We start from the raw sequence: 139,669 nt of genomic DNA, 5'->3' as shown, positions 1-139,669 counted from the left end.
AATGGCATCACAATCTGGGTTAGTTTGTCGTCATTTCGTTGTGTTTAAGTTGTTTCATCAAACAAAGAAACAGCTCAATTTTTCCCCCAACTTCCCAGAGAGCGAGAGCTTTTGCTTACATATTCATGGCAAATGGCGAGAAAACATGCCGGATTAGAGCATTTCCGTGGCCAAATGTCGCACAAACGGCAAATAATTTCCACTCTCATAGTCTCACAGGACGCGGAAAATGTTGCACACAATTTGTGTCCTCTCGCTGTCCATTTGAGGTTTGTTTTGCTTGAAAATGTGGAACACAGTGACTAAATTTAATAATAATAATAAATGTAACAATAAATATTCACTCCATAGTTTTGCCACAACTCACTTGTTTAGTGTTCAAACTTTCCTGGGGCGCGCGAAAATGAGGGGAGTTTGCTCAAATGATAGTCTCACCCTTTGCGCCCTAAGTAAATCCAACACGTCATGGGGTTTGAATTTTTGCTGATGATGCTCCACCGTAATGAGTATCCACTACAGATATGGGGGAGGAAAATATCAAAAGTCCCATCTCCAGCCAAGGGAAAATGTGAGGAAAAACACTCCTATCTGTTCTTCCCTCCTCATCGCACTTCTCCATGACCCAATTTGACATGGAAGAGAGAGAGAAAGACAGTTCTGCGATAATTTTTAATTTGTCCCTCGTGTTCTTCATCATCACACACAACCCTGGGAGGGTGGAGGGGGTGAAATGCAATTTCTGCGCTCATGTGAAACATTGCAGACGGATCGTGAATGAGATTTTACAATTACAGCAGCGAGAAATGGCGTTTTGATATCATAATTGCAAAATATCATCCGCATAAATTGCTATATATACACGTGGTTAAATGATAGTGTTGCGCCAGAGGGTGAATGAGGTTTTTTCCACACACACACACACACACGACAAAACCCTCTTCAAAACTTATCCACTTAAACGGCCGTGGACTAACTCTGAAGGGTGAAAAGGGGGAGTTTTTCTCTCCCTCCCTCTCGAGAAAATACTGGGCAGAAAATTTATTTTCACTCCACCGCCAATGAAATAGACTTTTTGTGTGGTCGGGAAAAAAAAACTCCTCAGGCAAACTGCCTTCGAGGCACTCAGAGAGAGAGAGAAAAAAATCCAGCGGAGTTTTTGCCCGGAAGTTGGAAATTTATATGGGCGCTGTGAGCTTAAATTCAATTCTAACATCCCTTTCAATTAATTATTTATTTGTCCATGTGCCCTTTCCCCATACTTTCCCCACTGAATGCATGCAATTCTGCAAAGCACAGTTGCTCCCAATTAAATAGAGCCACGCGAGAGGCTCTGAGATATATTGATGAGTCGTGAATTTCCTGTGTTTTGATGGCCCAAAGTTCACTTGTCATGTATCTGATGATAAGAGATTTGGGAGATTTCTTTGGTGCCTCAAAAGCGAAGAATTCAGCATTAAAACATGGCGTAGAAAATGCAACGCCTATATTTTCAGTCCTAGACTCAATTAATCTATTAGGAAACAATTCCTAATGGATCTCAGAAGCAGAAATGATGGATTTCGCCTTAAACAACTGAACAGAATTCGTCGAAAACGTTATTCGCGACACTTTTTCCGCGAAAACGACCTTTTTACGCGCTTCATTGCGCTCCAAACGCTCTTCCTGGAAAAAGAGGTCCTTCTGAGTATTCCCCTGATTAAATATCCTTTCTTGCGCAGCCGAAAATTCTCCGTACGATTCTCTGAAGTTTCATAATTTGATATTCACTTAATAAAATTTTCATATCAAGCACTTATAAGCTCGAGATAATAAATGAAAATCACCCAGAGAATTGTTTATGCATAGGTTTGGTTTAAGCACCACAAGCGGATCAAGAATTAAGCCGAATCTTCTCAAACTCGGCATGATAGTTACTCATTAATGATGGAAGATTGGTGGAAAATTTCAGACTTCTAGCTTGAGTGGTTCTATTTAATTTGGAGTCACTGTGTTGAACCAAGCAACCTTGCAAATTTCGTCTCGGCGGAATTTGCGCTGGTCATCAGAGGAGGAAATACACAAATTAATGGGGGTGTTGTCAGGGGAAAAAATCAACAACATATCTCCCTTTATGAGGTGCAGAGCTCAGAGAAAAGAAGGGCGGGAAAGTGTCTTCATCCGCGAGAAAGCTTTTTTCCGCCGGAGCAACAAATGTCTCTTCATCTAAATTAATGAGGTACAGAAGAGGCTCTTCGAAAGAGGACTTTGTGAGGAAGTTTCTAGGTGGATTGGAGGGAAAAAGCTGCGGTTGTTTTGGCACAATCTTTTATTATTGTGTTGACAATTAAATTTACCCCAATGTCCGGGAAATTTCCGGTGTGGGGGAGTTTTTCTTGAGGGAAATGCCTGTGTTTTCATGTGAAACTGTTGGAGAATAAAGAGATTTTTACTATATAAAGTCTCTGTCTGTAAATTTTTCTGACAAAAGTGTCAATTCTTTTTAGCCTATCATGAAAATGACTTCCTATTTCACTGAAACGTGAATTACTTTTGGAACATTTCCAATGGGACAGAGTGAGGCTTCAGCATGAAATTCAATTTAACTGCTTTGTTGCTCTTGTTCGATTTTTGGAATGCTCCAAAGATGGTCCCTTGAGATAGAGTAGCATGGAAATTGGAAAAATCTTCCGTGTGCCTCAGGCGCGAATTTAAAAGCGCTTCTCAGCAACCTCAACGTTAGCAAAATGGCAAAAGGGAGAAGATATAGACCAAAAACAACCACTCTAGAGAGATGAAAATTTGGCAATTTATTGCCATAATGTGCAAAAACCCACTTCGGCAGACTTCATCGAAGGAGAGTAATTAAATTTGGCATGGATGGAGTTAATCTCCGCCAGAGAAATGGAATCATTGTGCATGTTTTTTTTTTCTCGCACTTCGCAATGGGCAAAGAAAAGGGCGCAATAAATTAAATTCCAATGCTGAGAGGCGGCGTTTTAATCACAATGCCCGTGAGCTTGCTTCCCCGGGGGGGTGGAAAAGCCCAGGAAAAAGCTGAGGCCAGAGACATTGACTGATTGAGCGGCGGCCCATGATTTCTCTGTGCGCCCCTTTGTGCCGGGCGATGAGATTGAAATATTAAAGGAGGGGTCAATTGGATGGGAATTTTTGTTGTTGGGGATATTTTGTGTAATTGCCTCGATCAGCAGAAAGCCTCCCTTCGTCATATTTCTGTGTATTTCTGGCTTGTCAGTGCTTGCGCGCTTGATGCTTTTTTCTGCCATTTCCCCCAATCATCCACTCTTCGCCTGACCGCACCAATTTCCAAAATCACACACACACGCCCAAAACAGCGACAAGTTCATAAAAATGCGGGAGTCCGGAAGCCATCCCATCCCCCAAAAATCCTCCCCCCAGAGCTGAAACATTCAGCATTTGCTGGGGGCGAACAGAGAGAGAGAGAGAGAGAGAAAAAACGAGTCTGGAATTCATTAATCATGAAAAATGGTCATGCAGACTGAGCTTCCGAGCTTTAATTGTGTTAAATCCAGCCGGAGTCTCTTAAGCGGGAAGGTGGAAAAGGGGCGACTAAGAGGCAAGGAAAGCTTTCCATGACAGGCAAATTTAGGAGAGATTTTCTCTGCGAAAAATCTCCCTCACCTGTCGACTCAATTGACGCCAGAGCGGCACGTATTTATGGCTGTTTTTCAGCACGTGTGAGTGTGGTTTGGCGTTTTGAGACAAGAAAAGCAAGACAACTTGCTGGATCTTTATTGTTTCATTGCGGAAAATTCCGCCATCCAAGCCACATATCAGCCAAGTTTGCACTCTTTTGTCGTCTCTCAGAGCTCACTCAAATTATAATGAGGTTTTGTGTGAAAAATGCTGCTTTGCAGACATTTGAAAAGTTGCACGGTTCTTATCCTCGCAATCAAGGGGAAGATAATACAGCCAGAAGTGGTGTACAGATCAGCAGGAGTTTCAGATTTGGTTCATAGTTTCGATTTTCTGTTGATTATTTTACTCTGTGAAATTATTGTTCACCTAAATCGTAATTTTGACATTTTTTCTAGGTTATGTAACTGATTTAAAGACATAAATAATATTTAAAAGTAGAAATTCTTGTGTCTAAAGTGAAAATATATTCTCAAAATTCGTGATTTTGGGAGATAAATTTTTTCTTAAGATTTGTGAATCAATTTTTATCCAATTCATCATTTTGTCATATATTTTCTAGGTTATGTGAATTATTAAAGACGAAAAAATAGTTAAAAATTGAATTTCTTCCGTTGCAAACGAAGAGGTTTTCATTTAAAAATATAAAATCATGTATTTTCACTCAATAATAATTGCGATTGTGAAAGTTTAGAAGGTTCAAATCAGACATAACCTCAAATTTTCACTTCACAACACCAGACTTTCCAGCTAAAAGGATTCTAATTAATAATTCAATGTCGTAAAGTGCAATTAAAAGCAGAAAACCATCCAATAAAATTCCTTAAAGACACTCTGAAAATCAGAGTTATTAAATTGTGTGCAAAGTGTCAAGAGTTATTTTACAGATTTTAGCCATATTATTCTCCCCTTGCTCACAATTCCTCTTCAGTCACACAAATGCCTTTTCCTTCCGCACTTTAAGAGTCACAGTTAAAGAGAAGATGGAATTTTGACCTCATAACTTTCCTATAAATTTCAATACAAACAACTTGTGTGAAAAGCTGAGCGTAAAGTGCCTCGTGTATGGCGTAAATTAAATACGGAAAGCGTCTCGCACCCCCTAAAAATAACACAAGAATGTATTCACAATTAATTGGCAGGAGAGGTGGAGGGTCGAAAATGTTGATGACTCTTTTGATTGCAAAATGATATGTTGATACTCCATGTTGTGGAAAATGAGAATTTCTCCCCCTGCGTAAATGGTATGTTTAAGCATTTCTCTCTCGCTCTCGCTCCACTCGAGTGGGCTCAAGAGGGTGGAAAATTTCGGAAAATTTGTCGTACTTGAAGAAGTACATTCAACCCAAGGAGGGAGAGGAGAGGTTATGATACGCAAAATGTATCCATAGAAGAGCGATGGAATGAGCGTGAGAGGAGCTTATTAGGAAAGTTTTATCTCAAATACAAGTCACGTAAACAATTGCTCTTTGAGTCCCCATATTATGCACCCTTCAGGAGTTAAGTATAAGCTCCGCACTCCGGCCCAGGCTTCCAGGTGCGTACTCATGCATAAGGAATGAGTTGCGAAACGTACACTTTTGGTGGTGATTTACCCTCAATTTATCGCCAATTCCCTGACCAATTTCCTACCCATAATCCAATATTGTTGTTCACAATGTTTCCACCCTCATTTGGGAGCACTCAAAAGTCCTCCCCGGCACACCAATGCGTGCAGAAATGAGGAAGAGCCCAACCACAAAGTGGATTACTATTCTTCTTTCCGTGCCTTCAGCGCACAACTCCTCTATCCAACTCCCCCGCCCAAGACATATAAATTGCCCAGCTATTTGTACCTCTGCAGAGGCATTTGTGCTCTCCTATGAATTATTGCTGAGCAACTCCGTCTTCGCCGCCCCCACGCGATCTCCTCTCGCTTTAATTATCTGAAAAATGGCTGGAAAGTCTTTCATTTTCCCACCATACACATCTCACAATTAACCGCTCGCAAGCTCCGCCCTTCAATTAGTGCACTGAAGTGCATATGAATTAAACTTTCTCTCTTTGTTGAGACTTGAAATGCGACAAGATTTTCCCAGAAAATCCTCCTGAGTCTTCGGGATGACCAGAAACATCTTGTGTATAGTTTAATTAAATTTCTCATCAACCAAAACCCATATTTGGGTCCCCTTTGTTGTAATCAAGGAGCAAGTAATGTAGCTTAAATCTGTACACCACATTCTTGTATTTCCACAATTGGTAGGCAAAACCAAGGGGGAGATAATATGCCCTAAATCTGTATTTTCTTAGCCTCTGTGCAGAATCTTTAACACTCCAGACACTTCTGAACGTCTTTAATTGCATTTTCTATCGCTTTTCAGACTCTTTCGACTCGTTATTACGTGAATTTCTAAAGTTTCACAATCTAATCTGGGTTTTTCCGCTACAAGAAGTTTTAACTCTTGAAATCTTTGGATTTCAGAACGTAAAAAGCGATTTTAATCATTTTTAATGAATTTAGTCTTCAGAATATGCTTAAAACAATTCTTCTCAAATTGTGAGGTTATGAAAATCGACTTGAAAACCCTTTTTGAACTCATTTAAATCCTTTAAAATCTGAAAATGACGCAATTTAGGGAATTTCACAATGTTTCTACTTGATAGTAAAGTTCAAACCGCGGAAATAACTAAACAAAAATACAATAATCTAGGTTAAAATGATATTTTTGAGGTTATGTTTGACTTTAAAGCTGTTTTTTTCTTCCGAAATTAACCCAATCTGAAGTTTTTAGAACACAAATGCTCAAACTGTACCAAGAAGAAGAGAAATATTCCAAATTTAGCCACAATTTGTATGATTTTGACTGTTATTTGATGATAAGAATCTGTTTTAAATCAATCACATAACCTAAAAAAACTATAAAATTGATTTTTTCTAAGCAAAGTCTTCTCCTTGTGACAAACAAAGCTCAGCTGTACATCACATCTGACTATATAATCTCCCCTTTGGCTGTAATTCAATTGAAGTACAAGCAGATGCTCTTTAAGATTCTGTTTGCCCTTCTTGCTTGCCCAGAAACTCTTCAATTTAACCTGGCAAGTGATTGTCATCTGGACAATAACCAAGTTTTAATGACCAATTCTCATGTACGGAATCATTTTGATTACGTGCGAAAATTCACAGAATCGTAAAAGCTCATTTGAGCTTTCGGTGAGAACACAAACTGCATGATTGCACTTTGTAATAGTTTGAAATTGTGTGATTAAATATTAAATTGAAAAATTTCCCGCATTTAATTTTATATGTGAATTTCCGAATAAATTATTCCATTTTCCAAACGAATCATTATCGCTGACAATGTATCGGAAAAATCATGGAATTATCCAGATACTTTTCAGCATGGTTTTTCAGCAAAGAGATCAATGGATTTCTTAGGGAAACTCCCTGAAGTAACATCAGATAAATACTGCCGAATAAAGTGACTAGAAATCCAATGGAAATTTCACCTCATCGTGTTCTGCAAATTTATCGTTTTCTCACGAGAAAGGTAAACATTTCCTCTGGGAAAATGCCTTCAAGAACCAGGGTTTTTCACCTTCAAACCCAGCCACCAAACATTCAAGCCACGAGCATTTTCCCTGCTCTTAAATTAAAAGACAATATGCAGCAATTACAGTTTCGGGGTATTATAAATATTTCCTCGGGAAATTGGAAATGTCACAAAGGCAGGGAAAGTACTAAATTGGAAAAATTCACCACATGAAAAATGCTACAACCACACAATCTTTGTATAAGGAAAATATTTAAATTTTTGAGGGTAGAAATATTGTTGGTTGGCAGAAAAGTTTTCCACACACACACACAGAGACGAAAAGAGTTTTGCGCGACAAACGCAAAAAAAATGTCTCTCAAAGCACTGTTGCCAAAAAGCTTCTCAAGTTTTTCCAGGACGAGAGAGAGAGTGAAAGAGAGAATCTGTGAAACGATAAAAGTTGAGGGAAATTTGTGAAAATTCCCAAGTGGATTTTCTCAGGGTGCTGGAGAATTTTTCCACACCATTTAATTTTGTGGTTTTCGACCATTGAGTTCGCGTGTTTATGTATTCATTTCCAGGATGATTTTCAGCTCATTTGAGAGCTTTCGCTCGGAATTCCTCATCATAACTGCCAATTTGCAGAGTAATGAATCAATTTTCAGTAGATTTCATCTTTCTCCCTCCCCACAGAAGAAGGTTAATATGCAAAATATGATGGGCTGAGGAGAGAGAAAAAAGATGGTGAAACCAAACCAATTTCCATATATTTTATATGGAAAACTTTCAGTGGAAACTATATATCCCAACCGACAAGTTTTAAAGTGCTTTGGGAACTTTTTTTTTTCTCAAACATCCCTTGAATTCGAGAGACGGAGAGACGCTTATCTGTGGAAAATGACTTTCTCATCGGGCTATCGGGTTCCTTTTTGTGTGTCAGCAGTTTTTTTCCTTTGCTTCTGCGGCGACCCTCGAGGGTTTGGGATGGGCGAGAGCAGCATCTCAATGATCCATGGCAGTTTCCTCTTCCTTCGCAGCAAACCTCCTGCTTCGGCGGTCTGCCCGACGTCACGGAGCACACGCACAGCAATCGGACGTCCACGCACAAGGAGCTCAGCTCCAGCACCGAGTCCCTGGCCGTCAACAACTCCACACCCGGCGAGCGACACTCCATGAAGAGCCTCACGCCGCCATCCACGCAGTCCTCGATCAAGGACCGCGAGAGAGGCTCGGCGGCCGCGGAGAACGAGCGCAAGTGGTGCTTCTTCGTCGTGACATTCTTCGTCGCCCTCACGGTCTGCGTGGTGATCCTGAGTCTCCTGGTTGAGGTGTTTCTGGGCCAGAGAACTGACAGATCGTCGCAGGCGCTCAGGATCGACATTGTGAGGCGACTCTTGGAGGAAACGCCGCTAATTGGTATGATTAAAGTTCATTGCTTTTCCATTTCAAAGGTCAACAATCTCCACTGGTTATGAACTCATAATTTCACTTGGTAATTATCACTATAAAAATTTTCACATCCTCTCATGGTCAATAAAAAGGCGGCAAGTGTAAAAATTGCAGCTCAAAAAGCAATCTCGCCAAGTGGAAGTGCATTTAATTAAAGCAGAATCTCTAATTGTTTGCTCAGTCGGTCATTTGGGTTTAATTAGCAAAATAAACTGCTTCAGCGATGAATTTTTCACCCGTTGGCTGAATTATTGAGTATTTCATGTGAGTATTTGCATAGTTTGATCCTTTTTCTTCCTTTCTATGCCACTGAAAGCGTGTCAATTTGATTGGGGCAGTCAGAAAAGATATATAGACAAGTCCTGAGTGGTTAAAAGCTCCTCTAAGCGAACAAGTATGTTTTGAGAGAACGCTGAAGTGGATAATTTATGTATGATATTCATGCCAAAGAGAGCTCAAAAAGACACTCTGACAAATTGGTTTCATTTCGCTGATGCATTTCTGGTGGAGAATCTTAATACCTTTTGTGTTGGCTAGAGTTTCTCCCTCGAGAGAGCTTTATTTCTGCGGTCAGCTTTGACGGAGAAACAAGTTGTGTGAAAGGGCGAGAGAAGGATTGATTGAATCGCTCTCTTCCTGAGGAGGAAAACCGAGGAATTCATTACGTCCACGTGTGTAATTAATTAAATACCCAGGCGTGTCCCATTGAATGGCAGAACAAGGGGAAGAGGAAGGGGGATTGTGTGATTTTGAATAATGCAATCCGGTGCTGAATATCATTGACGGAGTGGTTTTGTCTCCTCAACAGATGGCCACAATGATTTACCGTGGAATATTAAGCGCTACTCGCACAATAGATTGGAGTACTTGAATTTCACCGAAGGCGTGCGGAGCACCGAGCCGTGGAGCAACTCTCAGTGGAGCCACACTGACATCCCTCGCCTCAGACAGGGGCTCATCGGGGCGCAATTCTGGTAAAATCAACCCCCAAGCAATTCACATGTTGTCCTTACACTTTGTATCATGTTTGCGCGAGGGACAAAAAGCCCCTCGCAAATCGACGGGTGAATCGAAAACTATCAAAAGTCGATAGTTTTCGTCTTATGAATTTTTGAAAAAGCTCTTTATTTGTTCTTCCTGTACGAAAAATTTTGAGATTTGTACAAATCTGTCGAATATTCATTGTTTACGCCAAGAAAAATGTCTCAAAAATTGCAATCAAACGCATAAAACGCTGTTAAAAAAATTAATTTTAAGTTTTTAGAATTATCCTAAAATGTTTTTCAGGCTTTGAATGAACATTTCTCATATCTTTTAATTTTTTTGACTTGAAAACATTAAAGAAAAGTTCAAGTACAGTATAAAAACAGTATAAAATCGACCTTTGGAACGTAATATTTACAGATTTTCTATGCATTTTGCCATATTTTAATCAAAATTATTAATAAATACCAATGAAATCAACTAAAATATTCACAAAATAATAAATACAGAGCAATATTTGCACTTTAACGCACGATTTGAAGGCGTTTTGAGGTAAATTTGGCAAATTTCGCAGCTTTATTAACGCTAAATTTCAAACTTGCTCTGCTGAAAAATTGCGATTTTGGCTTTTGATAGTTTCCGATTCACCCGTCGAATATGCACATCGACAAACCACCCTCAGTATATTCAAATCAAGGGACGCGCGCGCCCAGCAGAGAAGGCAAAAGAAGATGCAGACTAAATGGCAATGCCAACCGTTGTTTGTATTCCGGCAAAACCCACTCGCAATATTTGCTTTCATCCATATTAGAAATTCTTACAAGACAAACAATCATATATGCCACCCCTCGGAAGCATTATGCTAAGTTTGTTGCCATTATTGGGGATTTGGGCCACTCTGAGCGGCTGTGGCGTCGCCAAAATCCCCGGCGAAAGACTGATGACGGCTCAGACGGCCGCCAAAATCGATCAACAGGGATTGCATTCCCGGAGTTTCCATGGAAAATCAACAAGCTCTCCACCTCTTTTGACAGATTAATCAAGGAGCTTATAGGTGAAAGTAATGGGAAAGTATTTGCAAATCTCCTGTGGGATTTTGGCAGGATTATGGTGATGGTTTTAGTGTGAAAAACACTATTTGTGATAAAAAATAATGGAGAGATGTTGTGGCAAATGCACTGAAAATGCATCCTATTTGGTCGAATGCCAGAAAACTATCTAGAAATGCAGTGAAATTTAATCGATCTTTCACTGAAGCATCAAATTCTAGTTACAATTGTGTTTGAGATTAGGGAAAAAGCTCTGGAAAAGCCGCTCTGCTTGACGATGCCTAGATAAAATGAGTGACGGATTTTGTGAGTAACTCGACAGTTTGTAATTTTCCTCAACTCACACGGAAGTTGGGAAAAGCCACTCTCGAATTCACTTTGAAGACGACTTTGCCTGCAAGTGATGGTTATTCTATGTAATTTGCTCATGGCATAATTTTCCAAGCAGAAAAGCTCTCACTTCCAATGTAATCGAATGGCGCTTGTTTTCGACAAGAGCAACTTAGTATGTTTGCACATTGAAATTTTCATGAGTTTTGTGAACTGATAATGCGAATAATGCCCTAATAAATGTTTGATAATTTCTCCATTATTCCATTTTAGCCACAATTGAATTAAACTTTATGGCATTATCATCAAATCCTGGGACATCGACAATGAAAAGCGCATTCTAAATAAATTCACCATAGAAATCTATTAAATTTTCATGATTGACTGGAATAAATGACTCGTCAACAGATGAAATTGTAATGCTGCAAATCTCGAAATTGGTTTTCCAAATCAATTGAATTTGCAATCTTCCCCATCAAAACACACACACACACACACACACACATTTCCCCTTTTTGGATAATGAATTTTTCCCCAAAATTTGGCTTTCTCTCGCATGGTTTGGATTTTTATTAATTTATCACCATGTCGACGAGTGATGACAAATTGTTTTTGTGTTAAGCAACATCGTGTCATAAAGCAAATTGCCTGCTCAATTTTCAGCCAGAGAAATCCCTAACGAAGTCAAATGGTAATTCATGGCTATCCTTCTGGTGATTTCCACTAATTAAATGCAAACACTGCGTCAGATTGAATCTGCAAATGTTAATCCAGAGAGGCAAATTGCATGTCAACGCTGTGCTCTATTGATTCCTCTCCAATATTGCTTATCAAGTGGTTATTTTTCTTGTTCTCTATTCAGGAATGTCCTCGAGAGTCCTTGTGTCTGAGAGAGTTTCTCAAGACCTTCAATTCCCATTAGAATTTCATGCAATTTCCCGGTGAAATTACGTGTAAATTGAGATTAAATATCCCAGCTTGTAATTAAACTGGCTCTCAAGTTTCTCCATCTGGAAGTGAGAGAACCTCTCTAAGAGCGATTACAGACTTGCGGATTACTCACGAATCGACGGGGACTGAGATCAATCCTCTGTGGATGAGCTTGGAGTGTGTAAAAACCGGATCAGTAATATTTCGTTGCTGAATCGGCGCTGTACACACTCAGGAGTTATTCTTCTTTGTCGACACTAGCGACAATTTTGCTTCGTTTGCCGCTCTTAGCTTTCAATTGATTTGCTTATTTTATCCAAAAACCGTGAAATTTTACGATAAAATTGCAAAAATGGAAGATTTGTGGAAGAATTTAATGATTTTGAGATCCCACGAAATCATTTGCAAGAGATCCGCCGCCATTTTGTGTGTTTTGAGCTGTGAATATCGGTTAAATATCGATATATCAAGGGATCAATCGCGTTTTATGGTTCACACGTCGTGCACACTCACGCTCTCGCTAATCCTCTTGTGGATAACCAGCAAGTCTGTAATCGCTCTAAGCTAGACTCGCTCACACTCTCGCATCGCATTCGATTTATCCTCATTCAGCCCTCAGTGTTTTAGACACTTTTCCATTTGACTGTAACAGAATTTCTGTTTTCACTTTGCCTTTGTTCACAGGGGAGAAGGACAATTATTGCTGAAGGGAATTTTGGCACTGCACACCAAAACACACTCCCACTGAAAACCCCAAATCCAGCCACAAACTGCTCACAGCACTCATCCACCCTCTCGTGGCGTGGATCATTTGCTTGAGTGATTTGTGGATACGTGAATGTGTATCTCCTTATCGCACACACACACATATTCTATGTCAGACCCAAAATGCCACTCTTGAGACGAGTGATAAATGCGTATGGAATTCAGTGTCCGGACACGAAGCCGGGAAATTGCCTAACCACTCTCTGCTTCTGGCAGGTCCGCCTACGTTCCGTGCGAGGCTCAGGGTCTGGACGCCGTGCAGCTGGCGCTGGAGCAGATTGATGTCATCCAGCGCTTCACTGAGCTCTATGACAAGCACACCGCCTTGGCCCAATCCTCGCAGGACATCATCACGATGCACCGACGTGGACTGTTCGCGTCGCTGATCGGCGTTGAGGGTGGCCACGCTCTGGGCTCCTCTCTGGGCGTCCTGCGCTCCCTGTACGATCTGGGCGTGCGATATCTCACCCTCACGCACACCTGCGACAACACCTGGGCAGGAGCAGCGCCCTCCAATGACCGCGGACTCACGGCGTTCGGGCGCGCCGTCGTCAAGGAGATGAACAGAATCGGGGTGATTATCGACTTGTCTCACTCCTCAGACGCCACTGCCAAGGACGTCCTGGAAGCCACCAGGGCGCCCGTGATGTTCTCCCACTCGGCCGCCAGGGCGCTCTGCAATGCCACAGGAAATATCGGCGATGACATCCTGCGACTTGTGGCGGACAACGGAGGGATTGTCATGGTAAGCTCAAAAGCAAGCTCAGAAGCAAGCTAAGAAGCCCCGAAGGTGAACCAAGGGGGAGATATTGTGACATAAAATAGAGTAAAAGCGAGTAAATCTCCGCGGAAGCAAAGAAGTGTTTAAATATCTTCAACAATCGCTTCTCAAAAGGATCTTTTTCAAACAAATTAGTGCATTTCTTTTGCGAAAAAGCTTTTTTAATCACTGCCAAAGATTTTTAGCACACTATCTCCCCCTCGGTGGAGGGATAATGCGAATAAATGGCACAATCTTGTGACCTTCCAGGTGAGCTTCTACGCTCTGCACGTGGCTTGCTCCCGGCAGGCAACTGTTCAGGACGTGATTCAGCACATCCGCCACATCCGGGCAGTGGCGGGAATCCAACACGTGGGAATTGGAGCTGGCTTTGACGGGATTGACGCCACACCGATGGGCCTCGAGGACGTCTCGAAGTATCCTGAGCTCTTTGCCAGCCTCCTCGAGGATTCCGGCTGGACGGAGAATGACATTGGCCTGCTGGCGGGCAAGAACTTCCTGCGCGTCTTCAAGTCGGTGGAGAATGTGCGAGACTACTGGAAGAGCGCCAATATTCTTCCCAATGAGAATGTGGAGCCGCCTAAGAAGTCTCCATGCGCCTATATGCCACTCTAGCGCTCAGCCCAGACGCAGTCGGTGACTGTGTGAATCCTAATCTCTCCAGGAGAGTGGCAAGGAAGTAAAAGTATCAAAACGGTGTTTAGAATATAGAGATTGTGCGGTTCTATTCAAGCTCTCTGTCTCTCTCTCCAAGGTTTCATGTGAAAATCTTGTCCTTCTGACTAAAAATAAGATTATATTGGAAAATGCCTCTGAATAGACAATTTTCCAACCCAAAGTCACCTTCTGAGCGAGAATAGAACCCGAAACTGCGTGTGAAAGTGAGTATCTTCACCACCCTGATCCTCCATCCTGATGGATAAGTCCCTTTCCAACAGGTAAATTCCTATGGAAGATGATGCAAAACAGAAACTGAATATAAAGTGTGATAATCATCAATCAAGTGAGATGTGGGAAAAAAAAGGGAGCCACATGAGATGTAATATGGAATTAAGATACTGTATGAGTGTTTGAATAAATGTGTTAATTTTCTGGAAGGAAACAGAGCGCCTCTTCTTTGGCTGCCATGCCAGGAAATTAATGAAATTGCGGGCGTGGAGTTGCTTCCCAATGAACTGCCGAGTCACTTAATCATCCTCCCGCGATATTGATTGTCATGATCCATGGTTAATGTGGAGGTACATAACATATTCTGGTAAGTATATTCACTCTCTAGCTTGCGGAGAAACAAGACTGAAAAGGGCGACAATGGCTTCATTTTTTTTCCTCTGCCATTCAACTGTATTACGAATTTTCCACGGATGATTTATTCTTTGGCAAAAAGACCCAGGAAAATTGTATGACAGGCAAATTTTCTAATTTAAAGTAGCAAAAAAGTTTTGCTGGTGACAAAGTCGGATCGAGAGATGATTATTAAGGAGTTTGGGAAGTGTTTGAAGGCAAGAAAATGGGTCAAAATAAGGGGTTGCTAATATTGGGGATGCATTGTCACTTTTGGCTCGAGATGCGAAATTCAATTTCCAAACAAATGTTTCCTTTTTCATGAAAAAAAACAGACATTTTATCTTGCTATTGATTAAATTATATTAAAAAAATATATTTATGCATAGTTTTTAAAGAATAAAAAGCGAATTTATCAACTGAAAAGCTTGCAAACAATAACTTTAATCGGATATTTACGATTTTACGCTAGATTTTACGATAAAAACGAGTGTGAAACTGGAAAAACCTCTTAATTTTTGCACATAAGTGAATTTTTACTTAATACAGACGAAAATTTCTCGTCGAGAGTTAAGAAAAAGCCTTTAAAGTGCTTTAAAAATTTCAATATTCTTCTTAAACTCAGCCTCAAATTTCTTTTCTAAGTTTTCTTCCCCTAAAATTCTCTGACACGTTCTTATAGACTCTTGAAATGATGTTCAAACTAGTTGAAATAATTCTTTCGACGCTCTAAAGTCTAATTTAAATGTTAAACTGAGCTTTTTTCGGAAACACAAAATACTGAGGCATTCAGGATCCTTATTATCAAACCCTTTGGGTCAAAATAACTCCCTCGTTAGTGTGTTATATAGAGTACATAAAGTGTGGTGAACTATTGATCCTCGGGCTGCTGATGGAAAGATTACCATCGAATGCATTTTCTCTGCTCCATCAATCGCCTGACAAAGTCATTCTAAATGCATTTTCTCCACGGAAAAGACATTTTTCCCCCCCACCATCTTTGTAACACGCGAGCGAAGGAAAAACGCGGAAGAAAGATAAATTGGAATATAATTAGGAAGGCGCATCACTCTGGTGTATAATGCAAATATATGTGAATTGAAGTGCAATGAAATGGAGCAAATTGGACAGCGGGATATCGCATCTATCATTGTGCGAATTACTTCCATTAATTTTGCATAAGCAAGCCATAATTCATAGAATGGGTGTCGTGGTGAGGAATCAAGCAATAAATAATCCCAGTTAATGCTTTCAGTCACTACGCCACGCATTCAAGCTGAGATTAAAGGGGATTATTCCCTCTGGAAGAAATCCTCCTCTTTAGAGCAGCACTTTGCACCAGCTTTTGTCGTGGAATGCAACCCGATGAATATTCATTCGGAACTCTTCTTCTCTCTTGCGCCAACACGTGACTTCGCCAGGAGAGCACAAAGGATATTTTTTAATTAAAAATATTGCATATAAATTGATCAGTTTCAAGAAAAACTTTTCCATCAGTTTTCATTTAATTTCCGGTGGAAGAACAGCCACAGAAAATTTTTTTTCCGGAGTGAAATGTATATAGTTTATGCAATTTCTGTCGCCGTATTTCGAGAAGCGGGAGCTTTTCCTCGTGAAAATGCAGCTGGGAGCTTTTGCTCCCTTTATGAATAATTCAGGCCACTTTCTCGGGGAGTTTCTTTTAAAACGGAGCAAAGCACAGATGCTTTTTTCAAAGCTGCAATTGGAGCACTTTGCTGGTAATTCGGTTGAAGAAAAGACTTGCTAACTCACAAAGAAGTGAATTATTTGGGGAGCTTTTCGGAAATTATACATACAGTTGAGTTTTTATCCTGGAATTCTTCCCATTTCACTGATATATTGCAATTTTCACAGCTGATAATCTGTAATGAAATGTTTGTTGACTATAAATAATCATGTGTAATTTATAATCATTTATATCTGTTGAATATGAAATGTGATTTTCCCAGGGGAAATTTATTCAATATAATGTTTCCCACAAACACTGGGCAAATATTGACGAGTAAAGCAAATATCCTGCAAGAATGCTTGAAATTTGTATGAATTGATTGAATACCCAGTGAAATTGTAGTTTAAATATTTTATTGCCGGTAAAATTTCTGTCATAGAAATATCAATTAATATGATATTTTCCCCTCCATGTGGAATTTCTGATCAGAGAATATAAATTAAAATTAATACGACAAAATGATGCCAACATTTTTGATGACAATATCGCTGAAAATATATGTTTAATTGCATTAATTATTATCGTAATTTACCTCCTGAATCCCCATTTGAGCGCATCATCAAAGAATTTAATTAAATGCATCTGCTAATGGCATTCGGATTGTCGCTCATTTGGAAAATTTACATATCCTTCATCTTCAGGATGCAGTTGATATTCAGCACAATTCAGTGGCGAAGCGAGACAATTTCTACCACAAATTCAATTCTCAACTCAGCTGAGCATCAATTTTCCCTCATTACTTCCACATAATCTCATTTTATCGTAATTTGCCATCACACCTGCCTTTCACACCGCCGGAGGATACAATAAGAAGCCGAAGGATGTTTGCGTTTCACGGTAAATTGCATTAAATCCCGCGATTGGATTATCTAATATAATTTTACAGCGAATTGACCTCGAAATTTATCACAATATGATTAATTTGGGAATAATCAAACGGGAGAATTTCACGGAATTCCAATTAATCATATCAATTTCCATGGTTTAGGGCATGATTTCCATCTGATTTCATCGCTTGCATGCTTTTTCATCATGCTAAACACTACATGAATAAACGCTTTGGCATCGCTTCCATCAATTTTCGCCTTTGTCGTATTCAAAAGCTCACTCTATATGTATGTAATTGTGTCCGGCGCTTTCCATTCCATTGCATTCCACAGTGAAAATTGCCTAAACAATGAATACATTTCCGAGATTCCTCAAATTACTCATAAAGGCCAATTTTATGAACGATTTCTCTTCCTTTGAGACGATAAAGTGGGAATTTTCATTGCGTCACTTTCTCCCTTTTCACCCAAGAGAAAATTCTCAGTGGTGAGAAAGAAAGAAGATGTCAGAGTTGAACTTTGTAATTGAGAAAGGTGCCTTACAAAATGTTCAACACTCAATAAATGTTAAATAAATTTGTCCAAGACAACAATTTACTTTTGCCAACTCGCTTAACTTTTTTTCTTCCTGTGTGACTTCTTATGCTTCTTCTTTTCCTTCACCCAAAGGAATCGCGAATGAAGAGAGAGAATTCGATAGTTGAATGAATTTGCAGGAAAAATCTCAGCCAATCAAGGGGGAGATAATTCCAAATTTGCCTGACACTTCTAGAACGTGAAATTTTTAGTCTGTTTCCACATTAATCGTTAAGTTATAATGAATCTCTTAATTTTCCATTCGATAATTCTATAAGAATCGACTTTGAACCACTTTTTTTGGGTATTTTTCCAAATATAACCTCAAAATATCGCTAAAAGATCTTCGTTTGGAAGCATTTTAGATCACAAAATCATCAGTTATAATTTGCAAATAAATTAAGAATTGCTTATACCAAACAAAATTGTCCAGAAAGTTCTCTAAATGACAATTTTTGAGGTTATGTACGGTCTTAAAGCACAGTTTCATGTATTTCTTGCCATTAAAAGAGTCCAATTCAAGGAGAAAATAAAATTGTATTAAGTTTCCATCCGATATTTGCAGATATTTGTGTAAGAATTCACTTAAAACCGGTTTTTTGGTTGTCTTTTCCGACCATAACCTCAAATTGTCAGTAAGAGATCTTCAGCATTTGCCAATGATCTTAAAATTACTGATTCTCAGTCAAAATTGCCCAAAAAGTTATCCAAATGAACATTTTCCAATTCCAAATGACTATTTTTGAGGTTATGTTAAATCTTAAGACAATTTTCAGTGTTTCTTGGCAACAAAAGATAAAAAAGCACTGTTAATTGCTTGCAAATGCTTATTTTTGCCGAGGACTGACGATCTTTCCATATAGAGCATAAGAATTTATGTGCTTGAATGCGAATTATTCACTAGATCTGTCCTTGATTCGTTACATAACCTAGAAAAAAGATTATTTCGTTTATTTCTGCATGAAAATTGAAGGAAATCCAAAGAATCTGGGTGATTTGTCACTAAAAGCAAGAACATTTTCACTTCTTGTACTGCTGTCGAGTTGTACACCACTTCTGACTGTATTATATCCCCCTTGGGGCAACCAAACTTTCTTCGGCATTGAATTCCAGCGTCTGAAAGTCCACGGAGTTCATGGTGTCACTAAGCAAGTGGTAATTAACTCTGTGTATTGTATTAAACCAGCGAAAAGGAAGCATAATGAAATAATTGAAAAGACTCATTGCGAATTACCGTCCCAATTCAATCACAGTCAAGTTGCACAGATTGTCTTTGACTTCCGCATGGAAGACTTGAAGCAATTCCCAGAGGATAAAAATCGATCGAAAGGAGCATGTTTTCCTGGTTGGGGAGGATGTAAAAGGAAATAACACAAAGATAAATATTTTCCAGCTCAAATTGGCTCACATTGGAGTTGTATTTAGTGCTTGTAAATTGTTCTGAGAGCCAAAATACAAATGCCTTTAATGACTCTCACAATCAATAATAGGTTTACCGCCAATTATGCTGGAGCAAGTTTGTGCAATGGGCGGATATATTTCACAAATTCTGACTATACACCCATGAACAATGATCACATACTTTGCCACACACACAACACATTTCAAATTATCATGTTCAAAATGCTCCGCCACTCCTGGGGGTGGCGATGCGGGTGGGCACGTCCTCGAACCCCCGAAAACGGATGGATGTGGGTGAGATTTCTGTGGAGATTTCATGGGCAAACTATTCTGGTGCGTCGTGAAGGTTTAAAGGCATTCAGTGTGTTTAAAGACACCAAAACAGCCTCTCGGCAATTGCTCGAAGTTCCCTCAATCATGGCACAAAACACGACCGGCCGGTCATTTATATTCCGGCAAAAAATCATAACTCATGCGAGAAAGACATAGATGAGCTTACAAAGGTGATTGTCTACGGACGACGTGTCCTCAATTCGCAATTAGGCTCCTCTCTGTCGCATTGTCCTGACATTTGGAAGCATTGACTTGCTTAGGATTCATCTCAAAACCACCCCAGAGAAGCTCTAAACAATTCCTTGCTTATTGTGCATTAGCTAATAAGTGAAGAGATCTTCAAAAGACGAAAGTTAATTCGGTAAGCTCTCTAAAAGCTCGCCTGAAAGTGACTGAATTTCATGAACTTTTCAAACAGACTTCTTTTGAAAATCCTCTTCAAATTCTGACATATTATTATATCTAGTTTCATAAATGAAACATTCCAAGCCATGCAAGGAAATCTGCTCTGGCACAGTTGCTGCCAATGAAATAAATCATTTTCACAAAATTTTCCAATCAATACATCACAATTTAGGAAATGCAGAAGTATTTAGCTTCAATTCAAGTGCTAATTTTGCTTTTGGATTAGTTTTAAAATCAATTTTGGAATTTCCACATCATTCTGAAAGCTTTCATTCAGCTTTATCAGAGTTTAATGTGTTTTTTTTTGTCTTGTATTAGTATTCAAAAAATACTTTCTCAAAAAAAGGACACGAGAATGTGTTTCTATCAATATTATTTATTTAAAAATTCCTATAGAGTTAGAAAGCTGAAGATATTTCACAAATCCAGCCAGAAAACAGTTTAAAGAAAGCTCTTTGATTAAAAACTTTCTGAGAGTATTTCAGCATAAATCCTTCGAAAGCGACTTCATTTATGTGTATGGCTTGCTGAAAATATTTCGCTTTCGCTTTTATGATTTTAATCTCTTCTTTATGACTTTGGTTAAATGAGTTTTTGAACAGAGCAAAAACTTCTCTACGATTCACAGTGCATTTTGCCCTGGCTATTATAGCTCAATACATTGCGCAAAATTAATTGGCTGCACCGCTTTTATCACTCCTCCTGACGCGATTTATTGGCTTTGTCAGCAAAAAATCGCGGCACTGCTTAGCGGCGTAGTTAAACTCATATAATTTATATGATCATTTAACATCCATTTCGCCTCATCATCAATTTTGGCATCGCACAGTTCAATTCGCGTGCCAAAGTTGGGTGTTTAGTGGCGAGCAGAGGTCCTCCATTTGTGTTATTTATGCTAGTATTAATTTTGGAAATCTTAATGGTCTCTGGCAGGCGTGATAAATAGAGAGAAATGGTCAGTTTCGGCCCGGAGTCACTCTTCCAGGGTGGGAGAATTAATGTGTTTGCTTCTTGGACTTTATGGTTGTGCTTTTGATTGCTGCAAAGCCTCTCTGTGCTTTTCCTCTGGCAAAAGGTACGCCCAATTAAATAATGAGTGTGGCTGAAGTTCATTTACACCTGATTTATGATGGCTTTCCTTGCTAAAACACACAGACGCCAGAAACTGCATCGTGAGCAGGATTTGCTGAGAGCTTTCGCGAAAGTTTCCCTTGCGGCTTTTTCGAGGGTCAAAGTACCTACATTCAAGGGCGTCTCGCGGGAAAAAGGGTTGAAGAGCACGCACTTTTCGACGAGGGAGAATGAAAGTTTAGCCATTTTGCAACTTTTCCATTTGCTTTATTCATGTTGGGTTGTATAAATCTTTTTCATCCTTTTGCAAAACACTGTCCATCGCTTGCCATTTGGTCGAATCTCTGATTTATGTTGGGCAATAACTTTGGGATTATTTCAATATTTCCTCTCGCCTTGTAACATTTATTTCGTCTGACTTTCCGGCATCTCTTCAGAATCGATATTTGGCTGGGAATTCCCGGAAATATCATGGCTTAATATTGCAAAATGCCAATGATTTTGGCGCCTCAGACCTCAAATTCACTTAAACACAAATCCTCATAATACAGCACTTTCCAAATGAAGGTGTCTCAATAGGAATTCCCCCGGTGTAAGCCGGAAAATAGTTTCCACCCCTTAGAGCTTGGGTTTTGTTGAAAGGAATCGAGAGTAAGACGAATTCCAAGATGACAAATAAGGTGAATTCGAAGGAAATGACTCCTCTTTTGCACACTCCTTTTCACAAGTCACCCTTGTACACATTTTCAGCGGAACTCTCACGTTCCTTTTCAATTGTGTGTCCTCCGCACACTTAAGTATTCACGTCTCTGCAGCGCTCCTCCGGACAACAATGCCCGAGATCCAAATCTTCCTCGCAATTCAATTGCGATGCTCCAGAAATCATCTCCGCGCGACAGACAAGCACTGACTTTTCCTCCTCAGAATCTTCGGCAAATGAAAGAGTCTTTGCCATGTGATTTCCCTTCCCACGAGGATATTTCATCCTCAATCTTCCTCTTTTGTGGTACTCGAGTGACTTGCACAACATGCATTTGAAATGATGTTCAAACTAATTAAGGATAATTACAATTGATTGCCGCTGGTGAACTTGAGCTGTTGAGAAGGCTACAAATTCATACAAATTACATCCTTTAAGATTCCTTGGGTCAAGAGCCTTCCATAGATACCCCACCAGGCCTCCTAGACACCCAGGATCTCCTCCTGAAGCCTATTTTCTATTTTCACCCACTTTGCCGCACATATGTGCTCATATCTCACCCAATTTTCCACGGATTTTCCCCAAATTGGGCTCAAATGATAGATATTGAAATTATCTACCACTTTGTAAGACATTGTGGCGATTTTAGACCATTCCTTGTTGGTCAGAAATGATCTTTTGTGCGCGATCTTCTGTGCGTTACTCAACAAAAATTCACCTGTTGGTCAGATTATATTAAATATCTCCGAAACGAAAAAACTTTTATGTCGGATTATTTTTCCTATGTGTAGAGTACTTCTTGGACTGCATTTTCTCCATACATGCTAAAGTAATATTTCTTGCCTATCTGCCTGAAAAATAGGGTTTTCTCTCCCTATTTTTCCCTTGAGTCTTGCTTTCTCATGCTGCAGAGCATGAGCTGCGCGCTCGCTTCAAGCTGCATTCAACTTGCGCGCGTGATGATTTTCATGATAATACATAAAATTACTGCCGTCTTTCTGATTCGATGCAATTTTCTTGCCCTGAAAGTGGAAAAAATAGCATCAAACTATGTAGAAACAGCAAAAGCGGCAAAAGCTTTTGCTGCTGAGTTCAAAATGGCGCGGTGAGCGCCATCTGGGGTGGATTCTCCGCCAGAGAGCGCGGGAGAGTTTCCAGCGAGAGAGAAAGAGAGAAAGAGAGACACAAAGCGGAGCGAATTGCAAGCATTCACCCAGTTGCGGTTCCACACGCTACGTATAGGTTTCAAGAAACTGTTTCCGACCTATAACGCTTATGGGGAATTTACATTGGATGCGTTTCACTTTTACCTCGACGAAACAATTTCCTGAAATGTCTCGGTAGGTAATCATCCCTTTTTTTTATTGCCCCTACGCTCGGGCGCGGAGGGCAATAAACCTCGAACAAAAAAAAGGGATAATTGCCCTCCGAGACATTTCAAGAAATCGATTCGTTACTAGTGCAAGAAATAATTTCATACTTACTACAGGAAACAATTTCGTAATTCAATCAAGAAATATTTTCATTCCTATTGCAAGAAATAATTTCGTAGTTATTTCTGGAAGCAATTTCGTATTTATTTCTTGTATGGAATCCAATACAATTAAAATATATATTTTTGTCCAAACGGCAATGTTGATTATGCTGAATCTGGCTATCTTTAGCACTCTCCGGCGTCATCTTATCCCGGATTCCGTGAAATTTCCCGCGGCTTCATTGTCCATCTGAAAAATGATAAAATTATTAAATTTTACTGTTTATATGCGCAGAATTTAGAACAAATTTTCTCTCAATTTATTTTACAACAGCATAATCAATGCACATTTTGAAAATTCACCAAAATGTATTTAAATAAATGCAATTTTTCTCACCTTATTATCCGATGAAGAACTGCACTCTGCTCGTTCTGCATTCAACCACGACCAGAACTCAACTAAATCGACAACTCAGATGAGTTTTAGTGAAGGAATTTCCCAACATTGCTTCATCCCGACACCCGAGCCTTGTTTTATGACCCTTTTTTCATACTTTGCATTTTCTCTGCCTATTTTCTGTAAAACAGATGTTTTATTGCACTACTTTTCTCCCTCGAGCGCATCATGGAATTTTGAACCGGTTTCAGGTATTACGAGAAACTCTTCCGTAAACCATACGGAGGCATTTCTTGACCACATTCGGAAATAGTAAGAATACTTGGTCTTACTCGTTTCTCCTCTGAGGGCAATCAGGTAGAGTGCCGAAAATTGGGTAAATTTTATGAGGGTCTGAGAGGTCTGAAATTTCTGTGGGCCATAAAATTTAGGGACACCATATGGCTTATTCTATACATGTTTAATCTGTGAAACAAGAACGAAAGCATTTCTTGTCGGGAATCAGAAACTGAAACCTTTCTCATTTGTATCATGTTCATAGTCGGAGGGCAATAAGGTATTATTGCTCTCCGATTGCCCCCAGAGACAGAACAGGAAACAAATCCGCAACGGTTTCACATCCACTACCGATGAGTATCCGTTTCTTGAAACCCTTACGTAGCGTGTGGAACCGCAACTGGGCAACCAGATTGACGTAGTTGGAATGTCAGGCAAGGCATAAAGTACGTTTTTCCACAGCAAAAGCCAAACTCCCTGATAATTCAGTGATAAATCCTCCACCGAAGAAGACTCCGCGGACTCTGTGGTGCTCGTTGTGAGTCGCGAAATGTGCATTTGAGCGGCGACATTCGGGAGTTCTTCTAGGCGAGATAAAGTAACATCTGCCCCCAAATTCAGCACATCTTCTCAGTCCCACCAGAGACAGCGCAGAGGAGCGCCAGCATGCATTCCCAGGACGAGGACGACAGCCGCATGCCGATCCTCCAGGAGCCAGAGCGCCCGGAGGACGGCGAGGACAACGAACTGGACGAGGAGCTGACGGGATGCGGAGGCTCCGCCTGCTGCAATCCCAGCCACACGTGTCACAGATTCATTGCCCTCATCTTTATGTGTCTGCTGGGCTTCGGTGAGTATTCTGCGGCGCACTTTCGCGCTGTAGCCTTTGTCTCTGGCGACCTAACTCAACACACATGACGCACCCCGCGATAAGCGTGTCCCAGTTCAGCCGCCGTCCAGACTCCGCGGCTTGAGCGCTAACCCTGTCGCCCCCTTGCAGGCTCCTACTTCTGCTACGATAACCCCGGCGCGCTGCAGGACAACTTCAAGAACGACATGGGCATGAGCACGAGCCAGTTCGTGATGCTGTACTCCATCTACTCCTGGCCGAACGTCGTGCTGTGCTTCATCGGCGGCTTCCTGCTGGACCGCGTGTTCGGCATCCGCTTCGGCACGATCATCTACATGTTCATCCTGCTGATCGGGCAGCTGCTGTTCGCCATGGGCGGCATCCTCAACATGTTCTGGCTGATGGTTGTGGGGCGCTTCGTGTTCGGCATCGGCGCCGAGTCGCTGGCCGTGGCGCAGAACAACTACGCCGTGCTGTGGTTCAAGGGCAAGGAGCTGAACATGGTGTTCGGGCTGCAGCTCTCCTTCGCCCGCCTGGGCAGCACCGTGAACTTCCTGGTCATGGAGCCCGTGTACAAGTACGTGGGCCAGTTCTACAAGGGCCACATGTGCGTGGGTGTGGTGCTGCTGCTCGCCTCGCTCACCTGCGTCATGTCCATGATCTGCGCCCTGGTGCTGGGCTGGATGGACAAGCGCGCGCAGCGCATCCTCAAGCGCAACGACAATCCCACCGGCGAAATCGCGCAGCTCTCCGACGTCCGGACGTTCAGGGTGACCTTCTGGATGGTGTCCGTGATCTGCGTGGCCTACTACGTGGCCATCTTCCCCTTCATCGCGCTGGGCAAGGTGTTCTTCATCCGCAAGTTCGACTACAGCCCGGAGGACGCCAACACGGTCAACTCCATCGTGTACATCATCTCCGCCGTGGCCAGCCCGCTCATGGGCCTGGTGGTGGACAAGACCGGCAAGAACGTCCTCTGGGTCTTCATCTCCATCGTCACCACGATCCTGGCGCACGGCATCCTGGGCTTCACCTTCGCCAATCCCTACGTCGGCATGGTCATCATGGGCCTGTCCTACTCGATGCTTGCCAGCAGTCTCTGGCCCCTCGTGGCCCTCATCGTTCCCGAGTACCAGCTGGGAACGGCTTACGGCATGTGAGTATTGATTTTGGGCACAAGAAGCCGAAGAACACACTTAATCATCAAAATCAAGCTTAAATTCGTTAAACCAAGGGGAAATAATACAGTCAGAAGTGGTGTACAGATCAGCGGAAGTACTTAAGAAGTGGAAGAGTCCGAAAACATACAATATTCACTTCTTAAGTACTTCTTTTACTCACAAATTATCCCGATTCTTTTGATTTCTTTTGGTTTTTACGTAGAAAAAATCACAATCATCCTTTTTTATAGGTTATGTTCACATTCTAGCACAGCAATTCTTGTGGTAAGGTCCAAGAAATTTGCAGGCTTTCCTGATTCCTTCTCTTGCTGACAAATTGTCCCGTTTTTCTAGAGATTTCCTTTGATTTTCAGACAGGAACAGTAAAAAATAGACTTTTTTCTAGGTTATGTAACGAATCACGGACAGATTTAGTGAATAATTCGGTGAAATATCGCCAATAATTGGCAGAATTAAGCGATTTCAGGCTAAAAACGTTATTATTCTTCATCTTCACAGTCTAGATGGTCTAGAAACACTGCAAATTGTGGTAAAGTCAAACATAACCTCAAAAATACGTATTTGGACACGGAAAATGGTTGCTTAGAAAACTTTTAACGCTATTTTGACTCTGAATTATCAATTTTGAGATTATTTTGTGACCTGAAATCTCTGAAAATCTTTCAGAATATGTCTTTAGAGATCTCTTAGTGATATTTTTGAGGTTAGAAACTTCGGAGAGCTTCAAAATCGGAATAAGAATAGATTTATTTGATTCCTTTCGTCCTTTTGCAGTTGCCAATCTGTGCAGAATCTCGGTCTCGCCGTGGTTTCCATGATGGCGGGCGTTGTTGTGGATCATGGCGGCTTTCTCATGCTGGAGATCTTCTTTATGGGCTGGCTGTCTGTCGCCCTAATCGCCACCATTGTTATCTGGCTGTACGACATCAACAACAAGGGAATCTTGAATTTGACGCCAGCGCAGCGCGAGAATCATCCTGACAATCTGTAAGTTTTTCACTCAATCTTTCCGCCATTTTTCTCCCCCTTTGCTAATCACCAAATTGTCACGGAATTGCTGCACATCTGCGCGTGAAGATTTCGCGGGCAGAAGTCCTACGAGGTCTTGACCGTTAGGAAATAAGGTTTAACAGTTCTGGAGGGAAATTGGGAGGAGATTTAACCGCCTTTTCGTTTATCTTTGCAGCACAAATCCCAAGATTTCCCACGCAGATGTTGAACATATCGAAGAATCTGAAACTGGCCATTCCTCGTCGTCCGTGAGACACCGGTTTTCCGGTCATCCGGATCAGGAGCCGCTACTTCCCGACTAGCCAAAATGCCCCCCAAAACTTCCTTTTAAAAAACATGAAAACAAGTTACTTGTGCAAAAAATTGTCGTCTTAATATTGTGACGTGTCGTGAAAGCACACATAATTTTATTGGAATGATATTGAAGAAAAAAGCCAACAAGGATTCTTAAATGTAAATCAAAGATATAATTAACTATACGTACATATATAATATATTGAGCCAAATTATATGACACTGTGGAACTTAAAGAGAAAAAAAAACTATTTCCTACAATTCTTCTATATTAAAAGTGAGAGATTTTATATATTTTAGAGAGAGAGAGAGGAGAAAGAAGTCTATTGAAGAGATGTTAATATTTTTCATATAGTTTAAACAGCATATTTTTTTTTAATAGATAATACGTAAGTGTTTTTAAATCTCTTTAATCTCTGTTTTTATAGGAATTCTCTTTACTTTTTGTTACGCTCTTGAAAGTCTCAGTATTTTTGTAAATCCTACACTTAGCGCGGAGTTTCTTTGCCCAGAGAGACATTCCAAATGATTGATTTATTTTCTTGTATTTGTGATATACTTTTGCTGTGTGCTGATGTGTTAGAAAGAAGCTCTATGTGCCAGGATTTCAATAAATGGACAAGTTACGATGAGCCAATGGCGATGTTTATCTGCGCCAGCTTCAGCGGCAGCAGGCGCACCATCTCGCGACAGCACCCAATCTCGCCCTTCATCCCCTTGGTCAGCGCCTCGCGCCGATCGCAGCCGGTGAGGAAGAGATTGTAGAACTTGAGGCTGTTCTCCAGATTCACAAACTGCATCCGCTTGTCGGGCGTGATCTTCTTGTAGTACAGCCTGCCCAAGTGGAAGTAGGCGTACAGGATCAGCTGCATATCCTCGTCCGGCGTCGTGTCGTCGATCTTGGGGAAGGACTCGCGGAACTTGTCGAAGTTCTTGATGCCCTTGTCGCACAGTGTGTTCACCTTGTTGAGCGCGTGCGGCGATGGGCGATCGTTGTGCTTCAGCTTGTCCAGCTTGATGTCCAGCATCGTCATGTACGTGATGCCCAGCTCGTACCACACTTCCCTGCAGATCACCAGATAGTACGTGGGATTGAGCTGCGCCACCAGGTCCTCCAGATGGTCGGCCTGCTTCTTGTGCAGCTTGCACTGATCGTCCTCGTTCTCCTCGAAGAAGGCCAAGTACTTGAGCATCGACGACAGATCCATGATCACCTTGGCGTACTCCGACGCCAGCGTGTCCGCCCTGTAGTAATCCTTGGCGCGATTGATGTGCCCCAGCGCGAACAGATACACCTCCTTGGCGTCCTCGAACATCAGCACCGGCTGGTCAGTGATCTTCGTCTCGTACAGCGACAAATCCAGCGCGAAAGTCATGCCGTCGTCGTTCAGCTTCAGAGACTTCATCCTCTTCTCCTCATCTGACTTCTCGTCCTCCTCCTTGTCCTCCATCAGGCGCTCCTTGCTGTGCGTGAGGATGTACAGGGCGTACTTCACCCAGCATCTGCTCACGTCCGCATTCCTGTGTCGCAGCGTCTCCAGCTGCGCCGCCTTCTCCTCCTCCGTCATCTCCGGCTTCAGCATCACCGCCTCGAACTTGTCCATCATGAACGTGGCCGCGGCCAAGTGGTGCCTGGCGTGCGTGAGGCCGTCCGGCGTCAGGAAGCACTGCGACAGCGTGACAGCGTTCAGAGCCCAGTCAATGTGCTCGTAGTCGTTGAACTGCAGCTGGCGCTTCAGCGTGTTGTGGCAGTAAGTTCTGGAGTTGTCCGTCTCCCCGAGAGTGCACACGACCTGGGCCAGGTAATAGAGCGTCAGGGTGTGCGTCTTCTCCAGCAGCAGTCTTCCAGCTCCCGACTCGATCTCCTCCTTGGTGGCGAAGAGATCATTGATGGTGGTTAAGGGCTCGGCGCTCTCCGTGGCATTGTAGTCATTGTAGATCTTCTCCGCCCTCAGGAGTGTCTCTCTGGCCTCCTTGGGCTCATTCTGGTTCGCCTGCAGAATGCCCAACTGATTGAGTGCCCCGACAAGAGGTATGACAGCGTCAGGATGCGTCTGCACATCCTCCAGCGAGAGAATACAGTCCTGAAGATACTTTCTCGCCGATCCAGATTCCTCCACGAATATATACAACTGCCCGAGTGTCTTGTAGATGATTCCCAGGAGGAATCTATATATCAGCCTCGTCTCTCCGTCCGCCTCTTCAGTGCCTATCACGAGCTTCTCCAGACCCGCACGGATCTCCAGCAGAATATCACGAGCAGCGTAGTGAGAGCGGAAAGGGTCAGTTTCCGGATCACTCTTGCTCTCCTTCTCCATCAGCGCCACCGCCTTGTCATATCGTCCCTTCAGCTCCTGCAGCTTCTCCTTGTCCACAGGCATCGCGGCAGTGATTTTTCAATGCAAAATCACAGATTTTTCACGAAGAAAAACAGGAAAAGTTCACGCAACTCCACCACTGACAACAGCGACAACAGTTTCAGGAAAATTAGGTTATGAATTGATTGACTTTTGCCTACCTTTTGGCGAAATTCCCGGAAGTCCGCTCAAATTCACTGAATTTCCACGAAAATCCAACAATTTTCTCAAGTTTCCTGCATATAAGTGCATTGTCAGCGATTTATTACATGTAGAGTGGAGAAGGAATTAAATAATTGACAGAAAACTGTACGTGTAACCCTCATTTGTACATAGCGAAGGTCATTTTCTCGCCCCCCAGCGCACTACATGTCGTTGGGAAGGATGTCAGGGATGAGGTACTTGCAGAGCTCCTCCTCGGAATTCACGAAGAACACCTTGCCGGACGTGTTCTCGTCCAGCCACCCGCGAATCACCGGCCAAATTGTGGAGAATATCGTGGGAGAGTTCATGATCAGACACGCGCCCAGGCGTTCAGGATAGTGCTTGCTCAGCAGCCAGATGAGGTTCTTCACCAGCTGATAGTCCATGCAGGAAGTGCTGAACTCTGCCAGATCGAATACGATGCAGAGATTGTCTGTGACTTCCTCGAAGCACTTCTGGCAAGCTTTCTCCTGTTGAGCAGCCACAAAAAGAGGGATGAATTGATTGAGGGTGGTCAGGAAGGGGATGAGGAAGGCTCTTACCAGGCAGAAGACAATGAATTTCGTCAGCTCGTCAATGTCTCGCTCGGATGTGTTGTGATTCTTTGCCGGAATGTAGATCACAGGACGTCCAGTGATGTCCCGATGATTGAGGACGCGCGCCTTGTTGAGGTTGTTCTGAATGGCGGCACTTTGCTCCAGATCCTTCACGCCGTAAGTCTCCTTCCACTTGTTGGTCTTCAGCACAGCCTAAGAAGGTCGGAAGTGGAGAGAAATGAGTGAAATGCTGCCCGTGCTGCCTCTTGGGCGGGCCGTTGTGTTTGAAAAGGGCTCAGCGAGCGCCATCTGAGGAGCAATTCGGGCTTCCAGAGAGAGTGAAACGCGTGAACCGGAGAGAGCGCGTTTGTCGACTGACGTTGCGGGTGTCAGGAAGGGATAAACACAGGGATATTCCCGCAGGGAGTCTGGCCAACTGATAAGCGAGTGATATAGCGCCCCCCGAAGAGCCACGCCGCGAGTGAAGTCCGGGAAATGTGCCACGAAGAACTCACCTGAAAAGCCGCGTCCACCGTCTTGAAGGCCCGCAGATATCGCTTGAGCGAGAAGTCATTGTGATACTGCGTGGGATCGGCCTCGCTGATCAGCTGCATTCGCTCCTTGAGCGCCTTCAGGTCCTCCGGATTCACTGGCTGCGCCTCGGCGGTCATCGTCACTGACGTCACGCGTCCTCCAGCAATCACCTCAGAGCAATGGATACGAATTGCGTCCAGGGAGCGGGTGAGCCACACTTCCCACAATTCCCTCTTATCTCCCGCCGATGTCCGACGTGAATTCCTCACACGACTGATAACACCCACACACGCACGGATTTCCGCGTACTGCGCGACTTTCCACTGAGTTTCTCACGCGAGAAAAGCCTTGGCCTGAACAGTCGCACAACCGAAGAGATTCCTTGTGCTCCAGAAGGACACCCCAATCACTGCCTGCCTGGCGATGACCTCCGCGCGGAATCCACTCTTCAGCTGCCAATTGCACTCGTGAGACGTGGAGGAAGTCTGACAGATGCTTCCAATTCCCTCCTCTTCAACCCAAAAACTCTCTTTCTCCGCGCTTAGACTCCACTCTGACTCACTCACTCTCCTAAACTCGCTCGGCGGCGAGAGAATTGAGAGCGCGACTCTTTTCCTATTCAATCTCAGATTTCGCGGGCTTTTTTGCTGAAAAAGCGGCGCAACTCAAATTCGCAGTGGGAAAAAATTATTCTTCTGCAAATTCAGAGGCGAAAGAGAGACAAAAGGGAAATTTCACACATGATTTTGTGTGGCTTTCGTTCCTCTTATCAGCAATAATTTGATGGAAAATCAATCAAAGATAGCGCGCTAACACCGTCATTAAAATCAAAGGCTTCGTTTGTTGGGATTTTCGAGCCACAATTCCCTCAATTTTGTCTAATATCAACGCTATCAACACGATATGACGCGCATTTCTTCCACATTTGAGTCCAGCGTGAGATAAACAACACATTGTTTCAACCGTTTCGACACACAGAAGAAAATACATGAGAAAAATGCCTCAAAGAAGTCTTGAACGAAGCAGAATCACCTTAATTTTATTAAGAATGTTATTTTTGTGTAAAATTCACACATTTCTTAACGTGATTTCAAGTTGTTTAAATCATTTGGAAAAGGTGGAAAAGATCGAGAAAGAAGTAACGCGGAAGAGCCGGAATATTAAAAAATATTCAGGAATTGATGCAAATAATAGTGAAAATCCCTTGGAATTTATTTATTTTTCGCTCATAAACGAAAATATATCAATTTTAAATTCATCTGCTTCACAAATAAAATTTTTCGGGGGTTTGCGATGAATAATTATTAAATTAACCATAATTGATTAAATTCTTGTATAAAAAAGCTAAAACCGGAAAATATATGAGAAAAAGATTTTCCGCGAGCTGGATTTGAACTCATGAACGCAAATGCGCGAAAGAAAAAGACGCGAAAATGCAATATTAGCAGCTTTCCAAACGAGTATTGTGGAAAAATACATTCTCGGCTTAAAAAAGGAGTTCTTAGGAGAAGTTTCAAGTCCAAAAATCGACATTTAAACGTTAAAAAGAATGTTAGAGGAAAAAACTTTCTCTAACTCTGAGAAAAAAGCAATTCTGAGCGTCAGAAAAGAGTTTTACGTGAAGATTGAGGGAAAAATGCTGATAAAAAGCGATAAAGTGAAGGAAAATACACGAAAAAGAGTGGTGAAAAGAATGCAACTGCAGGAGAATCGAACCCGCGATTTCACGATCTTGTGCTAAATTCTTGTGCAAGTCTTTCTGTCTAAGACGCTTTCGAAAATACAAGTTCGAATTAGTAATGGGAGGGAATGTTTCGTAATTATTTCGAGGAATATTTTAGGAATGGATAATGGAATATAAAGGGAAATCAACAGAATGAAAACCACTTTTCTCCAACTTGAAGAAATGTTGATTTAAGTCACAGGACTTGACTGAGAGCGTGAGTATTTTTCCTAACGCTTCTCTTTTGCCCCTGGCACGATTCTAATGGGAATTTTCCTCTGAACGCCCGGAAATCAATGAAGAAGAGTTCCCAATTAAACCGCATTTTATCACACACGCATTTTTCACTGCGAGCTCTGCGAGTCAGGCTCCGCAGTCTGTGGGGAGCTTCTGAGGACGGCGGAGCGACTTTTCACGCGCACACACACTGAGGATGTCAATCGTTGCAGACGGCGTGGAGTGCCAGCCGCTGAGCTCCAATGCGGAGCTGTTCGCCTTCCGGCGCCAGCCCATCAAGTGGAACGAGCTGGTGGAGCCGCTGGCGCCCAGGAGTCGTCCCAGGCGGCTGGGCGACGCCTTCGGCAGCATGAGCTTCATGGAGCCGCCGCTGCAGGAGTACATGCTGGAGGAGAAGCGCCCGGAGGTGCTGGTGTGCCACGATCTGGCCGGGAACTATCGCGCGGACAGATTCGTGGATGGCGCAGAGAAGTGGGATGACTACAGATTCTACCACTGGGCGGGCATCGACTACTTCTGCTACTTCAGCCACAAGTACATCACCATTCCGCCGCTGCAGTGGATCAACGCCGGCCACAGGCACGGCGTCAAGGTGCTGGGCACGTTCATCACGGAGTCCGGCGCCGGCGAGAAGCTGATGGAGGAGGTGCTGCAGTCGGAGGACTACATGAGGCGCGTGGCGGACGAGCTTGTCTTCATCACGACGCACTGCCAATTCGACGGGTGGCTGATCAACATCGAGTGCAAAGTCATTCCGGAGAGAATTCCGCTGCTCAAGTGAGTCTGAAACCATCCAGGATGTTGGCAAAGTCTCTATTCTCCCTCTTTCTCTCGCTTGCAGACAATTCATCGGCTACTTGACTGAGGAGATCCACAGAAGCGTGGGCGGATTGGTGGTTTGGTACGACAGTGTGATTGAGAATGGAACTGTGCGATGGCAGAATGAGATTAACTTCAAGAACAGCACTTTCTTCGAGGTTTGCGACGCAATTCTGCTGAACTATGGCTGGAATGAGAAGAATCTGGAGGACACGGAGGGATTTGTCTCGCTGAAGTATCCGGGAAGGAAGAAGAATGTGTTTGTGGGCATTGATGTGTTTGGACGTGGACAAGTGGCGCAGTTCAAGACGCACGAGACGCTCGAGAAGATCGCCAAGAGGGACTTCAGTGTGGGTCTGTTTGCCATTGGATGGACTTTTGAGGCCATGCAGAATGATTCTGTGGACATTTTCTCCGAGCGTGGCAACACAGAGTGCAACGAGGCGTTCTTCCGGCGGAACAACAAGTTCTACGCATCCTTCTGGAGTCATCTGTACACCAGCGGACCCTGCGAGCTGCCCTTCTACACGTCATTCTGCGTGGGATCGGGTGAGGTGCGCCGAGAGCTGGGCCAGATTGTCTCCTCGGCGCCGTGGTTCAATCTGCGACTGCAGCAGCCGCAGATGTCCATTCCGATTGATCATCCCTACATTGAGCACCACTTCGAGGACAGCTTCGACGGTGGATCCTGTCTGCGGATCACGAGCGTCTCGCCCAGGATCTATCGGCTGTTCTGTGTGGACTTCAACTGCACGAATGACATTCTCTTCTCCTTCGCACTCAAGCGGAGCAGCAAAGACATCGATCTGGACGTGATTCTGTTCGCTGTGGACGCCGCGACGGAGAAGCGCTGTCGCGTGGTGCTGTCCGAGGACTTCCTGTACACGGAGAGAGTGACATGGCCGGGAAATTGCAGCATGAAGCCACTGATTGAGGACAATCTGCTGAATGCGCAGCATTTCCTCAACAGATCCAATGAGAAGCACATTCCAGTGCGGAATGACATCAATGGCTGGGAAACCAGGTGAGATTTGAGCCATCGTTCCGGCGAGAGACATTCCCAGCTTCAACTGAGCGCGCTTCTTGCAGATTCTACTACTTGAGCTTCGACTCGTCCATTGTGGCGCACATCGTGGACATCGGCGTGCGCGTTCGAGGACAACCCTTTGGCGGTCACTGGATCAATTTGGGCGCCATCGGCGTCCACTCGGGAGTCATCAATAACCTCGAGTACGAGAAGGTGAGTGAAAATCAGTGAAAATAATGGAGTCAATTGCCCACTGACCTGAAAAGGTTGGTTTGGAAGGAAAACTGGGTATTTGCAGGTCTCTTGTTTTGTATACTTATGCATATTAATCTGTGCCACTGTTTACCCAAACGGTTATCAACGTCTTTCTCTCTTTCCCTCTGTGTTGTCTCAATATTGGAAGCGCGCACAGACATTCAGAGAATAGAAATTGCCTCTTCAAGCTCAACCACACGAATGTCGAATTGCCACAATTTGCCACAAAACCACCCAGCGAGCCGAAAAAGCAGTTAATTTAGCTAAAAAGTGCTAAAATTACTGAGCTAAAATTTGAGCAGTACTCGAACAAAAAGTGCTAAGCTTTTTATGCTACGATCAGCTAATTTTTCATCAATTTTCAAAAATTTTCAGAATTTTCTGCTATTTTTCGCTAAATATTGTGCTCAATTTTGTGATTTTTTCTGATAAAAACTTAGCAATGAAGTTCCAAATACAATAAGAGGTTGGCGATATGTAACCAACGCCCTCTGCCGCCCCATCTCGCTGCGTCCCATGTTCCTAATGCAAATAATGTCAAATAATTCTAACAGCGGGATTCTCGTCAGGAGGAGAAGGCCGCCATGACAGTGGCATTCCCACCACAATTTTTACAGGGATACCAATTGGGCAGAGCTTGGTGTTTTGCAGGCGCTTACAGCTAGAAATCAGGAAGTCCAACTTCCATAGCCTTCCCTTCATCTGGTTTCCCGTGCCATATAAAAACCCTCTCATTTTGAAGGGATTTGCAAGGCGCTCTTTATAAAATTCGCTTGAGTGTTTTAATCCCGAAGTATATGATTGAAATGTCATGGATTTACATGATGCGACATCTATGCATTCAAGTGCGCATCAATACTTTGACTGGTCGCCGCTACGTTCGCTAATGCATCAAGCGAATGGCTAAAATTTGAGCGGAAAATAGCACAAAAATCAGCTCTATCAATCGCAACTTTGCTCGCTGGGCAAAGCATTAGAGAAACGCGGAGAGTTTTTCTACCGGTAAAGAGTTGCCTGGCCTATAAAGAGTGCAGAAACAAAAATTCAGAAAAGAACCTCCAGACACAAAATTAATCACGATGCTGAGCGCGCCGAGCGAAAGAACACACAGGGCATTATGCAATTAAATATGCAATTAAAATTGTGATTTATAGAATTTCTATTTAATATTAATGCGAGCACGTCGTGAATTCATGAGCACACACAAGTGCTCTGGATCCATACAAAAGTCTCTCTTTCTCTCTTCGTCGTGGGTGCTTTTTCTGTATTATGCATTTTGCCAACAATGCTTTGGTGTTCACACACTTTGGCTGACAAAAATGGTGTATCATCCAAAAATATCTTGCTGGGCAAAATGAGATGTTATAGCGTAATATCTGGGAAAAAAAAGTGTCTCACATCAGAGAATTATATCACTCTTGTTTGTTTCCAAGAGTGCCTCTGACCTATATTTCCTCCTTGGCCGCACTTTGCATCACTTTTTTCTACTGCAATATATTTGTGGTTTTCCACCACACATTGGAGAGCGCAAACTTCGTGCAGTGTTTTGCCTCTGCGTTCGCCCTAGAATCTCAGAGATTTTTCCATTGTTAATTGAATAGTCTGCTAATTTGTCAATACACGTCTCTCTCTCTTCCCCACCAATTTATCATCATCATTTATCATCCGAAGAGTCTTTCGACATGATTGTGATTGCGCCAAGATCGGGAGGAGCACAGAAGATGACCAACGTTAACATGCAAAGCATGCAAATATGAGGCTAGAAAAACCTCCAACAATGTTTGTCCAAGAGACGCGCGCGCGCAAAACCCTTTCGCATTTGCGCAACTGCACAAAGTCACGATAGAGTGTTTGGCTGATGATGGCAAATGCAGGAAAAAATAGCGCGCGAGCAATCACTTAAAGGCATTTTGCAATGCATCTCATCGCTTACATGGCAATTAGTGTTGGTCCGAGATGGAAGAAGAAGTTGGGAAGATTCGCGCCGTGATGAGCGAGAAGAGACTGTGCGCGGCCATTAATGTGGCCCATTAAGATAGAAGTCAATGGCAAGCCTAATGGGCTAAAGAAGTGGCGCGTAGACAAAAGAATATGGGCAGAAAAGTAGTCCCGGTTTAGCTATATTATTTAATTTCCAGTCGCGTACGGAAGTAAAATTCCAACGCAGTCGCGAACACAATGAAGTTTTTTTTAATGATTTTGCGTGTGCAAGACAAGAAGTGGACTTTGAGGAAAACAAAAAGACAAGAGAGAATTTCTCCGCATTTTACACTTATCAATTATCAATTAGCGCAATGCTTGTCGCCAACACCAATCGTGACCAGATTGCGCGACTCAATCTCTGTGCGCGACTCGCTATGCCAGCAATGTGGTCATCCTTGACTTTAAAATTCAACAACAAAAATCCACAACTCGCACTATTGCGGCTGATTTGTGGTTTGCGCCGTTCATGCGCATGATCTCTGCCATAGATTAATGTGGGTGTAAAATTTCGCGCGCACTCTTCACTCTGGCATTTTTACGGCCACCACGCTTTCGATCAGACCCAAATCCACCGACGAGGCACAGATTCTTCACACAGAAGATGACAACAAAGTATTGTTTGGTGGCAGAAGTGTGACTGAAATGCATTGAAGAAGCCTGGAATGTTGAATCTCTGGTTGAAAAGTCTTCACTGCTCTCAATTATGCGCCAAATATTGCCCTCTTGTGATATTTTGAAGCTTGTCAGAATTGGATGAAGGCAAAAATTCTGCCCAGATCCTCTGTAAGTCTCAAGAACATGATATATAAATATATTTGATAATGATTCGCATCCTTTGCGTCCCGTTTTGGGCGTCGTAATCACTTTGACGAGCTTCATTGCTGCCATTTTCATTGTCCAGGGATGCGAAGATGATCTCTGAAGCGCCGTTTGGTCAGGAATAAGGGGAGATAATATGGTCAGAAGTAGTGTACTACTCAGTAAAAAGAGAAAAAGAATTCTTCTTCACATCTTTCTAGGTTATGTTAGTAATTTAAAATAAATTTTGCCACTAAATAACCTACAAAATCATTCATTTTTGCGTCTAAACTGGTATAATTTACATTTCTTTACAAGTTTTCAATGTAAAACTGTGTTAATTAACCTCAAAAATATTGATTCAAGATACAAAATTGTCTATTTTAAGAGCTGTTTGATTGATTTTCTACTCTAAAATAGAAAATGTCAGCTTATTGTCCATTAATAACAGATTGATATTTCTCAGTGTTGCTTTAAAAAATTTATATATCAAGGTGATTTTTAGGTTATGTTTCAAAATGCTTCCAAAAGAGTGATTTTGGTAATTGAATCACATCAAAATGTCCACTAAAAACTTCAAATATGTTTGAAATCTGTTTCTTCGTAAGTTTTCTGAGTAAAAGAGTAAAAATTATCTCTCTTTTGGGACAAAGACCTTCTAAATTTGAGGTTATGACAATTTAGTCTGTTAAAAAATCTATGAACTTCAGAAAAATGTGAAGAAAAAAGGGAAAACCCATGTTTTCAGCGCTGCTGAAGTTCGGATGAAGAAATTGTGGGAGTGACAAGAAGTGGAGTACATTGTTTAGCCGTATTATCTCCCCCTTGGTTAGGAATAGGCGTCTGTGAAGTTCTTGGATGTCTAAAGCGCTTCTTTGAAGCCTCAAATGTGCTTGAAGTGGTTTTTGCTCGCCAGAAAAGCCACGAAATGAAGCAATCAGCGCGAAAATCTGTCCAAGAATGCTGTATATAAATGCGTCCTGACGTTCTTCTTCCTTGTTGGACTTCCTCGATGGTCAATCGGCAGCAGCAGCATCTTAAATGTAAGGAAAATGCGTTTAGTTGGCAATTTTTCTTGTAAAATTAGACAGTAAACCTCGATATTTCAGTAGTATTTAACTTCTAACCCCAAGAAAAACACTTTCTTTTCTCTTGATCCGCACTTTGAGACTTTTGGTCACATGAAAAGTGCTGTTGATGTTTGATACTGAGTAATTTTGGGTCTTATTTGACCTATTTGACCCTTTGGTTGTTGAGAGAATTTCTCCGAAAACTGATTCACTTCCAGTTTATCATCTTCTGCTGCACAATTGCATTTGCACAGTCAAAAGGGAAGGCAAAATATGAGTGAAAACCAAACATCTTGAAAGGGTTTAAAAGCCTTGAATGTTCTGAAAATAGATTGATTAATCTATTGAATCTATTGTTAATCGTTGGCGGCTTTTCTTCAGCACTCTTGCATCACTCAATCTAATGCTTCTCTCCACCAACTCTGTGGAGTGCGAAGACTCCAACTCGACGCCTCTGATTCTCTCATGTGGGAAGAATATTCTTTGAGCTACATCGTCAGTGACACGCAAAGAAATTGATTGAGATAATGATAAAAATTCACGTCTGGAGACATTTTTACCGTTTTCCAGCGCGCGTTTTACATGCGCAATAAAGAATTCTCTTGTAATTTGTGCTTCTTCATCGTGTGGCTCAAATTTCTCTCTATACAAATCAATTTTAATCACCAGCAATAGAGATATTTCTCTTCCTCCATCGAAATGCTTCACTCTGAGTTTTTCAGTGTTTTGTTGGCTTAATTGCTGCAATGGCGCAATTTCATCATACAGTCAATCGACTGGTTAATGCGAGGAATTAGAAATAAGACAATTAAGAGTCGCGGAACACTTGAAGCGGTGTATTAAACGGTGGAGAAATTATGAGTGCAAAAGTGAACAAATTGGGCAACTTTGATTGGCATTAAGTGCAATTAATCTCTATTTGTGGATATGAAATTGTTTTCCATGAAGTGACAAATTGTCTCTTTGGTTCAACTTTCCATTTTCATAAGTTTCCCTCTCAAGCACACAAAAGTGCGTCCAAAAAATATAAATTTATTGTCCACAAAATATTTGAACGCCATTCACGTTCAATTTCACGATGATAGAATTGGAATTTCACTCCGACAAAGTGAAGTTATGGGTTAAAAATAGAAAATATTTGATATTTCCTATTAGCATCTTCGACGGGTGAATCGAAAACTATCAAAAGTCGATAGTTTTCGTCTAAAAGCACAAATGAAAAGAAAATTTGTCATGTTTTCTGAATGAAAAATCGGATTTTTATTGTTTACGCTAAGAAAAATGTCTCAAAAATTGCAGTTAAAGATTTTTAGAATGATCCTAAAATATTTTTTAGACTTTGAATGAATATTTCTCATATCTTTTCAATTTTTTCACTTGCAAACATTAAAGAAAAGTTGATTTTTTAGAACTGATTTCAATAAAATCGACCCGAAAACTATAAAAATCGATTTTGCAAAGTAATATTTACAGATTTTCTATTAATTTTGCTATATTTTAATCTAAAATTCCAATAAATACCAAAAAAATCAATTGAAATATTTACAAAATAAAAAATAAAGAGCAATATTTGCACTTTAACGGACGATTTAAAGGCATTTTAAGGTAATTTTGGCAAATTTCATAGCTTTTTTAACGCTAAATTTTGAACTCGTTCTGCAGAAAATTTGCGATTTTGACTTTTGATTTGATAGTTTTCGAGGCAACCGTCGATATTGTCTATCGTCTCATTGTTGTTTTCCCTCCATCAGCGTATCTTCAACGGTTAGACAGAGAGAGAGTGAGAAAATTTTCTTTTTTTGGCGGGGAAAAAGAGCAGAAGAGCGTCAATTCCTATAATTTATTTATTGCACAGAGTGGTTTTTATATAAAACACACACACACAGACACGGTTGGATATGAATAATGTAAATTGCGGCAAAGATATGAATGAGACGCCGAGGAATACAGAAGAAGAAAGAAAAAAAACCTGTGTGTTTGGCAGTGAAAGAAGTTAAACCACATAGAGGACTGAAGAAGACGAAAAAAAAATGATCAAACCACTTTCTTTTGCAAAGTGCTTTCTCTCAAAATCGATTTGATGCCATGAAATACAGGTTTATGTGCGTCGACTTTATGCTGTTGGCTGGCTGATGTCTTAAATGCACCTTTTTGGCGAAGGCAGAGCGCGCAAAATGGTCATCATAAGTGAGAGATGTTTTTGTGCACAAATTAAAGACTGTTGAGTAACACAATTCCATGCGCGCGCTTAGGCGGTGTCAAACCAGGAAAAGATCGCGACACAATATTTATGGGCTAAATCGTGACAATCTAACCATTCCGCACATATTTTACCATTGCAGATCGAGTCGCAGCAGTTTGTGTGAAGGAAAGGCGATCAATAAAGTCGCTATCAGTGTTGCAGGAAGAAGACGAGAGAAAGAGAAGCGCTCAAGAGGAGAAATTTATACGATAAACGACACGTGAATAAATAACAACATATTCAATTCTTCAGCATTTTTCAGCTGTGACTCATGGATGGTAGGAAAAAAAGGCAAATCCTCTGTTTCCGCCTCAAAGGTGACAACAAGTGTGCGTCTTTGAATACCTAAACAAGGTTGCGTGGCTCGAGAAGGCTTCGCGGTACACCTCAATTTCCCTCTGCATTCGCTGCACTCTGACTTCCTGTTTCCGAAATCGCACTTTTAACTCAACATTCCCATGAGAATTAGCAATTATTTCAGTCTTTTCAGCATTTTCTGCATATTAAATTGTTTGCGTGCTTTTTTATAGACAACAATTTGGTAAGTTTAATGCGATTTTGTGCGTAAGAATAGAAAATGTCAATGAAATACTGAGTTAGTTTGTAAATTTACCGTATTTACAGTGTCGAGATTTTAAATAGCGCCCCGTGAAGCTAGTGGTTTGAAATTTTCCACCAATCTTCCCTCATTAATAAGCAATTATCATACCAAGTTTGAAGACATTCGGCCTAATCCTTAATCCCTTTATGATACCAAAACTGAGCTAAAGCAGAAAACAACCCGAGATTTTATATAACGCCGTCTCAGCAATCTTTGATTATTTGTCCAGAACATTTCTTTTGGGCTCTTAAAGTGGTTTAAATTAATCCGACATGTCTTCAGGATAATTATCCTTTACATTTTCATTTCTTATCTGGACTTTATACGAGTTTAATATCAAAATTTGATTAAGTGAATATCAAGTGATGATCATACGGAGATTTTTTGACTGCGCAAGAAAGGTCATTTTATCAGGTAAATAACCAGAAGGACCTCTTATTCCAGCAAGAGAGTTTGGAGCGCAATTGAACGTCAAAAACCTCAATTTCTAGTGAGAATAAAATGAAAATAATCTGTGTTTTGTGACTTTGTCGCCCTCAAAATGTCTCAAATCAAAGTCTTCAAAGCCCTTTAAGCACTTCCAGGTCAGCGCATTTTACACACCTCTTAACTTTCCTTTCCTAATCCAATCGTCATAATCCTCTCAAAGTCAGGTTCTCAGCCCAGGCATTGTTCATTAATACGCAAATCAATAGGTTCACTTTCCCTTGATTTCTAACGCCGCTTGTCGCCGCGCGCGAAGAAAGCACTTTCTTCAGAGGATTCATCGGCATCTGCAGGAAGATGCAGCGCCGTCGCTGCAGCAATTGTATGCCAAAGATCGCTGGCGCATTTCTCTTTCATCGCGTCGCTCTCAATTCCCGCGAGTTGGGTTTTCACCTGAGCGCGCGCGCGCGGCCACTTGGAGGTGTTTTTTCTGCAGAGGTTGAGAGGCTCTCGGCGTGATCTGGCTGCGCCAGTGCGCGTTTGGCAGCAACACGAGGCGGTTGCCATCGACTTCTTTCAGCGGGAAGTTTCTCATGTGCTGTGGTGACCAGAGAATTGCCATTCTTTCGGGTGATCTTCTCAAGTGTTTGTGACTCAACAGTGTCGCGCTCGCCTTCTTGCGCGGTGTGGGAAAAAAAGTGTGTCTCAGCGCATGAATTTGTGCTAAATCTAATGTGAGAGAGTCTCTCTGTTATTTTCTTCCATCAATTCACGGGAGTTAATTCATCTGTGTGGCGGAGGAATTTTGCAAGAGAGGACAAGGGGCGACACATGTTGGCATTCCGCGAAAGGCCCTCGCCAGCCAAAGTGTGTGCGATAAATCTCAAGTCGGGCGGAGACTGATTTGTGAGATTGCGTTCGCCTGAGGAATTTTGTGGAAAACCAGTGAATATTTCTCTGCTCAAGTTATGCACTAATTGATGGCCAAGAGTTGGATTATCGGTGAGCACAGGAAGCATTTGAGTGCAGCCACGAAAAACTCGAGTGCAATCGATCTAATTGACTGCGGAAGACACGCGCAGAAGTGAAGCAAAGATCCGAGAGATCGAAAGTGAGTACAGAGCGTCAATATTGGGTCAATTTCTCATTTTTTTTTTCTCACCTTCCCAATGGGTGGGAAAAGAGTGATTTTCACCGAGCGCGAGTTTCAAGCACAGCCACAAGTAACTCTTATATTTCTTCTCTCTCCTCATCATGCAAAAAACACAGCCGAACCGTGCAGAATTCTTTCAATTTTGCACTATCATTGAATTGAAATCTCAACCGCGCGCGCTCGCAGTTCAATAGTTGCACCACAAAGACAGTCCATTGGCCTCCTGGCAAGATAAAATATATCCTCATAATTAACTCTTTTTCTTAATTGCACACACCAACAAGATTGAATGACAAAACTGGCGTTGCTCAATAGATTTTTCTGTGATCTTGTGGCTTGTCTCTCAACATTTCTTTTCGTGGCATTAATGATCAGCTTCTCATTAAAATTTTCCCTTTTGAGAGACGCTCGTATTTTCTATCGCTTTGAAAGTTTATTTCGATTGCATGTAAATTGTTGTCTTTTCCATACTCCAACCATCAAATGAGATGGAATTTCTCACTAAATCACAAACTCTTCAGAGTGCATTTGATGGCGGCTCTCATCGTGGAAATGTTGCCCTGAATTTGAAAATGTTGATCGAGAAATTAGAAGGGATTTTTCATTAAAACCACACACAATCTCCAATTGCTGCATTTCAATCAAGGGGGAGATAATATGCCTGAAATCTGTATTTTCTTAGCCTCTGTCAAGAATCTTCAGGAACTTCAGACACTTCCGAATGTGTTTAAAGGCATTTTTCATTGATTTTTTAGAGTCCTTCAACTGTTTTTCTTCTGTTTGTCTTCAGAAAATGCTTTGAAAAATTCTGACCAAACTCTTTTTGAGCTAATTAAGATCTTTTTTAATCTAATGAGGTTGAATTTATCACTTTTAAGCCAAAAACCACGAGAATTACTAAAGAAAGAAACATTTTTCTAGAATGAAATTGGATTTTTTGAGGTTATGATTGACTTTGAAGCTTTTTCTCAGTGAATTTCAAGTGTTTTTCGATAAAAAATGTTCAATTATATGAAGAAAAAGTGAAATAATTCCAGCTTAACCACAAATTTAATGACTTTGAGTGTTAATTAATCGACAGAATCTGTCTTAAATCAATCACATAACCTAGAAAAGCAGTAAAATTGTATAGAAAATGCCTCAATTTGATGAAACTGAAGCTTTTGCTATGCAAATATTCCAAATATTTCACCACTTCCAATTCCCAACACTTCCACAAAGCTGTACACCACTTCTGGCCATAATATCTGCCCCTTGATTTCAACGCTCACGTATTCTTTCGGCAATTATTACATGACTTCAATTAGTTTTCGATCAGCTAATCTGCATTCTTTTCAACACACCTCACAAAGACTTGATTTTAATATTAATTAAAATCACATTATTTAGCGAATAATTTCCTGCGTCAACCAATCAATCACGCTGAATATCAAAAGGAGTGTCTCGAAAGGCCTCGAAATCGCCTCTGAATTTTCTCGTGTTGCTTTTCCTCAAGCCGAGAAAATTCTCTTTCTCTCTGGCTAAAGACAGTTTCAAAGGTTTCACAACATCCAATCACTTCTTTTTTTTTCTCTCAACACACTCTTGTAAAGTCTGTGAGCGCTTTTCAATCAAATGTTATTCAATGCGCAAAAACATAAGAGAAGTGAGAGAAAATTAAAATATTACCCGAAAAAAGAACTGTTGAGAAAGATGTTGTTTTTTCAAGCCATTCACACTTCGACTTTTGCCAAAAAGAAGCTCGAAATCTCAGGTGTTTTCTTGGGTGTTTTGATGAGAAAAAAACAACACAATAAAACCTGCCTAAATTCTGAGCCAATTCTCTCTTCCTCTCCTCAACTAATCATCAAACTAATTAGACGCGTCTGAAGTTATAATGAGGAAGGTTTTCCATTGATTTTTCACAAACCAGGTAAAAGAAAAATTCCTCATCTTTGGCTCTCTCTCTGTGGCCAAGAGAGACGCATAATTGGAAATTAATTGGATGAGAGAAAAAGAACGGCAACAACATCAACACCTCTCAAATATTTTTCACAATTATTTATTCATCAGCTGCGGAGTTTCTTGCATTGAATAAAGCGAAAACCTTTACGAGCAAAAAAGAGGCACTTTGAGTCATTCGTATTTTCGATGTTTTCCTCAAATGAATGGCCAATTTGTCATTGAGTCAAAGTTAAAATGTCTTTGAGAGAGCCAGAGGGCAAAAAGTACCAGCGATACTGGTAAAGATCGCTGAGGGAAAGTGTGGAGAAATAGATCGCGCGAGAAGAAAAACCTTGACCAAGTTTAGAAATGGCGGGAAGAATTGAGGCGAAGATTGACCGCTCTTCCGCGATGCAACGCAGTTGATAAAGTTAGTGGGAAAATGTGCATAAATTCCCCAACAATGCAGCGATAAAGTGTCCCAGCATTTGGGTTAATGCTGGATGAGGAAAACATCTAACAGCCTGATAAGAAAATTGTGAGGAAGTGGGTTGAAGTTTATCAATCAAGTGCAGTTCAAATGAATTTTTTTGGGGCGCTATTTTAAGCCTCTTCGCAATTTGCAAGTGAAATTCCCAATAATTAAGAATCATTACGGATTTACGGGTGTTTCTTTTCTCGAAAGTTCATGAACCCTCGAGCGATGGTTTCACGATCTTGGAAAGTAAATTCACTTTGCCGATCAATTAATCACACTTTGAGAATTCCATTTCATTGCGATGTATTTTCTTCTCAATCTAACGGACAAATCTTGATTAAATAGGAGGATTAAACATCGCGAGAGCGAGAGATTATATTGAAAGAAGAGCTCTCTTTGACCCTCCGCGCAAGAAGTCTCTAAGTGCATTTGAAAGTTAATTTATGTTTCCACGGATTTTACTGTTAGACATATTTGAAGCAATTAAAGAACATTAAGATTTTTTTTTTTGACTTTCGCAGAGCATCGAAAGTCGCAATGGAGGAGCCAATTCCGGCTGGCGTGAAGATCGACATGGATGTGGAGCCGAAGGACATGCTGACGGCCAAGATGACCGTGGAGACGGTCGTGCCGCATCCCACAGAACCGGCGCCAATCTTCCCGGAGCAGAACAGTACAAATCACGAGCGACGCGGCAGTTTGGCGCATTCCTCCCAAGCCTCCATCATCTCGACAGACAACAAGTCCAGCCACTTGTACTCGGCGCCGGATCTGCTGGCGTCGCCCGAGAAGAAGGACGCGCAGGTGCAGGAGAAGGCGCAGGAGAGCGAGGGTCATCTGCGGAAGATGGCTGAGCTGGTGGCCACGAAGGACGCGGAGAAGCAGCAAGTGTCCGCCGGAGTGATTCTGGGCATCACGCAGCTCATCCTCAGTGTCGCCTTGTCCGCCCTCGGCGGCCTCCTGATCGCCCGCGACGCCTCACTCTCCTCCTGCGGCTCCGGGCTCTGGGCAGCGGCGATCGCCGCCGTCGCCGGCGCCTTTGGCGTCCTGGGACAGCGCGCCAGGACGGGATTCCTGGCCGCCAGTCTGATCTGCGTGGCCTCCGGCACGCTGGCGATGGCTTTCACGGGGATCGGCGTGGTGAGGGACTCACAGCAGCAGGTGAGAAGCAATCTCAGAGGTCATCAAGAGCGCTTAACAGGTCATAAAAGCGCTGTTTGCATTTGATTTGAATTTATGGCTAAAATCTGTGGCAAATAATTGCGCAAGCGATTCATATCTGAGGGGTGAATAACTACCGGTTTTTTAGGCAGAAATCTTCAAATTAATTCCAAGGGGGAGATAATGGAAGTGGAAGTGATTAAAAGCTTGCAATATTCCTTTCCTGAGTGCTTATTTCACTGCCAAATTGTTCAAATTCTTGGGATTATCTTTGATTTTCACACAGAAACAATTTCAAATGATCTTAATAATCTCTTTTCTAGGTTATGTAACGAATCATGGACAGATTTAGTGAATAATTCGCATTCTAGAACATCAATTCTTATGCTCAGATCGAAAACATTGCTAATTATTAGTGGAATTAAGCATTTTCTGACGATTCTGACCCTTTGATGCCAAGAAACCCGATCATAACCTCAAAAAGAGTCATTTGGGCTGGGAAATGTTCCTGTAAATAACTTCTTAGACATTTTTGACTCTAACTCTGCAGTTTTGAGTTCATTGGAAAATAAAAAGAGATGATTTTGTGATCTAGAAAGCTTCCAAACGGAAATTTTGAAGATTTCTTATAGTGAGATTTTGAGGTTATGGTCGAAAAAGATGTCCAAAAATGCGTTTTGAAGTGGATTCTTAGAAAAATATCAATCATCACGATAGAATGAATGTGGAAACACTTATTATCCCTCAAGATTCTCTGCGAAAAACACTTATTCACCCCTTGTAAAATTGAATTAGAAAAAAAACGACTTCTTTTGATTAAAATATAGATCCAGAAAGTTTATTATTCTCTCTGACTATAACTTGTGTCTTTACATGATCTCTCCTCGTCTGAAGCCCATCTAACTCTGTCCTTCTCTCTCGCTCCAGGCCACCTCGAATGCCGTGAGCGCGGGATCCGGACTGCTGTTCGCTCTGGCGCTGCATTTCCTCGTCAGCGCCGCTTCCGTGTACTATTCCGCCCTCAAACTCTGTCTCAGGTGAGTGTCGACGGCAATTTGCGTGAGTTCATTTATAACTTCACCGCTACAGTTAAATAGTGCATTTTACATCTTTCACTGCTATTTTCTCTCTCTTAAATATTTTTACTCCCTATTTGCTAGAGCCATTCTCACTAATCTTTTGCGCCTAAAGACTGAAACATTTTACATATGCGAAAGACCTTGAAATGAGGCTGATTTCGAGAGGGTCTTGGAATTCTTCAGTGTTGTCCACTTTCTTCCTGACGAAAAAAAAATTCTCGGAATGTCTCTTATTGTTCGTAATTCTCTTTGCATTTCACATAATTTTTTTTTTTCACCTCACGTGCGTGTGCCAATATCATTATTATCGCTACTGTTAAACTCCTTCCTTATCAATTCTGCCCAGTGCAGATCCAAGTCAAAAAAACACACTTAAAAAAGAAGAGGAAACCTAACAAATAAATATCGTTACACACTTAATCATCTGCTAAAAAAGCTCTCTAACAAATGTTAATAATAGAATTTTCACCTAAAATGATCAAAATGACTCAGTCACTTCCCGGACGGGAAATCACTCACATTTCTTGTGCCTTTCTGCCATGGATCTGCGCGCGCGCGCGCGCGCGTCGTCGCGAGAAACGGGAAAAAGGTGCCAATAAGTTAAGATCGCTATCGATTTACAATCACATTTTCCGGGGGAGGGAAAGGAGAAGAAATGCTGCTGGTGATGAGAAGAGGACGCGAGAAGTTGCCTAGCAAGCGTCTCACGTGGATGATTGCGCCTCGATGGCCTCCTCCACGAAGGCGTCCAGCTTGTCCTGCCCATTCACGGGCGCCTCCTCGTCGCACGCACCATTCACGTCCACATCATCCGACGTGGTGGAGATCTTGTTGCTGCTCTCCTCCGTGTCGGAGTCCGTGAGCGTGATCTTCGCCTCCTGCGCGCGCTCGCGCTCGAAGCACGCCTTCTCCCACTCCAGAAACTCCACGTAATACTGGTAGACGGGGATGACGATGACAGAGATGTCGTCCACCGTGGCGGCCGCCTTGCTGTCCGCCAGGCGCCAGTGGCCGGACTCGTTCACGCGGCCGCGCGACTTGGCCACCAGCTCCTGCGCCACCATCGTGTACCGATGCTTCTCCGTGGGGTACTTGCTGAGCGTCTGGAACACCGTCCTGGCCACCGCCTCGCTGTCCGCCACGTCCCACAGCCCGTCCGTGGCCATCACGAGCACGCCGTAGTCGCCGTCCTCGTTGTCGTCGCCCGGAATGGAGATCACCTTGGTCAGGTCGCGGTACGTGACCTCGGGATGCGGCGAGAGGAAGGGCTTGATGGGCTGATTGCTGCCGATGGCCCTCAAGTCGTGATCGCCGAAGCCCCGCGTCACGCCGATCGTGCCCAGCAGCCGGCTCCTCTTGCCCTCGCCCGTGACGATGGGCATCTTCAGGTCCTCGCGCGTGAGCGTCTTGTACGTCCAGCCCTTCATTGTGCCCTGGCGGTACAGGATGCGCGTGCCCAGATCCTTCGTCATGGGCTTCTTCGCGTACTCCATGGCGATGTACTCGCCGCCCATGAAGGCCGGATTGATCCTGGCCGTGGACATGAGGCGCGCCTTCTCCGTGTCCGGCGTGTGGTCGTGCGAGAAGGGAATGGGAAAGATGCGGAAGGTCTTGTCCTCCTCGCCAGTCTCTGCCGGGCTCTTGAGCTCGTGCGGCACTATTTGCGCCTTCAGGAGATCCGTGGACACCCTCTGGCACAGCACTGCCCGCGAATCTCCCGCATTGGCCACAAACATCTTGCCGAAGATGAAGAGCGCCGCCAGAGCCGTGCAGCCGCCGGCGTTGCGGTACTTGTCTCTGTCCTCCGCCAGCACGGCGTCCATCTCGGCGAAGGCGGACTCCAGCGCGCCGATGATCAGCTCGTCCTTGCTCACGCTGCGGTGGAAGAGCAGCGTGTGCGGCAGGACGGCGTCCGCGGCGGGCAGGCGAGGCATCAGCATGTCCAGCACGTCCACCAGCTTCTCGTGCAGGATGTGGTGGAACTGGTTGGCCGCCGCCAGGGCGGCCCCGTAGCCCGCGTGCCCGTCGAAGATGCCGAAGTACGTGTAGGGCAGATCCGGGAACTGCTTCGACGGGTGCGACAGGATCTGGCGCTGGAACGCCGCCTGATCCTCATTCCACTCCGACTTGCCGCTGTTCACGCACTCCGCGTAGCCCGTGCTCCACGGCAGCGTGGAGATGTCCCTGGGCACGATGATGGGGCGCACATTGTGGTCCGCCGAGGCCTTCAGCTCGTCGTGCGTGGCGAGTTGCAGGAAGGGCGGCCGGGCGTATGTGAATTTGTCCGGGAGCCTCTGTCCCTGGTGGTGCACTTTCCCGTGGTGATCGATGGCCTGAGGCGCCTGGATCATGGCCACCTCGGGACTCACCACGGTCAGGACGCGATTCTTCAGTCTGTTGAACATTCTTCCGGACGCAAGGGTCTCTCACTGGGATTCCTTTGGCATATGCTGCTGCGCGACACTCTACTTCATCCCCCAATCCCTCTGTCCAGTGTCTGGATGGATTGTCCCACTGCCAGGCGAGAGTCTCGACACTCCGCCAAGTGCTGGAGATTGGTCAGAATCGCTAAAATCACTCCACAATCAATTTTTCGTCTCACTTCCCCGAACACTGTGACAACAAAGCAAGAAAATATATATTTTGACAGCACCTGAGACCCTCAGAGCCACCTGGCGCTCAGTCGACGAATCAGCTTCCACAAAATTAATCCCGTTCCAATATTCAAATTCCAGACCCTCGCCGGGAGTAATCCTCGAGAACTCAGACCTCACCACGCTGACACAGAAGAAAGTGGAGGACTACATCAAGTCCATCTCGTCCGGCTCCACGAGGAACGGAGGAACAATCATTTACCCAAACATGCTTCATCGCAACATGATATCGACTCTGAGTCAGAGCGTAAGTGGGCAGATAAAGCCTCAAATATTCATTTATCGCATTTATCTCTGCCAGAGAGACACGAATTCAAAGTCCGCAGGCTGATAAAAGCAACTTCTCTATCTGCAGGCAAACAGTGTGAGCGCAAGGGAGAATCTTCATCCCCAGTCAATCCAAGGGCCGCCTCCAGTTTATCTAGTGCCAGCAGGCGTGACTGTAAGTCTCGAGATTAAATTTGAACCCAAAAGGATTCTCTTTTCTAATCTGAACCAATCATTTCAGCCTCCAATTCCGCCTCCTGTTATCTATCCCTACAGCGTCCCTCAAGGCATCCCTTATCCGCCCATGGCGCCGCAGTACTTCGTACCTGACCAACAGATAATGGTGAGCAACTCTAACAAGCAACCCTGAAGCCTAGACTCAATACTTATCTTCACAGGACAACCTCTATCGATGGCGGTCCACGAGATCCCTGCGAAGTCGCGTGTCGGAGAAATCCAAGCCCACAAGGCGCAGGAGCGAAACCAGAGATGCAACCAGTGAGGCTGGAGTTGACCGGAAGGCCTTCCAGTACACCGGACTCGATCGTGCCATCGCCAACAGCTTCCTGGTCTACCAGCAGACCAAGAGCACCAATTGCGACACAAGCAGAAGCGGAGGATCTCAGAGCACCGAATCCATGGGCAAATGCTGCGATGTTGCCATGTAGGGCGCTTCAGCTTAATGTATATTCGTAGCGTTTACTGTAAATAATGTTCTTAAAGTACTTCTTTTGTACATTGAAGAGTCAGTGAATTACCTTGAAGCGTACATTGGATTTTTGCTACCATCAGAGAATGCAATATCTTTGCGCAAATACTCATTTTGTAAGATATCTTACCATTGAAGTTATCATTTGTATGTAGTAAAAGTAATAAATGAATTTAAGCATGTTTGCGAAAGGAGTTTTGAGGTTAGTTCGTTTCTTTCCCTCAAAAGACTTCTCAATTTTCTCATTTTTGACCAAAAAATACCGCTCAATTATTGTTTATATATTGTTTGCGTCATGGCTTTGGAATTTGTGGGATTTTCTGCTCTAAAAGTTCGTGCGCTTCTAGAAAACTTATAATCTTTTTGTGTTAATCTCATTTTAATCTGTTCTATCAAATCGATCCTGCGGATTCTCTGACAAACTGCGAATAGACTGAAATTTACTTAATCTCTTATTCCAAATCAAATAGTCTTAACTTACAGCTTTTATCTTTAAATTTCACTTTTTCTGCTTCTCATCGTCACCTTTCTCAATCTGACAACCCTTACACTTTATCTGGGTTTATTCCAAAAATTATGCTACAAATAATTCGATATGAATTATTACTTGGATTTACTTATTTTAGTGATTTCAATCTGTGCTTCTCGTTACTGTAACAGATCAATAAGAACCTTAACCCTCTGTGGGTTTAACTCTGCGTCTGATCGGCGTAAATAAATGCGTTCCACACGTTTATCCGAGACACCAACCGTGGAATCGCTTTCCCCACTGAGATTTGTGGGTTTTGTTTGCAGTGTAACATCTGACTTTGTGACGAAATGTTCCCCGAGAGATTGGAAGAGAGAATGGTGCATTGATAAAAGGCAGTATTTACGTTTTGTGCGTCCGCGAGTGTGTTCCTGCCCGATAATGGACCACTCCATCAACTCGCGGCCTCTGCTGCAGCCCAGCGACAGCGAATTCGCCGAGTCGGATGGCGACGCGCGGGCGTCCAACGGCGACGTCGAGATCAGGTCGGAGACAAAGAACGAGCCCAGCGACCGTCTCAACGTCATTTACATGATCTTCTACCTCCTGGGCATGACGACGCTGCTCCCCTGGAACTTCTTCATAACGGCTGAGAATGTGAGTTTAAGCGCGCTGTGTGGAAATCAGTTGATTTGACTTCGTGCCTTCCGCAGTATTGGATGTTCAAGTTCCGGAATGTGACTGGGAATGACTCGGACGTGCTGACGCCCATCCAGCGCACCTTCACGTCGGACCTGAGTGTCTCGTCGGCTGTGCCGAACACGGTGTTCCTGGTGCTGAACGCCTTCCTCAGCCACCGCATTCCTCTGAGGCTGCGCATGCTGGGCTCCATGGGCGTGATCTTCGTGCTCTTTATCTTCACCACAGCCTTCGTGGAGGTGGACACGGACGCGTGGCAGAGAGCCTTCTTCGGCATCACCATCACGACGGTGGTTGTGATGAATATCGCCGCCGCAATTCTCTCCGGCGGCTTGTTTGGCATCGCCGGCCAATTCCCGTCCGAATACATGACGGCCGTGGTGAGTGGCCAGGCGCTGGGCGGCATCTTCGCCGCCCTCTGCGAGGTCATCTCACTGACCTTCGGCGCCTCGCCCAAGACCACGGCGCTGGTGTACTTCAGCGTGGCGATCGTGGTGATGATCATCTCGCTGGCCGCGTACTTCTTCATGTCGCGCACGCTCTTCTTCAAGTTCTACACCGCCGCGGCGCACACGCCGCGCCTGCAGGACGAGGCGCGGCTGCTGGGCGAGCCGCCGCCGGCGCCCAACTTCCGCCTCATCCTGCGCAAGATCTGGCTCTACGGCTTCTCCGAGTGGTTCGTCTTCGTCGTCACGCTCTCGGTCTATCCGGCCGTGACGGTGCTGGTGAACAGCGAGCACAAGGGCAACGGACACCTGTGGAATGACGTCTTCTTCACCACCGTCGTGAATTACCTGATCTTCAACTCCGGCGACTATCTGGGCAGAATCATCGCCGGACTGTTCGAGTGGGTGAGTTTTTGGGGTGGAAATCTTCCACTCTTTCCGCAAACACACGCTGAAAAACCCATCTCAATATTTGAGGAGACATTTAGTGATAATACTCATAAGATAACTCGCGCATTGAGTCAAGTTTCCCAGCATAAGAAACAGCATGAATCATCTCAAGTCTCTCAAGTGCAGATAAAGGGGTAAATATGTGCCTGATTGAGATTTGAGCTCCAAATTATGACTTTAGGAGTTGCTCAAGTTGGACAAAAATGGTTTCCATTCTATCCATTCCTGAAATAATCTTCGAAATAATTACAAAATATCATCTAGACAGAAATAATTGTACAATTTCCAGCGAAATTCTCACAGAAATCGTGATGTCGCGGGTTCAATTCTCACGCGATTCTCTTTTTTTTCACAACTCTTTCTCACTTCTCTTTCCTTTTTCGAGTATTTTCCTTCACTTTATCGCTTTAAATCAGCATTTTTCCTTTAATATTCGCCCAAAACTCTTTTTAACGCTAAAAATAATATCCAGAAATAGCTTTTTCTCAAAGACAGAGCAAGTTTTTTCCCGTTACATTCTTTTTGACGCTTTTTTTTTGTCCATTCTCAGCTTAAATCTTCTCCTAAGAACTCTTTTTAAAGCGTAAAATGTAATTTTCTACCTTGTTTTCCGCAAAAGTCGCTTGGAAAGCTGGTAATATTGCATTTTTGCGTCTTTTTCCTTCGCTAATTTGCATTAATAAGTTCGAATCCAGCTTGTGGCAAATTTTTTTCCACGTATTTCCCTGTTTTAGCCTTTTCCCCTTTTTTCATACCACAATTAAACCAAGAGACTAATTTGGGAAGTTAAAAGCTTCTCAATAAATAATTATTTGACTTATATTTCCATCCATTCTGGATATTCTTTAATATTCCAGCTGGAACAGCTTAAATGGTTCATTCTTTCCTCACTTTCGCTCAATTCAAATGCCTTTTTTTTCAGCAGAAAACAAGATTTTTTGTCAGAATGCTGACTAATCATCAAATTAATTCATCAATTCTTAATTTAATTCAGTGAATCAGAGATTTTTTACCCCTCAATGAAAATTTTATCTCCTTGCAATTTGCTCATCGCGCAATTCAGAAGCAATTCGCCAGAAAGTTCAGTCGATAAGAGAGATTAATCTGACGCTTTTTTGCAGCCTCAAAACCGTCCGCGTCTCGTGGCATTTTTCACGGTGATCCGAGTGGCGTTCATTCCCATCTTCCTCATGTGCAACTCGCAGCCCAGAGAGAATCTGCCCGTGATCGTGCATTCCGACATCGTCTTCATCCTGCTGATGAGCGTCTTTGCGCTCACGAATGGCTACATTGCCAACATTGCGCTGCTGTGCGCGCCCAAGATTGTCGCCAGTCACGAGAAGGAAGTGGCGTCGTCCATGATGGCCGCATTCCTGGGCATCGGCTTGGCTTTCGGCTCAGGACTCGGCCTGATATTCGTCGAGATACTCTGAACAGTGCACTCTTAGGACAATTCACGCACGCAAGATGCATTCTCAGTCACTTAGCTGGATTCCTTCATGTGATATTATTGCTCTGTCTCTCACTGTTAATCTTTTTGTATCCCAAAGACAGGCTTCTCCTTTTGTGTACAGTAGCTTTGAGAAAGTTAATATAGGTAAATAAATGGGTGAGAAAACACATAAGAAGAATTTCCCAGGCAACGGCGTCCCAAACAAAACAGGAAGCAGAGCTGAAGAACAGCTAGAAAACACTTCAGTGAGTCAGAAGAAGCATTCAAGCAATTCAATAAATGAGTTCAAGGCTTGCGCGCGATTAATTGCTCAAAATGTGACTCATTTTTATCAAGATTCACTCTTTGTAAATTGAAAACATCGCGTAATCTAATGTGAAACACAACAGAAAAGCAACAGAAGCTGTAGGAAAATGAGGAAAAATAACGTCATCGTCTTCAAAATCTGGAAATTATATCAACTCTGATGCCTGCATCAAACCAAGGGGGAGATAATGTGCCTTAAATCAGTACATCACTTCTAGAAACTGGAATTTGTGGTAATTATGATGAATGTCTTAAGTTTCCATTCAATATTTCTGCAATAATTCAACTAAAATCGCATTTTTGGACATCTTTTCCGACCATAACCTCAAAAATATCACTAAAAGATCTTCAAAAATTCCATTTGCAAGCTTTCTAGATTACAAAATCATCTTTTTTGACTTGCCAATGAACTCAAAATTGCTACTTCACAGTCAAAATCGCCTAGAAAGTTTTTTTAAAAAGCATTTTCTAACACAAATTTAATATTTTTGAGGTTATATTTGACTTTAGCACATTTTGCAGTGTTTCTAGACATTGAAGGTGAAGAATAACAACGTTTTCAGCATGAAATAACTTAATTCTACCAATTGTTGGCGATTTCTCGGACTGTATTCCAATTTTGAAGCTCTATGGAGTTTCTTAACCTCAAAAATATCACTAAGAGATCTATAAAGACTTACTTTGAAAGATTTTCAGAGATTTTAGCTCGCAAAACCATCTCAAAATTGATAATTCAGAGTCAAAATAGCGTTAAAAGTTTTCTAAGTAACCATTTTCCAGGCTCAAATAAATATTTTTGAGGTTATGTTTGACTTTAGCACATTTTGCAGTGTTTCTGGACATTGAATCTGAAAAATAGCATCGTTTTTAGCATGAAATCGCCTAATTCTGCCAATGATTGGCGATATTTCTTTGAATTATTCACTAAATCTGGCCTTAATTCGTTACATAACCTAGAAAAAAAGATTATTTAGAATCATTTTGCTTTAAATTCGAAGGAAATCTCTAGAGAAACGGGACAATTTGTCAGAAAAAGAAGCGCTAAGGAAAGGAATATTGTAGGTTTTTCAACATTTCCTGCTCTTAAGTACTTCTACTGAAGTGTACACCACTTCTGACTGTATTATCTCCCCCTTGCATCGGAGTTTCCTAACAACGGGACAAATAAGGACGTCTGGGCCGCCCAGATTCCCCTGGAAAAATGTCTGCATCGTCGGAATCTGAGGACTATTTCGACACAGTAATTGGTCATATTGAGGACTTTGTGATCAGCGATGAGTTTCAGGTGAGAAATCCCTCAATTTCCACACCAGACAAAGCTGAAAATTGTCTTCTGCCGGCAGAAATTGGTGCAGAACTTCATGCAGACGTACTACAAGGAGTTCAACGAGTGCGAGGAGAACCGAATTGAGTACACGGAGATCTTCAATCAGTACACAAATGCCCTGGAGAGCTGCATTGTTGGGAATTTGGAGGAGCGAATGCCCAACTTCAGCATGGAGAGATTCAGCGAGGAGTTGAGCAAGCGAAAGACACAATTGGACGGTGAAATCTTCGAGCTTCTCTTCTCTCTCACGGACTTTCTCGCCTTCAAGGAACTCATTCTGGACTACAAGCTGTACAAGGAGAATCATCTGAGTGATCTGGATTCGGGCATTCAAATAAGTCGCTTGTCAAATTCACTTATTTAATCCATCCGGCAACTTCCAAAGGAAACCAAATAATAAAGTAAAAATGAGAGAAAGATGAGGAATAAAGAGCGTCAGCTCGCGTTCAGTGCATGAGAATCTCCGTCTGGACGAGCTGATTGTTGGTGTCGCCGGGCATTCGGTAGGGAATCGTGGCGCCCATGCTGGTCAGCGCCTTCGCCTGCTCGCGCAGTCGGCTCAGGGGATTCTCTCCGGTGGCTGGGAAGGAAGTCTGGGTGGTTTTACTCTTTATCGCGCGATACTGCGAGTAGAGAATGTCCATCGTGGCCAGGAGAATGTTGGGGAAGACTTTGCACACTTCCACGCGCAATCTGCCAAAGAAAAAGAGCGAAAATGAGTCCCAAATCCACACCAAAAGCATCAAATGTTACTCACTCTTTGAAGTTCTTCAGGCAATTGTCCAGATCCGCCATGGTGAAGGGCACGAGATTGATCCTGGCCAGCGTCTCGAGTGCCAACTGATGCTTCTTCTCGTGATACTCATCGAAGAACTTGAGCAGATCGTAGAGAATGACGAATGTGGACAAGATCTTGGGATCACACTTGATCTCATCGATGTCATAGCGCTCCTTGATCTCTCTGGCCACCACTTGAATCCTCTCGCGCAGGGAGCCTCGCTTGTTGGGCTGATTCACCACCTGACTGAGCAACACCGAAGTGTAATTGAGCACTTGCTCGTGATTCTCCGCCAAGTCGTACATCTTGATGGCACTCTCGAAGACACCCTTCTTCACCAGCTCATCCGCCACCATCTGACACGCCGCCCTCGGATCCACCTGCATCGACTCGAACTGATCTATCAGACCGCGCGAGCGCATCCCATTCACCTGGATCTTGCCGAAGATCAAGTCATACTCGCCACACTCCATCGCCAAGTCGGTGATGCTGAGCAGGAAGAGATTCCTGCCCTCGGCGTCCAGCAGATTGCGCAGGAAGAAGAAGTACTGAATGGCCTCGGCGGGATCGGTGATCTCGAACTTCTTCACGTACAGCATGACCAGGCGTGCCAGATTCAGGCGGCGCAGCGGCGCCGGATCGTCCGAATCCACGGAGAGCAGCGGCTGACGGACATCTCGCGAGCCTCCCAGCATTCCCAGCTCATTCAGCGCCAGGGCGATGTGGACGGCGTGCGCGCGGAAGCGCTCGAATCTGGACAGGAACTCAATGGCCACCTCAAACTGCCCGGTCAGCGCCAGCACTTGGAAGTACAGATGCGGCTGTTCGTGGGCGTTGAAGTGCTTCTCGCCGTACTGCTCGAGAATCATCGTTTGCAGGCCAGCGTAGGTGAGAATCTCCTGATTGGCCTCCGCCTCTGCCTGGATGAGCGACAGCTGAACCCAGAGGAAGTCATCTGACGTCTTGGCGATGTCCGGATGCTGCTCGTGAATGTCACACGAGGCCACAATGCAGTAAACCACGCGCTTGAAGGGATCCGTGGCGTTTCTGATCTGTCTCTTGTACTGCATCTTGATCTGCTGCTCCAGCTTCGAGTTGATCCTCTGGTCGGGCTTGCGCAGCTTCTCCTCCAGCACCTGAATCACATCCTCGTGGCCCGGACTGATGAATTCCAGACACTTGAGCGCCGCCTGAATGTCGCCGCAGCGCAGACAGTAGAAAACCATCGGCCAGATCGGTTTGCCCTCGATCTTCCCGTCCTGGAGCCCGATGGCGTTGAGATTGTCCATGTCGCCGAACCTGAGGCGCACGAAGGCGCTCACGAGGCTGAAGGTGTTGGGAATTCCGCCCAATTGCGCCTCGCGCAGATGATCCGACACGACTGTCGTCATGTAGACTTTGTAGCGATTCTCCAGATACTTCTTCGCCTGCTGGATCAGCTGCCCGCTGTGCTGGCGCTGTCGCAGCGGATCCTGACTCCTGGCCGACGGCATCACGTTCACCATGTACTTCACAATCTCCCACATTTCCGTGATCTTGGCGTCGTTGAACTCCTCCGACACTTGGGCGAACTTCTGCACGAGATTCGGTCGCAGCACGCCCTCGATCACCACGCGATTGTAGTCCAGAACCTCCCTGGCGTACGCCATCTCCTGACTGCCCAGACACGAGCGTCCCGTGACGGAAGTCTCGTTGAGAATCGTCTGCTCAGGACCCTTCTGGATCTCTATCCAGCCCTGTGACGAGCCCACCAGAGCGTTCATCAGCTTCACCTTCTCCTCCCGCCAGTCCGACACGATGTGATCCCACTTCTGCTGCTGGGCGCTCTTGTAAGTCTGTCGGAAAGGAAGAGGAAAGCACTAAATTCCATCCAGAAACACACACCGAAGAGATTCTCACCTCCTTGTGAACCTCCTCGATGACAGAGAGAATCGCGTTCTCCTTCTCATTCCGCAGGAAGCTCTGGATGTCAGTGTCAGCGATGGGATCCAATGGCTCGAATGTCTTCCGGGAACTCAGCGTCTCAAGTTTCTGTGTGATCTTCGGCAAATCAATGCCCTTCGAGCCCAGCATGATGTGCCTGCAAAACAGCCACAAAATCCTCATCTTCACACTGTCAAGACACTCTGTACGGCATCACAACTCACGCCTGGGCGTCCTGAGAGCCCACTTCGGACTGCGTGACCCGCGAGTGGAGCTCCTGGGCTGCCATGAGGACTTGCGGCAGCGTCCTGTCCATCTGTGGGATGTCCTCCGCGCTCTGCACCTCATTCGTCAGCCTCTGGGCTTGCTGCACAAGCATATTGAAGTCCATTTTCAGGCCGGATTTGCGGTCTCTGGCCAGAAAGCGGGGAAAATTCAAGCACAAACACTCCACAAACGCCTCGCGGTTCGCCCGGCAAAGTGACAGTTTGGGACGATTTGGGACAAATTCACCACCGCCAAAATGCCGATCCGTCAACGGAATCTTCAGGTTATTTTGTAAACAAACAAGCGTGGAAATGTTGATTGCGGATTCAGTGGCGATAAAAGTGATCAATTCGAGAGAGATTCTCATCGGCAAGTATGGAGAATCCTTTGGGGATGCTTGAGCTACAATGTGGTGTGATTTTCAGGTGTGGGAAATCAGCTAAAGTACCTGAAATGCGAAGACGGAAAAACCACTGTTCAGTGCATTGACACGGGTTTTCGCAGTAAAATCCTTGGCATTGAGATTGTGAGGCAGATTTCGGGAGTCACTGTTCTGGTTCACGGAGGAAGATACTTGGCAGCCTTTGGGATAGTCAGAGGAGTTCTCCAGAAGTTGTATGGGTGTAAATTTTCCGATCTGATCAGCAGCATTCATTGCGAAGATGATCTTGATAACATTTGCTTAATCACTGGACACAACATTGCTCTGCTGATAACACTTGAAGAGCCCTCAAAGGAGTCCTCGAAGGAGTCCTTCAGGGTAAAGAAGAGGGCAAAATGCGAGGACAATTCCATGCTTTATTGTTCTCACGTGGAGGGAAAGAATTGGGAGGATTTCTTGGTGTTTTCCGGAACTGCTCTTGGAGAAGTGATCCTCTGGCAGCCAAGGCGAGCAAGCACGGGAATCCTGCACAGATTCACAGCTCACAAGGGTGTTATCTTCTCAATAACCACCGAGGAGGATCTTCTGGTGACGACTTCCGACGACAGATCGGCAAAGATCTGGAAAAGGGAGGAAAACCAGAAGATTGTCTGCATCGCTTCGCTCTTTGGACACAAATCTCGAGTGTTCAGGAGCAAAATCGTCGAGAAGAACAAGCAGAGATTCATCTTGACCATCGGAGAGGATTCCAATTTGTGCGTGTGGCACGAATCAGGGAAGTTTCTCTTCCGGAAAGCCCTCTACAGTGGAGCTGTGATCTGGAATTTGGACTACGACAGGACGCAAGACACTGTGCTGACGTCTGGAAGTGATGGGAATGTGAAGAAGCTGAATTTGAGGGAGATTTTGGACAGAGGAATTAATGAGAGTCCCAGAAAAGCGCTTCTTGATGAGAAAATCTCAAAGATTCTCTTCATTGACAGTCAGACAATTCTTGTGATGACTTCTGAGATGTTCCTGATGAAGCTGGAGGCTTCGGAAGAGTGGAGATGTCAAGAGAAAATGCCCATTCCCAACATTTACATCGCATTAATTGAGAATGTCGATGGAAAAGTGTTGATTTGCTCGCATCACGAAGCGATAATCTATCAAATCTGCGATTCAGGTGTCCAGGAGGAGCACAGGAATTGTAATCTCCTGGAGGGATTGATCAGGACATTCTACCAAATCTCTCCTGAAGAGTATTTCTTCGTGGACGATCGAGGAAATTGCGCAGTGACGGACAAAGCATTGAAGATCCTCGTGCAATTCTCCGTGTCGCTCTGCAAGGATCTCTGGTACACCAAGTGGATCACCATGGCCAGGAGAGTGGCTGACTATCTCCTGATGAGTGACAGACTTGGTCATCTTCACCTCTGTCGCGTGTTTCCTGGACAAATCATCATCGAAGCCACGAAGAAATGTGTTCACGGAAATCTTGGCGTCACTCAAATCCACACGGAAGAGATTTCTGAGGAATCTGCAGAGTTCTGGACATCTGGACGTGATGGAGTGCTTAGGAAATTCCTCCTGGACAGAAATGAAGCGAGTTTGAGGGAAATCTTCACGGAAAAAGTCCCCATTTCGTGGGTGGAAAGGATTTTCTGCCTGAAAAGCGGCCAGAAATTGATTCTCGGCTTCAATGATGAGAATCTTGTGGTGTGGGAGAGAAATCACGGTGTAATCTTCCAGCTGTGCACAGGAGGAGGTCACAAATACTGGGATTTCGTGATGAATGCCGAGCAGAATGCAGCAAGAGTCATCAGCGTGTGGGAAAAGAAGCCTTTCCTGGACAATTTCTCACTCGAAAATCTCTCTGAAGACTCTCTGAATATTCCCACGGTTAATTGGCACTTCAGATCTTGCAATTGTGGAGCAATTCTCAAGACGTCCTCGGGTAAATCTCTCCTGATCTCCGGTGGTGATGACAATGTCCTCAGGATAAACTTCCTGGGCAAAGAATTAACTCATGTGAGTGAAATTGTGACGCATATTTCCAATATTCGTGCTGTGAAGCTGATGAAATTGCCGGAAAAAGACTCTTTCCTGCTCTTCTCTGTCGGCGGAAGAGCTCAGATGTGCTTGACGAGAATCCTGGCCAGAGACAAGCCACAGATTCACGAGTTTGTCAACTACATGTTGAAAGCGAAGGACTTCAGGAAGAATCGACAGAGTCAAATGATTGATTTCTGCCCAGAAACGCGCTTTATGTGTCTGACAATTGATGGAAGGGAGATTTTTGTGGGCTGTTCTGATGGATATGTGAGAAAATTCAGGCTGGAAGAGGAGAAAATCCATCTAATCTCGTCAGTTTTCTACAGAAGATGCATTTTGAACATCGAGATCATCGAATGTCAAGGCAGGAAAATCCTCCTGACGATGGGAACTGATGGGAAGATTATTCTCTGGAATGCTGAAGACTTTTCCAATGATTCCATTCCGTTTCACAGCATTTCTCATCACGAGAGCGGGATAAATTGCTTCGATGTGTGGAAAGAAGGCGAAGAATTTACTGTCTTGACCGGAGGCGATGATCAGAAGATCACAAAGACTGTCTTTGGCTTCGAGAGTGGGAAGATTGTGCAGAAGGAGACTTGCAAGACTTCCTTGCACTTTGCTCAGGTAACAGGAATTAAAATCGCCAACAAGGACGAGTTCTTCTCCACAAGCGTTGACCAGAGAATTGTTAGAGGAAATCTTCATGATTTGAGCTTGATCTGTGAGAAATTCACTTCTGTTTCGGACCTGAAAGGACTTCTAATGCTAGATAAATGTAATATTGTAGTTTTTGGCGCTGGAATAGAGACAATTTCTTTCTAAAACAGATCTTTCTCTTGTCAATGATTGCTCAAGTGAAGAATGGACGAATCACTTCAGCAGGAATATCAAAGAATAGATGGGAATGGATGGGAATTTAGGAATGGATAAAATTAAGAATCATAAGCCTGAGGAATATTCGGAATATTATCTCCAATAACTCCATCTGAGTCTCAGATTATGGCTTCAGATTCTTTTTGACGCTTAATTGTCCTTTCTCGGGCTTGAAACTTCTCCAAAGAACTCTTTTTAGTAAAGCTAAAACTGACATTTTCCACAATATTCGTTTGCAGAGCTAATAATATTGCGTTTTCATACATTCGCGCACGCAATGACTTTCTGGCGTGATCCTGGCGAGGAAAGAGAGGAATTTGATCGTGAAAAGAAACCTTTTTAGCTTTATCAGCTGATCAGGTGAAGGTTTTAGGCGAAGATTTAGGGATAAATGACGATATAAAGCGATAAAGTGAAGGAAAATACATGAAATGAATTGTGAAAAAACACAATTGCAAGAGAATCGAACCCGCGACTTCACAATCTTGTGCCAAATTCTCTTATGTGAGATTCTGCTTAGCCGATTTCGAATATAATTCTTCGAAGAATAGATTGGAATGGAGCGAATGGATTTTTGACAGCGAAATCGTAGGCCTGGATTATGGAATGTATAAGGAAATTTGAGGAATGGAAACCACTTTTCTCTAACTTGAGTCTTCCTTGGTTTCTTGCGCATTTTATTGATTTTATTGCTCTGCACTTTTGGCGCCAAAAGTGGTGAATATAGCGCGAAAGAGACAGGCATACTTCGTGAAAACATCTGTGATGTGTCAAATTGCGTGTATGTTTTGTGAGCGATTGTGTTTTGGCCACAGCGTAGTTTTGAGTGAAAAATGTTAATTAATTCCAACGACAGCAGGAAGGAGATCAAGTGATTCCACAGCGAGACGCCTGAGTAGTTTGTGCAGAATGTCGTGGCTGAATTTGGACAGTCTGAACAGCATCAAGGGCCAAATCACGAAGGTGATTCAGGAGACGGTCGTGCAGCCAATTCAAGAGGAGGATGAGGTTGACCACGTAGTCAAGCTGGAGAATGCCACTGTGCGCATCCAGGAGCTCACTGAGCTCTGCTCCACACAGGATCAGGAGGTAAATCCGTGCACCTTGAGTGGAGAATCAGGAAGTCAGAGAAGGGAAAAGTCTCAATGAACGGAGTCACGATTGAGGTTAAGATTCTTTGTTTTCCTTTTCCCAACAGCAAGAAGAGAGAAGAAAAGTCGTTGTTTTCATTCGCGATGCGAGGAAAATTGTAAACCTTCCCGGAAGAGATGAGATTTTGGGTGGCAATTGGGAAAAACAAGCCACTTTTCCCAGCTTATCTGCGTGATTCTGCCCTGAAATGTTTATTCATCCACTTCAAGCCACTTTTCCCGGGGGGGAGAAAAAAACACCGAGAGATTTCGGTTACCTGAACGCACGCTCTTCTTATCAGAGCATTTAATGATATGAATATTCCATCTGTTCCCCAAACCACACAATATCTGGACGATAATCGCGCGGTGCGCAACATAAATATCACATTTGCATTTCCACCCGCCGAACTCAATTACCACACGATTTATGATTTTCACCCATTTGTCGAATTGTCAGGGGATTTGATTGATAAGACTTCCTGACACTCCTCAAACCACTCTGTATGTCCGTCTGACGCCGGGAATTTGCTCTCTCTTGCAGCTCGCGACACTGCGAAGGCAGATTCTTGAATTACAGCAACTGCAGCAGGCAAAAGTCGCTGAATGTGGCGCTGGAAAAACGGTGAGTGTCAGCAAAAAATGAAGATCTGAGAATTTTGCAACACGATCGAGTTGTGAATCGTGAAATTGGGGAACAATTCTTCACACAAAGAGCCTTCTAGATTGCATTTTTTTAATGGACAAGAAGGCAAAGATGATTTCCAGTTGCATGTCTCTTAAAGTAAGAGATTTTAGAAGTATTTTTCAGAGGGTTTTTAATGTGAAAACTTACAGTTACGCCAAATCGAATAGGACCTCCTGAGGCTAGAAGTCTGAAATTTTCCACCAATCTTCTCTCATTAATAAGCTATTGTCATGCCAAATTTGAAGACATTCGGTCTAATCCTTAATCACTTTGTGGTGCCAAAACTGAGCCAGAGCAGAAAATAATCCAAGATTCTTAACAAGAATTTCAACAATAATTTGTTTTGGGTTCTAAATGAGGTTTAAATGTATCCGAGGTGTCTTCAGGATAAATGTCCTGTCGATTTTCACATTTTATCTGGACTTTATTAGTGTTTGATATTAAAATTTGATTAATTGTGTATAAAGTTATGGAATGTGAACAATACGCAACTTCTGAGGATCGTAAGGAGCTTTTCGACTGCGCAAGAAAGGACATTTTCTCAGCGAAATAAGCAGAAGGACCTCTTATTCCAGCAAGAGAGTTTGGAGCGCAATTGACCGCGTAAAAAGGTCGATTTCAGTTGTTTAGGGCAAATTCCGCGTCATATTTGCTTCTTAGATCCATTTAGAATTGTTTTCTAAGGTCATTCTGATCCTTTTTAATATCGCAAGGAACAGATTTGATGAGTCTGGGACTAAAAGCAAGAGTATGCCGTTTCTCTTCGATCATATTCAGCCCTCTTTGAGCACCTCTTGCGTATTGATTATTTGATAAGAGGTGAATTGGAAGGGAATTTATCACGAAAAATTGTGTGTACTTTAGGGGGAGAAATCTTATCGGCGAGTGTGTGGTTTATATCCAATATTTACATTGAACTCCTCTCTTTATCATCACCATATTTTAGCTGAGAGAGAGAGAAAATGAGTGTATATCGGGTGTCCAAATGCCTCATTTTATCCACATTTCCACCATAACACCGTATCAAATGGTGTTGATATTGAATATAAGAAAAAAATCGATATGATTTCGTGCAAATTTCTCACGGGAAAACACATTCGTGGATTTTGTCCAAAAAGCGCCAAAAGCAATGAAAATAATCTCCCAAAAATAAAGTCCAAAAAAAAAAAAGTCATCAAAATCGCCTCCGTGAAGAGCATATTTAAAAAGGAGACGAATATATATATTTTTTTCACCTCAATTTTGCTGCATGTAATTGTGTGCTAATTAAATGGCAGAATTTTCGTGTTATCAAGCGACTACTTGAGCGGATCGGTGAGCAAGGAAAAAGATGATGAGACGCACATAAATACCCCTTTTTTCCACGTCGTTTATCAATTCCACTATCTATGTTGCTATGGTTCCATGACTGATGACTGGACTGGGAATGGGGGTGGGTGATTTGCATAGTGTGTGATGGATATAAAAGAGCGACCACCTATGCTAATTGTTCACAACTCTCTATCCAAACGTCCTACACAACAGTTGCAGTTGTTCTGCGACACCTTTCCACTCTCACACTCTCTGCATTTAAGCACCGCCATGAAAGGCCAGTCATTTCCATAAAAAAAGCCCCCTTTTTCTCCTCCCAAAACCCAATCCAGTGAGGCCTTTGTCGTGGGGTGTGAAGAAAGGGGTGAAAGTGTGATTGGAATAATTGAGAAGATTCAGTGAATTGTAGTTTGTCTAATTCTTCACTCATCGACAAGTCAATTTGTGGCATTTCTGGGTAAGTTGAATCGTCCTTCCACTCTTCTCGATCCTCCTTCTGTCAATTCATTAGGATAACGATTTTCTTTTCAATTGTGAAATTCAGCCGCTTGAACTCGCGATTTTATTCTTTCGGTCATCATAGGTGAGAATTGGCTTAAACACCGTCTTGCAGACCGATAACTTGGCCTTTCTCACTATCGCAGAAACCTTTTCGAACACGTGAGAAAAATTCAGTGTCAGTCTTCTTATTAAATAACTTCTGATTTATTCACATTGATCTTCATGCCTGCAGAAAATCTGTCCAATGAATGCTGAAGTTCCTTCTTTTCCTGCCCAAGAATTCTTTGGTTTTCCACCGTGTTTAAGTATTTACAGTGGCGAGATTTTAAATAGCGCCCCATGAAGCTAGAAGTCTGAAATTCTCCACCAATCTTGCTAAGTTTGAAGACATTCGGCCTAATCTTAATTCACTTTGTGGTGCCAAAACTGATCCAAAGCAGAAAACAACCCGAGATTTTAAATAGCGTCGTCTGAACAATAATTTGTTTCTGGTTCTTAAAGTGGATTTAATTAATCCGAAATGTCTTCAGGATAATTGTCGTGTAGATTTTCATTTTATATCTGGATTTTATACGTCTTATGTATTTTTAACGTCTCAAAATATTACATTGAGTTCATCGACAAAAATTTAAGATATAAGATTTTTCCTAAAAATCCCGTGTATAGAAAATTTCTCAATGCTGCGCTGAAAACTATGAAAAGTCGACTTTTGATAGTTTTCGCTGCACAAATAATTATTCGATGAGCTATAAAAAGATCTCATTTTTCCATTTTGCCACTGTTAAATTGACCAGAAACCCATCGGAGTTAATTTTTATAAACTGTTTGAAAACAGTACACGAAAATTATAAAAAATCGACTTATTGTTCTAAATATTTTCAACTCTCCGTATTTCAGTTAATATTTCAATAAATAATAGTGGAATAATCTGGGAAATATGCAGGAAAAAAAAGAGAGTAAAGCAATATTATCAATTTAATGAAAGATAACAGAGAGAGTTTAGAGAAAAATTAATCAAATCCTAAACTTCAAATCCTTCTGTAGCGAAAAATTTACAGAATAAATGTAAAAACTATTGGGAATTTTTGAGAAAATGTTCAATGTAAGAATAACAACAAATCTATGAGTTTGCACTCTTTTAAGGTATTAAAACCTATCTTTAGAGAACTAATTTGTGCTTCTCATCACGCAATGAATTATTGCTCATTGATTTCAATCAGTTTCAGTTCGAAGCTTTGTTATAAAGACATTCATGCGATTAGGATTGCCTTTTTTTGTACTCAAAATGACCTTTCTTGGCTGTTTTGTGGCAATTTAAGTGCTGAAATTTGTCTCTAAACTACTTCAATTGCTCTCTCTCTGAGTGTTCAACAGGCAGTTCATCATCCTGCTGGACAGGAAGAGCGCTCTGAACATTGTGTATCACACCTATCGTTGCGTCATTTGATTCATTTCTCTTTATGGGGTGTCACAGCGGAATAAATAGAAATAGAGGAGGAAAAGCGAGATTGAGATAAGAAAGTGTATTACTTATTTGTCAAACTTGGGAGAGACTTCATTCTGGAAGACAAGAGAGCTCGTTATGGCGCTAGTATGGGTGTTTTTCCAGAGCAAATATCCCCATATAGTTCCCTTCCACACACTTTGCTGTCGTGGAAAGAAGAGAAAAAAGAAAGAAAAAGTGTGTATGTTTCACATTTTGAGCGACTTCCTTCCTGCGACACACCGAAAAAGCGCCACATTTTTGTCACTCGCCGTCTTGCCCAGATATTTTTACAACTGCCAAGGGTCAGCCAACTTTCGGAATTGTATGAAAAAAAAAATAATTCTCGCCAACCACAAAATTGTATGACTCACGCGGTCTGAAATGTTCCCAAAATTTCTTCTTCTGCAACTACTTCCAAAAAGTCAAGCCAGAGAGATTAGGAGAAAACGTGTGTCTTTTTTTCTGCAAGGTGTGAAAGAGAGGAAAATCGTTTTTAAAATTCAGCCTTACGTGGACTCTTTTTCTGCTTGAGTTAATCAACAATTTTGTACATTTGCCCACTCTTATCTATGCCCTCGACACGCCACGTAGGAAAGAATGGCAGTTGCTCGGCTGTCTCGTGTCAGAATATGGGCATTTGGAGGTGAAATTGATGTGTTCTTCTTGGCCACAGAGAGACAGAGGAAGTTGTGTGTGCCTTTCAGACCAGAAATATATATGTGATAAAAGGTGTCTCTCGCAAGCAGTGCAAGAACCCCTGAGAGAGAGATGAAGTCTCTTCCAGACGCGACTGATTGTGGCTCATCTCGTTTCATTGCACGACGCGTCCTAAACCAACAACAATCACCTTTTTCTTGAGGCTGTATTTTTGGGTAAATAGAAGTGAAAAGAAGTCACGGAAGAGAGGGGAATATTTTGTGCATTTGCTGCTCTGTGTCGTCTCTTAAGACATTCTTATTGAAATTCTAGTAAGATCTAGGGCTTTTTGGGGTACAAATATTTCCCAATATTTCTCCATTCTTTCTCCGCAAACCTGCCATGTTTGGCCCGATAAATGTCAGTGTATCACTTACGGCGTTCGTCAATATCTCTTATCACTTTAATTAAACTGATTGTAAGAGGTGGGTAATCAATCGAAAAAGCAATAATATTTCCAGCGGAGAAGCTTGTGGTCTCTTTTTCACACACGCAGAATAAATACTCGTCAGACTTCCCTAATTATTTTCATGTCTCTTGCAAACCCTTCACAACTTTCTCATACATCACATTTTATCAATTTGATTGATTTTCACCCCTTTGGCAATTTCCCATCAGCCAAAAAAAAATTAGGTCTCTCTGAAGCGCCTGGACAAGCAGAGATTTGCACGATGAAATAAAAAAAAAACCGCCCTCAATTTTCTGTTCAATATCAATGAAAGATCACGCATGAGAGATTGATTATTATCATGTTGAGTTACGCAAGAGATCACGAAGAGATATTTTGTATCTATACAATGAGAGGAGGAAGAAGTGCTATTTGCCACTGAAATTCCTCTCCATCCAAAGCTTGAGGGAAAAGCGACGCTCAAAATGTTCAAATGTTTGTACTTAATTTTCTGTCTTCGACAATTTCTTCACTTGCGCGCGTGCGCGCCTTAAGATCGGACAATTTTGTAATTTTATCATTCACTACGTGGTCATATTGCTTATGTGTACACATAAAATTTTAAATAAACGACATTTATGGTCAAAAAGAGTCTCGAGAGAGCGTCAGTTTTTACCAGCGGCACAACACAAGACGATTGTGCATGTAGAAAACATTTTGTGTGCGCAGTCTAATGAAGTGGCGCACGTGAAAATGGCAAAAAGCTTCATATTTTCATACACAAGTTAATAAGTTGGAATATTAAGGTAATGCAGAGTGTTTGAGAGATGAATTTATAGACGCTTAAAGAGATGTTTGTGGTGAAAAATGTGATAAAATCGAGGGTTGCTCAAGTTGGAGAAAAGTTATTCGAACTTATGCCTTAAGATCGTGAAGTCGCGGGTTCGATTCTTCTGCAGTTGCGTTTTTTTCACAACTCTTTTTCACTTCTCTTTCCTTTTTCCAATATTTTCTTTCACTAAATATAAATTACTCTTCAAAAATTATATTTTATAACCCTTTCTGACGCTCGGAATTGCTTTTTTCTTAGACAGAGAAAAAGTTTTTTCCTCTAACATTCTTTTCAGCGCTTCAATGTCCATTCTTGGGCTTGAAACTTTTCTGAAGAAGTCCTTTTTTAAGCCGAGAATGTATTTTTCCACAATACTCGTTTAGAAATCTGCTAATATTGCATTTTCGCGTCTTTTTCTTTCGCGCATTTTCGGTCATAAGTTCGAATCCAGCTCGCGGAAAATCTTTTTCTCATATTTTTTCCAGTTTTGGCCTTTTTCGTTGAAACGCTTCCTAATAAATAATTTTCTATCATAAACGCAATCTTCGCTCACAAAAGCACGTTTTTTGGGGGAATGATAAATAAATTCTCTATATTCTATGTATTTTAAGAGCGATGTAAATGCTTTAATTTGATTTTAATCTGTATTTGCATCAATTCCTGGATATTCTTTAATATTCCGGCTGAAATAGTGCTTCCATTCCTCACTTGAGCAACCCTCGGATTGATTGGAAATGTTTTATGGAAGAATAAAAGCTCTGAAATAAATTTAAAAAGTCAGCATTTTGAGACAAATAATATTTTCCGCAAAGCTACAATTGCTTTTCGCCACATTTTCCAAGCCACTTTCGCGATGGTATTTGTGCACATTGAAAAGTACAATCTTCCAGTATATATATTTTTTATCAGCGAATTGTGTGAGTTTTTAGAGGCTTGTTTAAATATGTCGACGACTGCAGTACGAATGAATAAAATTAGGTGGCGAAAGAGAGAGAGAGAGAGAGAAGGTGACGAAAAGCTGTATGCGAGACAGAGTGCGACTGAAGTGAGAGACACGCCGTGAAACACACAAATGGTTTAGCTGGAAGTTACAGCACTTTAGTTGTTCCGAGTACCTAGCAATGTGAAGACGTGTTCTGGTGCTTAAGTTCCGCAGGAGGTGAGTGAGAAAAATACCCTGAAATCCGTGGATTCTCTTGTCCACAAAGGAGGAAAAAAAAAGTGATCATCTTGAGTGATTCTCAGCCAAAAGAAGAAGAAAAAAGGTGTGTGCATTTTTGCTCATTATCAGTTGGAGAGAGATTTTACGTTGGGAAATCTCGTGCTCTTCAGTCCTTCTTTCAGTCTAAATTGTGATGAAATTTAGCAGAAAAACTCACCCATGAGGTGCTAATTGATTGCGATAATCTACAAAATTTTCAACACTTGTATTCTCTCCCTCCTCAATAAAAGTACTCAAGAGAGTGTCGTTGAAAGTCCGGAATTGTTCTTATCGTGGATGTCTCATGATTACAATTTGCGTCTCTTTCTCGGTGGGGGGAAAATTGTGGAGGAAGTTTTGCGGATATTTCCCAATTCTTTCCCCTCTCAAAATTCTCTCACACTCTTTTTGCTCACCAGAATTAATCTCTTTTTCCGCAAAATTCGAAACGCCCCTCAACAGAGGAAAAATCATTGATCGCATTTTTGTTGTGGTTGTGAACCAAATAAGAGTTAACAATTGAGGAGATTGGACGTGAGTGAAAGAACTTCTTTTTAAAACCATGACCCAAACTGCTTAATAAGTCGCGCATAAGATAGAGAGAAAAGAGTCTCTCGCTAGAATAAAAGACACACACACCTCAACCCGAAAGTGACACACGAGAATGAAAAGGTAACAACAGAAATGGGGGGAAGGACACGACAAAAAATTAATTAATAGTTTATTTGCAAGTTTACATAGGTCACAAGATCACACTTTATTCAAAGAGTGCCCCATTGAGGAGAGGGATAGGAAGAAGTGGTTGTGGCCAGAGGAGAATTAGAATGGCGTTGGACGTGACGATGAAAATTGCTCATTTTATTTCTATCCACCGTTTTTTTTTTATTGTCGCTTTTTCGGTGGGTTTTCTCTTGTCTTCGTGTCTGTGAGACTCTGTGTTTTTGATCCAAAAGCACAACACATTTCAGTCCTTCTCGGGCGACTTGTGACGGCAAAAATGTTCTCACTTGTGTGTCAGGGGATTGGAAGGGAAAAATTGCAAAAGCTTTACGCGACAAATCTGTCTTTGTTGCAATATGATGTGGTCTAAATTGTGCAAAAGAAAAAGAGTCTGAAGGTTTCTTATTGGATGACAAATGTTGAGCAACTCTTAATTTAAGAGGCCTTATTTCAGTCTCAAACTCAATTACAACCACGTCAGCGAATCCCTTTCCTCAAAATGGCTTTTCATACATATTATTATTATTATTATTGAAATTCCACAATTCTTGCCGCGCATTGTCTATTATTTTCCCATTTTCACGTGCATAAAAACGTCTGGCTTATAAAAACACTTTCGGAAGTCTTTCTGGCTCGATAGTCGGCGAATGAATTCAAAGCGCGACGCCACAAGAGGCCCATTTTGGGGGGCTTCCACGGATGAAAAAGAGACTTTTTTTTCTGAAATAAACAGGGTGACACTGATTGCGATGATTATGATAATGTGATGGAACTAATTATTGGCACCATTTCTATTATTAATATTTTTCAAATGTGACCTTTTTTGCTTTATACACGCCCATCGACTCCACTCTGTGCCCCTCAAAAGAGATCTCTCGGATTCCCGGAGTTAACTGCATTATAATTTTGGTGAAATTGTCACATAGACCAGAGAATTATGAATAAACTCCAATTGAATCGTGAAATTATTCATTCAGAAATGGCACTTTTTGCTGTACATTTTTGCCTCTCTTTTGCGCTTGAAGGGGAAATTTGATGTGATTATTTTTGTTGACCATTTCAGTTGTTGAATGAAAAATATAATCTGACCATTAGAGCTTCACCGAAAGCTTTTTAGATAAACATCAAGCTTATGAGAGAGATTTTTGGCCATTGAGCGTTGCTGAAGTGTGTAACGGAGAAAATTGGGCCACTTTAGATTGCGATCGGGCGAGAGATGGCGCTGTGTGTCGTGTGAGCCTTCTGCCAAATCAGAAAATACAGGTGATCAGTCAATATTGCTATTTGACTGTAAGAATCATGCGAATTATCTTTGGAAGGCAAAAAGTTTGCCTCGTAAAAACATGCGGTTTTCCACTTTGCAGCAGAAATTGTAAAATAAAGTCTTTTATTATTCCACTGAAATTGGGTTTATTCCTCAAAGAATGGCGTCACACAGAATATCACACTTGAAAATTACAATTCATTTAACCCTTTTTGCTTTTATTTATTTATTTGTAACAACTGCACAACGCTTAGAACACACAAGAGTGTTCCATTGCAATGGAAAGGCGAGGAAATATAAACTTCGCATGGAATGAAGTGCAAAAATTTTCTATTATCGCCAAGTTGTAAAGAGTACGTGGTTGCAAGTTGGAAAAAAAAATGTATGGTGAAACAATATTAATTTGTTGGCAGGAAAAACGATAACGATTTCATTGTATTCCGCAGAAGAGAGAGAGAAGGCATTATTTTCTGTCAATGTGCGGAGACTATTTGACATGGTCGTAAAAATCGCCAAGTGTAAATTACATATTTACTCTAATTATGTGCAAATACTCTTCCATATTTCCTTTATATATCGTGACACATTTTTGCCTGAGTGACAACCTCGAGAACCTATGGAAAAAGCGCTGTATATGAAATGATATTTCGCAGAAGTGCACAATTGGCGATATTTTTGCGGCATTTGCAGTGGTGAAAAAAAACACTAAGAAGAATCGTTTGGAGGTCTTTTTTTCACATTTTAATGTTTGACAGATCTGTCACATGTCAAATTTCTCGTCAAATTTAAATATTTCAACGCTCATTCGTACTTAAATCAGAAACCGTTGAGGTTATGTTTTCAACGGTTATTCATGTCATATTTTGGACTTTTTGCCTTTGCAGTGCCAAATTTCTTTTACAATATTTCTTTACAATTAAACTCTCAAATCCTTTTCGGGTTTGCTTAAATAAACAACTAGAGAATATTGACTATCTATTGAAGGCAAGAAATGGGACTCAAAGAGTTGAAATTCATATCAAAATTCCGACTTGAAAACTTGTTTTCTGGTCCGAAAAAAAAACAGGGAAAGCTAGAATCAAAATCTCTGCAGAATTAAGTCTGCTCTTCAAAGAAAATTATCGCATATTCTATTAGAAATACGAATCAGCCTTTGTTGTAGAGAAAAATTGAGGAAAAACGGAGTTAAGCATCTGTTAGAGTGTTTTTCTATTCATTTTGCGCGGGGAAATGAAAGATTCTTGTGTTTAAAAGCATTTATAGGTTATAAATAAATATTGTCGGGAGTTTATTGTCCTCTAGGAGACTGAAAACCATGAAAAACTGGGAAAAATTTCCTCGAAAAAATATCGATTGTGTGAACGCCGATCGTCAGATCGATTGATATATCGAGAAATTGAGTTTTGATCACCAAATTTGAACATCTTGCAATCTCTTGACTTAAATGACTAGGAGAGGCTCCTTTTGGCGACACTCTTGCACAATTTTTAATGATCCAGTGTTAAATCTAAAATCTCTCTCGACAATTTTACGTGCTCAGCATTAATGTGACACTTTAACTTTATATGATCTCGTCATGTTTCACCCATTTTTTTTTTATTGTTTTGGTCTCTCGAATGCAATGTTGGTGAAGAAGAAGAAAATTTTCGATGTAAAACCACTCATTGTGCACTCGACAATTTAAAGATTTCGCTGGGTGTCTTTTTTCCATAGAGTTCTCCACAAAATGCGCGCGCGCGCGCCATCAAAAAGTGGAGAAAAGAGACGTTAAGTTCGCCCCATGAAAACATGCGTAAATGATTTTTCTGAGGTGGAGGAGAGAAGGAATGACAAGAAAAAAAAGTGAGAAACGCATTAATATTTTCTTGCGGCAACAAAAAAAAATAGTCAAGAAATTCATCTGAGAAAACGTGAGAGTGAGAAGGAGACTCAAGAGTGGTTTGGAGGATTGTGGTATCGCGCGCAAGAGCCTTTTTTTCTCTCTTTCATTGGAAAAAAAAAGGTGGTTTAACAGACGCGCCAGCTTTTGTTTGTAGAAATCGTAAAATAAAATTACACTTTTAAGAGGTATTAGTGCGGTTCGTGGGTGTCTTTTGCATACTGCGACTCGTCAATATCACAACGCATTGTCAGGAAATAAACCATGGACTTGTGAGGCGTGCCTCAGAAAATTGTGCAAAATATTTCTTGCATTCATCCTTCCTGAACTTTTTTTCTTCACCATAAAACACACAGAGAGAAAGAGAGTGAGAGAAAACATTTCAATTGCTCAACTCAACTTTCTGTTGTGCGAGCATTTGTGTTTGAAACATAAAATTCTTATCAAACTATAATAAAAAAAAAAAACATTTTTATTGTTTGCCTAATGCGATAAAACACGAGAAGAGAGAGAGAATTTGTTCAACATTTGAAGGCAGGAAAGGCGCGCGAAGCAAAGAAATGGAAGGAAAATTGACTTTTGGTGACACACTATTTTCTCCCATGTAATTCCGCTCTAACATAATAATTTCTTTGTCGCGAGAGAGAGAGAGAGGGAGAATGAGAGATCAACGCCGATTTAGGCGGTGTGTTTTTGTTTAATTTTCTCAGTATTTCAACTCTTTTTTCCTTACACACATTCAACTTGTCTCTGGGTAATCTCGTTGGTAAATAAGGAGTGCGAGAGTGAGAGAAAATGACAGAGAGAGAGAGAGAGAGAAAAGTCCATTTCTTATGATAGGAAAAATTGGAGTTTAAGAAAATCTCCTGGACTTAACGATGTTGTACCTTTTTACAGGTTAATTTCTCACTTTGCTATCTTAATTAAGAAATTGTTGTTCATTAGTCAATTAACACTGCGAGGGGGATTTTTTCGTAGAATCGCGCATTTCTTTTCTTTTATCTTGAGCTTTTTCCGCGCGCGCGATCAGAAGTATGTCAAATTATTTGCCACACACGATATATTGTTGTAAATTTTGTAAAAGTATGAAATCATGCGCCATTCGGTGTAACTTTATTTGTTTGGCAGAGACAGCAAAGAGGGGGGGGGGGGGGGAAAAGGAGTGACGCTATGTTTAATTTTATCTTCAAATTAGATAAACTTTGATATCACTTTTTGGTGAATGTGTTGAAATTTTTGCGGGCTTCAAAATAGAATTTGCCGCACACTTTCACCTCCATGGCTGATGAAATTTGTTTGGGCTTTTGTGTGAAATTCTACGAGTGAGTGATTTGTGCGGAGCTTTTGGGTAGAAAAGTGCCTTTTTGATGGCTCAATTTCACGCCATATTTGCCAAAGAGTGTTGTGCGATATTTGAACATCCAACGGCCACAAGGGTTCACTCATCTGCACAGCTTGTAATGATGATGATGAAAATAGAGTTGAAGAATAAGACAAATTGTTGTCTGGAATTGCCAACTGATATTTAAAGACAAATATTGAAAGTATATTTTCTCTAATTGATTCGCTGCCAGGCCTACAGGATGATTGTGAGGTGTTGAAAAGGCGCATTTCTGTGCTGAAAAGGGAGGGGAAAAAAGTCCAATTTTGAACGGTACACAGCAATTTGCATAATTCTTACCCGTTTATCTAGCCAATGTGCTAACAATTATTAATTGCCGCGCATTCTCGGCGCTCAGAGGGAAACGGTAGAGTGCCAAATTGTAATTTCTCTGCGGCTGGAAGAGTGCCTGAAAGCCATTGGGGGGTCCCGAGAGAGGCACAAATGTTATTCCCAAGGGGGAGATAATACGGCAAAACAGTGTACAACACTTCCAGACACTTTCACAATTCCTCTGCAGATTCTTCAACACTTCCAGACACTTCTTAACGCCCTTAAAAATGCATTTTCCATCGCTTTTTCCACTCCATCAACTCTTTCTCACATTCAATTCTGACTTATCACAATATAATCAAATTCTGAGGTTATGAATTCTACTTAGAAATTCTTCTAAGGCTAATTTAAATCCCTCCAAACCTGGAAATGAGTAAATATAGTGAAATATCTCAATGTTTCTACTAAAAACCGTGAAAAATAACCTAAAGAAACACTATTCTAGTTTGAAATTCGTATTTTTTTTGAGGTTATGCAATCATTCCAATACTTTTAAGCTTTTTTTTAAACAATTTGACGTTTTTTCGATTAAAAATGCTCAAATCTACGGAGAAAAAGAGAAATATTTGCAGTTTAAACAGAAATTTGATGATTTTGAAGGTTATTTTATCACATAACCTAAAACACAAAGCGATCAAATTGATTTTTCTAGGCAAAGTAATTAAAAGGATAAATTCTTCAATTTGTTGTAATGGAAGCTTTTTCAGTGCAAATATTCTTGTACAGTAAAAACCGCGAAAATAAACAAGGCAAAGAGACATTTTTCTGTAATTTAAGTGATATTTTTGAGGTTATGGTTGACTTTTAGGCTTTTTCTAAAATCAATATGAATTTTTTTCGCACAAAAATGCTCAAATCTGTCAAGAAACAGAGAAATTTGACAATTAAATCTGTTTTAAATCAATCACATAACCTCAAAAAAGCAATAAAATTGATTTTTAAGCAAAATTAATTAGGAAAATTCTTCAATTTGTTGAAATGGAAGCTTTTTCAGTGAAAAAATTCGATATACTTTGCCACTTCTACTTCTAAACACTTCCTTTCAAGCTGTACACCACTTCCGACCATAATATCTACCCCTTGGTTATTCCAATGGACAGTAAATCGTATGTGAGTTATTGGGTACTTATGACTCCTCCTGAGATCTCTCTCTCTCTCGACTTGAGAAATGCACTCTTGTGTGTTTGTCTGTTGGTCAAGTAATTTTCATTTTCGCTGATTAGCACTTTAGGTCTTGAGAAACCCTCCGTCGACATTATGAGTGAGTGAGAGATGATATTTTTCTCTTGTATCTGTTGCTGGGCTGCCTCTTGGTGTGAAACATGACAATTCAATTACACATTAAATGCTACACTTTACGAATGGGTTCGATGAGAGGAAGAAAAGAAGAAGAAAAAGAAAACACGAACTGACTTGCGTCATGATTTCGAGGGAAAAAAAACTTCCACAAGCAAGTGTATTGTGTGTCTTAATTTAAGAGGTCCCGAAGGGAAATCCTTAGTCTCTTTATCTCCTTATTCCATAGTCTTGAACCTCTTTTAGCAAAGCGACGTAACTTTCAATATAACACTTGATATTTAAATGAAGAGACAAGTTTTATAGATCTTGAATTTGATTTCTTGAGATTAATACTTCTTTTCATTAAAAAAAAAAATAAATTCCTGGCATCAGGAATGCTGAAAGGAAAAGAAAAGTGGATTTTTCATCGATTTCGCCGAACATTTTCTTAACAATTGTCTAAGTAAATTGCCTCAAACTGCAATTGAAAGATTGATTATTTCTAATTTTTTGAGATTTTAATTCTTTTGATTATTTTCACTTGAAAACTTTGAAGAAAAATTGATTTTGTGGGACTTGTTTGAATAAAATCGACTTTGGAAAGTCATATTTTCAGTTTTTCTACTAACTTTGCCATATTTCAGCCAAAAATTTCAATAAATACCAATAAAATCAATAGAATAGTGCACAAAATAATTATTATAGAGCAATATTAGCACTTTAATGAGCAGTTTAGAAGGTCTTTGAGGTGAATTTGGCACATTTAGAAGCACAATCTCTGTCTTGGGTGATTTTTTGACACCCCAAAATAAAGCAAGAGCTTTAATCAACTTTGACTTCATTCTATATGTTGCCATCAGCATTTTATGCTTATGTGAGGAGGAAAGGCAAAAAAGCAGTAGATGAATTGGAATGGATTACAAATAAAAGGGAAAATTGCTGCATGCTCATCATCATATGGTTGCATAAAGCGAAAAGAGAGAGGAAAAGAGTCATTGAGCGTCATCGCGATGTTTTGTATTAGATCTCAAACTCCGGTGCACATTCTAAGCTCCATTGCGTGCGTGATAATGCGAAATTACAGACTGTGTGTGGGACTTTCATAATGGGGCGAAATATCTGATGACGCGGAGTGGAAAAAAGTGGAGCTCGCGAGATGATGATCGTCAAAAAAAAAAGAGCCACCGGGCGCGGGGGAGTGTCCGGTGGCTGGGGCGCTCTTGTGCATGCCAGAGAGAGGGACAGAGTGTGCGAAAGAGAGAGAGAGAAGTCTATGTAAAAATGATTACAAGGTGAAATTCAATGCACACACATATTTTTATTCTTCTCGGTATAATTCAACAATATTTCAATGAATCGTCTGAGAATAAGATTTTTTTTCGTGTTGTATATTTGCTGGAAATTGCAAGAACAATACACTTTTTTCCTCTCTCTCTCTCTCACCATCTCATTTTCAAGTGGAGACTCTCAATTATTACAATTCTTTTCATATATATATATATATTTACCATTAAAATTCAAAAGACTTTTCTCGCTCTGTTGTCCAGTTTCTTTTTAATTATTTTCCCCCAATGCTTTGGCTCTCCTTTGGAGACAATTTCTCATGCACACGCCGGTCAGTTTGTGTTGTTTGCGGAGACACACAATTTATTGCGTTCGCCTTGAAGACATGCGCGATTCTTTGGCGTGCTTCTAATGCAATGAGAAATTTCACTCCTCCCCATTACAATATCTTATTGCAAATTACACATCAATTGTCTTTCCCACCAGAACAGTCGCGTTATGATATCGTGTAATTTTGTCATGTGATGTCTAATTTTGCTAAATATATTTAGAAAAGGAGAGAAAAGAATGGAATAATGGCGAAAAGAGAGAGAGAGAAAAATACGGTGGAATTTTTCGCAATAGCGACGAGTGAATCGAAAACTATGCGAAAAGTCGATTTATCATAGTTTTCGTCTTATGAATTTTTGAAAAAGCTTTTTATTATAGTATTTTTATAATAGTAAAAAATCTCATTTATCTAAAAAGCACAAATGGGGAAAAAAATTGTTCTGTTTTGCTAATGAAAAGTCGAATTTTCATTGTTTACGCTAAGAAAAATGTCTCAGAAATTGCAGTCAAACGCATAAAACGCCGTTCAAAAAATTAATTTTAAGTTTTTAGAATCATCCTAAAATGTTTTTTAGACTTTGAATGATTATTTCTCAAATCTTTTCAATTTTTTCACATGAAAACATGAAAGAAAATTTGATTTTTTAGAACTTGTTTGAATAAAATTGACTTTGGAAAGTAATTTTTTCAGATTTTCCATTAATTTTGCCACATTTTAGTCAAAAATTCCAATGAATATCAAAAAAATCAACTAAAATATTCACAAAATAATAAATAAAGAGCAATATTTGCACTTTAACTGACGATTTGAAGGCGTTTTGAGGGTTTTGAAGTAAATTTAGCTAATTCAGCAGCTCTATTAGCAATAGTTTTCTCAGCACCCGTCGAATAGAGAAACACTGAGAGCAAAGCGTCGTTCCTTATTGTCCTAATGCTGTCTAAATTGAGTTGTTCGCTCAAGAGGAATGATGAACTTGCGCACATCAATCAGAGTTGTGCGTGTAATCAGGCTGTAAGATCCATGAATTAGTTGTAAATTCAAGCAGAGGTCGCGCGCTCATTGATGATCTCCACTTAATTGATTGCAATATGGGTGAGAGATTTAATCTGATCGTTAATTATTCCAATATTCCACGAGAGAGATCATCTGTTCTTCGGCTTCTTCGGCTGACCTTCTCTCGCGCTGCTTCACTCTTCAAATAAACATGCCATATTGGGCTTCAGCTCAATGAAAAATACAGACAGTTTATTTTATCTCGCAATCCCCACAATGCAATTACATATCGCCATGTCTCTCGTGAAATGATTCCAATCCAGTGGGAATGATGTAAATTCTGATGGTTGACGATTTTTTTTTTCTCCACTGTCCGCGAGCGGAAGTTTACAGAGTCGCGCGCAGTCATAAAAGGTGGATATTAAGTGTACGAATGTGGCAATAAATTTTTCGTGTTTTAAGCCTCCAAATCAAGCCCTTGCTGAAGACTTTACATTTTTCTCTCTTATGTCAACATGTTAACTGTGGTTTACCTTTGGCTCCAAGAGTTCAGCGAGAATCTTTTGGGATTTCCCACCACAGGAAGTTCATCTGTGTAATAAGCTCTAAGTCAGGCGGATGCTTATCTGCCTCGCTTTTTCATCTCTCTCTCTCTCTCTCTGTTCAGAAGTGAAGAGAGAAAAAAAGTGTCGTGCATCTGATTGCATAACGTGTGCATCAAATTATGCTTTTCAAATGGCGAGACGCGCGCGCGCGCGAGCTGAAAAAGGAGGACAGAGAGAAAACCTCTTCAATTCATCGCCAATTCCTAGAAAAATTCTACAATCACTCTCAAATGTAATATTCAAGAGTGTGGTTTGAGGTTTGAATTCTCGCTTTATACGGATTTTCCTCCACTCTGTGTTTCGTATTCTTTCTCTAAACAGTGCCGAGAGAGTCAAACAGAGAGAGGGAGAAAGAGGAAAAATGGGGAGGTCAATATGCATTTCAAATTGTCTCCACGGCTATGTTTATGTATTTTAAATATCTGAATGGCAAAATTGGCTGGGCAATGAATAAATTTAAATGACATTTACGTCTCTAAGCGTGCCTCAAAATAAATGTCATCTTCATTGATCCTCTTCTGTTGGTGCGCGCGGATTCTCTTCGTCAATTTGCCACTGATCTTCGATGAGTCGTTGCAACATTACAATTTTCATAGCTAATATTGACGGTCGCCCGGCGAACGAGAAGGCGATGCAAGGCAAAGAAAGAGTTTATTTGATACGAATTTTAGCTATCATAAAGTCATTTCATTTCGGCTACTTTTCAGCAGCAGAAAAGTGCGAGATTTGCTTCTTGAGACTGAACTTTCGCACAGTTTCTTGCCATTTTTCCTTTGCGTGGAAGTTAGGAAATAACATTCATTAACAATTTATCCACAATTGTTCGCGACATTGGGTGTGGACAAGAACCTGTAGATTAGAATATTGCAACTGGTTAAGAATCTCCTGTCCACACAATGCATTGACGACTTCGTGAAAAATATCTGGAGGGCGAGAGAGAGAATAATGTTATTAGAATCCGGTTCGAAGGACCAGATTATGTGGTCAAGCACCTGGAGATATAATTGAATTGATAATTAGATTTCTCCCCGTGCAAGTTCAATCGTTTTCAAAACATCAATGTACTTATTTATCTATTTATTTAACTTTCTAACTCACTCCAATTCACTTTGACTCCTTTTACATTCGAGTTTTTCTCACCAAGTCACGAAGCGGCGCCACCTTCGCGGCATTATTGCAGTACAAGAAATAGTCATTCACATTGAGTGTGTTTCCAGTGGGTTTCTTGAAGGATTCTGCTGGCAGAAACCAATAAGTTTCCCTGGAAAGGGTCGAAGGATGTCTGAAAAGACATAACCTCAATCTGGTGCAATGAAAAAAACCAATAAATTTGTGTTTATCTACACACAAACAGCAATTTATTGTCTATTTCCTTGGTTTTTATGTGAATTTTCCGGCTCTTCTTGTCTTCACTTTATTAATAAATAATATGATTCGTAATCTTGCAACGCACTTTTACGGATTCATATTTTTGACAGCTTATTTAAAATGTTATGAATGTAAAGTTGCAACGAAGCATAATTTTTTTGCTAGAATTTCTAACACAATTCTTTCATCCTTTTTCTTTCCACAACAACAACAATCGAACAAATATTATTTTCACACCACAGGAAAAAAAACGTGACTTCATCGGGGCGACAGAATCAATAAACAATAGAAAATGCGGGTCTTTCGGAGTTTCCCCCCCAACATTATGAGTGGAGACGATGGCACAGTATTTTAATTTGCAGAGGCAGTTGTTTGAAGCATTAAAAAAATTTAAATAAATAACTTTTCTAAACCATGAAGCCCAAGATAAAAGTTCTCTCTCACACAGCGCGCAAACTTCCAAGTCATATGCAAACAAGAGAGCACTTTCGAGAGTCACTTCTGTTGAACATTATGGTATATTTCAATACTGTGTACAAGCACATGAACATGTCCATATAGACCTGGAATATAATAGATAGTATTGTTAATACACTTTTCCAAACCTCTCTTCGCCGCCTCATAAATAAGGCTGGTATTTCAATGGATCGCGCGCGCCAATGCTGGAGAGAATTGAAAAATTTATCAGAAAGTTCCCACAAGTCCAATGAAGAATGGGATGGAGTGAGATGGCAAAGCACGTCAGACACCTTAAGTTGCATTTACAATAATTAAAATTACTCTCCACACCCCGCGCCGCGCCATTATACATAATTCCCATGCCAATGAGACGTCAAAGTGTCTGTTGAGCTTCTGTATTCGCAAACTTGAGTTATTTCTTGCCAATAAATCAGTTAAATATTGTGGTTTTTTTTCTACTTCGCAAAGATATTTCAATTTGTAGTTATTGAACACTTCACCTTAACATTTTCTAGGGAAGATTAACTAATATTCTTTCACTCTTTTTGCAGTCTCAAGAGCCAAATGTGCCGATTGACGACAGTTGGTTTTGGGAGCCGGACAACAACACGTCCTCGTCATCGTCGAAGAATGAGGAAATCCTCTCGAAGTCACCGTCCGGCGGTGACTTGACCATCATTCCACTGGATCAGTCGAGCGATGCCGACGCCCAGGAGCGCTATCAGAAGCGAATTGACGACACGGAGGCGAAGCTGAAGAAGGTCAATTTCGAGAATGCCGTGCTGCATGAGAAGATCAAGCAATTGACGGGGGAAAACAGGAGTTTGAATGAGAACATCGACGAATTGGACAGGCAGAACTCGATGATTGTGGACAATTTGCTCGGCCAGAAGAATCAACTGCAAGAGAAGCTGAATGAATTGAAGTCCTCAGCAGAAGATCTGCCCAAAGTGAGGAAAGAACTCGCGGATTTGACTGCCAAGCATGAGAAAATCGAGAGCGCTTATGTGACCAGTGTGCAGGAGAACGTGAACACCAAGGCGCAAATGGAGGCCATCAACACAGAGTTGCGGAGGGCAGTTTGTGAGAATGTGGAGCTCGTGGCGTCGATGGAGGTGAAGAATGACGAGTTGAGGAGTCTCTTGACGGAGAAGGATAAGCTGCAGCATGAATTCCAGGACTTTTTCGTGAAGATGAAGAGCGAGAGGGACAATGAGTCGGCAACGGTGAAGCAGTTGACGGATAAAATCCAATTCCTCGAGGAGGATGTCCAGAAATCCACAAGTTACTCGGCAGAGATCAAGGAAAAGGTGGTGGAATTGAGTGAGAAACTGCAACAGGAGATGCAGGAGAAGCAGACAATTGAGCAAGAGTTTCTCGCCTATCAGGAAACTGTGCGAGAGTTGAAGAAAAACTCCACGGATTCCCAGAAGCTGGAGGATCAGGAGTTGCAGGAGATGAAGAGGAAATTCCCGGTGATCGAGGAGGAACTCAGGCAATCCAATGAAGCGCGGGAGATGGCAGAAATCGCACTGAAGGATTTCCAGGATAAATTCAGAGCTCTTGAGATTGAACACAAGCAAATCAACGAGGATTTTGTGGCTCTGCAGGAGGATGACTTGAATCTCCAGCGGGAGTTTAATGACCTCAAGGAGAAGTGTCGCAGTGTTGAGGAAGAGAAGCAGGAGTCGACGTCTCACTTCCAGGGATTGGAGGAGAAGCTGATGCAAGCGGAGAAGACAATGCAAGACATTGCGAAGAAGTATGAGGATGTTAAGGTGGAGAAGAGGCAGATTGAGCAGGACTTTATTGCCCTCCAGGAGGATGATTTGAATCTGCAGCGGGAATTCCATGGCTTCCGCGAGCAGCAGAATGTGGAGAATGACAATTTCCAGAAACTCTCCGAGGACAATAACAATCTGCAGCGTCAGATCATCGATCTGCAGTCGAGGATCAACAGCAGGGATGTTGAGGATGTTGTTGCTGTGAGGATTCCTTCCTCAGCCGTTCAGGAGCTGCTGAAGAAGTATGGAAATTTGTCGTCTGACGCAGATGATGTTCTCCGATCCCTGGAGGACTTTCTGAAGTCCTCGCAGGACACGAAATACAAACTGGAAGCTGTTGAGAAGCGACTCGCCGAGGCGTTCAGTGGCGTCAATCAGCAGAAGGAGGAGATCCGGAAGTTGGAGCATGAGAAGAAGACCATCCAGGCGGATCTGATGCACTATGAGATCGAGTGCAGTGAGTTGATGAAGAACAATGAGATTCTGGTGCAGGAATTGGAGGAGATCAAGTCGGGAAAGCTGGAGACCATCCAGGAGAACAGCGAGGAAACCGTGGCGATGCTGGAGAAGCAACTGGAGGAGTGCAATAGCATCAATCGCGAGCTGGAGAATGATTGTCAGGCGCTCAATAAGCGTCTGGACGCGATGGAGAGTGAAAGGGAGGAGATTCTGCAGAAGTTGGGTCATCTGGAGAGCCTGGAAAGTGAGGGAAATCAGAAGATCAGTGAGCTGAAGCGTCTCGTGAGTTCGCTGGAGAATGAGAAGTCAAATCTGCAGTTTGAATTGACGGAATTGAGTGTTGGGGAGTCGAAGGCGTCCCAGGATGAGGTGGAGAAGCTCCAGAAGAGAGTGTCTGAGCTTGAGGAGCAATTGAGGGAGAAATCCCAGGAGGTGGAGAAGATGAGCGGCGGCTTCGATGCGCTGTCCAAGGAGAAGAATGACCTCATCAATCTCGTGACTGTGAAGCACAACGAGAGTGTTCAGTATCACGCGGAGATTCAGCGGCTGAGTCAGCTTCTGCAGCTGGAGATGACTAAGGTTGTCGCCTGTCAGAAGTGCCCAGAGATGCAGCGGATGTTGCAGGAGAGTCAGGCGGCTGTGGCGCGAGTGGCGGAGCTGGAGAAGCTGCCCGATCAGGTGGATTGTCTGAGGCAGAAGGCGGATCTGCTGGCGAATTCGCTGCTCACTGAGCAGCAGACGGTGAAGCTGCTGGTGAAGGAGAAGCAGGAGCTGCAGGAGGACAAGGCGGGTCTGGCGAAGGACTGCGAGCGGCTGAGGCAGCATCTGCTGGCCGTGGAGGAGGACCAGACCGTGCAGATGATGGAGCTGCAGCGCCAGGCGGAGGAGTACAAGAGCAAGCTGACGCTGCTCGAGCAAGAGGCCCAGAAATCCAGCACAGCTTACACCTCAGCCAGGTAAATATTGATCTCTGTCCACCCATTAGTCAGCGCTTTATCTCATGATTGCGTGAATTTTTGCGTGTGATTCAAGCGGAAATTTGGGGTGTTTTTTTTATTGCGAAGAAACTACACTCAGAGAAATCTGATTTGAAAAGAAGCAAATATTTTAGCTGAAAAAATGCTAACGATCAGCGAAACTCAATAGCGTTACAAACAAAACAATTTTCTGCATTTTCCTACTGATTTTTCGCTAAATTTATTGTTTTTTTTCTGGTCAGAACTTAGTAAGGAAAAAAGAAGTCCAATTTGCATGGACTTCCCCTCATCTGGTTTCCTGAAAGAGCAATTACAGACTTGCTGGTAATCTACGAGAGTTGGTTGACGCATCAAACGCATCTGATCCCTCGATATATCGATTTATAATCGATATTCACAGCTCAAAATACACAAAATGGCGGTGGATCTCTTGCGAATGATTTCGTGGACTCTTAAAATTATTAAATTCTTCCGCAAATCTTCCATTTTCGCAAGTTTATCGCAAAATTTCACGCTTTTTGATGAAATAAAGAAATCAATTGGGCGAAACACGAAGCAAAATTGTCGCTAGTGTCGACAAAGAAGAATAACTTCTGAGTGTGAACAGCGCCAGTTAAGATCTTAGCATCATATGCTTGCTGACCATTTATTGACTTTGGTCATGCCTGAAAATTTGATTTAAAAAAAAACCTAGATTAGGCGTGGTTTTAATAGAATCTAACACCTTTCCTCAACAGTATTCGAGCTAATCAACATGCAGAAACCCTGCAAGCTCAGTATATGTTGCTGTCGCAGCAGAGAGATGAGATTTCGGCGAAGCTGAGTTCTGCTGAAGACAGAGAATCGAAGAATCAGGCTGCATTGATAAATCTGCAGTGCGCTCTTGAGCAATTCCAACGAGGTTTGTCCAGTCTTTCTCTGGCTCTGCAAAAGCTGGCTTAGAAACTAGAATCTCTGCTTCTGTCTGTTAGATAAAGATCGTGATGTCGAGGCGACGACGTACAGAATTAGAAAGCAACTCGAGGAGGAGCGAAAAGCCAACGAAAGCATTCTGAATGAGGTGAAGTGTCTGCAGAGTCAACTGACGGACGCCAAAACTGGTCTCTTGGCCGCTTCGCGGATCTCAGATCAGTTGGAAATGAGCCAGGCAAGCCTTTCCGCGCAGCGCGAAGAGAGTAAGTTGGGTGGCGATTGCGTGGGTGTTGAAATGACCTTCACACAGTGCCTTCATCATGCATGCACCAAGAAATTAATCTTAGGGGATGTTTTCTTAGTTGTTTTTTTTTTTGGTTTTTAACCCTCTCTTCACCACAGAATTCTCTGTTGCTCTTGTTTTGGCAGCAATTGAAAGGCAAATATCAGTTGGTAATTCTGGGTTGAATACCATTGGCAGTCCCGGAATTTCAGCCGATATTCGTTTTTTAATTGTTTCAACATTATCTTTTGCGTTTGATCCACACAAAAAAGCCCAAAAAAATAAACAAAAAAATCTCTCGGTGTCATCAAGGTTGCAAAAAAAATCAGCATCATCAACACAGCAAAAAAAAAAGAAAAACACATCACAAAAATCCTTAAATAAATTGTTGTTTTTTTTTGGTGGTTTTAGGCTAAGGCGTGTGTTTTGTGCTTGTATTTTTTTTTTATTCGAGTGATTTCGTAATTTTTTGCACATTTTGCACTCACATTTTAACCATTTTTTTTTTCTTGTTAAGAATTGTTTTTGATGATAAGAAGTTTTGATTTGTGGTTTTCTGCACTCTATATTTGTGGTGGATTTTGTTTGCATTTTGTGCTTTGACGAGGAGTTTTTATTATGATTTCTTGCCTTAGCAATCCTTGATTTTTGTGCTGCATTTTGTCCTGGCGAGCTTAGGTAAATCTCAAATTGTAACTGTGCGCAGATTTTAAGATGAGGACACACGTTGCAAATTGGGGTTGCCCCGTGCTCGTCATTTTCGTCGTTTTTTTTTTTTTTACTTTCCATGTGTCGTGAACGAATTATTTATTTATTATTATTTTTACCACTTCATTCTGTGCATTATTGTGTGTTCGTGTGTGTTTGTGTGTGTGTAAAATTTCTGCGCATCGTTTTTCTCCTGAGTGTAGAAAAAGTCTCCCAAAAAAAAAAAGCGTTAGGAGAGAACAAAGTTTTGCTCCTCATTCATGAAGAAAAGAGAGGAAAACTGTGGGTTTGAGCAAGTGTTTTATTCAGTGGACTCATTTCAAAGAGGCTTGATTGTTGTGTCTTTTTTTTTTAATATAATTATTTTAATTGTTTGTTGATTCAATTGGGGTTTTCCAACAACCGTATTTTGTGCCGTCTCGAGAGGAATTTTTCTGTTTCAATACCGCAACAGTGTTCTTTCGTGTAACATTTTTCCGCGGCTCTGCGGGCGAAGAAAAAAAATCGCTGAACAATTCCACTCATTTTTAATACACGAAAATACAGTCAAGAAAGTGGCATGAATAGTTTTCTTATTCGTGATAATTTTTACGCTAGTTTGTCTTTTTTTTCATCCTTAGTGAGAATGCCAAGATTTTTACATAGTTTAATATATTTTTTTCTAATTGGTTTCTTGCGCCCTTAATTGTTTCATTTCCAGTGCGTTTTATGTTCTTTTACTGACACCTTTAGATTGAGTATTACATCAGGTACTGGTGTGCGTATTTACCTCTGACCAGTGCTTATGTTATGCTCTTTCTAGAGACGTTACAATCTGCATGAAGTGCATTTTTGATGCTCCTTTTATTTGCCCATCTGCAATTCTGCGCAACTCAAAGGTTTTTTTCCAATGTGTTTTATTTTTCTTATACTTTTCAACACGTTTTTATTTGCATTTTTCTCCAATTTATTGCACACAATTTGAATCTACAATAATAAAGTGAACTGTAAATGAGATCAAATGCTTTGTTTTTGCAGTGGAGAAACTCTTGGAGAAGTGCTCAAAGCTGGAGCAGAAGATTCACGACACGGAGACAAATCAGGCGGACAAGGTTGAGAAGACGCTGATCAAGAATCTCGTCATTGGCTACGTGTCGGCGCCGAATCAGGGTGACAAGTCGCAAATCCTGAAGCTCATTTCAGCCGTGCTGGATTTCAATCAGACGGAATCCGACAGGATTGGCTTGAAATCATCACAGAGTTCAGGTGAGAAAAAAAAAACTTCAGCGCTCTTCGAGGGTTGCTCAAGTGAGGAATGAACGAACCATTTCACATGGAATAATCAAGAATATCCAGGAATATATGGAATATGAGTCAAAATCCAAAATATTCAGATTTCAAATTCATCTGCTTCACAAATATCATTTTGCGGGATTTTTGATGGATAATTATTTATTGGGAAACGTTAAAAACTCCCCAAATTTGCTCATTGGTTAAATTGTGATAGGAAAAAAAATACCAGAACAGGAAAATCTGTGAAAAAAAATTGCCGTGAGCTGGATTCGAACTTATGAACGCAAATGTGCGAAGGAAAAAGACGCGAACATGCAATATTAGCAGCTTTCCAAACGAATATTGTGAAAAATTACATTTTAGACTTAAATAAGACTTCCCAGGAGAAGTTTCAAGCCCGAAAATGGACATAAAAGTGCTAAAAAATATATTATGGGAAATTTTTTTCTCTTTCTGACAAAAAAAGCAATTTCTGGAAATAATATTTAGCGTTAGAGAGAGTTTGAGGCAGAAATTGAATGAGAAATGCTGATATAAAGTGATAAAGTGAAGGAAAATACTCGAAAAGGGAAAGAGAAGTGAAAAAAGAGTTGTGAAAAAATCGCAACTGCAGGAGAATTGAACCCGCGACTTTACGATCTTGGGTTAAATTCTCTTATAATAAGAGCTGAATTAGCGCTGAAACTTGTGGAAGTCTTTCTGTCTAGACGATTTCAAAGACATAAGTTCGAATTATCAGAAATCGGAGGAATGAAAACCACTTTTCTCTAATTTGAGCAACCCTCGGCGTTCTTATTGCAAAGCGCCTCTTTTATTGACTAGTGGATTTCGGTGTTTATCTGCAGATGAATCCCAGGGATTGGCGCAGGCGTTCGTGAAGTTCCTGGAGAAGGAATCGCAGCCAAGTCAGCCGCCGGCCAGTGGATCTCTGCTGAACATCACGCACGGCGCCACGAGTGCCAAGAAGCCTCCAGTCGCTGCCAAGGCGCCCGAAGTTGAGCCTCCGCCGCCAGTGCAGCCGATTCTCCTGTCCGACAACATTCTGCAGGCGCTGTCGCCGCCGCGCAACTCCAGCACAATCCTCAAAGACATCCTCAACGACACTTGACTGTAATTCTTCAGCCGCACTTCCAAACACCAGGGCGAGGGTCTTTTCTGCTATCATGTAAATTAGTCTTTTCTTTGTCATGTTAATAAATTCTACGCTGATGGTTTCAAAAGAGTCTCCCAACGTACTTCCTGTCCTTCGTCGCGAGATTCGGCCACTGCACGACGAACAGGTCTGCGATCCACTGCAGGATTCTGCCGCTCAGCGAGAGACTGCGCACGCGGCAGAAGCTCTCCAGGAAGATGATGCGACAGGGCTCGCGAAACGGCCACAAGCAGCCCAAGAGGAATGCCACGACGCAGACGGGAATGCACGTTCCCGGACCGTTGCAGAGCACCAAGTCGGGCTGGAAGCCCCACACGACTGGGACGCACTGTAGCGTGGACAGGAGTGTGGAGAAGATGGAGCTGAAGAAGCTCTGATGCACATTCCGGGCGCGGTGGATGCGCTGAATGTAGGGCTCACGAGGATGCTCAATCTCTCTGGCGCGCATCTCGCTCAGCTCGTCTGTCGTGTTGCAAACATAGCATCTTGGCGTGTACTTGGCGAAGTCCATCAACTTGATCACTTCCGCCAGCTCGGCAGAGTGTCCTCCAGGCCCCAACACCACCATCAGTCTCGCGGTGTTGCTCCTCATCCGGGGCCGCCTCTTGTAGCAGCGCCGGATGCGCAAGAGGAGCAATAAGGTCGGTGGGATTAAACTAAGCAAGCATATGGCGAGGAGATCCTCCAGGAAAATCGCTAAGGTATACATGATTGTCGGGAAGACAGCACAACACAAAGTTCTCTGTTATTCTTTGGTTTTTCTTTAACTCTAGCACTGTACGATTGCAGTCTTTTCAGCCCCAAGAAGAGCAAGTCTTTGTTGCGAAAATCCTTCTTTCGCTTGCTCTTTGGCACTGCTATTCACCACTCTTGTTTGCCACTTCTTCGTCACAGTGGCGTAGTGAGTTTTCGCGGTGGAAGGGAAATTGGCTGCGTGTGAAATTAGAATCTTCACTGTCTATTTGCTGCATATCTGGCTGTTTTCCGAGCTGTTATCTCCTCAGAGGTCATGAATTCCTCACTTTTTCCACAGCAACTGGTGGATGATTCATCCACCAGCGCCTCTGGCGAGTGGTGAATTTGGATTGCATCACTTTGGGACAGCCGAAGTCGCATGTCCCAAAATCTTCGCGGAAAGATTGTCAAAAACGGTGCGAACGTCAAGAGTGCAACAGCGATGAATTTCACAAGACGCAAAAGTGATAAAAATTATCTGTTTGGATGCACTTCAGAAGGTCCCAGTGATTAGATCTTGTAAGTTGACTGTCCAGCTCTTGTTTATGCCCGGAATTCGGCACAATTATCGCCCTCTTCCCTCCGGATGGCTCCGATTCTGATGCTGCGTTGTCGCAATTTCAGGTTAGATTTCTCGTGACGTCACATCGTATGATTCAATTCTTGTCTGCGATTGGCTGAAAGTGGACATAAGATTCTCGCACGGTGAAAACACGCCACTCTTATTGCGATGATGGAAGATCCGGGCGATTGGATGAACTTCGGCAAGATGGACATGGACATCGACACCTTCCGCGCCGACGGCTTCGACTTCAGCCAGATCTCCGATGAGGGTGAGTTTCTGGGCTTTGTCTTCAGCGCTGGGATTGTTGTTCATCATCTTGTCTGGGCGTTTCAGATCTGCTGCAGATGACGGACATTCCGAACTTTGAGAATCTCGAGCTGCCGGACAATGAGGACTTTGGCACACTGTCGCCGCACAGCGTTGCCTCGATGGGATCGCCAATGAGCCAGATCTCCAGCAGTGGCGAGGACGCCAAGGAGTCCCCGTCGCCGGGCATCTCTCCCGCCTCTCAGGGCTTCGTCTCGCCACCACAGCCCTCGCCGCAGCCCGTGTACAGCGCCCTGATGCCCTCAGATCCTGTGCTCGGCGCCAGCTTCTCCCCAGTTCCGCCGCCGGCGGCCACAACGACCGCCACGAGCGTCAGCGTGAGTCCCATGATCGTGACGAAAGTCGCCCCAGTGCAGCAGATGTTCACCACGCCGCAGAACACACTCATCCTGGCCAAGAAGCTGGTGAAGCAGGAGCCAAAGACGCCGAAGATGCAACAGGTTTCGCAGGTGTTGACGCTGCAGAGCGTCGCCGTGTCGGACAAGCCTTCGGTGCTGCTGCAGACGAATCCCAGTGTTGTCTACTCCACAACAGCGGCGCCGGGGACTCTGGTGCAGGGAACACTGCTGGCCACAGGGATTCCCGTGATGCTGGACAGCGAGAACAAGATTCCCATCTCCAGATGGTCAACTGGTGAGTTTGTCTCTTATTGGATGCTGTTTCTCTGTCACACTGACGCGTTTTCTTATCAGGAAAACCCAAGGAGGGAAAGAGAAGCGCTCACAATGCCATTGAGAAGAAGTACCGACGCTCCATCAATGATCGCATTGAGGAGCTCAAGACGATGATGGTGGGCGAGAATGCGAAGCTCAACAAGTCCGCTGTGCTGCGGAAGGCCGTGGAGACGATTCGGGACATGCGTCGGCAGAATGAGAAGCTGAAGGCGGAGAATTTCATGCTGAGATCGGCGGCGAAGGATGCGAAATCGCTGAAGGGACTTCTCCTGACTGGACAGCCGCAGAAGGAGGAGTACATCTCGCGCTCGAACCTGATGACGCCGCCGCGCAGCGACGAATCCAGTCACTCAATGTCTCCGTCGCCGTCTGAGGTCTCCGGGCCGCCGTCGCCGTACGAGGAGCACATCAAGGAGGAGGCGCCGGAGGAGTCTGAGCTGCTGCGCAGCGTGAAGCGCGGCATGACGGCGAATTCGCGGATTATGCTGTGCATGGTGATGTTCGCTGTGCTCACGGTGAATCCCTTCAGGCACTTGCTGTCCAGATCTGGCGGATCGGGAGCCTTCTTTGGCGACGACTCCACTTCGGCGGGCCGAACGCTGCTCTCCAACGATGACTATGCGGACTCTGAGCTGTCCTGGAACTCCTTCGGCGGCACGCTGCTGCTGTGGCTGGTGAATGTGGTGATTGCGTGGTTCTGTCTCATCAAGATGCTCGTCTACGGCGATCCGGTGCTGAGCAGCAAGTCGAAGGTGGGATTGGAATTTGCCAGGCACAAGAAGTCCGCCGAGGTGGAATTCAAGGCGGGAAATGCGACTGAAGCTTATCAGGAGTACAAGGAATGTCTGCAGATGTTTGGCTTATCGCTGCCGACATCGCGCTTGGAATGCTTCATGGCCAATTCCTGGCAATACATCCGGATGATTCTGCATCGCTTGTGGATTGGACGGTGGCTGAGTCGCAAGGCGGGCGGATTGTTTTGCCCCGTGCAAGCACGCACGGAAGCTCTGGCGTCAGCCAAGGAAATCTCCCTGATCTACCACAGATTGAATCAACTCCATCTGGCCACGGACATGCAGGACAACCACGGATTGCTGCTGTCACTGTGCGCAGTGAACATGGCTGACGCGGCGTCGCAGCTCATGGCGCCGGATGAACTCATGGAGATCTACTTAACGGCCGCGCTGCGCGTCAAGCAGACTTATCCGCGCGTCCTCAAGTTCTTCTCGCGCTACTACGTCAGCAAGGCCAAGGCGGAGCGTCTGGCGGTGTGTGGAAATGTTCCGGCGAAGCTCACGTGGCAATTCACAACGTATGGCTATCGATACTTCCTCAATCACACCTTCCGCTTCGGCGGTTCTGGGCTGAGTGAGGAGTTCAGTCAGCTGGAGAACAAGTGTGATCCGCTGGCGTTCGCCACGCGCGAATATCGCGAGCATCTGCTGAAGAGAGCGCTTCAGTGCCTGGTCGGATGCGGTCCGGCGTCTTCAGGGACGAAGGCAGCGAAGCAGACTTCGAACTTGATGACCAGCTGCACGGGAACACAGATCTGCGATGTGCTCTACTTCACGCAACTCCTCATTGACACGCTCAAGAGTCCGGAGATGGACGCGCTGGGCGATTCCGTGACGAATTGGTGGTGCAGCTTGATCAGTGTGGCGGCTTTCTGGCTCCTGGGCGAGGATGACAAGGCCAAGGATCTCTACAATCGCGTGAATGTGCTGCCGAAGGTTCTCAAGGAGGCCACAGATGAGCTTCCATTGGCGCTCCTGGCGGCCTTCATGGCCAAGAAGAGACTTCTGTGAGTCAATTCAACCGCTGAGATTCTCTGAATCTTCTTCTGACTTCTGCTTGTCCTTTCTTGTGCCTTTTCAGGGAGGAAACTGTGAATTTCTCAGATGTCTTCAATGAGTGTTTGAGAGGAAGCAAACATCTGCGAACGAGTTTAACCTTCAACAAGTGCAGCTCAGCCAGACAACCCACTTTGGTGAGTAATCTTAACTCGTCTTCTTCCTCTCTGTCTTCAGGAATTCTGCCGGCTTCGCTTGGCGGATCGCGTGGGTGCATTGTAAAACACTGCACGTCTTGAGTTCGAAAGCTGCAGTACTTCTACAGTGCAACCCTCGAGATCTGCCCACTCATCCCAGGCTGGCCAGGAAATTCTCCAATCATCTGCTGAGTCACTCATGGAATCGTCTTTCTAGCTGGTGCAACTTCTGGTGTGCGATTGGCTGCTGGAATCACGCACGGCGCTCTGGGAATTGAGTGTGAAGAATGTGCCCAACTACACGCCAGTCTGTGATGTCACTGTGCGTCACTTCCAGGAGGATTTGGATCTGCTGCGTCTCATCACGGATGGGAATCCGGTGAGTTTTCTCGGTGTTCTTTCAGAATCATTTCAATTTATGAATTGAAATTAATTTTAGAATATTTCTGAGAAGTTTTGAAGCTGAATGAATTGGAAAACAAAGAGTTTCCTGGTCGATTTTGAAGAAAACACAGATTAAATGACTTTTCAATCAATAATCATGCAATTTTGGAACAAATTAGTCTAGTTTTGATTTACAGTAGCGAAAATTTAGGCCATTTTTACTTTTGGTGCTAAAAAATCAATATTTCTTTCAATTTTCGAGATAATTTGATTAGGATATGAATTAATTAGAATTTTATGGTCTTTAAAATGGCGTTGAAATCATGGCGATATTTCAATTCTATGCTGATATATTGAAAAATGCAGAAAAAGCTGCGTTTACAGCAGCGAAAATTAAATTAGGACACTTCTTATTTTGCTCTAAATCCACATTAAATCATGAGTTTGGAATGTCTAGAAGACATTTCCATTATAAAGCGCTTTGATTTTGAAGTTCCAAATACTTTATCATAATGAAGTTGGCTATATGTAACCAACGCCCTCTGTCGCCCCATCTTGCTGCGTCCCCTGTTCCTCTAGGTAAAAGCACTGCTTCACTCCGCGATCACGATCCGATTGATTGATTCGCGCGTTTCTCAGCGTCACTGTCAAGTAATGCTAACAGCGAGGATCGTATGAGAAGGAGAAGGCCGCCATGATAATGGCATTCCCGCCACAATATCTCCAGTGTTTTGCCAGTTCATAAAGGGAATTCGACATATAATTTGGACTTGTTAAATTGCTTTTTGTATGTTTTTAACTACCGTTTAACGCTTTTGTACCATTTCTTCCGCACAACTGCGGCCCAAATCCTTTCACAGGTTTTTTTATGAAGTGTTAAATAGGAGCTCAAGTTATTTGTCCAAGAACAAACAATTAGTGAAAATTACAGCATTTTGCTCGTTAGAAAGTGTAATTTTTTAGTCAATTTAGACAATTAGAAGATGAAAAGATCAATAAAACTGATGTTTTCCGGGCTTTCTTCGCAGAATGTGCAGCAGAGAGTGTATCTCTACGAGGCTGTCTACCGGCTGATGGCTGGCGCTTCGCCGGGACGCACGCAGGAGTTGCTGGATCGCACGCTGAGGCATCGCTCCAGCAAGCCGTCGATCATCTGCGGCAAGGATCGCAGCCAGCAACAGTGGGAGAGTGGCGAGAGGCAGAAAGCGGCGGCACTCTATGTGGCCTGCAAATACCTGCCGGCGCCGCTGCTGTCGACGCCGGGCGAGCGCGCCGGGATGCTGGCGGAGGCGGTGAAGAGTCTGGAGAAGGTGGGCGACAAGAAGCGCCTGCAGGATTGCTACAATCTGATGAAGTCTCTGGGCAGCGGAACAGTCACAAATTGAGTGTTTTTACTTTATCCATTCTATTCATTTCACTGTGTATATCCTTATCATTTCTATCACGGTTACTTTTGAGACTAAGTATTTCATTTTGCGTTGAACCTTGGGAAGCTTTAAGTGAATTTTATTTGATATTTTGTACTTTGGATGAATATCATCTGAATATTTTCTATAGATTAAGAGAGAGAGAGAAAGTGAGAGAAAGAGCGATCAATTATATTTATCCGTCAGATTGACACTAAAGAAACATAATATTTATCTATTTTCCCACGTAATTGACTATGAAAATTGTCTAAAATTGATTAAAATTGTCTAAAGAGAAGCAGATTTAAGATGAATTGTTGTAAAATTGCACTTGAATTGCTGCAAAATATGTTGAAAATCAAGTTGTAATGCAATAATTGTAGATAAATATTGAGAAATTTTCAGTAGTTTAGTGAGAAAATTACTTTTCTCTCATCCCGCAAGAAAAAAAAACCTAGAAAGCTCTGTAATGTATGACTTTTCTTAGTAGTTTAATGTCCTGTTTTATCCCCTTGTTTTTGTAATAAAAGCCACTAAAACTCAAAAGCGAATTTATGAGTGAGGGAAATTAAAAGTAATTCCTCTGTTGCGCCATAAACACAGAAAATTCATTAAATTCTCATTTGCAATCTGTGTGTTTTGTTGAACTGCATTTTCGCCAAGGCGGAGGGACAGTTTTTGTCCATCTTGGCACTGCCGGAGGGTGAAAATGCAGAAAAGGAAACATTTTGTTAATTGACTGTGATATTTTGTGACCTGTTTTGCTGACAATTCGCACCGAAGGACATACGCTGAAATGGCCTCTTTTTGTGCACCACAAAGAACGAGAGAGGATAATTCTTGTTCTTGCGTCGCAAAAGAGCAAAAAGAAATCATTACAGGCCAAAGTATGTGTGGGATTTTTTCTTCTTTCTAAAGGCGATGGGAAGTGCTTAATCTCTTCCTCTTCTTCTGTAGCCTTTTTGCACACACAAAAAAAGCCCATGGAAAAATCGGCTTTACAGCAATTTTGTTAAAATGCTGCTGAAGAAAACACACTTTCTCTATGAATGAATTTTAATGGGATTTTCTCCAACTTAGAAGGCTGAAAGAAAGTGAAGATTCCCAAGTGACACAAGGATAATCAGACCAGAAAATGTGACAGTTTGTGTAACACATTTTCGAGTCGCGGCCGTGATGAAAAATTGGTCGTCAGATGACTAAGAAATAGCAGTCATGCGTCACGTGTTTTCTGTGCCGTTCGCTGAAATCTCCTAAGCGCATGAAGCGCCACCATCTTGAACGCATTTCGAGGAAATCACATGAAAACTTTTGCACTTAATATACAATTAATTAGAGCCTCTGGCATCGATTTATCGAGTTCTCGGATAATCTTATGAATAATCAATTTGATTGGCATTATCCAAACTCTAATTCCTCGGTCACCAGGAGGAGCCCGAGTGTCAAACTAGCGGAGATAATATGGTCAGAAGTGGTGTACAGATCTGTAGAAGTTTAAGGAAGTGGAAGTGTTGCAATTTATGCAAAATTTCGCTCACAGCTTTGATTTTCCACTGATTATTTTACTCTCAGCAATTAATTTCAAACGAAGTTTTAATCTTTGACATGCTTTTCTAGGTTATGTGACTGATTTAAGACTTAAAAACATTTTAAAGTAGAAATTCTTGAACTGAAAATGAAATGAACGGAAAATATTCTCACATTATTATGAAAATTGTGATTTTAGGAAACAATGCTAAAGTGAAACATAACCTCATTGTTTTTCTTTAAAAAACTGTTGCGATTTTGAGTTAGAAATAAAATATAAAAATAGTGAAGAGGATTATGATCAAGAAATTTTGGTAAAAGTGCCATTTAGCGAAAGAAAATTATCAAATGTTATGTGAAAACGTGAATTTTAGAAATGACAGTTAGATTTCGATCATTTTTCGGGTAGATTTTAGTTAGATTCCAGTTATGAGTCGGTTCTAGTCTTGTTGTAATGGTGAAAACACAGCATTTTGCTCATACCATCTCGGCTCGGTCCCGTTAGATTCCCTTCAGAATTTTGGTCTGCAGATCAACTTTTGGCGCCTTCACACAATCCGATTTTCTCCACAATTATGACTCATTATGGACGAAATCATTAAATTTTTGAGTTTTTTCCACAATATAAATTCATTTCATTGACGATTTTCTCCATTTTCCATATCGACGGGTGAATCGAATACTATGAAAAGACGAAATCGCCATTTTTCAGAAGAGCGAATTGAAAATTTATTTCCAATTTCGCTGCAAAATTTACCGAATTTCACCTCAAACATTCGCGAATCGTTCATTAAAGTGATAATAATAGGTCTATATTAATTATTTGATATATGTATTAGTTTATTTTATTGGTGTTTATTTGAATTTTTACTGAAATATGGCAAAGTTAATAGACACACTGAAACAATAAGTTTGCAAAAGTCGATTTTTAATAGTCTTCAAGTACATTTCATATGAACTAGTTCCAAAAAATCGACTTTTCATACTTTACATGTACTTTTCTTTTGAAGTTCTCATTTGAAAAAAAAATTGAAATATATCATATATTATTCCTATTTAAAGTCTGTATGTTTTAGAAAAATCCTGAAAATCTTTAAATCGGAAAAAAAAGTTTTATGCGGATGATTGCAGTTTGGGACACATCTCGGAATTTTTGCCTCGTCCTCGATTGAAATAATTAAGTCATAAGAAAAATGTGTTTCAAATACAATTTGTTATTGCATATTGTCGTTCTCTTCTCACTAATTTTACAGTATCGCGGCATTGTTTACTGGTTCATTTGTTATAAGGTGATGTGTCGTAAATTATTTAAAATAAATTTTTGGATAGAAGATGTCACAAAGTATACAGGATAACTATTAAATGTGATGAAAATGTCTCATTCCAAATTTATTAAATAACGACTTTTCACGCGGATGTAAAAAAAATGTACAGCGTAAACTATGGAAAGTTGACTTTCCATAATTTACGCCGCAGCGCAAGAAAAATTTCTACATTTGTGCTTTTCGGATAAAGTAGATTTCTTAGTATTGCCTCTTAAGATAGAAGTCTCAAATTTTTTTTAGTGACAGAACAGGTCAAGGACTTTCCAAAAATACATAAGACGTAAACTATGAAAATTCGACTTTTCATAGTATTCGATTCACCCGTCGATATGAAATTTGTCTATTTTGACCATTTTGACAGCAAGCGCATTGTCAGACACGTCAAAGTCAAATTCAGCGCGGGTTGCCCAACGAGAAAACTGCAGGCACACACTCGACATAAAAATGTCGTGAGCAGGAAGGAAAATACACGATTCGTGTGGGGAAGAAAGAGATGAACTAAAACAATTGTCCAATGACAAAAGCTGTGTTTTCACCATAAGCAATCCATGAAATCTAAAGTGTTGGGAAGTGTTAGGGATTCTTTATACAGATTTTAGACATATTATCTTCCGCTTGATGTCAACTTCAGGGCCGATCGTGTGTGCTAATTCCCGGTCGGAATCGAGTCACATGAGTATTCCATATGACCGATAAATGTATGCTCCACAACCCAGAATTGACCAATTTTTGGGCATCTTTTTGTAGTCGTTCTCGACTTGCCGCGCTGCTTGGGCGCGAAAGTGTCTTTATGGAAAAATGGGGATTTTGTTGCAGAATAATTCTTCGGTCAATTAGTCAACTATTTTTAACTCCTGTTGTTTTTTTGTGCTCTGCAAAGCGCACACAAGTTGCGAAAAGTGAAGTTCTGGCGATGTTTTTCATCAAAACCTCCTCGTGTCGCTCTTCATTTGGAATTCCAGCGCACGCAGAATTAATGCATTCTCCCGAGGAAGTTGCCGTGAAGAATCCCAAAGTATTTCCAGCGCCAAGGGAAGTTCCCGGACAGAGTCGCGCAGCATTTGACGGGAAAACTTTGCAGACCATCATGTTAATGTGACGAAGAGAAAATATTGTATATTAGTTGGTGGGAACGAATGGGAAAACTTTATTCAGCATCTTCCAGCGTGTGTTTGTGAGTGTGATGAAAAATAAGGATGAGAATTGAGTCAATCCGCAGCGAACTTTGGGCTCCAGCTGAAAGACGATTGAGGGAGGAAATTTTGGGGAAATTGAATGAGTATTACGTGTCCTGGGAAGAAGGAGAGGAAAAAGAAAACTCCTCTTGCACTTCTTGCAATAAAGCTAGAAATTGCGAATTTCCCCGAAGAAAATTCCCACAGCAGTGTGTGAGAAGAAAATTGTGCCGTCGTCCTTGCGTATCCTTTTCGCGTGTATATGGATGAGTTGACATTCCGCTTACACCTCACGAGGATTCCCAGGTAAACTTGCAACTTCGCCATCGTCACCGAGGGAAATTCATGGATTTCATAAATTAAACTAATCAACTTCCACGTAGTTTTCCCCACTGCTTCAACACACACAGAGAGAGAATGTCTCTTGAGATGGTGGATTTTTTTCATCCCCCACGTTTCGCCTCAATTGCATAACACGCGAATTGGGAGGAATATGAATAAGGAAGCTCGCGCGCGAGTCTTTGAGATCGTCGTGGAAGGAGTTCCGCAATGTCTCTGGAGACTTAAGAAGACGCCAAGTGCATCTATTGCTCTGCAATTGCCAAGTCAACTTGGTAAATTGTTATTTTAAAACTCCTTCATCACTATGTTTTCACTCAGAAATATTAATTTCACTCCACATTTCAATGCGGTAAGAGAAATATTTTGATGGGAAAAATTGCACGCATATTTCGACAGTCTTTCAGGCGCTCTCAAGAAATTAAACAATTGTCATTCTTGTTGAATTACAATTTGTACAATTGAATACTTGGAGAAAAAGAATTTTTCATTATTTTTTCTAGGTTATGTCATTGATTAAAGACAAACTTTCTCACTAAATAACCTACAAAATCATTCAATCTTGCGCCTAAACTGATAATTTACATTTACCTGAATAATAATAATAATGAAATCTGATGAAGATCACAAGTTTTCAATGTGAAACTCATGTTAAATATGCTAAGATTGATATCATAACCTCTAAAATATTGTTTCAGGATACAAAATTGTCTATTTTGAGAACAGTTTGATTGATTTTCTACTCTGAAATAGCAAATTTCAGCTCATTTTCGATGTCTTATACGTTTTTTCAAGGATTCTTATTGATATTTTAAGGTAATTTTTAGGTTATGTTCCAAATTACATCCAAAAAAGTGACTGAAAATTGGATAACATAAAAAAAATCCACTGGAAACTTCAAATATGTCTAAAATACTGTTTCTCCGTAAGTTTCCAGAGGCACGCAAGTAAAAATGGCGTCTTTTTAGGTCTAAGATTTCTAAATTTGAGGTTGTGAATCTTTAAGCAGTTGGAAAAATCCATAGAATTCCGAAAAAGGAGGGGGAAATGAGTGAAACGCTTGTTTTAAGAACCACTGAAGTTCTGGAAGTGTCTGTAATTCTTCAAAGAAATTGTGGTAAAATCATAATTACATGTATTGTAATTGTTTGCTATATTCAATATAAAATCGTTGCATTCACCAACGAATAAAATCATTGGTTTCCTCGTCCTTCTTGTGCTGTAAGAGCAATTCTGTGATAGTTTCAGCTGAAAATGCACTGCAAAGAGGTTTATTTCTTGCACTTTGAGTCGCAATTCTGTCCAATATTCCTTCTCACGGTCGCAGCTTGAGTGTGAAAGGCTCTAATTAACCCTCTCAGTCGGCCGAGGTGTTTCCCATCCGTTCGGCGGGATTTTCTAAGGGTGTCGCCGAGAGTGGAGCAACATGAGGACGCAGCTGCAAGTGAAAGATTGAGATTTACTCGCACTGCGAGAATGTCCTGTTGGTATTCAAGTGGATTGTCTCATCCTTCGGCGGAGTTTCTCCTCTTTGTGGAGTAAATTAAATTCAAGTGTCATCGCTGGGATTTAATATATCCGTTGAATTTCTTTCACACAGAGAAACCACTTCTCTCTCTCTCTCCTCATTCCAGCCCTTAGAGAACACTGTTGACATGATAATGGGTCGAAAGAGGGGAGGGAGAAGAAAAAAGAAGCACCACGGAATTGTTATCAACATTATTATGGGATTGTGAATCGTCAAAAGTCATCATAGAGACGCTCAAGTCTCTCCATTCAAGCCATACGTCTTCTTTTGTGCGCTGAGAAATGGATGAAAGGAGTGGCCAGGAAGCAAACAAAAACTCAACATCGCAACTTCATTTTCCACCCCCTCCACACCCCCTTGAGCCAACATCGTGTGTGTGTGTGTGTCTCGAGTGAAAATATTTATTAACAGAATCAACAATTTTTCTCCTTCACAGCCACACACAAGTGTGGAAAGTGGAGCGAAAGAGGGTGGTTTTGGGAGGTGTTGGGAGGGTGGATTTATTTATCTTGAAATCCCTGATACTGAAATAAAAATTAATTGCCAGCGGGAGCGGCGAAGGGAACTCCTTGACTTACGTGAAAATTCGCTCACCCAATTATGACCGCAATAAATTTCCGCGTCGCCCATCTGAAAGAGGAGTCAAGGTGAGAGGCAAACGACACAGTTTCGGAAGAATTTATGCTTATGAGGATAATTCTGTGCGGTGTTCTCTTGTCGCTCTCATTTTCGCACTGCAACTTTTCTCACACACACAGTTTGATTGCCAAAGGAAAAGAAGAAACAATTCGAAGATGTTCCGAAAGCCACAAATTAGCTTCCACACTTCTTCGCCACTCTGTGAGTTCCCGGGAATGGCGCGTCAACGCCGGGAAAAGCACAGGGAAAAACCTAAACTACAGGCCCACCCACTCTTAGGCCAGGGATTTACGGTTATTGCAGCGAAATAAAAGGATTAGGATTCCCGCAGATTTATTATTTTTATTAATCCCTCATCGTTATTGGGGCACAAGAAGAAAGCGAGTAATTGCTGATGGATACTCAGCTCATATATTCAATACCGTCAATTTGTCTCTGTCCCATCTTCGGGCCTCTTCTTGACTCAATACACGGAAATCCGGGGGTCATAAACAGGGGGAAAATGCCAGATAATTAATGCTGTCTTTTATGAGCACAGCGGATTACAGAGAGAGTCTGAATAAACAGCTCATTCTAAGTTTTGCAATTAGTTTATAACTTCATAATTTCCTATTTGTTTCAATTATGTTAATTGAGTAGCGAAAAAGTTATTAAAACATTTAAATCGGGTCAAGATATTCAATAATACAGAGAAATATGCATAAAAATAGGACGAAAACGCTCTATAAAACCCCTAATTTGGCAATATTTTGTAGGAAAACTACATTAAATCTTGAGTTTTGATTGTCTAGAAGATGTTTAGAAGAAATTTACTTCATATGAGGTGATTATTCAATAATTTTTGATTTTCCGTGATTATTACTTTAATTTTGATTTTTATTACTTTAGCGAAAAAGAGAAACAGTCACAAATTTGCCACAAACTGGATTAGAATTCGACAGAGGCCAATTTCGCCTTGAAGAAGTACAATCAGAACTTCTTCATGTCTTTCAAGCTTATTCAACTGTGAGTTCGGCTTTTTTCTTCGCGAAAAACTTCACTTTCACGCTCAAATTTCCTTCTCTCCTGGCTAGGATCACGTCAGGAAGTCATAAAGTGTGAAAATACGGAAAAAGAGGAAGTTTTGCGAAAAATGCGATATTAGCGTCCCCCACGCCAACTTTGCTGCCCTCTGGCGTCGATATCCAGAAAATATTTTCAAAATCTGCCTGAAAATATTCAAATCTTGATTGTTTTGCAAGTCAATTCGGTTCTCAATGCGATTTCACTGCAAATTACAGTAAAATTTCTATTGTAAGCAAATTATTTACCCCTCGACGGTGAATAAATTCAATAAATGTTGGTATTTTTCTTAGATACTGTCGAATTGCTTGAAGTGTTGCATAAATTTTACCATATTATCTCCTTCTTACTTCGTGTTAATCTAGTTTAACTCCGATTTCAATCGCAAGAAGGAATTTATTCAGGACACAACGCTTCGTCGCACATCTAAAGGGTGTGAATTGAAGGCCCTTCATGCAAATGCCGCATTTAAACAGTGGATTGCCAGACAGAAGCCCTCATATGGAGCCATGCCAATGCTGGCCACCCCTTGACTCCCCTAATCCGCCACTCGAGCGGGGGGAGATTGATGGAATCCAGCTGGGAGTGGGCCGCGAGGACACTCAATGCTGAGGTGCTGAGCGAGAGGGATGGCTCTCAGAGGGATGATATTGAAGGTGTTTGCGATGTGTTTAGTGTGTCTGAAACACAATCACATGAGTGATGCTGCAGAAGGGCTTCTGCTCCTGATGACAATAATTAACAGGCATCTTCTGGCCTGATAAATTGATGACTTCACACCCTTTGCATGGGAATTTCCAACGCCCGGACACACCACGCGCGCGTCACTCGAAATTGCCGGCGGGAAAGTAAACACAGGGTGTGTGCGGGGGTGGAGGCGAGGGCGGGGGTGCCAAATTGGCAGGATGCGACTGCAGATGCGAGTGGCTGTGGCAGGAGGAGAGAAATGATGGGTGGGTGGATGCCTGCACGAAATGAGACGCTAATTATGGTGACAAGTAATGTGTTAAAAGACGTTGAAACATCGGAAACAGAGACGTTTAGTCTCTGTGACGAGCGCCGGGGGCGCAGAGATGGGGTGCAAATGAACTCCACGAGGACACTCAAGTCACCTCGAGTGTCACATTCAAGAGACACTCTCTCTCTCTCTATGGGTGAGTGGAGGAAAAAAGAGCAATTGCCGTAAATCGTGTGGCGAAATGAAGGGAAAAGTTGCTGGTCGAGGGTGACTGACCAAATGCTGGGGCGAATTTCTCAGCGCGCACAAGAAGTCAATTGCCATTAAATCACCAAGAGTTGAGAGACGTTTTTCTTAGCTGTTTGTGCTTCAAATTCATATTGTGTGTGTATGAAAATTTTTGAATTGCATCGCAACTGGACTGCAATTTCAACCCCAGCTTTATGCTTTTGGCAAAGTCTTGGGCAAAAATTTCTGCAGCGAATAGAGGCGAAATTGTCTCAGTGCAAATTGTGCCAGAGAGAGAGAGAGAGAGAGAGAGAGAAGGAATGTCTCTGATGCGATGCTGCCTTTTGTGAAGTGCCTTTGTTGATGGAATCCCCGCCGCGGGGGTGGATTATGATTGAGGGTTGTGCGCCCGGGAGTGACACTCAAAATGAGTGCATCGCCCAAGAAGTTGGGGCACGACAGAATTTCAATTTTCCATTATGCCACGCCACAACTCGCTGCAGCCATTGTCAGGACATCCGCAGAGGACTTTTTCCACACACACACGCGCGCCGCGTGCGAATGCTTGAAGGAGGTGATGATGGAATTGAAATATCTCCCAGTCACGGAACCGTTCCCTCGACACTTGAGCTCCTCCATGTGATTATTTAATGAGGCAAACACGAGGAGGATGTTTCGAAAACCACAAGTACTTCATGCCAACGGTGGCAACATCAAAATCACACCCACATTGATTTTCAAGAGCAATCCAGTCAAGGTGCGTGCTAGAGTGTGACAAAGTCGATAAAGCGGTAAATTTGCTGGGGAGAAAATTTTGCTACACTCAGCGGAAAAATCTTCACTGGCAGAACATAAGAATATGAATTGAGCACTCAAATTCAAGTGTTTTGGTTTCTTCACCTTCAACTCTTTCGCCCTTTTACGACAAACTCGAGAAAATGCACTTTTCTGCAAAAATAATTGCTAGTGTCCAAGAAGTGTTTATGCTTCACTTTGCTGGGGGGGAAAAGAAAACGGAAAATCTCATTTGCAACTCGATTTTTTTTTTACATTCCTTTACGACATGCAATTATGAGTTTATTCTCAATTAATTGCTTCTTTGCTTCCTACATTCCAGATAGTTATGAATGGCAGAAAAAAAACGAAGCGCAAATATTCCTTGGTTCGTGTCGATGAGGATTTCTGGATTGAATACTCCTCAAGGGGAAGATAACACCGCTAAACAGTGTACAGCACTTCCTAACACTTCCACAACTTCTGTACAGAACTTCAGCAGTACTTAAAACATGTGTTTTACGCCAGTTTTTGAAACTACATAGAATTTTTCAACCACTTAAAGTATCATAACCTCAAATTTAGAAAGCTTTGACCTAAAAAGACGCCATTTTTACTTCTATGACTCTGAAAAAACGCACAGAGAAACAGTTTTTAAGAATTATATTAGGATTCCAGTGGATATATTGTTGTGATTTAATTTTTAATCGCTCTTTTGGATACACTGTTAACCATAACCTCAAAATTTCAACTTATTCGCGACAATTTAAAACCGATTTTCACCAATATTAACTCGTTATAAATCGATAATGAGTTGAAATTTGCATTTTTAGTGTAGAAAATCAATGAAAAACTTCTTAAAATAGACAATTTTGTATCCTGAAACAACATTTTTGAGGTTATGATCAATCTTAGCACAATTAATACAGTTTGAATGTGAATTTTTCCAATTTGAGTGCATAAAATTGTGTTTTTCAATTTTTTTAACTATTAAATTTAGTTTAATGTTAGTTACATAACCTAGAAAAGCTTTGAGTTTTTTTTGACGAAAATAGTGTAATAATTCTCAAAGTATTGCGGGTGTTTACTCTGAAAATAGCTCTTAAACGCCTAATATTGCAAATATTCAAGTTCTTCCACTTCTAAACACTTCTGCTGAACTGTACACCACTTCTGACCATAATATCTCCCCTTTGGTACTTCTTTTGATCACTTCACCCTTAATTGACACCGGGAAATTGACACACAAATGCCGTGTCATTAATTTTATCAGCGGCATTATTCCGCCAGCGACTGAAATGGGAGTCCTTAAGTGATGAAAATCCCTCCCTTGGCCCACAATTGTATCTTCGCGGTTCACTTTTTCCCGTCGTCGTGAGTGAAATTAAATCAGAAGCCCCTGTTGATTTTGGTACAAAAGAAAAATGAGTGAGGAATTGTGTGGCTTGTCACCGCGGCAATTTAGGGGTGGCGAAGAGAGATATTTATAATGTGACACAACAAATAATGATGGAAGTTGTTTGTATTTTGCTCTGTTCTCACAGACTTCTTCCTGGCCTCACAACTTGTCGATTTTCACCTCCCCACACATGACACCCACCCTCATCGCATTCCCATCCCTCGCGGGGGCGCGCGCATTTTGCATGCTTCAGACACACAAGAGCGGCAGAGAGAAGTGAAGTACATGCAAATTCAATATATGGAACAGTAAATAAATATGAAAAGTCGCTGACAAATAACAAATGGGAAATCGGAATTATTTTCCGTGACTTGAAGCCAAAGAAGTCGCCTTTTTCCGTCTTGTGAATCCCTTCTCTTTACGGGATGTTTAATCAATTCTTATGACGGCGTAATTCACTGAGGGGTTGTTCTGGGGGATGCAAAAGACAGACTTCATCGCTAAGCTGATGGTGGAAATTTTTTCCCTGCAGCTGATGGGAAATGACGGTGTTTAGCGTCTTCGGTGCACTTTGAGATAGAGTGCAACACTTCCTCAAGACATTCTCACACAGAACATCCTCTAAGATAAGCTGCTGGGGCGCAATTGAGGTCAGAGGGCGAGAGCTTCAATGTGTGCCCTCGATGATGCAAACCGTGCTAAAGAGCCATGCAAAATAGCGTCAATTAAGTAGCAAAAAGCATACTTATTGACCACACTTTTCATCCACCATTCTGCCACACAAGTCGTAAAAATGCGAGGTCATGGGGATGTTTCTTCAAGCAATTCCCTCATTAGCAAAAGCTCATTAAGCGCTTGGCTTTAAAGTGCTTTTCTTGTTGCGAAAAAAAGGGATGTAATTTCCGGACTTGTTGGCTTATTTGTCGTGCATATTTCACTCTTTTTTTTTTACCCCCGCAACTGTACAGAAGGTCTTATTGCGGTGAAGGTCTCAAGCGGGTTTCCTCTCTTCTGCGCCACTCAATTTTCCAACAGCGGAGATGCTATTAAAATTTATGTTTATGGCTTATCGATCGTTCCGCCTTGAGAATATGTATGTATATAAAAATAATCTTTATCCCATTTTCCTTCCAACTTATCTCTCTCTCAGACTGCTCAGACTTGTGTTCACCACCACCCCCGCTTTCCACCCCCTCTGAGAGACATTCGATCCTCCTATTTCACTATTTCACATCGACAACATGAAAATAGTTCGGGGCGAGTGCAAAAAATGTCTTGTCTGCAAGGCAAGAGGTTGTTTTCCATCGATGGTTGGAGTTTCATGTTACCAAGATTTTTGTCTATGGTCCCTTCTTCCATCTCCCATGATTTCTGCCATGGCGTCTCTTGTACTTGCGAAATGACGCCGAGGCCCGAAATGTTTGGCATCGATGGCAAAACAGCCCCTGGAAGAATCGACAAGGGAGATGCGATATCGGAAAAGTTGCCGAGAGCTCAATGTAATGAACTGCGATGTGTATCGGCCACAATGATAATAATCATAAAAAAGAGCGACCAAGGGCGGGAGAATCACCCTTCGAGAGGAGCCTCAGCATTGTGCACCCGACAAATATTGCCCAGATAACAAGTACATGGAAAAGGGCCTCCTCGTCAGCTCCTCTGTTACAAGACACCGCCGAGTATCTTTCTTCTCCGTCGCCTCAGGAGTTGAGCTTCTCCTTCGTCTTCAGTCAACCTTCAGCAGACGCCAGAGAAAATGGTGACTTATAGATCTTGAATTTCTTTAATTTACCGATTTAACAGCTGCTTACCAGATTTATTTCATTAACTCTTTGCTCATAATCGTCACGTTTTTTCGAACACATTGAACTTCTTCTTGAAAATATCACTTCAATGGGAATTTTTGCCTTTGCGTTCGATACAAAAGAGGCAATTAGGCGTCAAAAACATGAATTCTCAAAAAGATGTTGCAAGATTACGATTCATATTATTTACTAATGTGCGGAATTTATTTTTCTGCAAAGTCAGAAATATTTCGTCGCAAGAAGGCAAGAAGAGCTGAAAAATTGACGTGAAAACCAAGAAAATAGACGACATTGATTCCCTTCTCAAGGAAACTGATTGACTTTCTAAAGCATTTGTAACTCTTAGTGTGTTGAAAATATCCCTTAATAGTCGCTGAAAACTCATGGAAGTTTCATGAGATTAGTTTTGGAAGAAACTGGACAGAAACCGGGCAGAAGTTGAACTATTTTGGGCTGAAAACACTTTTAAAGCCGCAGTTCAAAAGTAGTCGCAAAGGAATGACTTTTTGATAGCGAAACTTCATATTAAATAAACTCTCAATTTCGTCTTACATCGTCATCTGTATTTCATTTGAACTTTACACTAACGTCGTCGGGCGATTGCTAATATAAACTATGAAAAGTGTAAAGTTGCAACTCAAATTCGTAACTTTTATGGTAAATTCGTAATGTTGCAACGACCAATTAGTTGCTAGATCGTGAGAAAAAGCTCTACATCTTCACCATTCTCAACACTGGAAACTCTTCTATGGATAATTTCTTAAGAAATTTAATTTAAGCGCGTTAGATTCGATAACCACCGTGATATCAAGAGGGAATTCCCGGATCCGAAATACGAAACGGTTAAAAATTGCTCTTCTGCGTTCGAATTGCCTCGGATCTCCGACTTCAATTGAGCGTTAACAGGGAGAGACGCTGAATGGTTGTATTGGAAAGTAGAGAAAAGCGCCCGCGGGGGAGGATGACAGGCATCCACCTTTTGTGCATTCCTCGCGAAAGGGCGCTCGATGGGGTGGGCTTGCTTTTGTCTTCAATTACACTCCGCGCTGGATTTCATTTGGTATCTGCGGCTGAGGCGCTTTCCCGCGACTCTCTGGCTTTTCCGTTGGGGGTGGGGTTGAGGGGGGGATGAATTCCCCCTGGGGGGGCGAATTCCCCGAAACGGTGCTTGTTTCGCTCAATTCTCGCGAATTTCGCCGTCGGAAGTGCTTTGCATCAATTTTTACACCGCACCTCTCACACCCCCACGCGCGCGCGACAATCTCCAGCCACCCCCGTCGATGGGGCTGCAGAAGAATATTTCATAAATGTATTTCGCCCCTTCCCTTGCGTCGCTCCTTCGTACACATGTTTCAAAAATTGCTGCCAACAAGATAAAGAAGTTGTTGAGCGTCATCCTCCGATTTGCACACACACACACACACCCTCGACGTCGGGGGTGTTTGCTCAGGCCGGAGGAACAAAAGGGGTGCTGGAAAAATAACAAGCGAAAATCCATGAAGACACCCACCTTCTTTCGCACCTCCACTGGATCCGCCTGCACCCGCCGCGACGCTTCTTTTATGACAATCTTCAACACCTCCGCTAAATTGCTGTAAGCTCCTGGAAATTTATTTGACACTCAACCATTGTCTCCTCGCCAACGATGATGAGGTTCACATTTTAGGGCGGCATTCGTGGGTTTGGGGGGATTTTCGATGGGGATTTGGCTAAACATACAGATTAAACTGGGGAAATTGTTTTCAAGCCACTCACCACGCCAATTGCTGGCAATTTTTACAGCAAACACACTGGCAAAGGACGGAAGGATCTTTGATGGAACGAACATGGCAATAATGGTCTCTCTTTGATGGCTTCTGCACTCCGTGTGAGTACAATTTGACAATGCATTGCATAAATTTTGACTCTCCCTCTGACGAACTGGCAGCGCCCGGGAACGATGATATCTGGCAGAGTTGCAGCTCTCCTTCTCCGCCCCATATTTCACTGGGAAATTCCCCATCAGTCAATCCTGGCTGGCGCGAAATAGAATTTTCCACCCTCATCTGAGACGTATTATTTAAAAAGGGGGTCGTTCGGCAGACGGGAAGAATGTGTGATTGACATATTTGCCATTTCCGCTTCCATTCTTGTACATCTCACACGAGTCAACTTCAACAACAATATTTAACATCAATCGACGTTGATTTCGTGTTGTTTCACCCCCGACGAGGGGCGAAATGCTTTCAGAGTGCTGCGCCGGAGAAGCTCTCCATCCCCATAAATATCTGAAAGCCACCCCCCCGCGCACCCCTTGTGCTTTCGCAAGGAATCTAATGCAACGCTATGCGATGCTCTTGAGTGGTTTGGTATTCTTGCAATATTTCATATTATTCCTCGTAGGTCTTTTTTGCTCCATCCGGTCGCGCTTGGGGTCGAAGTTTGGGGTGAGTTCCTCGCAGAAATCATGCTGCGCAAAAGGAGGGTTTGAGAGTCAAAATTTCTGCTTATGGCTGCACTTTATATCCATACGGATGGAAACATATTCCACACCATCTCCGCACAACACCCACACACCCGATAGAGAAAATATTGAGGTTGATGCTCAGTGCTTGTGTTTCTTTTTCCCACCCTCCCCCTTGTGGCCTCCCCTTGGCGCACCGCGAAACTATATTACTTCCAATCCTCAGCGAAACCCATCCATAAGATACAGAAGTTATTGCTTCGCCATTTCTCTATTTTTCCCAGCACGAGGACTCCCTTTTTGCTCTCACGCTTCGCCTTTCCGGGATATCTTTTAGGGGTGGTGAGGGGGGGGGGGGGTGGAAAGTGATCACTCTGGTAGATTTCATATAAAATTCCCCTCCTCAGCAACTTTTATCTTTTGCACCAAATACATGGCCCGATTGTGGGGGTGGGATTTTCATTTGTGGCTGCCTCTTTGCCAAACTGTACGGCAAGTTTTTGCTGAAGACGCCTTGCGTCTGTTCTTCTGGCCTTTCTTCAGCGTCTTGCTGACAGATTGGAGCACCTGAGTGACACAATCAGATGCAGATATTCGCTGACATTTCATTTATCCCTCAAGATGGGGGTGAATTATTAAAATTATTTGCAAACGGAAAGGGAATTTTGCACAGTTGCAATTTTGTTGAAATAAGCCAACATTCTCACTAAACTTTCACTTATCGCCGCCAGAATTTCACACACGTCGCCAGCAAGAGCTCATTTCATTGCGGAAATTCCATCAGTTTTGCCTAATGGATGCGAAAATGTGCGCATTCGGAGCGCGTGAATGTGCAGAATTCAATCAAGGTGGCGGAAATTGATTTTGCCACCTTCTAATTCACTGTTAATTGACGACGCGCTATCAATTGGATTGTGTCGAATGATAAGAAGATTCATCGCATTGTTCACAATGTCCAGAGGTATTCATTTGGAGCGAAAGCTCGCATTATTGTGTCTATTGAATGCAAAATGGATTGGCGAGTGTTGCTCTTTCTGTCCGCACAGAGGAGAGAATCAAGGATGACTTTCATCCCTTCTGGCGCTCCAGAGTCGTCAGAGGAGTGCGAATCCATTTTCCTTCGCATGTGACTACATTCGCTGGTCGTGAGAAAAATGTTGAGGTGACTTCTTGTGTGCTCATCGCTTTGGCACTTTCGCCCAGGTTTCTCAGGAGGGCGGCAGACTTGCGATGGAGCATTCCATATTTATTATTCACAGCCCTATAGTCACGTACAGCGAGTTCTCATACATAACAACATATTCACTTGCTGCTCTTCTTCACAACTTTACCCTCTCTCGTGAGTTGGGGATTTTTCCCAGAGTCTGGTGGGATGATGAAAAATAATTCAAGCTGCGAAAATTGAACTTGTTGAAGTAACTTTTGAGGCATAATCAAACTTGTATGGACACGTAATTGGCTTTCCCCAGCATTAGTTGGGGGTTTCATAGTTGAGGCAAAAGGGTGGTGATTGCACTCAAGCGGGCAAAATTCATCGATAAGACGAAATTCCATTGAGTTCACGCGTTCAGAAAAAGCCCCCAGTAAAGTGTACGGAAATTTTGAATTGTATCCCAAATTGGGGACTTTTCTTCTGTTTTTTCCTCACACCCTTTAATTGAATTCAACACAGTGTTTTCATCACAAGAACCACGAGAGAACACAAATCCAGTCAACATCCTAATTTATCCCATTTTAGTCCCTCTTCCATCACAAGAAGAAAAAAAAAGGAGGAGGAAGAGAAGGAAAAGGAGCCAAAGCAGAAGCTCGCATCCTAGGAATACTCATGAAGAGATCAAAAGTTTCCACTCAGAAGCACTGGCAGACATAAAGAAGACTTTTTACTGCCTCTCCGTTGCGGGGGTAAAAGTTTTCTTGAGCCACTTTCGTGCGAGGGTTCGCCAAAGACAAGACAGAGGGCCACTAACGTATGCGAGAAGCGTGCCAAAATGTGGTGATGGAACTTTTTCAACCAGTTAATCTGCATACATTTGATCCCTTCCACCGCCAAGAGTATCCTCGGCATGCGAAATGCCATAATACTCCTTTTTGCCAACTATAACACATTTCACTGTGGGAGAGCACGCTTCACGCATTCACTGAATTAAAATATAAAGTATCACTCTATTGTCAGCATTTATGTCCTGTTTTGCATCTGTGTGAAAGGCACGATTATGTCCCCATAAAGGACACAAGAACAAACAATAAAACTACCCCCAGAATGTCTTGTATGGCTTTCTTAAATTATGCATAGCTTCTCAACTAATTTTGCAATCATTTTGTTCTTTGCTGCGCGAGAAGTTTTTCTCTTAAAAATCAATTAAGTCGATGAGGGTGAAAAAAAAAATGGAGATACTCCTGGAATTTCCGAGCGAAAACCACCCACTTCCACATCCACTCAACTCCGCAACACTCCTCAAGGAAGCTGCTGACAAGGGGCAAATCACAAGGCGATTTTTGAGGAAACTCAATGTTCTCTAATCAAACAATCAATTATTTGAGTGAAATAATCAAAAAATGATCATTTTCCCAAGTAAAATTGGAAAATATTCAAATTTTGAATAAAATAATCAAAAAATGATTATTTTTCCAAGTAAGACTGAAAAAAATGAATGAAAAAAATCAAAAAATGAATTTTTCCCAAGTAAAATTGAAAATTAATAAATTTCTGAATAAAATAATCAAAAAATGATTATTTTCCCAAGAAGAATTGAAAAATAATAAAATTCTCAATTATAAAAACAAAAAATGATTATTTTCCCAAAAAAAGATTTCAAAACAATCAAAATAATCAAATTCTGAATGAAATAATCAAAAAATGATTATTTTCCCAAGTAGAATTGAAAAAAAACTAAATTTGAATGAAATAATACAAAAAATAATCAGAATTTTGAATAAAAAAAAACAATTTTGAATGAAATATTCGGAAAATTAGTTTAAAAAATAACCAGAAATAGTATGAAAAAATTAAAATTTGAATTAAAATCACAAATTATCAAAAAATGATCAGAATTTGTATGAAATAAACAATTTTTAATCAAATATTCAGAAAATAATCAGAATTTGTATGATATAACCGCAAAATTTGAGTAATAATCACAAATAATCAAAAGTTCACAAAGTAATTGGTCTCAACTCGCGAGTGACTGGCCCCTTGTGTGGCTGAGGAAGTCGAGGCTAAGGATGTCTCCGGAGGACGGTGAGTGTCAAAGAAAATGCGAAGCACGCGGGAAATGCGTGAGGGTCTGGGCAGAAAGAGGATGATTTTTTTGGGGGTGAGAGGAATTTTCCAACAAGGTGAAAAGTTGCCAGGATTTACGATTCCCTATTAATATTCTTCACACATATATGGTAAACTTTTTTAATATTACACCTAAATACATTTGATGCTTGCGTGTGTGTGTGTGTGTGAATTTCATACCGTGAGAAATAACTTTTAATCAGTTGGCAAAATGGGTGGGGGGGAAAAGCTAGAAAAATTCCTCTTCTTCAGCGCTTCTTTTCATGCGGGGAGATAATGTCAATGTGCGGCGGTCGAGGAGGGAATGAGAAAGTTGATTTAATAGATTTTAGAGACTTTTGCTTCCGAAGAAAGAGAAACTTTCACGCGGTATTGGGAAATAAATAATAGAAATGTCACCTTTTTCGTCTTTTCTTGTCTCCCGCAAATCTTCAAGAGAGAGAACTTTGCGGTGAATTCGCGGAATTTTAGCAGATTGACGCTCTTGAAACACTGGCGACAAACTTCCTTCTTTTAGCGATGAAAAAAGGCTTTTAATTTCGCAGATCAAGGGAGGTCCTCGCGTGCCAGGGATAACACAGTGTGAGATGAAGTGAATAAAGGGGGTGGAATGAGAAATTTAATTTCCGTATAATTTATGAGTGCACAATAGAAAATCGCCAGAGCAATTCCATCCACTCCCCCCCAAAACGTGTGTACATGAAGGGAAAACAAATATAAACTGGATGCATCCAGTCCGGGGGGGAGGTGAGGGTGGCGATGAATTTTCCATTGTACCTTTTGTAGTGCAAGAGAAAACCACCCCCGCCTGGACTCTCGGTCATAATTTAGCTGGGGCGCTTTCACTCCGTGCAATATGTTATTGTGCAGTTTAACTTTATACATGTTAACAGGGACAAGAAACGAATTATTCATATAACTCGTGTTATTTCTTGTAAATGCGCCTTCCATTCTCTCCACTATGTTAACTCCAGAAAGCATCATCAACACATTGTTCCAGCAACTTTGTGCCACACACACACACACTCGGGAGTGCTTCTCAAAACTAATTTATTAAATGCTACTCCATCTCGCGCATTCTTTTTCCCCGAAATCCACATGCGAAAATTCACACAATATATTGTGTATCTCTAATGTTAATTCTGCATCAGTCAAAGTGCAACTTCTAAGCCCGCACTTTGCCGTTTCGGTCTCTGGAGTCAATGAAGCGCGAAAGAGTCCTTTGAGCAGCACAACAGATTGCACACCATTTATCCTGACGGAGTTTCATCTTCAGCTCAGCTGCTGCTATTCTTCGTGGCGACACAGAAGGTGCAAATACTCGTTCGACTGTGCTCCATTAGTCTCTCCTCGTCCTCGTCGTCCTCGTCCAGCCGCTGCAGCTCCATGTAGGCCGGATGAAAGGACGCCGGCGTCGTCACATACACACATGGTTGATTGTAATTTCCTACAAATCACACCGAAATATACACACTGAGGCCACTGATTTTGGGCGCCTTTGTAAATCCCAAGGGGCAGATATTGTGGTTGGAAGTGGGGTAAAACAGATTCTGATGTTCAAATAACCCTCAAAATCATCAAAATTGTGGGAATATTTCTCTTCTTCTTGACACAAATTGAGCATTTGTGTTTGAAAAAAAAAAACGTCATATTGGTGACATTTTGGAAGTGAAAAACAACTTTCAAGTCAAACATAACCTCAAAAATATCATTTTAACCTCTTTGCTTAATTATTTCCGATGTTTCTACTTTATTATTCTTCTAAAAGGTTCTAAATTAGTTTCATAACCTCACAATTTGATCAAAATCAGGCATTTTTCGAAGACAAAACTAGGAAATCAAGACAAAAGTTGTTCTTGAAAAAATTGTGAGACATTTAATGTTTTTCTATGTTATGGGATTCATTAAAAACCTTTAAAATAGATTTTAAGTGTTCAAATAACCCTTCAAATCAATAATATTTTGTTTAAACTGGGAATATTTCGCTTTTTCTAAGCACAGTTGAGCGTTTGTGTTCTAAAAATTTCAGATTAGTTAAATTTCGGAAGAAAGAACAGCTTTTATGTCAAACATAACCTCAAAAATGACATTTTATCCTCGATAATTGTCTCTTTGCTTAGAACCCAGTAGAAACTAAAACTCATTTCCAGGTTTAAAAGGGTTTAAATGAGTTCAAAAAGATTTTAAAGCCATTTCTTATAACCTCACAATTTGGTCCGTATTTTTCTAGGCAATTTCCTAGGACGAAAATAGGAAATCAAGACTGAAATTGTTCATGAACAAATTGTTAAACATTGAAATCAGTTCTTGCAATCCGAAATTTAATCTTTTGAGACGGAAAAAAATGGATAAAATTGTGTTAAGTCATAAATGAGTGTAAGAAACAGTCAAAGTAGTCTAAAAAGCGATGGAAAATGCCTTCAGAAGTGTGTGAAGTGGCAAAGATTCTGCACAGAGGCTGAGGAAGTGTCAAGAAGTGGTGAAGAGATTTAAGGCACATTATTTCCCCCTTGTTGAATTTTTTTTGCACTTTAATTAGTAAATTTCAATGAATTCGACTTTCTACGTGTCACAAGGATGTTTGAGACGAAATTTTGCTTGTGAAAATAACGCACAAGTGGCATCTTTGTGGTAAACTTGGGAATTGAGTGAGAATGTCGGCCAGCTGTTGATTTATCACAAGTGTGCATTTGCATGAAAAGGACATTTACCAGTGAGGAGAATGGCTGCCAAATGTGAAATATAGCTCTTGGCCAGGCGCAGAGTCTCGATCTTGGACAGTTTTCTGTTCTTCGGCTCGGTCGGGATCAGCAGGCGAAGAGTGTTGAAGGCTGAGTTGACGCTGTGGGAAGAAGAAGAGGTCGATTGTGAGTGGTCTGGGTCACTGCAGGCGCCGAAGGAGTCGCTCACGAGGCCTCTAGAGATACCTGTGGGTTCTGTACCTCTCCCTGGCATTGGCCTGATACCTTTGCTTCGCCGGCAGCGAGTGGCAGGCGCTCACGGTGTCGTCGAGGGTGTAAAATTCACTCACGACGAACTCATAGTCCATCGTGGAGTCGCACTCTCGGCGTCTCGGCACTGACTGGAAGCCGCAAGCGGCAAATTGTGGGTGTTTTGTGGATGCTCTGGTGGCCATAAATATTTCTGCACTTAACGAGAAGACTGAGAGGCACAACAATCTCGTGTTTGTCTTCCTCCCCGGACGATGTCTAATGAGACACTCATTTGTGAACTATACTGATGGTGCTGATTGGTAAAACACTCCTCCCAGCCAGACATCTGCTTATCTCATCCGACACGACCGATTTAAAATTCTCCTCTCTGCGCGTTTATACTTTAACAAATTGCTCCAGTGTCTTCCAAGGCGAGAGATAAATTTCTCTCTCGGAGATTTATGCTTTCTTTCTGCACTTCTCAACATCAATTGTGTGACTCTCGGCCAAATCGAATTAAAGTGCCAAGCGAAGGGAGATTTCTTGCCAATCGACAAATTGTCCGCCAATTTTTTTCCCTTCTTTCCACTCTCAATAAGCAACATTTGACGCTCTGGGACAACTTCTCACGTGGCCTAAAGTGTCCACTTCCGTTGCCAAACACCAAATAGGTGAGTGGAGGATCATTCATCTCAATTACCGCACTTTGTGGGGGGTTTTGCTGGATTTCGGGACGGTCGTTGGGTGAAATTGCCAGTGAGTATATGAAAGTTTTGATGAGTGCATTGAAATGGATTGGACACGAGGGATGCAATTTTTCCGCACTCACCCACACACTTCGGGTGGCATAAATTGCAATCAATACAAGCAGACACTTCTGGCACTTATTCTGTGTTATATTGGTAAATGGCAATGGAGGATCTGCGGTGGTTTGTCGATGTCACAAGGATCCACTTTTGCCGCATTACCAGTACTTGTAAGCTGTCATATTCACGCTATTTTGCGCCAATCGCGCCAAAATGCCTCCGCTAAAGTGGTGGACACTCAGCTGGACTGGCGCTTATTTTGCAGATTGATTGAGAGGCTCATCACCTGAGCTCTTAGCGCGATTATTTCAAGTGCGTCACAGCATTTTCCCCCAAACAGACAATTTCGATGGATTTCGTCGCCTTTCTCACCGGAAATGCTGACGGAGTTCTCAAAAAAACAACTCAAAGAGGAGATATTGTGAAGCAGAAGTCGTTTTTAAACCACTTGATACATTTTCTAAGTTCTTTCTAGATTATAAGAGTAATTAGAGCAAGACTTTGTAAGAAAATAACCGCCAAAAACATCAATTTACACACCAAAAGTCGAAACATCCTAATTTATTGGCAAAATTAAGAATTTCTAACATTAAAAATAGGATTAAATTTTACAAAAATGTGGTTATGATTTGAATAATGTCCATTTTTTGAGTTTTATTAATAAATTTTTAGCTTAAAACACAATTGCGATAGTTGAAAACATATAATTTGTATATTTTAAATGTTTTCAGCAATTTTTATAGGTCTCTTAATGTTATTTTTTAGGTTATGATCAGCAAAAATGACTGAAAAACGATTGAGAACTTCTAAAATCTCTTATTAAAAGAACAGCGATCCGTAAAACACTCGCTTAAATGCATGAATTTGGATGAGTTGCAAAAATTGTGGCAAATTTAAGGATAAAAAATCAGCCCTTGGCGGAAATGCTACAAAACCACTGGATTGTTTTCAAATTCTACCCCTCGAAGGGTGACTTTCCCCACTCAGCATACCTGGAGGCTCCCTTGGGAATACATTGTTAATCATTTTAGGTAAATGTTCAGCCCCAAAACAAATCCCTTCGTCGCACACGAGAAGAGTGTTTATCCTCACTCTCCGCCTGGCTTTCATTTAGTGTAAATCCTCTTAAAGAGAGAGAGAGAGAGGGATGCCGGCATTCGGCCCCGAAAACAGCCCCCGAAATCTCTTGGTGACCAGTAAATAGTTGAGAATGGGGACAAAACGATGACCAGATAGTTGGGATGCGATAAGAAAGTTGAGGGCGAGTGTTTGAAATTTGTTTGAGGTAAAAGTGAGCAGTTTTGTGTATCTTGTGGAATGGTTTATGATGTGGCCACAGAGAGTTTATCCTGCCCACGACTCAACTTCTGCACATCGCCTTCCGTCAAGCCACAAATTCCTAAGGCATTTGTGCCGCAGTACAATTTTATCTGACCATCACCGTAAACTGTGTACAAATTTAATTGCACCACACTTTTGGAGGTTCTGGCTTTGGTGGTTAATGGAAAAGTTGGGTGTGTGTTTGTGTGTGAGTAAATTTATTGAAGCCCAAATGATTAACAAAATCCCTCATGATGAGAATGTTAGATCAACTTGTCGAATTCCTTCAACTTTCCTCCATGATTCTGCAGCGTGAATAATATTGCGAGGACATGCCAAAGGTACATTGTTTAATGAAAATTTGTGGTGTTTTAACTTTAATTAATTTTTCACTGATTCACGACGCGTGGAAAGTGAAAATGTTGATTGATTGCCTCTGGCAGTGCCTCTGGGTGGAATTTCTCGGGCTTCGTGGGGGTGGAAAACTATACACAAATCGCCCAACTCCTCCACCAAGGGGCCAATCACTGGCAAGTTGAGACCATTAACACTGTGATTATTCAATCATTTCTTTGATTATTTGTGATTATTACAAAATTCTGATTTTTTTTTTTGATTTTTGTCTGAATATTTAATTAAAAATTGTTTATTTCATACAAAATTCTGATTATTTTTTGATTTTTGTTTGAATATTTAAACAAAATTTGAATATAAGTGAATAATTGTAAATATTTGGAATATTCTGATTCATTGAATGAAATAAATTTCTTTTTTTATTATTTGATTATTTATCAATATTTTACTTGGGAAAACAAAATATTTTTGGTTTTTTTGATTTAAAATCTGATTGTTTTTCAATTTTACTTTGAAAAAAAAACCTTTTTTGATCATTTAATACAGAATGTTATTATTTTTCAATCTTACTTCGGAAAATAATAATTTTTTTTATTTGTCACTTTGGAATAAATTCATTTTTTGTTTGTTTTATTCAAAATTTAATTATTTGGTAATTTTATTCTGGAAAATTATCATTTTTTGAATATTTAATTCAAAAATTGACTATTTTTTAATTTTTTTCTGGGAAAATATTCATTTTTTGATTATTTTACTCAAATAGTTGACTTTTATGCAATTTTATTTGGGAAAATAATCATTTTTGAGATTATTTTTCTCAAATAATTGATTGTTTGATTAGAGAATATTGAGTTTCCTCAAAAATCGCCTTGTGATTTGCCCCTTGTCCTCGACACACTATATATTGCAGTGCGGAAAATATTGGCCAAAGTGCGTGATGATGATCATAATGAAATTTTAAACACTCTTGCTCGCGCGGGGGTGGCAAAAGTGCCTCGCCGCGATGATTGGCGAGCTTTCTCAGTGCGCGACTTGGGGTGTGGGCAAAATGGTAATTGCGCGAATAGAACGATGACGCCATATAATTAATCACAACAGTCATACCGCTAATTAAATTCGTTAAACATCTGCTGCCAACACTATATCTTTCCAACTCTATTACACAAATTCAATGCATGAAGGGGCAATTTCGATACAGGGAAAACTCACCCCCGGCACAGCCAAAGCACAGCCACACATATTTTATTGCATTTCGTGACAACGCGTCGTGCGATTGGGCGTAAAAAAAAAATCACCCACAAGACGCAACACGAAGGGAAAATCATCGGTAAATATCCAGTGGGAAATTGCCTCAGCAGTGATTATATTAGAATTTATGATTGAGAAGTGATTTCGTCAGCAAATACTGCCGTGGAAAATTGAGTGAAAATATATGCGAGATAAACACCAGTGAAAAATGCTTCAATTTTCCCTTTAGACAATAATCAAATTGCACCAATAGTTTATTTTTTACAAGCTCAGGCATTTAACGATTGAGCTTTGTTATAAATTAATGCATTTATTTCGATGTTTCTCGTTTTTATTGTGCGAAAATTGAAAGTCAATATGAATGACATGTGTATGAATTTCATTAATTTTATTTAATATATGCGCTACATATTAATAAATATCTTGATAGGATGGTGGTGCACAAGGGGCTGCTAATGTGGTTTTTGAGTGCCACAGAATCTTGCAATTTATTCGGGAATCTCCAGATTGATTAGATTCGTCGGAAGAAATATTTCGTGATTCAATAAGGACGTAAATAATAATATATAGAGAAAAGGAGTAAAGAAAAGGGCTTTGCTGTATAAAATTTGTGCTGAAAATTTTTATGTCTCTCAAAACATTTCTCAATTTTCACATTTTTGCTTAAAACTGTCACTAAATAATTTTTTCCACGCTTGAATTTATCCATTTTCGTACAGAATCCTTCCTAACATCCTTTTTAGCGCTTCAATGTCCATCCTTGGGTTTTGAATCTTCTTCTAAATACTCTTTTTAAAGCTCAAAATGTAATTTTTCACCTTGTTTTCTACTATTCTCGCTTGAAATGCCATTAATTTCGCATTTTCGCGTCCTTTTCCTGCCTGTTTCACACATTTGCACATTCTTTGACTCTGGCGTGATCCTGATTAAGAAACTCACCTTTCTAACTGATTAAAATGATAAAAATTCAAATCAAAGAACGGAATATCCCGAAATATGTTGAATATTAACCAAGAAAAGTCTTTTTAAATTAAAATTCAACACTATAACTCTCATTTTTCACGGGAAAAACCTTGGAAAAGACATTCTAAGCTCATCATAATCACTAATTTGGGGGTAAAAATGGTTGAATTGATACTTAATTCAATTCTTACATTTATATTTATGCGCTTTTCGGTAAATTCTACACCAAAATATATTTTATCCTGTTTCATTTCGTCTGTTTGTTAAGAAAAACATCTAAATTGCAATTAAATCCAACCATTCGATGCATTTTGACTGCATCTCGGACATTAGCAACCCCTTGGTGGTGTAACAATGGGGAGGAATGGGTTACAAAAAATTACATATCGATTTTCAGGCGGCAATATCGAAAAATAAGCCCATTCGCAGAATATAATTTTTGTCTGGGGTAATTTTGGTGAGGCTGGAAGAACAACCGCCCAGTGAAACTACGCTTGATTAAAATGTGGGTTGGAAATTAATGAATAAAAAATGAATGGGATATGTAAATAATAAATTGCTGTATTTTGGTCAGTGACTAAATTATTTTCCAGTTTTTGTCGGTGCTTTATGATGTATTGGTTAGATGTGAAAATGAGAAACAATCATTTGCAATGACCACAATGAGAAATCAAACAAAATTTTGATGAGGTGAAAAGCTAGCATAAATAGTGCAAGTTTGACGCTCACAAAATCAATCAGGACTCCAAGTGAGTCCTTTTATTCATTGTCACGAGTGCCATTTTTTCTCTCTCACGAAGACATTCTTTCATTCTGATTTTATGCGAAATTGAATTCGATTCTCCTTCAAGTTTAATTGTCTGTCGACGACACAAACAAAAAATCATTTCCCTATTTTATTGCTTCAGTCATTGTCACAGGGAAGAGGAAGAAAAAAAATTGATCAGGAGTGTCCTGGGCGCTAAAGGGCCTTCACACTCAATCAAATTCTAAGAAATTCATTTTATTCCCACCCATAAAATTGCGTGGAAAAGGCACGTTCTCGTCGGAGGAGAGAAGAAGAAAAAAAAGGAGGCACGACGAGAGTCTTCCTGTGCTTTCTCACAAAGGAGAACGCCTAAAAAGAAAATCCTTCAACATCACACCTCTTATCCTATTTATTAGGCCCGCCTTTGTTGTACAGACTGCCGAGGGAGAGTCGCAAATCTATTTACTGGCATCATCCTCCACTTTCACTTCACACTGTGTGCTCTTTTACAGCCGACAAGCCTCCGAAATCCACCTGCGATCCTCGCTCAAGATATGGCCACACTGAGAGCAACTGCAGCGCAGCGGAAAGTGCTGCGTTTTGTGTGGCGAAGCACACTTCACGGGCGGTGCGAAAGCGCTTTCTCACAGTGCAAAAGGTGCAAAATTACATTGGCGGCGGGGGTGGAAAAGCTCTCGAGTGTGGGTGAGACACAAAGGAGAGCGAGGGAGATGTGAAATGAAAGTGAAACCATAAAAAAGTCATTGAATCAAAACATTTACACCCCGTCGCTTACCGGAAAAAAGAGAAATCGTCTTCTAAATGTGTGTGCTATATGGGGGAAAAAGGTCTCGGGGTGAGAACGTGAATGAGGTTGTTGTCCAACAAAAAAAAAATAAGAGCGCACCGAGGGTGGGATTGTGAAGAAAGAGAGAAATTGCGGCGGGAGAGAGAAGCGTAAATATAATAAAAATTTAAGTGGCACAATATTTCCGGGTTGGAGAAGAGAGATTCTTCAGGTTGGATGAAAGTGAAACCCAGAGAAAATCCCCTCATGGTGGTGTGTGCCAGAACAGAAAAAGCACACGCAGGGTGGCACTATGTTTGGGGCGGGCGGGGGTTGAATGCGTGGTGAGCGGCTTTTCATGGGAATTTCGCAGCCTTCCCGACGCCCAGTGGAAAATTGAAAATTACTTTCCTTTCTTTTGCACACCGGAGAATTGGCGAGAATTTCCACTGCGATTTCCGATGCGGCCTTCCATCTTTTCCTTAAGCTTCTCACCGGGTGGAAATTTGCCGAAGAAATAAAAATTTTCACTATAAATAATTCAAGGAAAGGTACTCTTGGGCGGAAGACTCATTTGCAAGTCCAAAGATAATTCATAATTAATTCTCTCTTTGAAGCCTTTACCTCTGAACATTTCCCCAAACTCACCGTGAGCTTTTCATCGCGAGTCGCACAGATGAAAATCTCCTCGAAATCCTCGGTGACTTTTGTATTATTTTCATTTCGAGCATGTCCTCAAAAGTCTCTTCGCCGTAATGAGAAGTTAGTTAATCAACGGACTGATGAATAAAAACCGCCTTTGTGAGAGCGAATTGAGTGCTTTTGATGAAGTTGTTTGCGAATGAAGTAATCACACGTTATTTCATTCACTTGCAGGCTGTGAATTTGCCTAGAAATCCTTCGAAATGAGCTCTCTGTTAATGTTAAAGCTGACGAGGACGTAATAAGCAAACACTTATGGTCAGCTGGGCGCAAACAACGCGAGTCAACTGACCCTGTTTTAATAGAAAAATTTCAAACCTCCATAACTCGGGTTCTATGGCAATGGCAAAAAAGTATAACCACATTTCGGAAGCGTCTTAATCTGAACTATGAAAGTAATCAAAAATTTCTTTCAAAATAAATTGATCTTGAGAAAATAAATTTTATTATTGACTCTAGCGCCTCTAGCAGTAGTCAGACAAACTTCAATTGTTCTAAATAAATGTAGATTTTTGCTAGAGCTTTCCAACGAGCCGAAAATGATTAAAATCGGATAAATAGAACCGAAGTTAGAAGACTAGAATTTAATCAAAATGCACAGTCTAGTTGCCGAGATATTCAGTTTTAAAATTTTTGAAAATCGGTTTTTTTTCTAATTTAGCGCCCCTAGCGGTAATTGTATTAAGTTGTAATGTTCAGGTGAGAGATTTCGTTTTACAAGATCTTTCCAATGAGCCCAAAATAATACAGATCGAATGATTATAACCGGAGTTATGGCCATTTAAAGTTTTCAAAACTTGGACCCTAAAATTTTTAGGTCTGGAAGAACCTAGGTCCTTAAGTGGTAGTTCGTTGGAAAGGTCTTTAGACCTGCTAGAACATACTAGAATTTAGGCCCGATCCATGCCATAGGAATAGAACAAATGAGGAAAACGTTCTTTGGCGGTGTTCAAAATGGCGGTGAGATTTCGCCATAATTGACCTCCCTGATGCTGAAATAACATATTTTCTCTTGAATCCCAACGTTCAGTGCAATCTAAACGGTTCGTAATGAATTTATAGACTCTTGAGCAGCTCCAAAGTGGAAGTTTTCCGTGGAAATGGCGCGTGGCAAAAAACGACAGCACATGAAGCCACGAAGGTTGACGTGGTTCAACCGAAAGTGAGTCAAATGAAGTTATTAATTGTTTTTCCGACATTGTTTACAACAGAAGAATGTTGCAACACTGGCGGAGTGAATTAAGCGATGAACAATTTCGCTCTCCTCGGGCGCTGAGGCGGCGGAAAAGTTTCTTGGCGGAGGTGTGAGGTGGGAAAATCCATGAGGTCATCGTTGCAGATGATGGCATCACGCTGAAGCGATCTCCAGAGCCGGCAAATATTGACTCTTGGCTCAATGATATCGCGCCGAGGGTGGCAACTTCTCAGCCCCAATCTCGAATTAAGTGTTACTTTTAAGCGATTTATTTAACTTGTCGCCAGGGTGTTTTCGGGTTTGTTGCTGTTGACACGGCAATTAGTGGCACGCTTAGCGGAGTTGGGTGTGAATGGAAAATCTTGGACGTGCTGTCGGATGTGGAGATTTGCAAATGGGGGGAACTCAATGAGACGACGACAACACGAAGCATGGTGCGGTCTTGCTGGCAGAAAAGTAATTATTCAGCCCATTCCACGCTTGTTAAGGCACAGCAACTATATCGAGAGCTTCGTTGGCGGTCGTGTTTCGTCAAGTCGTGCGGATTTCAATTGAGATATTAATGCAAATTTCTTTAAGCTCCCCAACAACATACTTTGCAAACTTATGTCGCTTTTTTTCCCTTGCCCCAGAGGGAAAACTTTTCAAGTGTCATCAGGGATAATTAAAGAAAATGTGTGTGTACGCCCAAAAGTCAAGGGGGAGATAATACAGTCAGAAGTGGTGTACAGATCAGAGGAAGTACTTAAGAAGTGCTCAAAAGCTTACAAAATTCCAATCCTGAGTGCTTCTTTTATTGATAAATTATACCAATTCTTTGGATTTCCTTCGATTTTCACACAGAAACAATCATAAAAATCTTTTTATAGGTTATGTAACGAAACACGGACAGATTTAGAGAATAATTCGCTTTCTAGCACATCAAATTAAGGCAGAATTAAGCGTTTACATGCAAGAAACAGTGCTTTTCTGAGCCTTTGATGCCAAGAAACACTGCAATTTGCGTTAAACTCAAACATAACCTCAAAAATAGTCATGAAGAATTGAAAAATGTTCATTTAAAAAGCTTTTTGGACAATTTTGACTCTCAATCAGCAGTTTTCAGTTCATTTTGTGATCTAGAAAGCTTTGAAATTGAGTTTTTGAGGATTTTTTCGATATATTTTGAGGTTATGGTCGGAAAAGGTGACCAAAAATGTGTTTTTTTTTAGTAAATTCTTCCAGAAATATCGGATGGAAGCTCAAGAGAATCATGCTTTTCAGGCAAATTTGGAAGTATTTGGAAATTGTGTACAGATTAAGGGTGTATTATATCCCCCTTGCCAAAAAGTGGTGGCATAGAAACTATTAAAAAGTCCCCAGAAAGCCATTGATCTACCCTCGAGTAATCCTACTTCTCAATACACTTTCGCTTCGCCATTTTGGCGGCATTCGTCCTAAATTGATCCATTCAAATCACAACAAAAGGCATAAAACACTGCCTGAACATCTTCACAAAGGGAGGAAAGAAAGAAAAAAAAAAACCTAATTTATTTAATGTCCTCTCGTTGGAGTGTTTATTCCATCTGGCAAAGAGTGGCCCGAAGAATCAATATCTCGTGGCCAAAGTATCAAATGGTAGAAAATTGATTTGTAAAGTGTTTTATATTGTCACAAGTTTTATGAGATTCGATTACCCCAGAGGACAAAGTCTCCTTGCAATGGTGAGAAAACAATTTATTCCATCTCGCCTCAGAAACCCACTTATTGCAGTAATGCGAAGCGCCACTGAGGAATTTTCTTTTTCTCCACCGCCAGAGAGAAAACTTCTTTTGAGCATTTTCAATTGTTCATGTGACATCAAGTTGCACAAACAATTTATCATAATGTCAACATTCTTCTGGGGCAAACAGCAACAGTATGACTTTTCCATAATAGGGACAAGAATGCATTCGCTCAACAACACCATCATTAACCAATGTTGCCAAGGGGATAGAATCTCTGACATTTTCCACTGCGGTTTGTACTGGGGAAATTGCCAGATAGCTCTACTCTCCACCGAAATCCCTCTGGCGAGTCCTTTCTCCCACTCATCTCGTGAATTTTCACAGGGGAAAAAAATAGCACTCATCGATTAAACAGACACCCAAAAACCCTCAATCTCCCTAATTCTTCCCATTTGCCATCACGATGGGAAATTACTCATCATCACATTCAGTTAAATATTCAACTCATACACCATATTAACTATTATTAATGACTTTTTATATTCACTTTGGCTCCTTTTTTTTCACCGCATTTTAAATGGAAACATTTCGTATTCCAAACCGTCCTCATTAGTGGGGAAAAATACACCACAAAAAAGCCCATCAAACCATGTAAATTTATGGTGAATTCTGTGTGATCCAAATTATGATGATTTAATGATTGAACGGCTCTCTGCATAAATAAAGCATCGCGCGGCTGTGAAGTATTTTGTCCAGAAAGAATTTATGTGTCAATAAAACAGATGTATTAAATGCAGAGCATCGCATGAAAAGATAATCCAGCGATTGGCTGGAACCCATTAAATATACACCCACACGCCACCCCCACCCCCCCGACAGGCGAATGGGGATGAAATCAAAGTCATAACTCGATGGTTTATCAGGGTTGAATCTCTCCGCATCTCATGAGAACAAAGGCAAATATGGGAGAGTCGGCAATGATAAGGGTTTCCACGAAACTTTTAGGCTGGGAAATTGCGGCAGGATTGAGGATGGTTTTCTGCCATCTAATAGGATTCAATTGATTGTTATTTCAATATTTTATTTCGCATGATTCTTCGAGGAGAACCCTTGAGAATTCATGAGAACCGAGAGCCTCACAAATGACGATGGATATTTGACGATGCTTGGTTTTATCCGCTCCTTTTCCACTGAGAGAGAGAGGGAGGAAAGTGCATTAAAAATTTCCCAGCCACAACTGCCTCTGAGTCACACAAGTCCAATGAGAGAGGGACATATGCTCGTCCTGGACAAAATTGCTCAATGTTTCAGCGACAATGTGAGAGCATGCGAAGGAGGAAATAAATAAAATGGGTATAAAATGGATGAGAGACGGAAGAAGGCTCTTCTAAGGACGAGACTGCTGCAAATAATGTCTCCGGTGGAGAGAGAGAAAGTGAGGACAAATGAGATCCTTCTCCGCCTGTGATCCCGACATAGTCTCACATTCGCATTATTGGGCACAAATATACGGGGGTTTGGGGCGCTTTTCGGGGGCGCTCAGTCACACACAAGACAACAATCGCTGTACGTGCAAATGTGAAAAACACGGAGGAAATGACTCCCTTTATTGCTCAATTGATGTGAGAAAATCTGTTATTAAGAGCTTTATTGGTAATTCCGCACCGTTCGTATTCGGTTCATCTCACATTCCTCATCCCCCCCCTTTGGGGACGAAAGGGAGGAAATTGAGGGGCACCACGGATGAAAACGGAGAGATTCACACCGACTGATAAGTGCCTGAATTTGGCCTTCTTCACGCCTGACTTCTCGTCACCCATTGAGAAATTGATAACTTCCACTCGTACGTGGGATTTGGCGCTTTTTAATTTCCCACCAAATTGTGTGCGAATTCGCCTCTTAACTCGTTATTAAATCAATGCGTGAATATTCAATAATGCTTTTATTTTCTCGTAAAATATTATTTGCAAAATGCGCTCTTTAGTACAAAATTTACACTAAAGATCACATTGCGTTGGATATGATTTAATGTGGTTTTTTTTTCAGCCAGTATTGTGGTTATAAAATGGATTTAGAGCTGGATATTCAGAGTCTTAATTTGCTATCCTTTTATGCAAATTCCTCAACATTTTGCAATATCTCAGCCACAAAATGAGATATCGCCATGATCTCAGCGTCATTTGAAAGAATATGAAATTCGCATCATTTTTTGTCTTAAGATAAATGTCTCGAAAATCGAAAGAAATATCGAATTTTTAGCATCAAAAGGGAAAATTAGCCCAACACAAGGGGTAAATCACAGAGAATGCAATCTTTGCAATCTCAAGCTTAAACCACAATTTCTAGTAGAAAATCTGAGGATAGATTTTGGAATATTTGTGAATTAATATTATAATATTTGTGGATAATTTTTAGAAAATCTGAGAATGATTATACAGAAAAAATGTCTAAAATCTATCCACATTATTAAGATATAAAAATCTTTTTTTTTTCTTTTTTTACTAAAATCTAAATTCTACCGAATTTCTAGAAAGTACTTTGGAATTCTTCTAAAACCACTTTTTGTAAAATTTATCAAATTGTTAATAAAAATCTGACCACTTTTTGCTAAAATCTATCAACTTTAAATAATACCTTTTAATAATTACTTAAGATAGTTTAGATAATTTTCAGAGAAATGCTTAGTCGAATAGGAACACAATTTCCAGAAAATCTACCCGAATTGAACTCAACGCAAGCATTCCTTATGTGTCCTAAATTAACTTTCGCCACTGTATATCGCGATTACGCAACAAAAATTACGATCAATTTAGCGATTGAGCAATCAGCTTCTGTTTTGGATAATAAATTTGTTTGTCTTAAATTCTTTCGCGCAAAAATGTCTATGATTTCATTCTTATCTCCAGTTAGACGAATACACGCTTGCGGCTATGTTTGATAAGAAGCCCCCAGATGGGCACTTTGCCTATCACAATTGACTTTTATTGCTCTTCAGTCTCTAATGCTTTAACGAGTCACAATTCACGATCAGTTCCATTGGAAGTGTCTCTGAAGGTGGTCAGAATGCCTTTTGTCTGCGAAAAAGTGTCCGAAAGTGAAGTCGGGAAGAAATCTCACTACGTTGGCGTGACGGATTTCGCGTGGGTCACTGCAGACGCGCGTCCTCGTGAGGTTGGTCAGGAGTGGCGAATGGATCCGTGCTTTCTGCCTGTGTTCTTTCGCGAGAAGGCGGCTGAGATTGAGGACTTTGTCGTGTATCCGGACGACACTTGGGTCCTGTCGTATCCCAAGTGCGGCACCACGTGGACGCAGGAAATGGTGTGGCTGATAAATAACGGCGTGGACGTGAAGGCGGCCCAGGAAGTGCCCCTAAACACCCGATATCCTTTCATTGAGTGCGCAGAGGTGGCTTTTGTGAGGAGTTTTGGCTATAATGTGGCATTTTCGTGGCAGGATGTGCACCCTTTTGCCGGAGGACTTTGACGTTGATCAGGACAGCCTGCAGAGAGGAAAGAGCGCGCCTCGTCCGCGTCATCTCAAGAGTCATCTGCCCGCCCACTTGCTGCCGCGGGCAATTTGGCAGGTGAAGCCCAAGATAATCTACGTCGCGCGGAATCCGAAGGACGTTTGCGTCTCCTTCTACCACCACTACAAACACCTCCATGGCTACGCGGGGAGCTTCGAGGACTTCGCCGAGGCCTTCCTCGCTGATCACGGTGCGTTTGGGGCGCGCCCGAGAGGGAGAATTAAATATTAACCATCAATCTCTTGCGTCTCTCAACAGTAATTTACTCGCCCTTTCACAGTCACATTGTTGACTTTTGGACAATGAGGCACGAGGACAATATCTTGTTCATCACGTTTGAGGAGATGAAGAGAGATTTGCGTGATGTAATTCTGCGAACGGCCAAGTTTCTCGGCAAGACGCTGACTGAGGATGAGGTTCAGCTGCTCTGTCGCCACCTCTCGTTCGATGCCATGCAGAAGAACAAGTCGGTGAATAAGAAGGACGTCTTGGCGGAGATGAATGCCATTACGGGCAGTGAGAGCAGCGAGTCCTTCTCATTTATTCGCAAGGGACAAATTGGGGGCTTTCGTGAGCTTTTCACCCCTGAAATGGAAGGGAAATTCAACGACTGGACGCGGCGACAACTCAGCGGGTCGGACTTCAAATTTGACGTATAGAAGAAAAGTGTGGGTGGCCATGAATATGTACACAATAAATTCAACCCTCCACGCTTCCCAATTATTTATTGTCATCAATTAATTCCCAATTCCGGAATCAATTATATGAGCGCCGTATGGAAATTCTATTTATACTGGATTATATTGGCGGCTTGCGTGTTGGTTTTTCTTTGCCGTCACTCTTGGGTGGTTTTTCTTTTCTTTGTTTCTGACGCGTCGGGGGGATTTATTGGGTGGAAAGGGCCCATAAAAGTAAGCAGAGGACAATAAACAGGTGTCCTCGTTAGATCATTGCGAGGATTTTGAGAAGAGGGTGGTTAAAAACACCCCCCAATTTGAATCTACAACCAAGGGGAAGATAATATAATCAGAAGTCCTCATTTTGACATATATTTCTAGGTTATGTCACTCATTAAAGACTAAAAACCATGTAAAACTAGAAACTCTCGTGCCTAAACTGAAAATTTATTCACTTTATTGGTAGAATTGCGAGTTTTTATTCAATGAAAATCATGATTTTGGAAGTTGAAATATTAAAAACAATTGTTAAGTCAAACCTAACCTCAACTTTGGCCTAATCAGTAGCAATTATGATTAAAAATGCTACTTTAAAGGATGAAAATCACAAAATATTGTATGGAAACGTGAATATTAATGTTTTTAGTTACTTTTCAGCTGATCTTAAGGACAATAAAACTCAAATTTGGCTCAATATCAATGATTTCCGCCTCTTTCAATGTTCGCCGAAGATTTTTGACAAGTTTTAAGAATTTTTCATACGATTTAAGAATCGATTTTGTGTACTTCTTAATTTTGACGTATATTTTCTAGGTTATGTGATTCGTTAATAATTAAATAGAAGTTTCCAAAGTGCTATCAAAAGCAGAAAATCATCAGATATTGTGTAAAAAATCCGCAGAACAGTTTAAAAAACAGAGTTATAAATTTGACAGTTGCATTTTAATCTAGTTTTGAAAAATATGTAAAGTCTGAAGTCCTTGGAAGTGTTAAGGATTCATTTTTAAAATTGTGGTGTACAAATTATCCGCTCCTTGTCTAGAACACTTTGAATCTGTAACAGAATCGAATACTTTGCGACCTTGTCTTGTGATTTTCTTGCGGAAAGTCTTAGGAGCGCTTCTCCCTTTTCACCAGTGGGCGATTGGAAATTTAAATAGCGCCTAATTGCAGGAGTTTAGACGCCAAATGACCCCATTAACACCGCTAATAGAGAGACCCTGAGGGAGTGATAAAAATGACTTTCATTGATTCTCAAGTCGAGTGCGGAGGAATTTGCGGAGCAGAACCCCTGATGGGCGAAAGAAGTCCCCTGATTAATGGCCATTGAGTGGGAAATACGTAATTTTCTCGGTCATTTTCCCACTGTGTGTGTGTGTGTGTGATGCTCCAAAAGTGGAAAACAAATATACTCTGTCCACCCATAATTGCTGATAACAGCACAAGAAGGTTGTTTATTGTAAGTCATTGGCGGTGTAATTTGAGACACATGTTTGACCTGGGGAGCACTTGAGGCAAATTAAATTGTACGTCATTTGTTTAAATTGCACCCTGGAAAGGGTGGAAATCTGCGTGCGGTGCTCGATAAGGACTATCCGCAGATTGTGTGGATGAAGGCAATAATTCGTGGTGGAGAAGGAGGGAGAAAAAAAACACCCCAATTGAGACTTTCCCCTTCTGGCTCTGCGTCCTATCAATTCTCCTTGATAGCACAGATGGCTCGAGTGGATTCACAATCGTTTAAACTGCGTTTTGCCGATTTTTATTCCCCATCCCCCATTCGAAAGGCGCGCCCTGGGTGAGTGAGGGCTTCGGGGGGCGAAATGTTAAATTGCTACAATTCACATACACTGTGGAGGACTCCTAAGGCTGCGCTGTGGGTGGAAGAAGCTCTCGGATCTCTGTGACAATGTGAGTTACAAGCCCAAGAAGTCGTACAAATATGTGAATGATGCCATCTTCCTTCCACTACATATCGCCTTGGTTAGCAAATGGTAGCAGACAAGGGGCAGATATTACGATTGGAAGTGTTTAATAATTGAAAATGATAAAATATATCGAATATTTGCACTGTAAAATCTTCTATTTCAACAAATTGAGACATTTTCTACATAATTCTGTTTAGAAAAATCAATTTTATTGCCTTTTCTAGGTTATGTGATTGATTTATAACAGATTCAGGTGATTAAAAAATCCTGTAAATCATAAAAATTGTGATTAATCAGAGATTATATCCTCTTTTTCTTGGTAAAGTTGACCTTTTCCTGTTTAAATAACTTCACATTTGGTAAGAAATAGCTTAGCTGTCAATCATAACCTCAAAAATTGTCTTTTTTTTTCAAGTTTTTGGCAAATTTAATGTCATTATCTTGTAGAAACATTGTGTTCTTCGTCATATTCACTAATTTTCCAGGTGTAAAAACATTCAAATTAGGTGAAGAATGATTTTTAAGCCGTATTCATAACCTCACAATTTGATCAAAATAATTTTTTTTGCATTCTCTAAAGCAAAAGTAGAAAATCAAGACCCAAATATGCCATGAACGAATAAAAAAACATTAAAATCCATTTTTTCAATTCAAAATCTAAGGATTTGAAGAGCTTAAATGTCTTGAGACGAAAAAATCTGGATTAGATTTGTGATAAATCTGTATTTCGTGTAGAAAACAGTTGAAGAAGTGTAAGAAATGCTTTCAAAGACGTTCAGAAGTGTCTGAAGATTCTGCAGAGGAATTGTGGAAGTGTCAGGACGTGATGTACAGTGTTCAGACATATTATCTCCCCCTTGGTTAGGAGAGTTTGATTGCTATAGTCGGGAATGACATGATTTGAAAGAGGCGTTTTTCCCTCCATCGCACCAACATTTTTCTTACCATTGCTTTTCCCGCATTCCCCAAACCATCCATTACATCGCCTCTATTGCGCTCTTTGCAACCCATTTTTCCTTCCTGGCAAGAGATATTCCTTTTGATGGGCAAAAGACGGAGAACTCTGCACTTGAATTCAATGACAATGCTCAGGAATTATTTTTTGAATCTTGCGGGTTTGAGGAGGGGAAAAGTGGGACGCATTTCCCACCAGGCAATCGATTGCACTATTCTTTCCTCCCTCACAAGGATGAGGAAAAAAGAGGGGTTTGATGGTGGAACAAGAGGTGAAACTTTTCACCAAGTTGGGTGAAAAGAAATGAGAAACTATCTATTTACTCTCTTCAATGTCAAGCAATAAATCCCCATTGAGAATTACCTTTCCTGGCTGTGCCTCGGGTGGATTTTCTCGCGTCATCATTTATCTCCCCCAGGTTGATGGAAAAAAGTCCTTCAAATTGAAAGAATTGCTGGGAAATCCCTCGTGACGGTGGTGGGAAAAAAATTTGCCGAATTCATCCTTCATATATTCGACAAATTCCCCAGAAAGTCTCTTTCTCTCTCGCGTCAAGGATATTTTGTGTGTGTGCGACAAAATTGGCGGCAAAAGCGGCGGAGAAACCATTTAAATGGAGGGACTATTAAAACTTTCAAATTTAATTACAATGCCGCCTCCCTCTTGAGCAATGATAAATTCATTATAATGATGTATTCTGCGAATACAAGGCATCACAGGAAAATCAACTACACACAGTGCGACTTGGGGAGAAGGGCTGAAATCCTCTCAGTGCTTTTTAATTAATTTATTAAAACCCACATACAATTGCATTTCAATGAACACCCGCAGTGAAAACTCCCCCGGAAAAGCCAACGACAAAGGCATGTGTCACACACAGTTATTCCATCGTATTATTTACATTTTCATGATGATGTCGAAATTAGTATGGATGAGGATTATGTCATTTTGACACGGAAGGAAAAAGTTGAGGGATTCCTTCGTGCATGCGAAGTCGTGTGTGTGCATCTTCAAGATATTCTCCCAAGTTAATTGAGTCCTTGATTAATATTCTGATACAGACGCTGAGGTTGTCGCAGAGCACTTCTTCAGGTGGTCTCTCTTTGAGGCATCTTTTCTCACGGGGGCGGGGACTTTTTGCATTCGCTGCACGAATAAATATGAAAGTCATCAGTGGAACTTCTTCTTTCCCAAAGTTTCACTGCGCGAAGAACGGCAAGGGATATTCTGGGGACACACAAAAGGTACACCATGGATTGCAACCGCATTATTCCATTAGGCTTCAGCGAAAATTGCACTTGATGCAAATTGTGTAAGAGCGTTTACAGACTTGCTGATGATCCACGAGAGGATAAGCGAGAGCGCGAGTGTGTACGACTGACAGTTCGCTTAGCCAGAAAACGCGAATAATCCCTCGATATATCGAAGGTTCAGCCGATTTTTCAGGGGTTCGCGACGGCAGCGCGCTCGTACGAAAATGCGCCGAAACATTGTACGACTCAGGAAAGACAAAATGGCGTATCTCTTGCGAATGATTTCCTGGATTATTAAAATCATTAAATTCTTCTCTCCTTTGAAGTATGCAAATTCACTGACAGCTGAACACACCAAACACAGTGTCGCTAGTGTCGACAAAGAAGTATAATTCCTGAGTGTATACGGTGACAGTTCAGCGACGAATATCACTAATCCATATTTTGAGTGTGTAAAGATGCAGATCAACCACGAATTATCGCTGATCTGACCTTTACACACTACAGGCTCATCCACGGAAGATTGATCCGAGTTCGCGCCGATTCGTGGATCATCAGCAAGTCTGTAATCGCTTTTAGCCTCAAATCGACGCAAACTTGGATCAATCCTCCGTGGATAAGCTTGGAGTGAGTAAAGATCGGATCAGCGAAAAGTTGTGGTTTTTCTTCAGCTTTACACACTTAAATATGTATCAGCCATAATTCGTAGCTGAACTGGCGCTGTTCACACTCAGGAGTTATTCTTCTTTGTCGACACTAGCGACAATTTTACTTCATGTTCCGCTCTGAGCTGTCAATTGACTTGTTTCTTTAATCAAAAAGCGTGAAATTTTACGATAAAATTGCGAAAATGGAAGATTAGGGGAAGAAATGAATGCTTTTGAGATCTCATTCGCAAGTGATCCGCCATTTTGTCCGTTTTAAGCTGTCAAATATTTCGGTGAATTTTCGACAGAGCACGCTGCCGTCGGAAACACCATAAATATCAGTTGAACCTTCGATATATCGAGGAATCAGTCCTTGTACATCACTCGTCTTTTAACATACCTGCCTAAATTTGCTCTTTTCCTTCCCAAAGAGCATATTTTTAAACTCCTCTAAGTGCAATGATCGCATTGCAGTGAGAAAGCTCAGCATTCTATCTGCACTTCATGTCAAATTGACTATTCTCTCTCGATTGTCAAGCCTTAAGCATAATGTGGGTTTTAAGTCATCATCTGGAGTTGAGAGGATAAAGCAGTGACTGATGGCGCATTGCTCCATTCTTAGTACACTCTGCAATTGGGATGTAATTTGAGAGTAATTAGAAATTTCTTGCAAGCTTCCCCATATCGATGCTCGCATTCTGTTGCTGCTCAGGAGAAGGAATGCAAAGTGTTTGCGTACGACTTACACGTGTAGCTGAGGAGTTGTGCTGAATTCTAAGATTTCGAACCTCTTACCCTATCAAATAATTATCCCAGCTATCTCACTTCACGTACACACTGCCAGATGGGTTGGGGACATGTGGTTTTGCCGATGCTGCGGAGTAATCAAGGGCCGAGGAGTTTGAGAGGTGAAATGACTCTCTGGTGGCATTTATAGACATGACTTGGTGTCTTTATGGGGTGTATCTTGTCGTCAGGTGTGGTATTATTATTATTCATCTCCAGGAATAAATTAATCCACCACCCAGGGTGGGAGAATAATGCAAACTACACGCCATGATGAGGATAATGATGGATGTGAGGGGCCTTTGATGGCCCCCAAAAAACCACCCCCCCCCCCCCGAAACTCTACAGGGCGCCAAGATTGTCTCCCACTTCACACCATGTCATTCTCGAGTCACAAACAGAATTTCAATTATTTTATTACACAGCTTGAAGTGCTCAAACCTCATTTCTTCCTGCCTCTCGCACAGACAATGTCCACGATGAGCGATTTCTCTGTTGAAATTTGCAATTTGTGCCAGTGAAAATGGCTCCATTGTCCAGCTTATCCCAGGACAGTGCGGAATTGGCCATCACAGCGTCATCCTTCGTGTCCTGGCACTGTAGTTTTGTGACTCATTATGGCTTTTTGCGAAGGGTGTTCATATATAATTATCCACCCCATCAATTCGCATTAAAGTGGATATGTGACCTTTTCATCTTGACTCTCGTCTGTGTGTTTGTGTGAATTTTGACCTCAGCAACTCCACCGACAGAGCTTCGCTTTCCGCGAATGGGGAAAAAGCGCGCAAACGTTTTTCCAACAATTTGGCGGCTCGTCGCGCGGGGATGAAAAAAGTCGATTCAGGGGTGAACCTCGAAAGAATGAGAGTAGCGTGTTTTCATAAATACATTAACTTTTGAGGAGTATTCACGCTCTTGCCATGCCAAAATGGGGTTGAATTTGGGCGGCAAAGCGTGTGTAGTTTTCATGTTTACCCACCCCGAGTTTACACGTAATTTTTCACCGCGGCTCTTTTGTGCATCCATTCTGAGGGTGGGGGTGGAAATATGCATAAAAAATCACTTTGGCGCGAGGAAAAAGGGAAACGTGTTCGCCTTCGCCGCGGCGAGTCAATAAGACAGAAAGTTTCTCAAATGCACTTTATGACGAGGTGCTCAATTAATCTTTCATTTCCCCTCAGAATTCCATCTGTCTTATGGCTGAGTTAGATTCAAGGGGGAGAATTTATGGTCAGAAGAAGTGTACAGATCATTAGAAGATTTAGGAAACGAAAGTGCTTCAAATAATCCAATATTTTACTCACAATTGTGATTTCCAATTGATCATTTTACTCCCAGATAATAATTTTTATCCAAATCCGCATTTTGATATATTTTTCTAGGTTATGTGACTGATTAAGGCCTTAAGAAACATCATAAAGTAGAAATTTCTGTGCTTGAACAGAAAGTTCACTGAAAATCGTAATTTTGGAAGCTGAATGTGAAGAAACGATGATAAAATCAAACATAACCTCAATTTTCAGTTAGAAAGATTCCAATTGATATTTTTAAAGAGTATTTAATTGCAATTAAAGGTTTATGATCAAGAAAAATTCTCAAAATGGCAAGTTTTTAATCAATTCCTATCCTTGTCATCATTTTGACATATATTTTCTAGGTTATATAATCTATTAAGAGCTATTTATAAACAGAAAATAACATTAAACATAACCACAGATTTTCCAAGTAGAAAATCATCAAATATTCTATTAAAATGATCGTTGGCAGTTAGATTTCAGCTTAGATTTCAGTGAGTTTTCGATGGAAGTGTCAAGAAGTGGTGTACAGATTTGAGCTACATAGGCTTGCCCTTGGTTAGATCATGAATTTGCAAATGAAACGGATTTGTTTCCTATTCACCACCAATTCCAGGGGAGTGAAGTTGTGGAAATGAGCGAAGATGTTCTGTCGAAGATGGATTCCTTGATGAAGG

At 41.7% G+C, this 139,669-nt stretch overlaps 15 protein-coding genes across 16 annotated transcripts in view; 9 read left to right on the top strand and 6 right to left on the bottom strand.

Annotated features, from left to right (window-relative positions):
• Nucleotides 1-14,548, top strand: part of LOC132262009 (dipeptidase 1-like) — a 15,513-nt gene extending 965 nt beyond the window's left edge. The window contains exons 2-5 of the mRNA XM_059761115.1: nt 8,204-8,582; nt 9,424-9,589; nt 12,890-13,418; nt 13,704-14,548. Of these exons, the coding sequence (XP_059617098.1) occupies nt 8,204-8,582; nt 9,424-9,589; nt 12,890-13,418; nt 13,704-14,069 (1,440 nt within the window). The 3' untranslated portion in view covers nt 14,070-14,548. The remainder of the gene's footprint in view (nt 1-8,203; nt 8,583-9,423; nt 9,590-12,889; nt 13,419-13,703) is intronic.
• Nucleotides 14,549-24,357: 9,809 nt separating this feature from the next.
• On the top strand, nt 24,358-27,569 carry LOC132263548 (major facilitator superfamily domain-containing protein 1). 2 transcript variants are annotated; one of them, XM_059763356.1, is made up of 5 exons: nt 24,358-24,795; nt 24,946-25,951; nt 26,751-26,963; nt 27,054-27,100; nt 27,163-27,269. In XM_059763356.1, exons 1-4 carry the CDS (start codon nt 24,612-24,614, stop codon nt 27,097-27,099), a joined length of 1,449 nt encoding a protein of 482 aa, XP_059619339.1. In that variant the 5' UTR covers nt 24,358-24,611; the 3' UTR covers nt 27,100; nt 27,163-27,269. The 2 variants fall into 2 exon arrangements, with proteins under 2 accessions (XP_059619339.1, XP_059619338.1); XM_059763355.1 differs by lacking the exon at nt 27,054-27,100 and having other exon boundaries at nt 27,163-27,569.
• Nucleotides 27,570-27,700: 131 nt separating this feature from the next.
• LOC132263547 (KIF-binding protein) lies at nt 27,701-29,771 on the bottom strand. The gene has a single exon (XM_059763354.1). It carries the CDS (start codon nt 29,660-29,662, stop codon nt 27,905-27,907), a length of 1,758 nt encoding a protein of 585 aa, XP_059619337.1. The 5' UTR covers nt 29,663-29,771; the 3' UTR covers nt 27,701-27,904.
• Nucleotides 29,772-29,881: 110 nt separating this feature from the next.
• Nucleotides 29,882-31,049, bottom strand: LOC132263549 (uncharacterized). Its single transcript, XM_059763357.1, has 3 exons — nt 30,894-31,049; nt 30,385-30,591; nt 29,882-30,312 (listed from the first exon to the last, which is right to left on the bottom strand). Exons 1-3 carry the CDS (start codon nt 31,047-31,049, stop codon nt 30,004-30,006), a joined length of 672 nt encoding a protein of 223 aa, XP_059619340.1. The 3' UTR covers nt 29,882-30,003.
• Nucleotides 31,026-41,298, top strand: LOC132263546 (cytosolic endo-beta-N-acetylglucosaminidase). Its single transcript, XM_059763353.1, has 5 exons — nt 31,026-31,119; nt 33,085-33,649; nt 33,714-34,715; nt 34,781-34,931; nt 41,167-41,298. The coding sequence occupies exons 1-5, from the start codon at nt 31,092-31,094 to the stop codon at nt 41,188-41,190; spliced, it is 1,770 nt and encodes a 589-aa protein (XP_059619336.1). The 5' UTR covers nt 31,026-31,091; the 3' UTR covers nt 41,191-41,298.
• Nucleotides 41,299-47,844: 6,546 nt separating this feature from the next.
• Nucleotides 47,845-50,510, bottom strand: LOC132262304 (protein phosphatase 1H). The gene has a single exon (XM_059761533.1). It carries the CDS (start codon nt 50,290-50,292, stop codon nt 48,592-48,594), a length of 1,701 nt encoding a protein of 566 aa, XP_059617516.1. The 5' UTR covers nt 50,293-50,510; the 3' UTR covers nt 47,845-48,591.
• Nucleotides 50,511-51,931: 1,421 nt separating this feature from the next.
• LOC132262305 (equilibrative nucleoside transporter 3) lies at nt 51,932-55,297 on the top strand. Its single transcript, XM_059761535.1, has 3 exons — nt 51,932-52,643; nt 52,700-53,536; nt 54,703-55,297. Exons 1-3 carry the CDS (start codon nt 52,236-52,238, stop codon nt 55,012-55,014), a joined length of 1,557 nt encoding a protein of 518 aa, XP_059617518.1. The 5' UTR covers nt 51,932-52,235; the 3' UTR covers nt 55,015-55,297.
• Nucleotides 55,298-56,481: 1,184 nt separating this feature from the next.
• LOC132262295 (ADP-ribosylation factor-like protein 2-binding protein) lies at nt 56,482-57,031 on the top strand. Its single transcript, XM_059761520.1, has 2 exons — nt 56,482-56,625; nt 56,684-57,031. The coding sequence occupies exons 1-2, from the start codon at nt 56,542-56,544 to the stop codon at nt 57,029-57,031; spliced, it is 432 nt and encodes a 143-aa protein (XP_059617503.1). The 5' UTR covers nt 56,482-56,541.
• On the bottom strand, nt 57,011-60,164 carry LOC132262294 (nuclear pore complex protein Nup93-1). The gene is made up of 4 exons (XM_059761519.1): nt 59,593-60,164; nt 59,345-59,525; nt 57,425-59,280; nt 57,011-57,360 (listed from the first exon to the last, which is right to left on the bottom strand). The coding sequence occupies exons 1-4, from the start codon at nt 60,000-60,002 to the stop codon at nt 57,114-57,116; spliced, it is 2,694 nt and encodes an 897-aa protein (XP_059617502.1). The 5' UTR covers nt 60,003-60,164; the 3' UTR covers nt 57,011-57,113.
• On the top strand, nt 60,011-62,876 carry LOC132262502 (tRNA (34-2'-O)-methyltransferase regulator WDR6). Its single transcript, XM_059761782.1, has 2 exons — nt 60,011-60,060; nt 60,140-62,876. The coding sequence occupies exons 1-2, from the start codon at nt 60,011-60,013 to the stop codon at nt 62,874-62,876; spliced, it is 2,787 nt and encodes a 928-aa protein (XP_059617765.1).
• A 795-nt stretch (nt 62,877-63,671) lies between these two features.
• LOC132263276 (thyroid receptor-interacting protein 11) lies at nt 63,672-90,672 on the top strand. The gene is made up of 7 exons (XM_059762951.1): nt 63,672-64,016; nt 64,602-64,682; nt 83,607-86,254; nt 87,013-87,176; nt 87,247-87,450; nt 89,196-89,423; nt 90,296-90,672. The coding sequence occupies exons 1-7, from the start codon at nt 63,837-63,839 to the stop codon at nt 90,556-90,558; spliced, it is 3,768 nt and encodes a 1,255-aa protein (XP_059618934.1). The 5' UTR covers nt 63,672-63,836; the 3' UTR covers nt 90,559-90,672.
• LOC132263277 (UDP-N-acetylglucosamine transferase subunit ALG14 homolog) lies at nt 90,665-91,673 on the bottom strand. Its single transcript, XM_059762952.1, has one exon. The coding sequence runs from the start codon at nt 91,310-91,312 to the stop codon at nt 90,665-90,667; it is 648 nt and encodes a 215-aa protein (XP_059618935.1). The 5' UTR covers nt 91,313-91,673.
• A 78-nt stretch (nt 91,674-91,751) lies between these two features.
• Nucleotides 91,752-97,227, top strand: LOC132262369 (sterol regulatory element-binding protein 1). The gene is made up of 7 exons (XM_059761632.1): nt 91,752-91,857; nt 91,963-92,171; nt 92,237-92,863; nt 92,923-94,705; nt 94,780-94,891; nt 95,109-95,270; nt 96,304-97,227. Exons 2-7 carry the CDS (start codon nt 92,069-92,071, stop codon nt 96,658-96,660), a joined length of 3,144 nt encoding a protein of 1,047 aa, XP_059617615.1. The 5' UTR covers nt 91,752-91,857; nt 91,963-92,068; the 3' UTR covers nt 96,661-97,227.
• Nucleotides 97,228-116,209: 18,982 nt separating this feature from the next.
• Nucleotides 116,210-118,212, bottom strand: LOC132262501 (basic helix-loop-helix transcription factor scleraxis-like). Its single transcript, XM_059761781.1, has 3 exons — nt 118,091-118,212; nt 117,875-118,005; nt 116,210-116,610 (listed from the first exon to the last, which is right to left on the bottom strand). Exons 1-3 carry the CDS (start codon nt 118,210-118,212, stop codon nt 116,441-116,443), a joined length of 423 nt encoding a protein of 140 aa, XP_059617764.1. The 3' UTR covers nt 116,210-116,440.
• A 12,721-nt stretch (nt 118,213-130,933) lies between these two features.
• On the top strand, nt 130,934-132,149 carry LOC132262251 (luciferin sulfotransferase-like). Its single transcript, XM_059761461.1, has 3 exons — nt 130,934-131,320; nt 131,379-131,641; nt 131,710-132,149. The coding sequence occupies exons 1-3, from the start codon at nt 130,989-130,991 to the stop codon at nt 132,108-132,110; spliced, it is 996 nt and encodes a 331-aa protein (XP_059617444.1). The 5' UTR covers nt 130,934-130,988; the 3' UTR covers nt 132,111-132,149.
• Nucleotides 132,150-139,669: the final 7,520 nt, after the last annotated feature.

Source organism: Phlebotomus argentipes, unplaced genomic scaffold (genome assembly GCF_947086385.1).
Source record: "Phlebotomus argentipes unplaced genomic scaffold, Phlebotomus argentipes genome assembly contig_15, whole genome shotgun sequence".
NCBI classification, from domain to species: Eukaryota; Metazoa; Arthropoda; class Insecta; order Diptera; family Psychodidae; genus Phlebotomus; species Phlebotomus argentipes.
This window is presented reverse-complemented; position numbering and strand designations above follow the sequence as displayed.

Bases quoted from the DNA above. Each gene is read 5' to 3' on its own strand.
- LOC132262251 (XM_059761461.1), top strand. From the start codon at position 130,989: ATGCCTTTTGTCTGCGAAAAAGTGTCCGAAAGTGAAGTCGGGAAGAAA. The intron at 131,321-131,378 runs GTGCGCAGAGGT...TTTTCGTGGCAG, and splicing joins ACCCGATATCCTTTCATTGA to GATGTGCACCCTTTTGCCGG. The intron at 131,642-131,709 runs GTGCGTTTGGGG...GTCTCTCAACAG, and splicing joins GGCCTTCCTCGCTGATCACG to TAATTTACTCGCCCTTTCAC.
- LOC132262305 (XM_059761535.1), top strand. From the start codon at position 52,236: ATGCGTTCCACACGTTTATCCGAGACACCAACCGTGGAATCGCTTTCC. The intron at 52,644-52,699 runs GTGAGTTTAAGC...TGCCTTCCGCAG, and splicing joins TCTTCATAACGGCTGAGAAT to TATTGGATGTTCAAGTTCCG. The intron at 53,537-54,702 runs GTGAGTTTTTGG...GCTTTTTTGCAG, and splicing joins TCGCCGGACTGTTCGAGTGG to CCTCAAAACCGTCCGCGTCT.
- LOC132263547 (XM_059763354.1), bottom strand. From the start codon at position 29,662: ATGCCTGTGGACAAGGAGAAGCTGCAGGAGCTGAAGGGACGATATGAC.
- LOC132263549 (XM_059763357.1), bottom strand. From the start codon at position 31,049: ATGACCGCCGAGGCGCAGCCAGTGAATCCGGAGGACCTGAAGGCGCTC. The intron at 30,592-30,893 runs GTGAGTTCTTCG...CGACCTTCTTAG, and splicing joins CGGTGGACGCGGCTTTTCAG to GCTGTGCTGAAGACCAACAA. The intron at 30,313-30,384 runs GTAAGAGCCTTC...GCTGCTCAACAG, and splicing joins AATTCATTGTCTTCTGCCTG to GAGAAAGCTTGCCAGAAGTG.
- LOC132262369 (XM_059761632.1), top strand. From the start codon at position 92,069: ATGATGGAAGATCCGGGCGATTGGATGAACTTCGGCAAGATGGACATG. The intron at 92,864-92,922 runs GTGAGTTTGTCT...TTTTCTTATCAG, and splicing joins CATCTCCAGATGGTCAACTG to GAAAACCCAAGGAGGGAAAG. The intron at 94,892-95,108 runs GTGAGTAATCTT...TCGTCTTTCTAG, and splicing joins CAGCCAGACAACCCACTTTG to CTGGTGCAACTTCTGGTGTG.
- LOC132262295 (XM_059761520.1), top strand. From the start codon at position 56,542: ATGTCTGCATCGTCGGAATCTGAGGACTATTTCGACACAGTAATTGGT. The intron at 56,626-56,683 runs GTGAGAAATCCC...TTCTGCCGGCAG, and splicing joins TGATCAGCGATGAGTTTCAG to AAATTGGTGCAGAACTTCAT.
- LOC132263276 (XM_059762951.1), top strand. From the start codon at position 63,837: ATGTCGTGGCTGAATTTGGACAGTCTGAACAGCATCAAGGGCCAAATC. The intron at 64,017-64,601 runs GTAAATCCGTGC...TCTCTCTTGCAG, and splicing joins GCTCCACACAGGATCAGGAG to CTCGCGACACTGCGAAGGCA. The intron at 87,451-89,195 runs GTAAGTTGGGTG...TTGTTTTTGCAG, and splicing joins TTCCGCGCAGCGCGAAGAGA to TGGAGAAACTCTTGGAGAAG.
- LOC132263546 (XM_059763353.1), top strand. From the start codon at position 31,092: ATGGATACGAATTGCGTCCAGGGAGCGG. The intron at 34,716-34,780 runs GTGAGATTTGAG...CGCTTCTTGCAG, and splicing joins ATCAATGGCTGGGAAACCAG to ATTCTACTACTTGAGCTTCG. The intron at 34,932-41,166 runs GTGAGTGAAAAT...TTACCATTGCAG, and splicing joins ATAACCTCGAGTACGAGAAG to ATCGAGTCGCAGCAGTTTGT.
- LOC132262502 (XM_059761782.1), top strand. From the start codon at position 60,011: ATGGAGAATCCTTTGGGGATGCTTGAGCTACAATGTGGTGTGATTTTC. The intron at 60,061-60,139 runs GTGTGGGAAATC...GGGTTTTCGCAG, and splicing joins CAATGTGGTGTGATTTTCAG to TAAAATCCTTGGCATTGAGA.
- LOC132263277 (XM_059762952.1), bottom strand. From the start codon at position 91,312: ATGTATACCTTAGCGATTTTCCTGGAGGATCTCCTCGCCATATGCTTG.
- LOC132262294 (XM_059761519.1), bottom strand. From the start codon at position 60,002: ATGAGAATCTCTCTCGAATTGATCACTTTTATCGCCACTGAATCCGCA. The intron at 59,526-59,592 runs GTGAGTTGTGAT...GCTGTTTTGCAG, and splicing joins GGCTCTCAGGACGCCCAGGC to GCACATCATGCTGGGCTCGA. The intron at 59,281-59,344 runs GTGAGAATCTCT...CCTTTCCGACAG, and splicing joins TCGAGGAGGTTCACAAGGAG to ACTTACAAGAGCGCCCAGCA.
- LOC132262304 (XM_059761533.1), bottom strand. From the start codon at position 50,292: ATGTTCAACAGACTGAAGAATCGCGTCCTGACCGTGGTGAGTCCCGAG.
- LOC132263548 (XM_059763355.1), top strand. From the start codon at position 24,612: ATGCATTCCCAGGACGAGGACGACAGCCGCATGCCGATCCTCCAGGAG. The intron at 24,796-24,945 runs GTGAGTATTCTG...GCCCCCTTGCAG, and splicing joins TATGTGTCTGCTGGGCTTCG to GCTCCTACTTCTGCTACGAT. The intron at 25,952-26,750 runs GTGAGTATTGAT...GTCCTTTTGCAG, and splicing joins CTGGGAACGGCTTACGGCAT to TTGCCAATCTGTGCAGAATC.
- LOC132262501 (XM_059761781.1), bottom strand. From the start codon at position 118,212: ATGGACTATGAGTTCGTCGTGAGTGAATTTTACACCCTCGACGACACC. The intron at 118,006-118,090 runs GTATCTCTAGAG...TTCTTCCCACAG, and splicing joins GAGAGGTACAGAACCCACAG to CGTCAACTCAGCCTTCAACA. The intron at 116,611-117,874 runs GTAAATGTCCTT...TGTGATTTGTAG, and splicing joins GGCAGCCATTCTCCTCACTG to GAAATTACAATCAACCATGT.